This window comes from Syzygium oleosum, unplaced genomic scaffold (assembly GCF_021117445.2).
Source record: "Syzygium oleosum isolate NSW1041296 unplaced genomic scaffold, Sole_v2.1 Sole_v2.20, whole genome shotgun sequence".
NCBI classification, from domain to species: Eukaryota; Viridiplantae; Streptophyta; class Magnoliopsida; order Myrtales; family Myrtaceae; genus Syzygium; species Syzygium oleosum.
Window position 1 is genome coordinate 2,136,859 of NW_026607504.1, and position 144,179 is coordinate 2,281,037.

A 144,179-nucleotide genomic window follows, 5' to 3' on the forward strand; every position below is an offset into this window, starting at 1 on the left:
GTACGAGGAGATCATGTATGCCTCCCAAGCAGATTATATACAGGTCTGCGTTGTCAATACGGGAAGTGGAGTACCTTTTCATTTCAGCTACGATCTTGCCATTGTCATCGAGAAGTGGAGATTGTCGAAGAGAGAAGTGTGAGGAAGATAATATGCATGCACGACTTATATTTATATCGTGAGCTCTCCGTACGACCAACCGACATCATCTTAATGGCTATGGACCAGGACTTTTCATTCCTACGAAGTATTTTGTATCCTCATTTTCCTTTTGTGCACTTCATACTGTCGCTGGATTGACCCGGGTTCAGGCAATATTTATCAGAAAATTATTTTCTGCTTCTATTGAAAATTCCAAGAGGATAGGAAGTAACACACGACCTCATGTGCTACTCGTTCGCCCGCGCAGTACTCTCATCTTGAAGCTTCTTCAGTTTATAGTTTACTGAGTCATGGCTCAAATGCCAGAAGACCAAGACTTGCAGCTAGGTCTTCGTCTGCAAATGTATCAAAGTCTAAGAACCAATAGAAACATCAATAGACAGCTTTTGATTGATCACATATTGTCAATTGTAAATTCGAAAAAAAAACACATCACGTTGTGCGCTAATTTTTTTTTTACACGCATCATTATCACGATACACCGTGAAATTGACTATTTTTTGTCCGGCTAGAGGCATCCGCCATGAAAAACCGTACGGTAAATGATGAGAAGGAAGAGTAATTAACAGGAGGATGAGTTTTGTTTGGCTCACATTTTCATGGTTGGCAAGAATTTACGGGAAAAGTGTCAAAAGGTCTTAAAATTATTGCATTTGTGCCAATTTAGTCCTAAATCTTTTTTTGGTATAAATTTAGTCATAAATTTTTTTATATAGTGCCAATTCGATGTCTGGTATATCGAGTGAGTCGATATTTTGTTAGCATTCAATCTTATAATGTTCTTATCACAAGCAAAGCACGTTACTCAGAAACTTTGCTTGATACGGACGCGAGAGAGAGAGAGAGAGATGCCTGTATTTTGTTGGGCTTTGAACCACAAGGACAAATCCTAAGGCTAAAGGAGCAAGCAAAGAAAACGAGAAGGCTGTAGTTGATCTTAGTGGCTTTGGCCCAGTATATTTCATTGCTACTAAGTATTTTGTTTCCTCGTTTTCCTTTTGTGCACTTTATATTCATATAGAAAAACAGTTTCCACCAATGACGGTAATTAGGATTTTGATATATCTGGAGAACATGACCATAAGTTCCATGAATTTGAATCCAACTCCACATAAATCCTAACGTGATTTGGAAGGCATATACAGGATTGACTCGTATTCAGACGACAATTATTGGATATTAGTTTCTTCTTCTATGGGAAATACTAAGAGGTTACACGACCCCATCTTCGGTTCAGAGTTGACTGAGTCATCGCTACAATACAAGAAGACTAAGACTTGCAGCTAGGTCTTCGTCCGCTTATGTGTCGAAGTCAAGTGCCGCAATCTAACCACTGGGGGTTTACCCAGTGGCCACCCTTCTCACTTGAGAAGGGGGAGGTGGGGAGTTCGAATCCCCACCTTCGCAGGAGGGGTAGGGGTAGGGCCGCATAGTTTAAGATGTGGGTTTCGATGCCCACGCCCTGCAAGAGGTGGAGCGCAAGTCTGAGTGTGTATCGTGAGTGAGAGATAGAGTAGGACCGACCAAAAAAAAAAGTACCGCAATCTTTGACAAAAAAAAATACCGCAATCTTTCACCAAAAAAAAAAAAGTACCGCAATCATGGGACAAAAGAATTTAGGAAAAATGGGACAAAAAACCAGTACCGCAATCAATGTCGATAGACTGCTTTTGATTGATGAGAGGTGGACCATTGATAAATTTGAAAACTATACATCCTGTCACGCGCTGATTTATTTATTACTATACGTCGTGAAATTAACTTCTTCTATTCTGCTAGAGGCACCGCCATGAAAATCAATTCGGTAAATTATGATAAGGATGAGTTTTGACTCATATTTTCAGTATTTGACATGGCCAGAAACAATTGATCCAAGATGATATTTACATGGTTGGCAAGAATTTCTAGCTTCCAAATTTCGTTGCTACCAATGACCATCACACAAATTATCGATATCAAAGAACATTATCATGGTTCGGACCGATGACCTTCGCTTGCCATGCGTCTATCACCTTATACATATCATTGTTTCTTGTTCACACTAATTGAAAAAGGCCTGGAAATGCTCATTCAGCATAGAGGTAAGACATAGTTATGCAATAAAAGTGATTTCGAGTTAAAGAGGGATAAATCGATCCTATGGGACAATAGGCTACCATCGAAAGGTCGGGGCTTCAAATGCGAAATTAAGAGGACAATGGGGGTGAGGGAAAATTGTCCAAAAAATCATAAACATATTGTACAACGGCCAATCAAATCCTAAACCTTTCAATTTTGTCAATTCAATTCTAAATCTTTTGACAATTAGCAAATTTAGTTATAAACTTTTTAATTGTGCCGACTTAGTCCTAAATCTTTTAATGATTTGATAATTTAGTTATAAACCTTTTAACAAATTGCCAATGTATTCATTCCGACTAATTTTGATTGGACATCGCTCAATTGGCGGTCCAATCGGCGTCGGCCATCCTACGTGGTGCGGCCGGCGGTAACGTGAATAATTTTTTTTTACTTTTTATAAATATTTCCAAAAAAATTATTATTTTATTGATTTTTTATTCTTTTTTTCTTTTCTTCTTCATTGAGCTTGCCATTGGCAAAAGGTAGAAGAAAATAAAAAGGAAAAGAAAGAAAAAACAAGAAAATAATATTACATTATTATTAAAAGTTGTCTACGGTAACGCCGGTAGTACAACGTAGATCGGTCGACATCCTCGTTAGCAATAAAGACTAAATTGGCATTAGGTCAAAAGGTTTAAGACTAAATTGGCACTATTAAAAAGTTTATGACTAAATTAGCACAAATGAAATAGGTTTAGGACTTTTTTTACGCTTGTCCCGAGTCGGGATTAATCCCTAATTTTTTATGCAATGGGGTTCCTACTTTCGCGGTATTAGGAATGCCATGAACTGACATAATAAATGGAGAAAGGAACCTCAAAGGACGAAAGGATATCATTGCTAGACAGCGAGTTTGGAAGATTCAATGACAGAAAGAAAAGGGAAATGGGTGATGCAATTAAAGAACAAAAATTAATCTCTAACCTAAAAAGAAGCGAGCCTTCCTGGTATGGAAAAGTTCTGCTACCTTGCGAGAGGGACCTCGTGAGATGGGAGGTCCAAGGAGGTCATTTCAAAGGGACCACTTGATTTGCTCACCAAAGACTCCAACTCTGCCAATACTTGATGTATATCCGGCCTTTGAATTGCCGTTGGTTGTGTACAAGACATGGCAATCTCCACTAGTTTCCAAGCCGAGTTGAAGTCGAATTCTCCTTGTAGCCTTGGATCCATAATGCTCCGTGTATCACCGCTTTCAACGATCGGAATCAACCATTCAAGTATGTGCAAGCTGGCATTGCCATCCTGACTTCTCATTATTGCGGGTCGGCCCATGATCAACTTAGATAGTACGACTCCAAAACTATAAACATCGCTCTTCTTGTTAAAGTTCCCAGAAGAATGAATCCTGGGAGGAAAAAAAATACGGATCTTCATATCAAAGATGAAATCCCAAGCTATGTCAATATGTATATGCATATTGAGATCCTGAAATGAACCAGAACAGTAATATGAAGTTTTAGCCATTACTCAGGGTCGAGGTAGCCAGGAGTGCCCGCAGGAAAAGTTGACACATGAGAGTCCTTTTCAGTCGCAAAAGCTCTAGACAGGCCATAATTAGCTACTCTGGCTTGGAGTTCTTCGTTCAACAAGATGTTAGTAGTCTTCATGTCTCTGTGGATGATGGATGGCTTGCGACCATTATGCAAATAATCCAAACCTGAAATCCTCGGAAAAAACGTGTAAAAACAATGCCAAAGCAATGATGGGAAAAAACCTACAACTGAGGATATCTCATTCGCGTACCTTGTGCTGCATCCAGAGATATTTGTAGTCTGTTACTTCATGTCAAAACCTCCAGATGGTCCCCTGTTGGATGCATCTTAACTTTACCTATGAGCAAGAAACAGAGTTCTACAGGATTATTTTATAGAAGAAAACAATAGAAAAGAAGATAAATACGCACCTGATAAATGTTGCCATAATTTCCATTAGCCATGTATTCATATATTAATGCCATGTGCTTGGACTTGTTGCAATATCCAAACAGAGAAACCAAGTTTCTGTGATGAAGAATCATTGAGAGCTGCGCCTGCAGCATAAAGAGTGTGTGTTACTATAACGAATACAGAGAAGAGTCAAAGAGGAAGTTTATGAACGAACATCTGTGTAATTGTCAGCATAAGTTGATTTTAATAGGAAACATGATTGCATCATCGTATCTAACCTCCGCTTGAAATTCCTTGTACCCTTGCCTTGATGATTCAGAGAGCATCTTCACAGCAACTGCGGTGCCATTATCTAGTGTGCCAAGATATACCTTTCCAAATCCACCTTCACCAATCACTCGTCCAAAGTTCCCAGTGATTCTTGAAATCTCTCCATACTTAAAAGGTCGATTCTTTAATCTCAGCATCCTTTCACTAGATTCTGTACCAAAAAGGTTCCTATGAATATTGCAACTACCACTTTGGATAATAGACTTTCGAGGCAAATAACTCCATTTGCGTTTCAACAATTAAAAGTCGTAGGGAAGGTTTTTCTGATCCCGTTTTGGTGGAGAAGAGGACAAAAATCAAAAGATCTGGGCAAGGATTCTGTCACCTGCTTTCAATATGCTAACAAATAGATAATTTTTCTTTGCTCAGTACATATGATAAGTTTGAGATTGCACAATCAAACTTTCTTTTAGTGACCATCAGACTATTAAGGACAAAGCTGTACTCTCAAGTTATTATAAGTCCTCGTGCATGGCACGATTACTTTTGAAGAAAAAAAATCAGAGACTTTATTGTCAATAAGTTAAGCTGAATATCGCACGTTCTCTTTGTGATACTGATGCGACCATGCTGTGGTGATCCCTGTCTCTCTCGTCTTCATTTTCTCGTGATCATTATGAACTCATATTACTAGCATTGCAAAACTTTGATTAAAACCAAAATGCTGTCTTTTTATCTTTACTTTTCTGTATCGCACCTTTAGTTTCCGTAGCTATAGCTATTTATGTTCCAAGTCAGTAACTTTGTAATATCACATCGATGAACTTTGGACGCTGCCAGTAATTGGACGGATTCGTCTAAGTCCTCTATAAATTTAAGTCAAATTTCGTCATTGTGTGAAATTTGTGTTATCAATCGGGACAATCAGATTCTTTGTTCACGCCTGGATCACCCCTGTCCAGAATTAGACTTAGAACCCGGTCTCCTCTCATTAAAAATCGAAGAACGACTTTTGGTGAATTATATTTCGTCGTAGGAACCATTTCCGGCAAAACATAATTTTTGCACGCCCGGTGAGACCTAATTGGTCAATTGGAGGAGTAACGATGGCACGAATGAGGAGTTAGAGCCAATTGGATCAGAATAACAATGTTGCAGGGAGCAGCGTACCCCCCAATCCTGCTATGGAGCGGGTGACACGTGCGGAATCATTGAATGGACGGACAGTGGCGGAACAAAGACAAGTAGGGGAGATAGATATTCCCAGACACCTTATTGAAGAACAGAGAAAGCAATTGGAACCAAATTCAATTACGCTTACTACTATGAGAAGAATCATGGAACAACAATACAACGATCTAGCTAATCTAGTCACTAGATGTGTGGCTGATATTGTTAGGCCATTGTTTATTAATACAGTCTAGGAGATTACTGGCAGGCAAAGCTCATCGATGAGTTCTACCCAGTCACAAACTGTTCCTATTGTTCCTCCCGGCGTAGTTGGAAGTCTTGGACAGCTCGTTGTTACGCTCCCTGGTGGTAGAACTGCAGGACAACTTATGCCTCTTGCGCCAATAAGGATTCTTCATAGAGGAGAAAACACGTTGGTAGGTCAAGCGTACGGCCAAGCGTACGGCCAAGCGGTGACAGTGAAGGTAATGTGGTTAATTTATCACAAACGAATGAGAATACCAACATGGGTCAGCCAGCAGCCAACGGGGTTCATTTGTCTGGGCCAGTTAATGCAAATTTGGTTCCTTAGCATGCTACTCTGTACCAGTCACATGACAATGTGTTGCCTGGTGGTGTTGCTACCCAACCTAGTCTCCCTCAAACTTTGTTTAGGCCAAATGCTAATACAGAGATCCCGAGAAGGATTTTAACACCACCACAGCCAGTACCGCAGTACCAAGTGCCACAATATCCACAGCCATTACCACAAAACCCGGTTCAGCAATATCCATAGCCATTACTACAAAACCCGGTTCCGCAATATCCACAGCCATTACCACAAAACCTGATTCCACAATATCCGCAGCCAGTACCACAGTATCCATTGCCGTAGCCAATACCACAACCGCCAGTACCCCAATACCAAATGCATCAACCTTTGCAACAGAACATACCTCAAATGATGCCTCAGGTTGTGCAGGCGGCTCAAGCAATCACACCACCAATTGTGATCCCAATAAGACAAAATCAATGCGTAGTCGATCCAGTACTACGGCAATATGGTGGTGAAGCGGGAGGTTTTAGGCAGGTATATAGAAAACCATACCCGGAATGGATGGATGCAATTCCATACCTAAGGGGGTTTAAAATACTAGAATTTAACCTGTTTACTGGTGAGGATGATCAATCGAAACAAGAACACATCAATCGATTCACTGCTTTGTGTGGAGATGCTACATATGGAGATCATTGGAAGCTACGGTTATTTCCATTATCATTGTCCAAAACTGCTTTTACCTGGTACACATCTCTACCACCTCATTCTGTATTTTTTTGGGATCAAATGGAAATGATGTTTCATAGTCAGTTTCAAAGAGCTGCGCCGGATATGTTTATGGCGGATTTGTTAGCAATGAAACAATACAATAATGAGTCAGTTGATCAGTTCATGTTTCGATTTAGAAAGGCAAGGAATAGGTATTTTGTACCTTTACCTAAAAAGACGTTCACTGAGTTTGCTTTTAATGGTTTAAAGTTTGCTATCAGAGAAAGAATGATAGGACAAGCTTATTATGATATATTTTCGTTGACTTCCATTGCTATGAAACACGAAAACTTTTTGAAAGAGAATGATCGAAAGCATGTTAAACATGCAGTGAACTTTGTCGATGAAACACTAGTCGACAAAAAGCACTGACTTGTCAAGAAGCTCATGCATGTAGCATACCTAAACTAAGTATGATGCGTCAAAGAGAAAAGTTCTGCAGCTATTATTGAATGAAATATACGAGATCATAACAAGAACTGTTTGTTGTAATGAACCATCGCAATCCCTAAGACACAAAATCAATCTAGAAATAGCTGCTGGATATTCTTTTAGATTACCCCAACTAATTGACCCATCGTATGCAAAGAAAACTTGAATTGCTAAGTTGGAATCAAACAACTTCAATGACAGTACAAGAATGCATGAGTGACTCTAGAAGACCTAAAATGAGATGCTACAGTTATGCCACAGCTTCAGCAAATCCACTATCAATACAACAAAAGAAATGTTGATAAAGGTACCAACTTCCAGATACAAAACGACATCCACAATGTGCTCCAAAACTCTGGGACCAGCTATTTCTCCAGATTTTGTCACATGTCCAATCTGAAATATACAATCAACAAGAGTGGACTCACATAAGCAAAATCTTCTAGAAAGATTGGTTGTCACAGCAACTCCAATATCACCAAGATGCTAAAGATGTATGGGCTGACATAAATGCTATAACATCATATAGGAATAGTCCAAATTTGTAGGCGATTTAGCACATCCAAAACAAATGATGAGAATAATAAATTTTGAATAACAATAGAACAGGAATGTTTGTCTTTTTTGCAAAACGAAGCAATGCTGATGTACATTCTTTCACCTGCCACACATCAATGTCAAGATCAATCATACATTTGTCCTCGGTGCATTTATAAAGATAGTCAAGATGAAGCAACCAATATCAGTACTCTTAAATATTGGGTAAAGTTGCTTGGTTAACCAATAGAATTGTTCAGAAAAGCTCACTTGAATATGTGGCGACGGCTACATGCTAGCAATACCGGTCAATCTCACAAGAGAAGTGAAAAAACTTTAGGCAAAAGAACTTTTGGCAACACGAGATCACTTTAACAAATTAGAGTGCCCTAAACTCAATCACTAATCTCCTGAATTCAGATCCATTTTTGCCTCTTGCAAGGGGAGAGATTGCAAAGATGTTACCTGTGAGAGACCTCCAGCACTTCCAGCCACTCCTTTTAGATAAACTGTCTGAATTGAATCGATAATCAAAGCTCGAGGTGAAAGAATTTGAATTTTTTCTAGTATGTCCTGCAGAACAAAACACATGTCAAGGCTCACATAGAGCAAATGCATAACCAGCACTTTTGAATTTGCAAAAGATCTGGACTCTCTATATCCAAACAGAGAAATTTTTTACTGTAGACAACCCATAAAACGGTTACTTTAACAAGCACATGCTTCAATTGTTTTCTAAGTAATTATCATCTCCATTGGACTTTGGGTCTATCAGGTTACTAATGGCAGCTCAAGGATCCAATCCGATTTACACATGAAAAATCAGGACAAAATTGTGAAAGTAATTCGAGAGGTACAAATAATTGGTTGATGCAAAATTCCTGACTTTGCACTCACCTCAATATCAGTGCTCGAGTACAAATACAGTTCTTCAGTTCCAATGCTTAGACGGTCAGCTCTGCTTCCAATTTGCTCCACACTCTACCACAAAATCAAAGAGAGTCCTCAGAAGGGGAAAAGGTAGATTGTAATTGTGATATGATAATGACACATACAGGTTGGCCAGAAAAAATAAAAGGAACGAATACAGCAGATGCCTATCAGAGGAAATCTATATCTTCATTATGTGGTGTAGCTTTCTATCAAGACTCCTCGAGTAAAATTATCTCATGGCTAAATGATATGCTACAAGCCAGAGAAAGCCTAAGGCAGAAAATGTGGAAGAGCCTATATTTACAAACAAGAAAAACCGTCCGAGAAGCGAAAACAAATTTGATCTGGCAACAAGAATGAATATGCATGACAGCAAAGACCAGCAGCAGGCTAGCATGAAAACTCCATTTACCTCTTCCCCAGAGCCATATACTACTGGAGCTGATCTGCCAAGATCCCGGCCTTCAGCAATCATTGCAGCCATCTTCCAATAGAAAAATATTAACATTACGAGATGGACAAGGTAGAGCACAATGGTTGTACAAGGAGATAGATATACAGAGAATTAAACATATTTTATGAATATTTAATGTATCCTTTAAGTACATTACCTGCAGCAACAGGGTACTCTTGCCAACACCAGGATCACCTCCCACCAAAATTAAGGAACCTTTAGAGCCACAATGCAGCAAAATCAATAGCTTTGATGAAATTAAATTCTTCAAAACTTCCATATATCTCAAGTGAGAGTTCCAGTACAGCAGCAGGTTCAAGCAGACCATACAGCAAAAAAGTAGGTCAAATCTGGCACGAGACCACCACCTAGCACTCTCGAAACCTCCTCTCCAAAGGATCCATACCTGAATATCAAGCACCCCAAGAGAACGTTTACACTATGGAATTTGAGCGACACACGTGTTTCTTCCAAAATTAATAATTAGAAGTGCTAATGTGTTGGAATAACCAGCATGAATGGTTTCATCGAGGTGGACAACAGATTGTCATCAGGATCAAAAGTCATATCATCATTCCCATATCACTAAAAAAAAGATATATACTATCATTCCAGCAAAATTTTATTAGAAAATTTCAAAACCACCACATAACGCTCTATGATCCAACTCCTGGAAAGATGTTTCGAGATAAATCATGTCAAATGTAGATAAGACAATAAAACGAACTAAACAACTTTTTTCTTCTATTTCTGTAGCAGCTGCAATATAGGGTCCAAAGATAACCAGTCATTAATTTTCAAGAACAGAACAGACTTACAGAGGAATCCGCCACTCTAACTGATTCACCCCCCTATTCACATCCGTCAACCGCAGCGGCCGCACCTCGCCAGCCCGCTGCGGCATCCACGACCTCACCACATTCTCCGACACCTCGAAACCCCTCACTTTCTCGCTCCCGCCGCCGTTTTCCTCCACCGCGAACTGCTTCATCGTCCCGGCGCTTCGGCACGACCTGCAAGAACCCCGCCACTGTCCATCCGCGTACCCGCAATCCGAACAAACCCAACAACCCCTCTTCTTACCGTTCTTCCCACTCCCAGCATAAGAACTCCTCCCGCCCCCAAAATGCCTCCTTTCTTCGGAAATCTCGCCATTCCCACTTCTCGCTCCGCTCTCAGGGCCCGACCCTGCTTCCCCGCCACTGCTCCTGACCCATCGGGCGGCGGTGTCGCTGGTCTCCGACTCGGAGCCCGAGGACAGGGCCGCGAGGCTGGGCTCTTGGGAGAGGAGGCGGTGATTCCTGGAGTGGACACCGCGGTGGAAACGGGGGTTCTGGAGGGGGTTGAAGAAGGAGGCGAGGGATGTGGGGTTCGAGGTGGGATGGAGGAGGCGCTTGTGGGTGCAGAGCGTTCTCAGAGCTCTCATGTCTGATGCTTGCATGACATGAAAAAGGGTGCGCGAGAATCTCGTAAAGGTGGAGTCTTTAGGGCTTATTAGCAGAGTTCAGAGCGAGAGGAGGACGACGAAGTCAGCACGAAACCCCGCGAAGTTCAAACGACAAGCGGAGCTTCGGACAGGTAAGAAGTAGAGAGATGATCAGGAAGTGAGGAAGCGTTATAAATTAATATACCTTAGATAAATTTATACTCCGTTAATTTTCATTAAATTTTATTATTAAATTATTAAATTGAATAACACGTGATAATTAACGAATCTACCAGTTTGAGATTTTACCCTTCACTTTAATTTGTAATTATTCGTGATATTAATCTAATTTAACAAAAATTAACGGACGGTAAATTTATTATAAATGTTCCAATTTCGGGATTTTAGTGGTCAAAATATTATTTTTGAGTAAATTTATCACAGATGTACTAATTTGAGGTTTTTTTATGATCAAAAAATTAATTTTTGATAAATTTATTATAGATGTATCTATTTATGATTTTTCGTGGTATTAACCCAAAGAAAAATTAAGGAGTTAGATTATTGAATTATGCCAAAGACTTGTCAATTGCTAATTGATTGAGTTGTGCCGTGTTATACTCTAATTTTCCCATTGCAGTTCCCATTTTGTTGTCTCGTCTATACTAATTATATGAAGTAGAGAAGATCTCAATATACACTTCATTTTTTATTTCTTAGCTTATCAATATATCTGATGAGTCAGCTAATGATTCAATTTTATTTCCACTGATTTTTCATTGGAAAATTTGAATCTTCTCAGCCACTTTCTTAAAAGAATTGCAATTCTTGCACTATATTTCTCTTTCATTCTACATTTAAACAATTGCTTTGTACACTTTTATGAATTCATCGTTTGATGATTTAAGTTTCTCGTATTAAGATGGTTTACTTTAATATTGAGAGAGTTCTTTCTCTTTTTTTCTTGGGAAACACGCAACACGTGCGCACATTTACTAAATTGCACGACATGTGGTAAAAGATTTGTTAGATTACTCGGCCGACAGACATAAGTAATTTTTGTTCTTTCAGTGCAAAAACAGCAGTTTCCTTTCTTCAAGAGCATCTCTCACTATATGAGTTCATAGGAGGATATGTTACATGCAAAACCTTGAAATTCTATCATATCATCAGAAGAAAATCCCGTCGTCCACATCGTCCACAATTACAGACCCAAAGGAAGGTTTTGGAGCACATTATAAGCACCGTCTCGCGGGACATTTTCCCAGACATGTTGCCACATCATAAGCAGCGAGCGTGAAGGGTGAAGCAGAACAGAATCCCATGGTTCGTTAGGCACCTCACCTAGAAAGAGTCGGACATTCCTTCGGCTCCGACAGCATGCGGGGTTCATGTTTGGCCTCTCGTTCGCAGTTGTGGCCACGCACGGCATTGCTGCCTCGACTAGTTTCCGAGCAGATGTGGGCGCTGAACCACCCTTGTAGCCTCTGATCCATGACGCTCTCTATATCCTCTTGCCCGATGAGAGGCGACACCGATTGGATGACGTGAGTGCTGCTCTTCGGGCTACTTAGGTGGTTGTGGTTGGCAAAGTTTGTCAAAAGATGACTTTGTTTTATAAAACAGATGGTATAAAAATGAAAGAAATTCATTTTTTCCTCTGCTTCATTATACAGGAGTTCACATGGATGACTGAGCAATGCTAGCTATCAACATCTTCATAACTGTACAGTTTGTAACCTTATAAAGAGGGGCCCATCTGTGAATTGAACTCAACATTCACTCATTTATTCACTAGGCTAGAAAAGCAACGACCCCAATATGCATCACTCACAATTTAAAGCCACAAGCTCAGACTTTGTACAAAAGTTTTCTAATCTGTTCCATGTAATAATCAACAACTTATACAGGGAAGATGGACATGATAACCTTATAGACGAAGTATGGTTAACGAGCACTTGGAGCAATAACACCATCAATTGAGGTCATCTCAAAAGACTCACTCCTCCTCTTACTATATCCTATTCTTTGGCTTCTTCCTGAACCGATCTCTGCCGTCAAGCATTCTTTTAGTTCCCACAGAACACGGTTTATGTCCGGCCTTTGGACCGATGTCATCGGCACACACAACATGGCTATTTCCACCGCTTTCCATGCAGAATTGATGTTGAATTGGCCATTTAACCTCGGGTCGACAATGCTTTGGATGTCCCCTCTTTCTATGAGTGGAGTCACCCAGTGAAGTATGTGCGTGCTGCTGCCCTCTGGACTTCTTATAATGGCAGGGTGGCCAGTGATTAACTCGAATAAAACTACGCCGAAGCTGTACACGTCGCTCTTCTTGCTCAAGTTTCCAGATGTATGAAACCTGAGGATTCAAAAGGAATTGTTGCTTTGATTAGTACAATAATAGCTGAAACTGCCTTTCAAAAACGTACCTACATACGTGTATCCAACATAAACATGTACAAATAAAATGTATGGGCCTCTCGCGCTGGTCCAAATCAGCACGGTTATTCTGCTTCCTAGGTGGAGTAGTCTTTGTATTCAGAGTTGTTGATTCGAGTTGCTTACTCCGGATCGAGATAACCAGGCGTTCCTGCTGGGCGAGTTGAAATATGAGAATCATGCTCTGTTACAAATGCCTTCGATAATCCAAAATCAGCAATCTTCGCTTGCATGTTTTCGTTTAGTAAAATATTGGGCGTCTTTAAATCTCTATGGACAATGGTAGGTTTGCAGCCATTATGCAGGTACTCCAACCCTGCACCACCCACAAAAAGAAAACTTAATGAAATGTATTGTGTTGCTCAACTTGTGGACATGCGAACAAAGATTTCATCAATCTACTTTATGTACCCTGAGCTGCATCGATTGCGATTTGTAGTCTCTGACTCCAACTCAAAACATTAGGGTTGTTTGCTGCTCGAAAGTAGAGAAATAAGGATTATTCCAATCATGGAAGATGTAAAAGCCTGTTCACTATTGTGTTCATTCGCTGAGAAGTTAATTTCATCTCCATGGTGCTATTAATGAATATGTAACTTAACCGATTAATGCAAAAGCCTGAACTATCAAAGAACAATGTTGAGATAAAATGTATCTCGACACATGTGCTGTCATATAGTGAGAGCCTAAGAGATGCTTTATCTGTTTAGAATTAGTAAAAGGAAATATCAGACAAACCTGACAAATGTTGCCGAACATTTCCATTGGACATGAATTCGTAAATTAGCGCCATGTTTTCAAATTCTTCGCAATATCCGATAAGTGAAACTAGATTTCTATGGTGAACGACCATCAGGAGTTGTGCCTGCACATTAAGGTATCGGAGCTTGCTATTAGTAGAACACCCAATAAACCGAAAACATGCCACATCGATTCTAGTTGCACTTATGTCTCAAACCTCTGCGTGAAACTCCTTGTAGCCTTGCTTTGATGATCGAGATAACATTTTTACAGCGACTTGAATGCCATCGTCAAGTCTGCCAAAGTAGACTTTCCCAAATCCTCCCTCTCCAATTACTGTTTCAAAGTTTTCAGTAATTCTGGTAAGCTCAGTGGATGTAAAAGGTCGATTTTTTGACAACCTTAATGTCCCAATAGATCCGCCGTTAGAGTTGGTAGTTGTAGTAATGGTAGTAACATCTGGAGAAATAAAAAGGAAATTATATAATCTCAACAGAGTTAAGTGGATCATGATCCTCAGTCTGATATCATATGACTTCGCTACAAACAGAACCTTCTTGAAGAAGTATGTAATGACTTATATAAAGAAGAGACCATGTCGTGAAAAATGAACCAGAAAGAGCAAAGCGAGTTACCTCAACTAAATGAGGAAGTATTCATGCCTTTATCTACACGAGATGTGGGTACGCGTTGATGCGATTAGGATATTATCAACATATAATGCGTGCGTAGTTTTTTTAACGTGAAACAATGATGCATAGAAGCAAGATTATCATGTTCACTTTTTCCGGGCCCGATTGTTGAAAGGGATATGAGCAATTGGACCAGTTAACTAGTTTGGGGTTCAAAACCCGATGCGGATTGAGAAAATGACATGTAAAGCTTTTCATTTTTCTTGCACATGCAATACGCAAGAGAGTTACTTTGGATTTGTCTTCTTTTGATTATCCACAATACTGCAAGAGCTCCCAATAAAATCAAGAACAGAACGGCTGCAACTGAAGCAATGATTGGAGCAATAGAGATGCCCTTGTTGGTCTGACAATTGTCTGATTGGCAAAGATTTGGGTTTCCATCTAAGCTGTCAAAAAACGTCGATAGTACATGTCAATGCCAAAAGATTAGCACATGAATTCATGGATATCCCACCCAGTGTATGTATTACATACATAAGTTGATCAAACAGAAAACTAACAAAGCAATTATCGCTTTCATCTTTTTCATTCTTCAGTGTGACCAGAAACGTACAGAAAAAAAAAAGCAGCAGATTGTATAGATGATAATATGCGAATAATGTAGTGTTACGATAGTGTGGCCATAAGCGAACATTAGTAGCAATGATCTATCTGCCTTCTTCTTCAAGAGAATTTGAGGAACAGAGCCATTCAGGTTGTTTCCACTTAAATTCCTGCAAGTTTTCACATTTAGAAGTTGATATCCCTGATATTATGCCAAAAAAGTACTAAAAATTTCTATTAAAAGTTTATATCACTCGGGCCAGATAACCGCAAATGATTTTTCTATTAAAAGCACAGTAACTCACAGAACTTTCAAGCTCGGCATTTTTGCTAAAAAGTCGGGCACGGACCAGATTAATAAATTGTTGGATAAATCCCTGAAAATAAGCCAAAAAAGTACTAAGAAACTTCATATGCATATACTTATTGAAATGCATAAAACAGGATAAGGTAGATAATGAACATCAAGCTAATGATAAAGAAGTCTGTTGTTTTTTTTGGGCTTATTGTTGTCCATTCTGTTTCTGCGCAAATTAAGTGAACAATGTGGAAGAAAAACTGCTAATACATACAGGGCCACAACTGCTGTCAAATTGGAGATCGACGTAGCTATCGGTCCTTTCAGTCCACTGGAGCTGAGGTTCCTGCACATCCGCAGCTAACTCGATAAATGTAAAATCCCACCGCTTAAAACTTTTGACATGGAAGGCACTAATATATAGACTTTTGATTTTCAAAATCATTTCTTTAGTCACGTGATGTATTACCAATCTGTACTATATTCATTGTCGAGAAAACTTATCTTTCAGAGACGTGTTCCAATGCAGCATGTTTTCAGAGAAAATATGTAGTCGTGGACTTACAGTGAGACGATTCTTGGAGAACTATCGTAGCTACAATTCAATCCGCTCCATAAGTGTTGCGCAGGAACGCAGGGATCACCCTGCCAGCTATCTCCGGTCAGCCCATATGCTTTCTTGACATCGTGCATGGCATTGACTATACCACCCCACAAAGAGCTACAATCATAAGGAAGTGGAAGAGTATTGAAACAAAACACCAAAAAAAGAGAGGAGAGCATAGATATGTACATACAGTCATCAAGAAAAGTCGGTGAATTCGGAAGCTGTGCCACGGAGAAAAACTCGATGGCATTTAGGAGAGGTGGCAAACTAGAGCGGGCCGTCGCATTAACAGTCAAGTTCAAATTATGTCCACTTATGGGCGATGAGGCTACCGTCACTGGCGTTAGGTTCTCGAGCATGATGGTTTCCACGAATTCGTCTTGTACATATACTGCGAGTTCTCTGAATTGTCCCTTTTGCAGTTGCAATTCCACAAAGTGAAAGTATATATACCAAACAGTATTGGAGTTGTCGGAGGTCCAGGACAGACTCAGAGGATCAGTGACATTTTGTACCTGTGTGGCGGTCATCAAAACTTCAGGCGGAACTTTATAGGCATCATTGCTTGTACTTGTCACAATGGCCGTCGTGTTGCCGACTGACGGCCAGTTATAAGTCTTATCGGCCCAGATGCGATCATATACATCTTGTGGATACCTATTAGTGCCGATGCCAATCAAATAATCATAATGGTAAGTGCAAAATGATGAACATGCCGACACAAATTAGTTTGTGAGTTTGTGTATAACAGAGTGTTTTCTATTATTTGTGCAGTTGCATTATGCCAAAATGCATGTTTAGTAAAATGCAAACAAGCTAACACGTTATTTACTGACCGATGAATGTGGTCAACATCCGAATATGATGGGCAATAACAATGAAAATCACCTGTATGTGTCTGTGCTCCCTAAATTATATCTCCATTTGGTTACAAGTGCACCGGAATTGATCTGGTAAATCGAGTTATCCAGCAACCGCAACTCAAGAGCTGATATGAATGGAACTCCCGAGCCGGTATTCACCAAGCAAACTTGAATATAATCTCTTGGAGGAGTGTAGATAATCTCTTCGTATGTCCAAGAAGAAGAGTTCACCGTGGTCCAGTAGTTAACATCAATCTGGAGGTCAAATGCCGGGGTTTGATTCTTGCCATCATAATTCCCATACCAAAAGTCAGCCCTGACCAAATATGTGTTGCCCTTTCCTTTGTCTGGCATTAATGTGTAACAATTCCTTGTTCCATTGGGGAAGACCCTGAGGTTCTTTGATTGTTGTAGGTAGGGGATGTCGATGAACTGGGTAGACACCTGCATGTCTGTTCCGGAATCTACAAACCCCGCATCAGGCTCGTAGTATATACGGAGCCCATAGTCAGTGTAATTATTAGGTGCCCCGCAATCAATGCTAATGAAACCTAAATCGAGGTGAAATAAGATATCGTCACTTGCTTATCACTATGCATCATGAATTCGAGATATAAACAGCATTATAAATCTCACCGCTTTAACTAGATAGAAATTCCAGCAATGAAAATTACACAGTGTAAGAATCGGCTCGATAATTGGAGGTCTGAAAAGAAGTTCTGATGGATAATCGGATGATGCAGGCATCTGTGAAAAGCCCGAAAACAGGGATGTCATTTGCAAAGATAGAGTAAGCTAGAGGATGATACACGGCCGACTGTCCAATATTTAGGAGGATTCCTAAAATGTTTCCTTAGAGAATCTCAAGCGGCCTTAACTTTGCTAAATTCCTAAATTTTAGCTCAAAAGATTGCTCTATGTTAGCTCTAAAACCGTAAAAACTTCTTGAGCTCGACTCTGCCTAAATACTAGGAGCTCATTTTTGAAATCAAATTGGAGTGTTCATGACTACATCTTGTCTTCTGCTTGAAAGGTCGATTGCAAACGGAAAGAGAGGTAGACACCGAATCATCACTGTGCCCTTATGTCTCAACTCTTCACAATTCAATCGTCAATTTCTCGCACGCGAGAGACACGAGGGAGAGAACCTGGATTTTGTTGACCGCGAGCGATGACTCCTAGAGCTAGACAACCAATCATGACCTGCAACATCTTCAGGATCTCTCGTGGCATATCAAAACCATCTCCGTTTGAGAGAGAGAGAGAGAGAGAGAGAGAGAGAGAGAGAGAGAGAGAGAGATTTGTAGGTACATTGCCACATGAAGCATAGGTAGAGCCATTAATAAAGAGTGGTATGCTCAGTAGACTTTATGACAAAAAAAAAGAATAAACTCAGTAGATTCGGTTTGCTATCTTGCACATTTTTGGCTTATACACACGCTTGACCTGGTAATGATTATGTCGCATTGCTTGGGTATCCTCGCTACTGCTGATAGGAGCACGAATGTTTCTAAGCTTCCACTATACAGCATTAAAATATTACCAAAATTCGGCATAAGGACACTAAAAGTGTAAAAAGTTTTTGCCGACTTAGTTAAGTGCCAAATCCGAGAAAATATGATCACCTCAGTGCATCCGGCGAAAAATTCCAGCAAAAAATATTACATCACTTTTATAATTAAAACTTTTAGGGAAAATATCACAAAAAACCGTAAACTATGCCATTTGTGACAAATTTACCCTAAATTTTTTTTTGTGACACGAAAAACCTCAAACTATGCCACTTGTGATCACCTTAGTGCATCCGGCAAAAAATTCTAGCAAAAAATATTACGTCACTTTTATAATTAAAACTTTTAGGAAAAATATCACAAAAAACCCTAAACTATGCCATTTATGACAAATTTACCCTGAATTTTTTTTTGTAACATGAAAAACCCCAAACTATGTCACTTGTGATAAATTTATCCTGAACTTTTTTTTGTGACACGAAAAATCCCAAACTATACCATTTGTGACACATTTACCTCACAATACTTTAGCCCATGGGCATTTTTGTCTTTTTCCATTTTTTTTTGTCTTTTCTTCTCTCTTCCCTCCACCAGCCATGGCGGAGGGAAGCCAGCGAGGGCGGCCCTCGCTGGTGTTGGGGTTGGGCGAGGGCGACCCTTGCCGGCGTCGGGCGAGATCGGGCCATCGGAAAGAGCCGTCTCTGCCCAAAACACCACGAACATGTTGGCCGAGTGGGCGTCAGCTATCCGATGGTCAAACGTACACGCCACCACTATTCCCCCACACTTTAGCTCCATTGCCTGAATGTTTTCCATCGAGAAATTTTGTTCAAATCTTAGCCTATTAGCAACTTATGCAGTGGACAGAATCAATCCCAACATAGAAATTATTTATGTCTTGATGAGATCTAGTATTACACATATTATCGACATATATTTGGCAGCTTGATCTAGTAGACTTCGTCTACATAGAAGACTTACTCATGCATCACCGAAAAGTTATCCTATGATGGACTTGATCTTCATAATCTATCGACCATACTATATTTTTTCGGCAACAGCATAGTTTTTGTCAAAGGAAACGATAACGTGTCCTGATTCAGCTACAATCTCTCCACCACTCGCTCATCAAGCAAGATCAATTCTTTCCAAAGAGAAAAGAGCACAATGACGTGTCTTGATTCAGCTACAATCTCTTCACCACTCGCTCATCAAGCAAGATCAATTCTTTCCAAAGAGAAGAGATCATGATTTTATTCTCCATTAATTCCGTAACCCTAGCTTGTATTATATAAAGACATCACAATGTGTAGCCGAAGAATGTAACAAAAAATTCTATTACTGAAACACAAAACACGTATTGGCAATTGCCACCCATTCTCATCTTGTTAGTTCATTGTTTTACATGGTATCAGAGCCATATCTTGCGAAAGCATAAATGGCAAACCAATCAGATTCAAATTCATCCCCATCTTCCCCAAACGCAGCAGCTAGCAATCAAACAATAAGCAACCCAATCCCAAGTGTTGCTAATCCAAGTGACCTCATCAAGAATGCTATCCCACCATGTCCTCTCATCCCTCCCACAGGGGGCTCATCTGGATCAATCACATGTCCTGCGGTTGGTATCAAATTAACCGGAGACAATTACATCATATGGAAGGTACGCCTCCTCCCCTTTCTTCGGGCCAGTCGACTCCTGTCAATTGTGGACGAAACCGAACCATGCCCTCCACACACTATCACTGAAATTAGTGAGAATGGTGTCACCAAAAGTTCACCAAATCCAGCATATGAAACATGGTTTACCCGAGATCAAATTGCCTTGGGGTGGATTCTCAATTCCACAGCTGACAACATCGTTGCACAGCTCTCCAATTTAGGCTCTTCAGCAGCCGTATGGTCCTTCTTGGCTCAATCATATGAAGCACGTAACAGTGCTCGCGCCACACATCTACGAATGCAACTTCAAACTCTCCGCAAGGGAAATCAAACAATCACGGAATATCTACAGCAAGCAGCCTTCCTTGTTGATCAACTTGCCTCGATTGGTGAGAACATCTCTTCACAAGAATATCAAACTCATCTATTCAGGGGACTTGGAGCAGAATATCAAAATTTAGCAGTGTCAATCTCCGTTCAAAGTCAGTACCAATCCCTTACACGTGAGTCTCTACACGGGCTGCTCTTGGCTCATGAGGCACGACTTGATTTGCTTGAGCCCATCACCTCCCCTCCAGCAGCGTTCATGACGCGGACAGCACACCAATCACCTCAACAGCTTCCTTCTCGTGTGGATAGGTCACCACGGCCTGGGCAACAATTTCCGCAAAGTGGACAGCACTCTGGCCCTCGAAATTCAGCCCCAAATTACTCTCCAAATGCAGGAAATTACAGAAATCAAAGGAGGGGTAGTGTTCGATGTCAAATCTGTAATCGTTTTGGCCACCGAGCCAATGTGTGCCGAGATCGTGGGCCTCCACCACAATCTTTAGGCTCGGCACCCCAGCTCCACATTGCTGAAATTCTACCACCACCATCAGTCTTTTCGGACCCGTGGTATCCAGATTCCGGTGCTACACACCACGTCACAAATAATCCATCTCAATTGTCCTCTCTTCAGCCCTACTTAGGCAACCAACACGTTACCATAGGTAATGGGTCTAGCCTCCCGATAACCCATATAGGTACTCTTGTTTCTCAAAATTTTCGTTTGTCCAATGTCCTAGTTGTTCCCTCTATAAAGGAAAACTTACTTTCCGTTCGTCAATTTTCACAGGAAAACAATTGTGATTTCATTTTCTCACCTAATTGTTTTTCTGTGAAGTGCCGCCGTACGGGCAAGATTCTCTTCCAAGGGAACCTTAATCAGGGACTTTATCAACTGTCGGATCAATCCAAGCTTTCTCCTTCAGCTTATTACCTATCTCAGTCCAGCTCCCTTGTCCGTTGGCACCATCGTTTAGGCCATGCTGCATATTCTACTATTTCTCGCATGTTAAATAAGTCGTCAGTTGTTCAACCAACTTGCTCGGCATGTGCCTCTAGTAAGAGTCATCGTCATCCTCATTCTCCCACTTTTCATAGATCCAAGGCTCCCCTAGAATTAGTTCATTTTGACATTTGGGGGCCAGCTCCTGTAACGTCTCGTCAAAATAATAAATATTATATTTGTTTTATTGATGATTACTCCAAATTTTCTTGGCTTTATATGTTCAACTCTCGTGATCAATTTTTACATATCTTCGTGGTCTTTCTAAACTTTGTTGAAAACCAACTCAATACCCGAGTTAAAGCCATCCAAAGTGACTGTGCCGGAGAATTTCTTTCTGCATCTTTTAAAAAATTATTGCAGGAGCGTGGCATTTATAAATGGACATCCTGTCCTCGCCTGGCCCTTCAAAACGGTTCGGCCGAGCGCAAACACAGACATGTGGTTGAAACGGGTTTGGCCATGATGCACCATGCATCTGTTCCCTCTCATTTTTGGGATTTTGCTTTTGAAAGTGCAGTTCACATTATCAACCGACTGCCTACTCCCGTTCTGTAGCAACGCAGCCCTTGGGAAGTACTTTTTTCTACCGCACCATCCATTGAGCATCTTCGGGTTTTTGGCTGCGCTGTCTACCCGAACCTACGAACCTATGCCAAGCACAAACTAGAGCCCAGGTCACATCGATGTATTTTCTTGGGATATCCCTCAGGTGTCAAGGGCTATCGTTGCTATTCTCCACAACAACAACGATTCTATACGGTTGCAGATGCCACCTTTGATGAGACTGTTTTTCCGTTTGCTGCTCCCGTCACCGACGAATCATCAAATGTGTCCCCACCAGCATCATTGGAGTTACCCCTTTATGTTCCCCCACTGACACATTTGAAACCTGATGATTCACATATGCAGGAGCCGAGGACTGATGCATCTCACATGCCGACAGCTGTGCACGGCAATCCCTCCACCTCCCGCTCAATATCTCTCCAACTCCAACCAGAAGTGCCATCTCCTACCACTGAAGCTATCACACATACCACAATCCAGCAGGCTACCAATCCGCCACCACAAACGGCGCCACTAGCCCACCCCATGGTGACCAGACTTCGAGACGGCATCGTTCCCCGCCGACATGTGCAAAAGGATCACACCTATGCACTCACCACTTTGGTAGCCATCCCATCTACACCATCTTGTTACAGTCAAGCGGTAAAAGACTCGCATTGGCGGGCAGCTATGGCCGAAGAGTACACCGCATTGCTAAAAAATCAGACATGGGAGCTTGTACCATCTCCTCAGCACGGTAAGCCCATTGGCTGCAAATGGGTCTTTCATATCAAGCTTCGTGCAGATAGCTCTGTTGAACGGTACAAGGCCAGATTAGTCGCAAAGGGCTTTCATCAACAGCAGGGAATCGACTATAATGAAACCTTCAGTCCGGTGGTGAAACATGTCACGATTCGTACAGTCCTCGCAGTTGCATTTTCTCGGGGTTGGCAACTCCGACAACTAGATGTCAAGAACGCTTTTCTCCATGGTCATCTCACCGAAGAAATATTCATGGATCAACCGCCTGGTTTTGTTGATCCCCACCATCCTCATCATATCTGCCGCCTAAAACGATCTCTCTATGGCTTGAAACAAGCTCCACGTGCCTGGCACCAACGTCTCAGTAATTTTCTCGTCTCCATAGGTTTTGTAGCTTCTACTGCTGACTCCTCCCTGTTTATACTGCATACAGCCCAATACAGTATCTTCCTGCTCGTCTATGTCGACGACATCATTATTACAGGATCCCCTACAGCTCCATTGTCTACTCTCCTGGAGTCTCTACAAAAGGAATTTGCTATCAAAGACTTGGGTGAACTTCATTATTTTCTTGGAATCGAACTAAAACGCACTTCGGATGGTATTCTTCTTCACCAGACAAAATATGCAGCCGACCTTCTTGCCCGAGCAAAAATGCAGGATGCGAAGCCTGTCACCACCCCATGTGTAGCGGGCTCGGATATTCCATCTTCTCATTGTGGTGAGCTGTTCTCGGACCCGTCTCTTTATCGTAGTACTGTGGGTGCATTGCAGTATCTTACTCTCACTCGGCCCGACATTGCCTTCGCTGTCAACACTGCCTGTCAGTTCATGCATGCACCCACGGAGGTCCATTGGCAGTTTGTCAAACGCATATTGCGCTTCGTTCGCGGCACGCAGCACCATGGCATACTCTTCACTCGCAGCCGCAATTTCCATCTCCATGCTTTTTCCGATGCAGGTTGGGCTGGGGACCATGACACGAGACGGTCAGTTGGCGGCTTTGGCATATTCCTTGGCTCAAATCTTATCTCATGGAGTTCCCGTAAGCAACGGACGGTCGCTCGATCCAGCACAGAGGCCGAATTCAAAAGCTTAGCCGACACAACTGCTGAACTCATTTGGATCGAGGCTCTCTTACGTGATCTCGGTGTTTCTTGGCAAGGCCCTCCGGTTCTTTGGTGTGACAACATCTCAGCCATTTATCTGACAGGGAATCCTATCTTTCATGCTCGGACAAAGCACGTGGAAATTGATTACCACTTTGTGCGAGAACGGATCGCCAAAAATCAACTTCATGTTCAGTACATCTCCACTACCGATCAACCTGCCGATATCTTCACCAAAGGGCTCTCCACGGCTCGCTTTCGACTTCTACAGTCCAAGCTTACTGTGTGTTCCGCCACATCAGCTTGCAAGGGGGTGTCAAAGGAAACGATAACGTATCCTGATTCAGCTACAATCTCTCCACCACTCGCTCATCAAGCAAGATCAATTCTTTCCAAAGAGAAAAGAGCACGATGACGTGTCTTGATTCAGCTACAATCTCTTCACCACTCGCTCATCAAGCAAGATCAATTCTTTTCAAAGAGAAGAGATCATGATTTTATTCTTCATTAATTCCGTAACCCTAGCTTGTATTATATAAAGACATCACAATGTGTAGTCGAAGAATGTAACAAAAAATTCTATTACTGAAACACAAAACACGTATTGGCAATTGCCACCCATTCTCATCTTGTTAGTTCATTGTTTTACCTCTTGCATTTCAATGAGGCAGTTTAATGTGTAATTTTTTTTTTAATCCTCCATTACTTTAACTAATCTCTTCGAGAAGACTTTATCATATAGTTTACTAGCAACTTCTTTCCTCGATGTTAACGATAATATCCATTATTTAATTATTTCGTACAAGACTAGCACTCTTGTTTCCCATTTGGCGCATTAATTAAATGCATGAAGTTGTAGTGAAAGAGAAATCCCACCCTTTCCATATAAATATGAATCTTTCGCGCTTGAGGTCGCTGTGAACCCTGCCATAACGGTGCGGTGTCTCATCAAGCTAATTATTAATTCTAAGATTCTTCCATTCATTCAATTCCATCCAAAATAGACAAAACGATAATCTCCTCCTTCACTTATATTATTATCACTCATGCATTACACTATTTTTATCTCACTATTCTCAATGGACTCAATGAGCAAATGCATAATCTCAATGATCACATAAATAAATCAGTGAAGCTCGCATGAAGTGTCGGACTTTTCTTCCTTTGATCATGACCCTTGCCCGACACCGGCGAGGGTCGCCCTCACCAGATCCGGCGAGGGCAACCCTCGCCCAACCCAGCGCCGGCGAGGACCGCCCTCGCTAGCTTCCCTCCGCCATGGCCGGCAGAGGGAAGAGAGAAGAAAGGAAAAAAAAAAAGGAAAAAAAAAAGAAAAAAAAAAAAGACGAAAATGTCTATGGGCCAAAGTATTGTGGGGTAAATGTATCACAAGTGGCATAGTTTGAGATTTTTAGTGTCACAAAAAAAAGTTTAAGGTAAATTTGTCACAAGTAGCATAGTTTAAGGTTTTTTGTGGTATTTTTCCAAACTTTTATATGAGTTGGCATTTAAAAAAAAAAAACCAGTCCACATGGACATCCATGTGATTGGGTTGTCCAAAAATGATATCGCACCATTCCTAGTTAAAAAATGCCATCGTTTAATGTTCACCGTCGCTCGCTCATGACACCACCATCCGTTGTTCGCTATCCACCATATCCATCATCCCTCTCCACAGAGAAAAAACTCCCAACCACCACCACAAACTTGCTAGAACTAATCAGGGGCATTTTTTTCCATGGCAACATGATGGGGAAGATGAATCACCCACATTTGACGTATACATCGATGTTACGTATTGGGCCACTATCTATTACCCTAAGTTTTGGTACGAGGAGATCATGTATGCCTCCCAAGCAGATTATATACAGGTGTGTGTTGTGAATACGGGAAGTGGAGTACCTTTTCATTTCAGCTACGATCTTGCCATTGTCATCGAGAAGTGGAGATTGTCGAAGAGAGAAGTGTGAGGAAGACAATATGCATGCACGCCTTATATCTGTATCGTGAGCTCTCCCTACGACCAACTGACATCATCTTAATGGCTATGGACCAGCATTTTTCATTGCTACGAAGTATTTTGTATCCTCATTTTCCTTTTGTGCACTTGATTCTGTCACAGGATTGACTCGGGTTCAGATGATATTTATCCAAAATTATGTTCTGCTTCTATTTAAAATACCAAGAGTATTGGAAGTAACACACGACCTCATGCGGTACTGTCATCTTGAATTTTCTTCAGTTTATAGTTGACTGAGTCATGGCTCAAATGCAAGAAGACCAAGACTTGCAGCTAGGTCTTCGTCCGTAAATGTACCAAAGTAAGCACCACAATAAATGTCAATAGACAGCTTTTGATTGATCACGTATGGTCCATTGGTAATTCGAAACAATACATCATGTGATGCGCTTATTTTTTTTACTCGCATCATTATCACGATGCACCTTGAAATTAACTATTTGTTTCCGGCTAGAGGCATCTGCCATGAAAAACCATACGGTAAATAATGAGAAGGAAGAGTAATTAACTGCAGGATGAGTCTTGGCTCACATTTTTAGCATTTGGCATGGCCAGAAATAATTGATCGACGATGATGTTTTCATGGTTGACAAGAATTTCTTGCTTCGAAATTTCGTTGCTGCCTCTATATCATTTGCAACGACCACCAATCGAACCATCGGTATCAATGAACCTGACCATGGTTCAGACCGTCCACCTTTGCTTGCCATGGGTCAACACCTTACATGTATCATTACATCATGCCAACGCTAATGGAAAAAGCCTCGAAAATGCTCATTCAACAAAGAGGTAAGATAACGTGTAATTTTCAGGCTTTGGCAATATGGGAGTAATTCGTACCGACTCCTCATTGGATTTGTAATTCAACAATTTACGGTAATATGAGGACATAACTTTACGAATTAACCATTTTTTGTTCCACCAGCCCCTTCATTCTCCCATTAGAGTGGGGATTTTAGCAAGAAAGCCATTAATTTTTCTTCACTTTAATAGTGGAATCCATACTATAAAGTTACGGCAGTATGATTGGCTCGATCCTCCATGTGTCTCTAGTGTAATCGTGGATTGTTCCGTCACTGCTAAACTTGTACGATCCAGCAAGATTCAAGATCGACATCAGTCACTAGGAGCGAGAAAAGCTCTTAATGAAGGATCTAATATAAGAAAGTTTAGCCCAAAAGTTATAGGCCGATCGGAATATCATGCTTAAAAGGTGTTTTAATATAGACCGACAAGCAAGAGATTAAGATAGAGAGAAAGACCTTAAAAATATCATAATTTTCGGTATTCACTACAGTATCAAAACTTTTCGAGCGATCACTTGAGTTGCACATTGATGGAAAAACAATCACTTTAAGTGCCTTCAGCAACAGATTTCTCCAGCAAGCCAGTCAACTAATTTATCATAAATTGATGTCACGTCGATTTTCAGGCAATCACCGATGACACTTAAGTAATCGTTTTTTTTATCAAAGCAGCACTCAAATAATCATTTGAAAATTTTTGACAATGAAGTGCTTGTCGTACGAAAATTATGATACTTTTTGTGTCCTTTCCCCAATTAAGGGGAAACGTACCAAAAAAGTCCTATTCTTATTGCATTTATACCAATTGAATCATAAACATTTTAATTGCACAAATTTAATCATAAACCTTTTGCATTTGTGCCAATTGAGTCAATTAGGTCAATTTTGGCCGAAAATCGCTGATGTGGACGTCGAACGTCCTACGTGGCACGACTGGTGCTGCCGTGGACAAATTTTATAATTTTTAAATATTTTTTTTTGATTTTTGATTTTTGATTTCTCTTGTTTTTCATTGTGGCTAGCGAGCGTTGGTGAGGGTTGCGGCCCTCACCCAGGCCATCGCTGGTCATGGGTGAGGGTGGCCCACGCTTGACTAGGAGGGTCGAGCCCTCATTGGGCGAGGGGAGCCCTCGCCAAATCTAGCGAGGGATCAACCCTCATGGTTGGGCGAGGGCCGCCCTCTCCCGCAGCCAGGGACCCTCACAGGCCCTCGCCCATTGGCACAATGAAAAAAAAGAAAATAAAAAATTATAAAATTTGTCCACGTCAGCACTGGTCGTGCCACGTAGGACGGCTGGCGTCCATGTCAATGATTTCCAGCCAAAATTAGCCAGATGAACTCAATTGGTATCAATGTGAAAATGTTTAGAATTAAATTAGTCAAATCGAAAGATTTATGACTGAATTGGTACCAATACAATATGTTATGACTTTTTTGGTACTTCCCTCCCTCCCCTCCCCCCCCCCCAAACACAAAATTAACTATCGTCTTAAGCTTGCTGGGATGTTGTTATTTAATATGTACGAGGAAATCACAAGTTGAATTAGATCATCGTGATTGAGTGTTCATCTCTAACACTACTTATTTAGCATGGTGGTGGTGGTGCACTTTTCGGCGTATGAACAGTTACAATTTCGGCTAAAGATTCAAACGTGAGACTTATGTCTTTAACCACAAAGTTAAGGAAAGCTTACGGAAAGTCCGGTCACACCACATACTGTTCCAAAAAAGGAAAAATCAGAAAAGAAAGTTAGGCTCATTTGTTCCTCTTTGCATATACCATGTCTTATGACACGCAAGCCGAGCCTCCAAAAGAAAAAATCTGAATAAACACATAAGAGGTGATCATTTAGGGTAAATATTATCTAAATAACGTCATAGGATCTCACTCATCTGAAACGAGACTTGAGGTGTCACGGGATAAGTGTTGAATTTCTACATTTACCCTGCAAGGGGAACACTATCACGGTCATACCCCAGAGCGGCCATTCCAATTAAGCCGCTTGATTCCATCTCCCCATTTGCCACTCTTTGGCTTGTCCCCCATGTCTATGACCAAAACACTCCTTTAACCTAAGATGTGACTGATGTCTGGCCTCTTTAATTGCAGATGGTGAAACACAGCACCTGACATCTCCATCTTCACAGCTGGCCAAGCCGAGCTTATCTTGGAACTGTCCATACATTTGGGTCTGTTGATGATTGGAGTCACCCACTGAATATTCTTCAGTTTGTATTGACCGAGTCATGGCTACAATACAAGAAGACCAAGGCTTGCAGCTAGGTCTTCGTCAGCATGGGTCCAAGTCTAAGGACCACAATCAATGTCAATACACACCGTTTTTTTTTATTGATGACATATTGAGCATTGGTAAATCTGAAAAGATATATCACATCCGATTTTTAACCGAAAAATCAGGTGCTTTTTTTTTTCTATTCAAATGAAAGATAAACAAGTAAAAAAAAAAAACACTTAATAGATGAAAGAGAGGTAAATAAAGAGAGGAAGAGCCAATTCAATTCGACCCTAAAACTCACCCATGAGTAGACCTGTTAAATGGGCCCAAAACCCATTTACGGACCCATGTTTATTTAAATGGGTCGTTAATGGTCACTCCTTATTTCCCAGATCATCCGTAATGGGTTTTAAAGATAAGTAGGCCTAAATATATGAGTCATAAATAGGTATAATTTGAACCCATTTACAATTCATTTAACAACCCATTTTCTTTTCGTTAATGGGTCACTTCTCTATTAGGCCCACACACACTCTCTTCATTTTTATTAAAATATTTTTTAAAAAAATCGAAATTATAATTATTTATTTTTTATCTTTTTTTTTATTTTTATTTTTTCTTTATTTTCGGCCGATGGCCGGCCACGGTGACGGCCGGCAATCGGCCACAGGGGAGAATGACCTTGGCGGAGGCCAGTGACGCTCGAGCTCGCCGACGGCCTCGCGGGCCTTGGGCAACTTGCCCGATTCCAGGGAGCCAAGCCTTGCCAGCGTCGGGTGAGGCTCCAACTCGCTAGATCCGGCGAGGTCGAGCTTGAGGCCTCGCCGATCTGGCAAAGCTCCAGCTCGCTGGCCTCGGGCGAGCTTGACCTTGCCTGAGGCTGGCGAGGCTTGGCTCGCCTGAGGTCGGTGAGCTCGAGCTTCGCCGGCCTCCGGCGACCTTGTCCTCGCCAGTGGCCGGATGTCGCTGTGGTTGGCCACCGACCAAAAATAAAGGAAAAAGAAAAAGAAAAAGAATTAAAAATTTGATTTTTTAAAAATAAAAATTATTAAAATGAATGCACGAAGTAAAATTATACCAAACGTTGGAAAATATTTTCTAGTTCATTTTCAGGTTTCAGCCAAATACCGAAATTTTTTTTTATTTTCTTAGATGATGACTTCATGGAAAATATTTTCTAGAAATGTTGCATTTTTCGCGAAATAAACAAAACCTCAATTTTTAAAAAAAATTATAAAAATTGTATGAAAATGTTTTAGTAGTATAATTTTTAAAAAAAGTCATAAGTAACAAGTTTTCCTAGATTTGGTTAAATATAGTAGTGCTTTAGTAATATGGGTCGGGTCGGATACATTACAAATAAAATGGGTCATAAATGGGTTAATGGATCAATTTGGATCGGACCATTTATGTCCCGACCCGACCCCGACCCGACCCACCGGTTTAACATGTCTACCCACGAGGCGCAAGCTCGCACGGCCCATTTTGGTCCAAATTCGTTCTCATCAGCTTATTAAATAAGCCCAAACCCATCTACACAAGCTGGCCCACCAGAAAACCCAAAGAAAGAATAAAGAAATAAAAAAAAAAAAAAAAACCCATTTTTGCTTCAGCCCGTGGACGACGCGGAACTCATCCCTCTCCCTTATCTCTCTCGTTTTTCCCTTGTACGAAGGTGAGAGCGAAGGCAACGAGCGCGACGGTGAGAAACAGACCGGTGACCGAAGCGAATCTCAAAGGTTCTAGAAGATACGCTTCGCCGGAGGTTGTTGTAACGGATTCTCGGTAACTGTATGGTACGGCACGGCACGTCACTGAATACTGATATAGCAGATAACAGAATGAGTTTTGAGGTCATTCCAGAACTTCCTTTCTGGTTCATCATTTTCAGTCGGCCCGGAAACAACAGTTCGTTTTTCGCCGGCCGGAAGCTACTGCCCTTCGCCTCTGAACGGAGGAAACATTCGCGAGAACTGTTCGTCGTCGTTGGATGGAAGTAGGAACGGCGATTTTCTTTGCAGTATCATTGATTTCCGCCGGTATCGATTCCGGTGATTTCAGCTCGCTTCTTGAAGCAGGTAAGCCTCCTCCTTCTTTGCTCTGTTTTCCCCTGTTTACCGAGGTTGAGAATGCCGGGATCAATCGACGAAAATTTGAGTAAATCGTGTAAAACCGGGACTGATCCGTGAGGAAAAATGATGATTTAGAGCCCTGTATGTCACAGTCATGAATTCATTATTCGATGATTTAAGTTTCTCGTATTAAGTAGATTTAATTTAATATTTAGAGAGTTCTTTCTCTCTTGTATTGGGAAACACGCAACGCGTGCGCACATTTACTAGATTGCACATTTTGTTCTTCCAGTGCAAAACAGCAGCTTCCTTTCCGCAATATCATCTCTCACTAATGAGTTCATAGGGGGCTATGGTAGATACAAAACCTGGAAAATCACATCGTCCACAATTTTACAGACCCAAAGGAAGGTTTTGGAGCACATTATAAGCACCGTCTCGTGGGACATTTTCACGGACATGTTGCCAAAATCATAAGCAGCGAGCGTGAAGGGTGAAGCAGAACAGGATTCATTGGATCATCAGGCACCAACAGCATGCGGGTTCATGTTCGGCCTCTCGTTCGCAGTCACGGCCTCGCACGACGTTGCTGCCTTGACTAGTTTCCAAGCAGATGCAGGAGCTGAACCGCCCTTGTAGCCTCTGATCCATGATGCTCTCTCTCTATATCCTCTTGTTCGATGAGAGGCGACACCGATTGGATGACGTGAGTGCTGCTCTTCGGGCTTCTCATTATGGCTCAGGTGGCTAGTAATTAGGTGGTTGTGGTTGGCAAAGATTGTCAAAAGATGACTTTGGTTAATAACACAGGTGGTGTGCCAATGAAAGAAATTCATTTTTCCTCTGCTTCATTATACAGAGGTTCACATGGATAACTGAGCAAGGGTAGCTATCAACAAGTACAGTTTGTAACCTTGTAAAGAGGGGCCAAAGTGTGAATTGAACTCAACATTCACTCATTTATTCACTAAGCTAGAAAAGCAACGACCCCAATATACAACACTCACAATTTAAAGTTACAAGCGCAGACATTGTACAAAAGTTTTCGAATCTGTCGATCCGATAATCAACAACTTATACAAGGAAGATGGACATGATAACCTTATAGACGAAGCATGGTTAACGAGCACTTGGAGCAATATCACCGTCAATTATGGTCATCTCAAAAGGCTCCCTCTTCCTCTTACTATATCCCATTCTTTGGCTTCTTCCTGAATCGATCTCTGCCGTCAAGCATTCTTTTAGTTCCCACAGAACACGGTTTATGTCTGGTCTTTGGACCGCTGTCGTCGGCACACACGACATGGCTATTTCCACCGCTTTCCATGCAGAATTGATGCTGAATTGGCCATTTAACCTCGGGTCAACAATGCTTTGGATGTCCCTTCTTTCTATGAGTGGAGTCACCCAGTGAACTATGTGCGTGCTGCCCTCTGGACTTCTTATAATGGCGGGGAGGCCAGTGATTAACTCGAATAAAACTACGCCGAAGCTGTACACGTCGCTCTTCCTGCTCAAGTTTCCAGATGTATGAAACCTGAGGATTCAAAAGGAATTGTTGCTTTGATTAGTACAATAATAGCCGAAACTGCCTTTCAAAAACGTACCTACATACGTGTATCCAACATAAACATGTACAGATAAAATGCATGGGCCTCTCGCGCTGGTCTAAATCAGCACAGTTATCCTCCTTCCCAAGTGGAATAGTCTTAGTATTCAGAGTTGTTGGTTCGAGTCGCTTACTCGGGATCGAGATAACCAGGCGTTCCCGATGGGCGAGTTGTAATATGAGAATCATGCTCTGTTACAAATGCCTTCGATAATCCAAAATCGGCAATCTTCGCTTGCATGCTTTCGTTTAGTAAAATATTGGGCGTCTTTAAATCTCTATGGACAATGGGAGGTTTGCAGCCATTATGCAGGTACTCCAACCCTGCACCACCAACAAAAAAGAAAAAATTAATGAAATGTATTGTGTTGCTCAACTTGTGGATATGTGAACAAAGATTTCATCAATCTACTTTATGTACCTTGAGCTGCATCGATTGCGATTTGTAGTCTCTGGCTCCAACTCAAAACATTCGGGTTTTTTGCTGCTTTAAAGTAGAGGATTAAGGAGTATTCCAATCATGAAAGATGTAAAATCCTGTTCACCATCTTATTCATTCGTTGAGAAAGTTAATTTCATTTCCGTTGTGCTATTAATGACTATGTTACTTGACCGATTAATCCAAAAGCCTGAACTATCAAAGAACAGAGTTGAGATAAAATATAACTCGACACATGTCGTGCTGTCATATGGTGAGAGTCTAAGTGATGCTTTATCTGGTTAGAATTTGGAGAAGGAAATATCAGACAAACCTGACAAATGTTGTTGAACATTTCCATTGGACAAGAATTCATAAATCAGCGCCATGTTTTCAAATTCTTCGCAATGTCCGATAAGTGAAACCAGATTTCTATGGTGAACGACCATCAGGAGTTGCGCCTGTACATCCAGGTATCAGAGCTTGCCATGAGTAGAACACTCAAAAAATCGAAAACATGACATATTGATTCTAGTTGCACTGGTGTTTCGAACCTCTGTGTGAAACTCCTTGTAGCCTTGCTTTGATGATTGAGATAACATTTTTACTGCAACTTCAGTGCCATCGTCAAGTTTGCCGAAGTAAACTTTCCCAAATCCTCCCTCTCCAATTACTGTTGTAAAGTTATCAGTAATTTTTGTAACCTCAGTGAATGTAAAATGTCGATTTTTTGACAACCTTAATGTCCTAGTAGATCCTCTGTTAGAGTTGGTAGTCGTAGCAATAGTAGTAACATCTGTAGAAATGAAAAGGAAATTATATAACCTTAAAATCTCTGTTCTCTCTCAAAATCTCTGAAAATATCTCTCTCTCTCTCTCTCTGCTCTGTTTTCTGACCGATCACTTTCATCTCTCTCTTCTCCGGCTTATATGGTGGTCGCCGGTCGCTGATCCTGCTCCACTGAATGCTCTGCGCCGGCCTCTGCTCCTACCAAGTCTTTCGTGGCCAGCTTTGCGCAGTGGAGCGGATAATCCGCGATGTCCTAGGCGATGGTCGCTGCAGGGGAAGACAGAGGAAGGAGGAGAAAGGGAGAGAGGCCGGCCGTGGGGGAAAGGGAGGAGCGGGCTGGGCTGGGCCCAGCTCGCGCATGGAAAAAAAAGAAAAGAAAAGGAGCGGGCTGGGCCCGCGGGGGGGGGGGGGGGGGCGTGGGGGAAGGAAAGGGCCGGGTCGACCCAGTCCCTACCCAGCCGGACCTGATTTTTTTTTTTTAAATTAGTTAAGAAAATATGCTTGAATTAGCCCTATTAATGCAAATGTGCCTAATATCTATATGCCATGTAATTAGAACTATAATATTTTTTTTGGTTTAAGAATTATGGACATTAAACCCTAAATTTTGTGTAATTAATTTTGGGTAATTAAAAATAGGTGTCAACAATGTTCTAGCCTCGGCTTGAAATTCCTTGTGACCTTGCCGTGAGGACTGGCCGAGCAATTTCACCGCAACTTTAGAGCCATCATCAAGAGTTCCAAGATAGACTTTCCCAAATCCTCCTTCTCCAATCACCACTTTAAAATTCTCAGTGATGCGCAAGACTTCGTTGTATTTAAATGGTTTCTTTATCATTTCGAGCGTACCCTCATTTGGCTCTCTTGCGTCAACAAAAAGAAAAAATGAAGACTAATTGATTACCATAAGCGATCATTGGGTAGAGATTATACTTGAGAAAAAAGAAATGAAAATCACCTCCTCGTCTTTTCCTTGTGGTTCTCCAAATGATGATGACGAGTGAGCACACGAAGATTAGGGCAAAAATGGATGAACTAACAATGACCGGCACAATCCATTTCTTCTTGTTCTCGGACACATATACTTGAGGCAAATGTGGATTTCCATCTACACTGCAATATTGAACAAATTTTCCATAAAAAGATTAAGATAACCGGGAAGAAATCTCGACTTTTTTGGGTATTGTTATTATTATTTACTTAGGCCTTAAAATTGGATAATAATTAAAATTTCAATTGTCAGTTCGAAATTGACTTCAAGTTGTGGGTCATGTACCTCAACTTCAATGTTCCATCTGCCATCTTCTTTATGAGGGCATGAGGAATCACACCGCTAAGATTGTTGTTGCTTAAGTTTCTGCAAATGGAGAGAACAAAACGCATATATATATACGCTCTCATTTTGTCAATAATAATGACCTGTTCATGTTTACTGAGTTCTTACACAACCAAACAAGAAGCAACATACTATACCGAGTCTCGGTAACTCACAGGGTTTGTAGACTTTGCATTTGGGCGAAAGATGTCGGTATCGGACCGCTCAAACCATTGTATGATAAATCCCTAAATAAAAGAGATGGCATTTTGTGTTAGTAGATGAGTGACGGGGCGATTAGATCTGGCTAAATATTTTGCACATAGAAATAGTGTTTGTCGAATCGTCCCTCATGAGAGACTATATGTATATATGAGTGTATGCAAATAGATATCTATTCACTGAAGTTTTATTATGTCCACTGTGTAGAATTTTCGTACATATCAATAAATGTTCTTTTTCTTCTGTACGTGCATATGTACACTTTTGTGTGTTCTTGAAAGTGTGTCTAGCTTGAATACTACAGCTGATGAAAGATCAAAATCCTAATTTGCATGTATTGGGAGATATATTATGAAGGAGATATTCAAACTTACAAGGTGACCAAAGCAGTGAGATTGGAGAAGGAATCGGATACACCCCCTTTCAACATGCTGGAGCTCAAATTCCTGTACAAATGCCACTTTTATTACCAAAAGTTGGTATATTTTTGCTTTTGCTAGAAACCAAAATTTTGTTATTAATTAAAAGAAATCTCAATCAATACTGAAACAAAAATTGACCAATTGTATCAAGATTCAATTTTGGTCGAACGAAATGACAAGAATTGCTTAAAAAATTGCACGTACAATGAGATGATCCTTGGAGGACTACCGTAAGTGCAATTCAATCCTTTCCACAAATAATCTGGTGGAGCGCATGGATCGCCCTGCCAGCTATCTCGTACTATTGCATATGATATCTTTATGTTGACCATCGCGTTGACTGTGGTTTTTCCAATCGAGACGAAATGATTAACCAATAGGCAAAGCACACCGATGGAAAAATGTTTGAGTTGTACGAAAACCGGTACAAGGCATGCTTAAAATTACCGTCATTGAGTGCCGTTTGAGAGATTGGTAGATTAATGATGTTAAAAATCTCCTGGGCGTTCATGATTGGAGGGAGGGTGGACTGGGACGTGTTGTAGAAATCATAGTTGATCCTGGTCCGACCTGTGATGGGTAACGAAACAACGGTTGCCGGGGTCGAGTACCGAGGCCTGAGCGTGGGGGGGGTCGACCCGTCTTCCATGTACACGGTGAACTCCCTCACTTGGCCTGGTTGGAGAACTTGGATCTCGGCAAAGTGCAAGACGATGTACCAGGCTTCGTTGGGATTGGACGGCCAGGAAGTCTTTCTTGTGTTCACTTGTTGTGCGGACATCAGCACTTCGGCTGGAACATCATAAGCATCGTTGCCGCTCGTTAGGTCAAAGACCGTGGTGTTGGTAATTGATGTCATACCGTCATACTCTTTGGCAGCCCAAATGCGATCATAGTCATCTTGTGGGTGCCTATATGAAAGACAAAGTGATCAACTGGTTAGTGAGAAGGTGACTCAATGTATAAATTCACTCTACTAGTTTTCTTTTTGGAGACTCGACACGTGGGATTCAAGTCGATTCATTATAGAATATAGATAAAGATAACGAAGTTTCCAACATTGTTGTCGGAATAAGATAACAAATCATCACCTATATGTGACGGATGATCCGACGTTCTCTCGCCATTTGATCACTAGAGCACCCGAATCAATATGGTAAGTCATGCTGTCCAAGAGTCGCAACTCCAGAGCCGAAATGAAAGGTGTTCCTGTACCCTTATTCAATAGGCACACTTGTATGTATTCTCTTGGGGCAACATAAATGATTTCGCTCCACACGTAGTTCGGCGATTTCACCTCGTGCCAATAGTTTGTGTCCACGTGCAAATCGAACTCCGGGGCCATTCCTTTATTATCATAATACCCATATAAAAAGGTTGCCCTAATCAAATACTTTTTGTTCATGCCTTGCCGTGGTCGAAGAGTATAGCAATTCCTAGTACCATTAGGAAAGCTTCTCAAGTTCTTCAATTGTTGCATGTTGTTGTAGATGAAATTACTAGGGACTTGCATGACCTGTCCGGAGTCTACAAATCCGGCATCAGTCTTGTAGGATATGTTGAGAAGATTATCAATGTAATCATTCGGTGCGCCACAGTCGATACTTATGAAATCTGTTATTAGAAATAACAAAAAAAGAAGAAGAAATAATTGAGGAGTTTTTCTCGAGAACAATGTTCTTTGAAATTGATTTTCTTTATCGGTAAACCTCTCGAGGGATTTCGCAATACGTGTGAAACTTCATAAAGCGGTGAATTACTCTTTTTATGCTAGGTGGGGGGCTATAAGTTAAATAAGAAGCAAGAAGGCTGCTTTACATGTGACATGCTTGATTTATTTATCAAATAATTAATTGAATTTTTCAAAGTAAGAAGCCTATAATATTAGCTTTTGTTTAGTTTGATGGCCTTATCTTAAATGGTTAATTGACAAACTCAGCTAAAACATTGGAGAGAAAAAATCGATGTTATCTCAAATCACGTGTCAAAAGGAAAACCGAAGTGATATGTTCTGCGCATATTAGATAAGATCATATGGCTTATTGGAAAAACTGATGATATAAACGTAAGCTGTTCTTTTTATAGATATCAAGGTATCATACAAGGACACAATTGCTTCCTGCGCAAGATTTGGTTGCAAGCAAGCCATTCTAGTTTATATGAAATGAGAGAGAGAGAGAGAGAGAGAGAGAGAGAGAGAGAGAGAGAGAGAGAGAGAGAGAGAGAGAGAGAGAGAGAGAGAGAGAGAGAGAGAGAGAGAGAGAGAGAGAGAGAGAGAACCAGGATTGTCTTGTCCTTGAACAAGAAGTACGAGAGCTAGACAAAGAAATGACACACATCGAGTCTTCATTGTTCTTTCACAAGGATGAACTTGCCAGCTTTGTCTTCCTCTGAGAGAGAGAGATTTGTAAGTGCATTGTCACATGAAGCATAGCTCAGAGCCATTAATATAGAGCGTCGACAAAGGAGACTCGGTTCGCTATCTTGCAAATCCATTGACTCACACACACCCTTGACCTTGTAATGATTATGTCACATTGCTTGGGTATCCTTGCACATGCTGATAGGAGCACGAATGTTTCTCAGCTTATTTTATACGGCAACCAAAAGATTGCCAATATCCATAAATATCTCAAGCAAATAAAGCTAAATCACGGTTTTTGAGAGAATTAGGAGATTTCGACAAAAAAGAAGAAGAGAAATTGGGAGAATGTGAGGACGAAACATGGAAAGGACATTTCGGACGAAACATGAAAATCATATCTGACCACATTAAACCAATGACAATTTTGTCCGGATCAATTGGTGAAATAAATATATATAATGAGATCTGTTTGAATTTTACGGTAATAAAAATTTATCTTATGTTGATCGATCAAATTCATTAACAATAAATTTGATATTTAACATAAATTTATGTTGATCAGACATCTAATTAACGCAGTCAGAAGTGATTTTCAATGAAAAAAGCTATGTCGTTATAAACGAAGAGCTATGTCGTTTTTGAGAGAGAGAGAGAGAGGGAGAGAGAGACCTGGATTTTGTTGGGCTTGAACCACAAGGACAAATCCTAAAGCTGCAAGCAAAGAAAACGAGAAAGCTGTAGTTGATCTTCCCATTGTGATCGAGCAGTGGAGATGGTCGAACAGAGAAGTGCGAGGAAGAGATGCCTGCTCGCAGTATATTAATATCACGAGCTCTCCATACAACCAACCGACCCCATCTTAGTGGCTATGGCCCAGTATATTTCATTGCTACCGAGTATTTTGTTTCCTCGTTTTCCTTTTGTGCATTTTATATTCATATAAGAAAAACAGTTTCCACCAATGACTGGTAATTAAGATTTTGATATATCTGGAGAACATGATCATAAATCTCATAAATTTGAATCCAACTCAACATAAATCCTAACGTGATTATATCGATTTTGGAAGGCATATACAGGATTGACTTGTATTCGGACGATAATTTTATTGGAAATCAGTCTCTTCTTCTATAGGAAATACTAAGAGGATACGCGACCCCATCTTCAGTTCACAGTTGACTGAGTCATGGCTACAGTACAACGAGACCAAGACTTGCGGCTGGTTCTTCGTCCGCATATGTGTCCAAGTCTAAGGACCACGATCAATGTCAATAGACCGCTTTTAATTGATGACATATGGACCATTGGTAAATTCGAAAATGATACGCACTAATTTCTATTACACATATTATTATTACAATATATAAATTTAGAGTTTTTAGTGGTATTAATAATTTTTTAATGAAATTTTAATTCCGTACGGCTTTCTTAACAAAAATTAGTTAGGGAGGTGGCACAAGACCTCGAGGAGAGCAATGACATGCTAGACCCGAATTGGAAGGTGGGCAGTAATGAAGGCGTGGGTCGATTCCTGGAGGTGATGATCACGAACAAATGTTTCATGCTTGAGATCTTGAGGACCATGACGCAGTCGATGGACAATATACGCACCCAATGACCTCATCGTCAGCAACCATGGGAAGCTTTACATAGTACCTCTCCGCTTGGTCTATTTCAAGAATCACGTTGAATTAGAACACCAATCACTCAATTCTTAATTTTTCTGTGCAAAAACCAAGGACAGAGCCAGCATAAATTGCAATTTCTTAGGTTTTTTTTAGCATTTATAGAGACCTACGAGATTATCCTCACTTGGAGGAAGATTTTTCACCCAAATAACACTTGCCCTCATCCCCCCTCTCTACGTCATCTTCCTCACCCAATCCAAAGTCTCGCAACTCCTCTTCTTCGGTGACCTCAACTCTGCTTCTACTAGGCTCTCGCTCACTATTCTGCAGGTAATCAGCTGCAATTTTAATAGTAATTTCAAGGGATTAGGGCTAGGGATTGCTTCTTCGCCCTAATTTAACCCCAACTTGTCAGTTTTGGGCAAGAACTAGGGCCAACGAGTTATTTTTTGCTGACTGGATTTCTCCGGCAAGCCACGTCAGCGGATATATAATAAATTAACGTTATGTCAGATTTTCCGGTAAAAAAAATCGCTGATGACACTTATGTAATCATTTTTTTTTATTTTATTAAAATGGCATTTAAGTGATCGTTCGAAAAGTTTTGACAATGAAATGCATATCGTACGAAAGTTATAGCACTTCTCGTGTTCTTTCCCTGATGAAGGTATAACAGAGAGTAGTGAAGGGATACGTCACCACACAATCAAACATGAAATTATCTATCATCTTTAGCTTGCCGGGATGCTGTTATTTAACATGTAGAAGGAAATCACAAGTTGAATTAGATCATCGTGATTGGGTGTTCACCTCTAACACTACTTATTTAGCATGGCGGCCGCGGTACACTTATCAACATATGAACAGTTACAACTTTAGCTAAAGATTCAAGCATGAGACTTATGTCTTCAATTAAAAAGTTTAGGAGGACGCAGAAGTTCTAATAAATGAAAGCTTATGGAAGGTCTGGTCACCCTACATACTGTTCCAAAAAAGGGTAAAAGAAACTTAGAACTTCCATAAGCATGGAGTTGGCCATTTCGTTCCAAAAAAGGGTAAAACCCGATTATGCAGCTTGAAATCAAGGGTACCATGGCATGGAGTTGGCGTTTTATCCTTCAATTACGACCGGCTTTAGCTTCAGCCATATCTAAGCCAATATATTGTTGCCAAGAGATATACGATGAAACCAGGAGGGCGGGACCAACTGTGGAATGGTGCCAGTTGATCTGGAAAGGCGCGCGGTATCAGCAAGCACAACTTTATCGGCTGGCTAGCATGCAGGGACATACTACCCACAGCAGAGATCGTATCACGTTGGAAGCCTGAAATAGATAGCCATTGCAATTTTTGTCCATTAGATATGGAAAGTAGAGATCATCTATTTTTCTAGTGCACCTGGACTAAAAGCATTTGGCGTACTATCCTTGCACAATACGGGATCCTGCGGTATATAGGAGGATGGAACGAAGAACTCGAATGGATGATAAGTGCTACCAAAGGCAAGGATCTGGCAGCTACACTTCTCAAGGTATCTTTCCTAGCGACTATTTATTGCATCTGGATGGAGCGTAATCATAGATGTTTCCAACATAAGTCACATGATGCCCCCATCATGTCAGAGGGCGAGCTTCGCACTACAAAACTTGTAGACCTTCTAGGGCAATTGTAATATTGGCTAATATATGGAGTCTCCCACACTCCATTTTTTCGTGATCATAGTCCTCTTTGTAATGCTGGGGTATGCCCCTAAGCTTTTATACGTCAACTTATGAATGGTACTTACATTTCACACCAAAAAAAATCTTAGGCTTATTTGTACCTCTTAGCATATACCATGTCTTAATAGCACGTAAGCCAAGCTTCCAAAAGAAATAATCTGCGTAAACACGTAAGGCAGTGATCATTTGGGGCAAATATTACCTAAAACATCACAGGATCTCACCCATCTAATATGAGACTTGAGGTGTCACAGGGTAAGTGTTCAATTTCCACATATACCTTGCAAGGGGAACAGTATCACGGTCAAATCCCAGAGCGGCCATTTCAGTGAAGCCGCTTACTTCCATCTCACCATTTTCCACTCTTTGGCTTGCCATGTTCATGGCCAAATACTCCTGTTGAGCTAATATGTGACTTATGTCTGGCCTCTTAATTGCAGATGGTGAAGCCCATGACTTATGTGTCCTAGACTTGCAGCTAGGTCTTCGTCAGCATGTGTCCAAGTCTAAGGACCACGATCAATGTTAATACACATCTTTTTTGATTGATGACATATTGACCATTGGTAAATCTGAAACAATATATCATGTTATGCGCTAATTTATTCTTTGCCATGTCATTATTACCATGAAATCATCTTTTTTTTTTTTTAGCTGGAGGCGTCCGACATGGAAAACCAGTAAGGTAAATTATAATAAGGAAGAGTAATTAATTGGAGGATGAGTTTTAACTCACGTTTTCAGCATTTGGCATGGCCAGAAATAATTGATTAACAACAATGTTTTCAGGGTAGACAAGAAGTTCTAGCTCCGAAATTTCTTTGCTACCTCTATATCATTTGCAACGACCACCGAACAGACCATCAATATCAACGAACCTTACCATGGTTCTAGCCGACCGCCTTCGCTTGCCATGCGTCATTACCGAAGGTTAATTTTGTTATCTGTTCTAGTCAATATTATTCACAGGAAAAAAAAAAACTTTGCAATCTAATTGGTTATGCATGGGTAACCCGAGAAACGATAAGGCATTCGTTGCTTTCAATGAAAATGATATTTCAGAAGAATTCTATTAGAAACATTAAAATCAGTGAATAAGGCTGCAAATTCAAATATAGTTAATGTGTTCTGGAAATAGCTATGTTTCTGGAAGGTCCAGTCACCCCTCGTGTTATTAAAAAAGGAAAAAAGAAGAAGGCTAGGCTTATTTGTCCCTCTCAGAATATGCCATGTCTTAACAACCGGTTCAATGTGGATAGAGCCTCCAGTTCAATGTGAACATACACTTATCAACATATGAACAGTTACAACTTTAGCTAAAGATTCAAGCACGAGACTTATGTCTTCAATTACAAAGTTTAGGAGGACGCAGAAGTTCTAATAAATGAAAGCTTATGGAAGGTCTGGTCACCCTACATACTGTTCCAAAAAAGGGTAAAAGAAACTTAGGCTTATTTGTACCTCTTAGCATATACCATGTCTTGCAGCACGTAAGCCAAGCTTCCAAAAGAAATAATCTGCGTAAACACGTAAGGCGGTGATCATTTGGAGCAAATATTACCTAAAACATCACAGGATCTCACCCAACTAATATGAGGCTTGAGGAGTCACAGGGTAAGTGTTCAATTTCCACATATACCTTGCAAAGAGAACAGTATCACGGTCAAATCCCAGAGCGGCCATTTCAACGAAGCCGCTTAATTCCATCTCACCATTTTCCACTCTTTGGCTTGCCATGTTTATGGCCAAATACTCCTGTTCAGCTAATATGTGACTTATGTCTGGCCTCTTAATTGCAGATGGTGAAGCCCATGACTTATGTGTCCAAGACTCGCAGCTAGGTCTTCGTCAGCATGTGTCCAAGTCTAAGGACCACAATCAATGTTTATACACATCTTTTTTGATTGATGACATATTGACCATCGGTTAATCTGAAACAATATATCAAGTTATGCGCTAATTTATTCTTTGCCATGTCATTATTACCATGAAATCATCTTTTTTTTTTTCCAGCTAGAGGCATCCGCCATGGAAAACCAGTAAGGTAAATTATAATAAGGAAGAATAATTAATTGGAGGATGAGTTTTAACTCACGTTTTCAGCATTTGGCATGGCTAGAAATAATTGATTAACAACAATGTTTTCAGGGTAGACAAGAATTTCTAGCTCTGAAATTTCTTTGCTATCTCTATATCATCTGCAACGACCACCGACCAAACCATCAATATCAACGAACCTTACCATGGTTTTAGCCGACCGCCTTCGCTTGCCATGCGTCATTACCGAAGGTTAATTTTGTTATTTGTTCTAGTCAATATTATTCATAGGAAAAAAAAAACTTTGCAATCTATTTGGGTATGCATGGGTAAACCGAGAAACGATAAGGCATTCGTTGCTTTCAATGAAAATGATATTTCAGAAGAAGTCTATTAGAAACATTAAAATCAGTGAATAAGGCTGCATATTCAAATATAGTTAATGCGTTGTGGAAATAGCTATGCTTCTGGAAGGTCCAGTCACCCCCCGTGTTATTCAAAAAGAAAAAAAAAAAAAGAAGGCTAGGCTTATTTGTCCCTCTCAGAATATACCATGTCTTAACAACCGGTTCAATGTGGACAGAGCCTCCAGTTCAATGTGGACATACAAAGTGATGAACATTTTGATTGGATCTTACTCATGAATAACATCACGAGACATCACTTTTTTCGACGTGGGAATTGAAATGTTACGGGATAAGTCTTGAATTTCCCCCATTTACCTTGCAAGGGGAACACTATCACAGTCAAGCCCCAGAGTGGCCATTTCGAAGAAGTTGCTTGATTCCATCTCACCATTTTCAAAGAAGCAGTATGTTAATATCGCGAGCTCTCCATACAACCAACGACCCCATCTTAGTGGCTATGGCCCACTATATTTCATTGCTACCAAGTATTTTGTTTCCTCGTTTTCCTTCCGTGCACTTTATATTCATATAGCAAAAACAGTTTCCACCAATGACTGGTGATTAAGATCTTGATATATCTGAAGAACATGATCAAAAGTTTCATGAATTTGAATCCAACTTAACATAAATCCTAATGTGATTATATCGATTTTGGAAGGCATATACGGGACTGACTCGTATTCAGACGACAATTTTATTGGAAATCAGTCTCTTTTTTTATAGGAAAGACTAAGAGGATACTCCCCAAAAAAAAAAAAGAAGACTAAGAGGATACACCGCTACCCCATCTTCAGTTCACAGTTGACTGAGTCATGGCTACTGTACAGGAAGACCAAGACTTGCATCTGGGTCTTCGTCCGCATGTGTCCATGTCTAAGTACCAAAATCATTGTCAATAGACAGCTTTAGATTGATGGCAGATGGGCCATTGGTAAATCCGAAAACGATAGGACATATCATTATTACAGTACATCATCAAATTATCTTCTTCTTCTTTTCGGCTAAAGGCATCCACCATGAAAATCAATCCGGTAAATTATGAGAAGGATGAGTTTTGACTCATATTTTCAGCATTTGGCATGGCCACAAACAATTGATTGAATACGATATTTACACGGTTGGCAAGAATTTCTAGCTTCAAAATTTCATTGCTACCAATGACCACTGCACAAACTATCGGTCTCAAAAAACATTACCATGGTTCGGACCGATCACCTTCGCTTGCCATGCATCTATCACCTTACACATATCATTGTTTCTTGTTCACACTAATGGAAAAAGGTCCGAAAATGCTCATTCAACATAGAGGTAAGACATAGTTATGCAATAAAAGTGATTTCAAGTTAAAGAGGGATAAATCGATCCTATGGGACAATAGGCTACCATCGAAAGGTCGAGGCTTCAAATGCGAAATTAAGAGGACAATGGGGGTGACGGAAAATTGTCCAAAAAGCCTTAAACATATTGTATAACGGCCAATCCAGTCCTAAACATTTCAATTTTGCCAATTCAGTCCTAAACCTTTTGACAACTAGCAAATTCAATCATAAACCTTTCAATTGTGCCAATTTAGTCCTAAATTTTTTGATGATTTGCCAATTTAGTCCTAAACATTTTAACGAATTGCCAATCGGCAATTTAGTCCTAAACATTTCTAAACATTTTGCTGACGTGGCGGTCCAATCGGCGCCAACCATCCTACGTGGTATAGCTGGCGGTGACGTGGATAATTTTTTTTATAAATATTTCCAAAATTTTTATTATTTTATTTTATTTGCTTTCTTTTTATTTTCTTTCTTTCTTCATTGAGCCGGCCACCGACAAACGGTAGAAGAAAATAAAAAGGAAAAAAAAGAAAAAAAAAGAAAAAAATATTATTAAAAATTGTCTACATTAGCGCCGGCGGTACCACGTAAATCAATTGGCATTCACGTCAGCAATATCCAGCCAAAATTAGCTGGAAAGACTAAATTGACACTGGGTCAAAATGTTTAAGGCTAAATCGGCACCATTAAAAGGTTTAGGACTAATTTAGCACAAATGCAATAGGTTTAGAACTTTTTTTACGCTTATCCTGAGTCGGGATCAATCCCTAATTTTCTTATGCAATGGGTCGCAAAAGTTTAGTTGTCGAGAAGTTGCTAATTACCCAATGGTGTCGACTCAAACTGAAGTCTCGGCTGAACTCCAAGAACGTGCCATGAGGGTGGGCCTGCTCATGCCGATTACCCCATCCATGGATAGCCCCAACCTCCCAACCACCTCCCCCAAGACTCAACTTGGAGTTCCTAGTTTCGCGGTACTAGGAATGCCATGAACTGACATAATAAGTGGAGAAAGGAGCGACGAAGGACGAAAGGATATCATTGCTAGACAGCGAGACGGAAAGAAAAGGGAAATGGGTGATGCAATTAAAGAACAAAAATTAATCTCTAACCTAAAAAGAAGCGAGCCTTCCTGGTATGGAAAAGTTCTGCTACCTTGCGAGAGGGACCTCGTGAGATGGGAGCTCCAAGGAGGTCATTTCAAAGGAACCACTTGATTTGCTCACCAAAGACTCCAACTCTGCCAATACTTGATGTATATCCGGCCTTTGAATTGCCGTTGGATGTGTACAAGACATGGCAATGTCCACTAGTTTCCAAGCCCAGTTGAAGTCGAATTCTCCTTGTAGCCTTGGATCCATAATGCTCTGTATACCACCGCTTTCAACTATCGGAATCAACCATTCAATTATGTGCATGCTGGCACTGCCATCCCGACTTCTCACTATTGCAGGTCGACCCGTGATCAACTCAGACAGTACGACTCCAAAACTATAAACATCGCTCTTCTTGTTAAAGTTTCCAGAAGAATGAATCTTGGGAGGAAAAAAAATACGGATCTTCATATCAAAGATAAAATCCTAGGCTATGTCAATATGTATATGCAAATTGAGATCCTGAACTGAACCATAACAGTAATATTGAGTTTTAGCCATTACTCAGGGTGGAGGTAGCCAGGAGTGTCCGCAGGACAAGTTGACACATGAGAGTCCTTTTCAGTTGCAAAAGCTCTAGACAGGCCAAAATCAGCTACTTTGGCTTGGAGTTCTTCGATCAACAAGATGTTAGTAGTCTTCAAGTCTCTGGATGATGGATGGCTTGCAACCATTATGCAAATAATCCAAACCTGAAATCCTCACAAAAAACGTGTAAACAATGCCAAAGCAATGATGGGAAAAAACCTACAACTGAGGATATCTCATTCGTGTACCTTGTGCTGCATCCACAACTATTTGTAGTCTGTTACTCCATGTCAAGACCTTCGGATGGTCCCCTGTTGGATGCATCTTAACTTTACGTATGAGCAAGAAATAGAGTTTTACAGGATTATTTTAGAGAAGAAAACAATAGAAAAGAACATAAATACCCACCTGATAAATGTGGCCATAAATTTCCATTAGCCATGTATTCATATATTAATGCCATGTGCTTGGACTCATTGCAATATCCAAACAGAGAGACCGAGTTTATGTGGTGAAGAATCATTAAGAGCTGCGCCTGCAGAATAAAGAGTGTGCGTTATTATAACAAATACAGAGAAGAGTCTAAGAGGAAGTTTCTGAACGAACATTTGCGTAAGTGTCAGCATAAGTTGATTTTAATAGGAAACATGATTGCATCATCATATCTAACCTCGGCTTGAAATTCCTTGTACCCTTGCCTTGATGATTCAGAGAGCATCTTCAAAGCAACTACGGTGCCGTTATCTAGTGTATCAAGATACACCTTTCCAAATCCATTTTCACCAATCATTCGTCCAAAGTTCCCAGTGATTCTTGAAATCTCTCCATACTTAAAAGGTGGATTCTTTAATCTTAGCGTCCTTTCACTAGATTCTGTACCAAAAAGGTTCCTATGAGTATTGCAACTACCACTTTGGATAATAGACTTTCAAGGCAAATAACTCCAATAGCGTTTCAACAAGTAAAAGACGTAGGAAAGGTTTTTCTGATCCCGTTTTAAGAGCTAAATTGGTGGAGAAGAGGACAAAAATCAAAAGATCTGGGCAAGGATTCTCTGTCACTTGCTTTCAATATACTGACAAATAGGTAACTTTTCTTTGCTCAGTACATATAGATAAGTTCGAGATTGCTCAATCAAACTTTCTTTTAGGGACCATCAGAATATTAAGGACAAAGTTGTACTCTCAAGTTGTTATTAGTCCTCGTGCATGGCACGATTACTTTTGAAGAAAAAAAATTAGAGACTTTATTGTCAATAAGTTAAGCTGAATATTGCACATTCTTTTTGTGATACTGATGCGACCATGCTATGGTGATCCCTGTCTCTCTCTTGTCTTCATTTTCTTGTGATCATTATGAACTCATATTACTAGCATTGCAAAATTTTGATTAAAACCAACTATCATTCATTCCTGATTGCAATGTCAATGAGATTGTAAAATGATATCCCTAGGGTGGGTGAGACGAGAAAGAAAGTTGCTGAGTTGTATATTCTCAACTAAATTATCATAGAAAAGACATTGTTGCAGATAGAACTGTACCGAAGGAAAAGCATAGTCAAGATAGTCGTCAAATGTAATGTAGGATTGCCTGAACAGGACAAGTAAGAAAACTTACCTGCTGTTCGTTTGCGTTGAATCGACCAAAGAGTAGCCGAAGCACCAAAGAGAACCACAAAGAAGCCTGAAACTGATGTTACAACTGGAACGAGGATGGTTTTTTGTTTCTTCTTCTGCAGGCAAGAATCGGCTAGGCACAGATTCACAATTTCTAAACTGCCACAAAGAATGAAGGAGCTGAACTCAAATTCCTATCTACAAAATGTCCTGATTGATTGACCAAATTCTGTCACAGTTGGCCTTCTTATTTGCTTTTAATCACAATAAATAAAACGTGCCAATTGTCTTTCCACCTATAAATGTCGCATGAGAGAGAGAGAGAGAGAGAGAGAGAGAGAGAGAGAGAGAGAGAGAGAGAGAGAGAGAGAGAGAGAGAGAGAGAGAGAGAGAGAGAGAGAACCTCATGTTTAAAGTATTGTCCACAATCCTTTTCTTGAGTGCTTCAGGAACTGTTTTAATCAGGTTGTTTCCACTTAAATTTCTGCAAATATAGCCATGATTAGCGATTTGTCCACTTGAAATCCTTTGCTGCTTCACTTAGACACAGTAACTTACATAAATTTAAGATTTGGTAACTCTGCCAGAGTTTCTGGTATTGCTCCTGTAAGCTGGTTGTTGGACAAATCTCTGGAAAAGAGCAAGTTTAGGACTCCTAATATCAAGTTAACCAGCTCCATAGCCAAAAGCAGGATGTTTCCACACACATTAGGGCAACATTTCAACAGCCTATGTCTCATAAACCACAACCTTAGTCATTAAACCATGAGTTGACTCCCAGGGGGTGCTTAATCATGAGTGACGTGCAGACACAACTAATTCAACCACGGTGATACTTACAAGTATTCCAATCTTGATAGATGTGAAAGTGATGAGACTATGTCGCCCGTCAAATTGCTTGAGCTCAATTTCCTGACCATAATAAATCAAAGTAGAGGCTGTCATTGACATCTTTATAAAGGCAGCAATTTTGGGTACAACAATGAAAAGTTTATGCAATCAATTATTCAGAACAAAAATATTTTAGGTTCTCCTGCTGTAAATGTTTTAAGAGGACCATTTACAATCGTCCATCTCATTCCTTGCATGGGTCTCCCTAACTCCTTGTTCTATATTTCGTGGTTATTATTGGTCCTAGAGTACCTAAAAAATTATTTTCAGAGGACCTAATATTTGCTCATAAACGATGCAATTTGGAACACTGAAGTCTAAAATTGGAAACGTAGGCTATTGGTGAAAGAAGTTGCACGAACAACATACCTATACATCGGAGAAGGAGGGAGCAATATGTATTGCCGGTTGATGAGTATATAGCTTGTCATGACCGACCCCTTCCAAATGGAGCAACCCCCCAATAAAATAATCAAGATGTTGACTTTTAGGGGGTGGGTGTCAACTTAAGATTTAGTTTATGAGCTCTCTCCAATAACATGTGAGGCTTAGGATGTCAAAAGCTCCCTCTTTTAAATCACTAAAGTTGCCATCATGCCCCCCTTGAACTTGATAAAAGCATGACAAAGTTCTTAGCCTATATGAGAATTCACCCTGGAAGGTTGCATTTATTCTAAATGTTCTTTCCTGTGGATATTAAAAACTTCCAGTTTTCATGATGAATGAGAATTTTTCTCAGGTATCATCAAGAAAATTAGTATTATCTGAGAAACGGTGCCAGAGGACTTACAGCGATAAAATCCTTGGAGGATTTTCATTGCTACAATTTAGACCATCCCATGCGTAATTGCTTGGTACGCATGGATCACCTTGCCAGCTTTCTCTTTTAATGTGATACATTGCTTTGATGTCATTGATTTTCCGAACAGTATATTGATTCACCTGTACGTGTTTAAGCTCCCCAAATTAAATCTCCACTTAGTTACAAGTGCACTAGAATTGATATAATAAATCGAGTTATCCAGCAACCGCAACTCGAGAGATGATATGAATGGAATACCTGAGCCAGTATTCACCATGCAAACTTGAATATAATCTCTTGGAGGAGTGTAAATAATCTCTTCGTATACATAAGACGAAGAGTTCACCATGATCCAATAGTTAACATCAATATGGAGGTCAAATGCCAGGGTTTGATTCTTGCCATCATAATCCCCATACCAAAATGAAGCCCTGACCAAATATGTGTTGCCCTTTCCTTCATCCATCATTAATGTGTAACAATTCCTTGTTCCATTGAGGAAGACCCTGAGATTCTTTGATTGTTGTTGGTTGTATTGGTAAATGACCTGGGGGGACACCTGCATGTTTGTTCTGGAATCTACAAACCCTGCATCCGCCTTGTAGTATATGTCAAGCTGATAGTCATGGTAATCCCTGGGTGCGCTGCAATCGATGCTTATGAAACCTAAATGGAGGTCAAATCAGAGACTGTCACTTGCTTTTGACTATGCATCATGAATTCGAAATATAAACAATGTTCTAAATATTTTTGATTCCTTGCGTTGTCCCTTAAACTTTTTTATCTAACTTTTTTACAACCGTATCAACAAGATAGATATTTCAGCAATGAAAATTAAGTCAATAATAATTGGCTTGATAATTGTCAGTTGAAAAGAAGTTGCGATGGAGAACGGATGGAAAAGGCTTATGTGAAAAGTTGGGAAAAATGTCGGAAAAGTCCTAAACCTATTACATCGGTGCCAATTTAGTCCTAAATTTTTTGACCTAGTGTCAATTCAGTCCTTAAGGCTGATTTTGGTTGGATATTGTTGACGTGGACACTAGCCGATTTACATGGTACTGCCGGCTCTAACGTGGGCAACTTTTAATAATTTTTCGATTTTTATTTTTATATTTATTTCTTTATTTTTCTTTATTTTTCCTTCCCTTTCTTCTTCCTCTAGCCGATTGCAGAGGCAACCGGCCAGAGGCTAGGGCCGGTGAGAGCGGCCTCGCGCTGGACTGGCGAGGGTCGAGCCACGCCAAAACCAAATCCAGTGAGGTTGTGCCTCGTCTAGTCACTGGTGAGGGCGAGGACGAGGGCAAGGTTTGACCTCGCCAGATCTGGCGAGGTCGTTCTTTGCCCATGGCCGGTGAGGCTCCACCCTCACCAAATCTAGCGAGGGCGGGCCTCATAAAAAATAAAAAATTCAAAAAAATATTAAAATATGATTAAAAGTTATCCACGTCAGCGCCAACGATGTCACGTAAGCCGCCCGACATCCATGTCAGCAATATCCGTCTTAAATTAGCCAGAGGGACTAAATTGGTATTTGGTCAAAAGGTTTATGACTAAATTGGTACAAAAAAAAGTTCAGAAATAATTTGGCATAATTACAATAGGTTAGGACTTTTCTGACACTTTTCCCATGAAAATCTTTAAAACAGAGATGTCATTTGCAAAAATAAAGTATGCTAGAGGATGTTACACTAGGATTTATAAATGTTTCCTAGAGAATCTCGAAGGGACTTAACTTTGCTAAATTCTTAAATTTTAGCTCAAAAGATTGCTCTACGTAGCTTTAAAACCGTTAAAACTTCTAGAGCTCGACTTTACCTAAATACTAGGCGCTCATTTTTGAAATCAAATTGGAGCATGACTACGTTCTGTCTTTTGCTTGAAAGGTCGATCACTAATGGAAAGAAAGGTAGACACTGAATCATCACTGTGACCTTTTCTAGAATCCTGCTTATCTAATGCTTAACTCTTCACAATTCAATCATCATTACGTGCGCACGCGAGAGAGACAGAGGGAGAGAACCTGGATTTTGTTGCCCGCGAGCGATGACTCCTAGAGCTAGACAACCGACCAAGACCTGCAAAATCTCTAGCATCTTTCATGGCATATCAAACCATCTCCGTTTCAGAGAGAGAGAGAGAGAGAGAGAGAGAGAGAGAGAGAGAGAGATTTGTAAGTACATTGCCACATGAAGCATAGCTTAGAGCCACTAATATAGAGTGTTAACTCAGTAGACTCGGTTTGCTATCTTGCACATCCATTGGCTTATGCACATGCTTGACCTTGTCATGATTATGTCCCATTGCTTGGGTATCCTTGCACGTGCTGATGGGAGCACGGATGTTTCTAAAAGCTTCCATTATACAGCAATTAGGAGGATCAAATATGAAAAGGACATTGGGCTGTTTATATATATATGTATTGTTATGCTATCACTATATTGTAGTTTTCACGCCTGCATGACCTACTCTAACAAAGGCTACTTCACACACACACACACACAAAATATATATAAATATATATTTATATTTATAAACACATTGTTATGCCATCACTATATAGTAGGTGCTTGAGGGCTACTATATAGTGATAGCGTAACATTTGTTAGGATAGGTCATGCGGGTGCGTGAGGGCTACTATATAGTGATAACATAACATTTTCATTCGATCAACACGTGATATCAGCGTGTATATTCTCGTGCATGTATGCTCCTCATGACCAAAGGGTCTCTTATTAAAAAGTTCATGTTTTGTTGGTACAATTTTATTTTAAAATTAAATTTACTAATTCTCGTGTCTTTTTGGCGCACCCAAAACTAAATAATATTTTAGTATTGCATTAAGTGCAAACTCAAACTTATTGGAGGTGTTAATATTTTGTCCATGGTAATGACGAACAATTAATAACTATACCTACCTTAGAACTAATTGGACGAAAGAACAATTTAACAGGTTTTTGGTTAACTTGAATTGAAAAGGCATTGATGTTTCTCACCAAAAAAAAAAAAGAACATATAGAGTGTTTTGTCCAAATACTGGGTGAGGAATTGGGACAGTCTATAAATGAATTCCGAAGCTTGAAATGAAGGGAAAATAGCCAATCAATTTTAAGCATATTGTAAGTTGTCAATTCAGTTCTAAACTTTTAATTTAGACAATTTAGTCCTAAACCTTTTATGATTTATCAATGTAGTCTTTTCAATCAATTTAGGCCATAAAATGCTGTTGTAGAGGTTTAGTCAATGCCGGCTATCCTATATGGTACGGCTGGCTGGCGATAATTGTTGAAGAAATGAATCAAAACGACATCATTTCAAAAAAATTTAAATTGATTTTTTTTTCAATTCTTTTCCAAGTATTCATCTTCTTCCGTGTGTCTTCATCTCCTTCCACCTCATCGCCAAGAACGATATCCATGCAATGAATCTGCGCTTCATCACCACCGACATGCTCTACAAGCTCATAACGCTGGCTGTCCTCGGCCTCTGGGCCAGTTTCACCCCGATCTTGGAGACCATACGAGGCCGCGCAACGAAGGTTTGAGGTCGCTTGAATGCCTCCATTAATGGAGTCGACGGGCTTGGATGTCCTGCGCGAGGTGGAGTCCACGAAGAAGACGACCGCTATATCATCTCATCCAGTGTTTGCAGGCCGAATTCCTCATTGTTTAAAACTCCTAAATCGGGCGACTCGGTTTTCAGAGGGTGCGTGTTAAATTCGCCATTGATTTGTTGGTCAAAAAGCTCTGTCCCGTTTCTTGTGATTAGATTAACAACTGAAAGTTCTAAAGCTCGACTCTGCCTAGATACTAAATGCTCAGTTTTGAAATCAAATTTGAGTATGACCATTTCTTGTCTTAAACTTGAAAGGTCGATCGGTAACAGAATAAAGGGTACCCACAAAATCATCACTGTGCCCTTCTCTAGAATCCCTTTTATCTAATGTCCCAACTCTTCACAATTCAATCAATGCTGCGCGCGCGCGAGAGAGAACCTAGATTTTGCTGCCCGCGAGCGACAACTCCTAGAGCGAGACAACCAATCAAGACATGCAACATCTTCAAGATCTTCATGGCACATCAAATCTTTCTTCACATTCACAACGGACAAATTGAGATACTTGATTTTACCTCTCCATTTTTTCAAAAGAAATATTTGCTGAATATTCCTCGCAAGATATTGTGAAATACCTAATTAGAAAAAAGCCAAAGATAAACAATCAATGACAAGTGGTGTATACTTTTTCCCGTTTAAAACAAATCGCTCATCAGCTTTGCCGAGTATATAGGCCAAGTTTATAAATTTGTAATTTCCAGGTCAATTGTTTTTTTCCCCGTTTTTCTTTTGATAATGGCAAAGACTTGATCTACAAGGTCTATGATCATCAGTTCAATCCACAAAACAATTTGAGAGAAACACACCCCGTAAGAGGCACCAATACATCAAAAGATACTGCGAGAGATCATTAATTTACAAAGAATTCACAGGAATTAGCTTACCATTTCAAAAAGCTCTGTCCCATTTCTTGTAATCACGTCCTTAATTTGTTGGTCAATAGCTTATACAGGGATTACTGAAAACCGCATTTGCTTATGTGATGTAAGTGAAGACCAAGAGACGGTCATGCCAAATTTGTCTACTTCGGTGGAACCATAAAACAGAGAACATGAAGAAGTTTCCATATGCATGCGCATTCCTAACTCGATATTTTAAAGAAAAGTGGGAATTCTCTATAGGGGTCATGTGTTTTCGCTAGCGAGTTACCGAGGGTTTGAAGTAAATAGATCTCGCTGAAGAGAAGTTACTTCAAAGGGATCGCTTCTCTTGCCATTTCCCAATGGTTGGCTCCTCCCAGAACCAACTTCAGATGCCAAACACTCCTTTAGTTCCGACAGCACACAACCTATATCCGGCCTTTGGATCGCTCTCAAAGGCACGCAAAATATGGCCATCTCGACAGCTTTCCATGCCCTTCAGCAGTCATTGCAGCCATCATCCAATAGAAAGATGCAATATATGAGATGTGGACAAGGTAGAGCACAATGTTAGATTAGGAAATAGATAATTAGATAACTAATCATATCTGGTGATTATCTAATGTATCCTTTAAGTACAACAACCTGCAGGAACAGGGTACTTTTGCCAACACCAGGATCACCTCCCACCAAGATTAAGAAACCTTTAGAGCCACAATGCAGCAAAATCAATAGCTTTGATAGAACTGAATTCTTCAAATATTCCGTATATCCCAGGTGAAAGTTCTACAGCTGCAGATTCATGCGGACCATACAACAAAAAAAGTAGGCCAAACCTGGCACGAGACCACCACCTAGCACTCTCAAAACCACCTCTCCAAAGGGTCCCTAGCTAAATATCAAGCATCCAAGAGATCATTTAATCGACGGAATTACGGGGACACAAGTTGTTCTTCCAAAATCTATTAATAGAAGTACTAATGTGTTAGAATAATCAGCATGAATGGTTGGTTCTCTGTCGCTGCTTCTGACCCGGCGGGTGGCAGGGTCGTAGTCATTGTCAACGGTGTGGGCAGTGTCGCTCGTCTCTGACTTATAACTCGAGGAGAAGGATGCGAGACTGGGATTTTGCGAGAGAAGGCGGTGATTTGTGGCGTGAATACTGCAGTAGAAAGCGACGGATGTGGCTTTAGTGGTGGGACTGAGGAGGTGCTTGTGGGTGCAGAGTGTTCGCAAAGTTCTCATTTCTGATGCTTGCGTGACATAAAAAGAGAGCGCGAGAATATCAGAAAGACGGAATATTAGCAGAGTTCAGAGCGAGAGGAGGACGAAGAAGTCAGCACGAAACCCCGCGAAGTTCAAAAGTCAAGGGAAGCTTCGGACAGGTAAGAAGTAGAGAGGATCATCAGACATCAGGCATCAGGTCAGGGCTCATGTCTTCGTTTTCCCACACACTAAAAAAAAAGAACGTAATTGAGGAGTCATATTATAGAATCACGCCAAAAACTTGTTAATTGCTAATTAAAAAAATTTAAACTATCATGTCGTCTTGTCTCGTCTTGTCTTGTGTCATAGTTGAATTTTCTCATTGCAATTCACGTTTTGTTGTCTCATTTATACTAATCATATAAAATAAAGAAGACCTCAATATTTTTTCTTTTCCTATATGCACTTCATTGCTTATTTCATAATATATCGTATCTGACTTGTCAATTAAAAATACTATTTCATTTTTCATGTGTTTTTATTGGAAAATTTGAATCTTCTCGGTGACTTCCTTGAAAGAATTGCAAATCTTGCATCATATTTCTCTTTTATTCTATATTTAAACAATATCCTTGTAGACTCTTATGAATTAATTATTTGGTGATTTAAATTTGTTGTTTTTTTAAAGAACAGAAGGAGAATTGACAGCAAAATCTGTATTTTGCAGCAAGACAGAATGTATTGGAAGGGAACTTCTATATCTATTCAGAAAATTGAAATTGCTTAAATACAGACTAAAGCTTTTCCACTAACTACACTTTGCCCACTAACTAACAACTTGCTTGGTCCACAAAACCAGCAACAAACTAACAGAGCAGTTAAAGAAAACATGCAGCTAAACACTCCTACAAAATAGGACTGACCAAGTAAAACCACAACTAATTAACCCCTAGATAATAGGACATCAGCAAACTGACTAAATAGAAAATAGATAGTGCAGCCTTGATACAACAACACTCTCCTCCTGGATCAAGTGCTGCACACTCCTAGCTTTGCCCTGAGAAGTTCAAATCGACCAACATGAAATGACTTAGTGAATATATCTGCAATTTGGTTTTCTGAACTACAGTACACCAGCTTCACCTCTCCAGCCTTCTGCACTTCTCTCAAGAAGTAATACTTGACCTTAAAATGCTTTGTTCTTCCATGAAATACTGGATTCTGTGAAATGGCCATAGTAGCTTGATTATCCACAAATACTGCTATGCCTTCTTCTTGCTCCAAATGCAAATCATCCATCAGCTTCTTTATCCATAATGCTTGATTCACAGCTGCAGTAGCTGCAATGAACTCAGCTTCTGCAGTTGATTGAGCCACTATTTCCTGCTTCTTTGAGCACCAGGAAAAACATGCCGACCCAAATGTAAAGCAATACCCTGAAGTACTTCTCATATCATCCACAGATCCTGCCCAGTCACTATCAGAATACCCTTGCAACTTAAACTCCTGAATTCTGCAAAACTTAATTCCATATGAAAGAGTACCTTTCAAGTACCTCAACACCCGCTTTGCAGCTACCATATGCAACTCACTTGCACAATTAAGGAATCTAGACAAGACACTTACAGTAAACATGATGTCTGGCCTAGTTGCAGTGAGATACATAAGACAGCCAATCAAACTTCTATAAACTCGTTCATCTGCAAGTTCTGATCCATCCTTCTTTTGAAGCTTTTCCTTCTGACCCATTGGAGTACTTACACTCTTGCACTCCTCCATATTGAATCTCTTCAGGATCTCCTTCATGTACTTCTTCTGACAGATAAAAACTTCATTCTGAGTCTGCATAACCTCCATCCCCAAAAAATACGACATCTCACCAAGATCAGTCATTTCAAACATCTTCATCATCTCTTGCTTAAATGCAGTAATCTGAGCACTATTACTCCCTGTCACCAGCATATCATCCACATAAAGAGACACCACCACTAAGTCAGATACTAACTTCTTGACATATAGAGTGGATTCACTGAGGCTTTTCTTGAAACCCAGGCCTAGTAAGTGCTCATCCATTTTACTGTACCATGCTCTGGGAGCTTGCCTCAAGCCATAGAGAGCCTTTCTTAGCAAATAAACTTTCTCCTCCTGGCCTGGTGTGACAAAGCCTTCTGGCTGCTCAACATAAATCTCCTCCTGCAACACTCCATTCAAAAATGCAGATTTCACATCTAACTGATACACCTTCCATCCTTGTTGAGCTGCCAAAGCAAGAGTCATTCTAATTGTATCCAGTCTTGCCACAGGAGCAAAGGTTTCTGAGAAATCAACTCCCCAAACCTGTGCATATCCCTTCACCACCAACCTGGCCTTATGCTTATTCACTGAGCCATTAGGATTGAGTTTGGTCCTGAAAACCCATTTTACTCCAATTACCTTTCTGTCTTCAGGCCTCTCCACTAGCTCCCATGTTTGGTTCTTTTCTATCATAGCCAACTCTTCCTTCATTGCATTCATCCACCTCTGATCACTTTTAGCTTCCTCATAACCTGCAGGTTCCAAAACAGCCACACTACACCTCTGATATATATCAGTCAGAGATTTGGTACCTCTAACTGGAACATCATCCACCAGCTCGTCAGGTTCCAGTGAGACCTCCTTGTGCTTGCCTTGTGGCTCATCTGTCCAATCCCATTGCTCATCTTCTAGGAACTGAACATCCCTGCTAGTGATCACCTTCTCTCGTCCGTGGTTGATAGATCCTATAGGCTTTTGACACTAAACCGTAGCCAACAAAGATCCGGTTCGCTTTCTCTCCCAAACTTGTCTCTCTTGACCTGCGGAACATGAGAAAAACATAGACAGCCAAACACCTTCAAATTTCTTCGAATTGGCTTAACACCAAACCAAGCTTCAAAGGTTGTCTTCTTCTCCAATACCCTTGTAGGCAGTCTATTCAGCAGAAAAACTGCTGTGTTTGCTGCTTCTGCCCAAAATTCTTTTGGTAGATTCCTGTCATGTAGCAGACACCTAGTCATCTCCATAATGGTTCTATTCTTCCTCTCACTAACTCCATTTTGCTGTGGAGAGTAAGGAGCAGTAAGCTGATGCTCAATTCCAGCCTCTTCACAGAAAGAGTTGAACGTCTGTGAAGTGTATTCTGTTCCATTATCAGATCTGATGACCTGAATCTTACAGCCACTTTGATTCTCAACCCATCTCTTAAACTTCAAAAATACCTCAGCAACTTCTGACTTTTGCTTCATGAAGTAAATCCAGCACATTCTAGTATAATCATCAATGAAAATAATGAAATACCTGCTGCCATTTAGTGAAGGAGTCACTTGTGGACCACGAGAGATCTGTATGAATCGGTGCGGCTTCTCTGTAGCTCTCCAAGTGGATTCCTTGAAGGGAAGTCTTGTCTGCTTGCCCAGCAAACAAGCCTTGCACCTTGTGATTTGCTCCTCCAGGCTTGGTAACCCAGTTGCCATTTCATTCCTCTGCATGAACAGCAAGCCTTTATGATGAAAGTGGCTCAACCTCTTGTGCCATATCTCTAAATCACTGGCCTGACACTTGAATGCCACCTGCTCCTTCTCGAGAGGATTCAGAGAAAAACTCTTCTGTCGCATCTTTATCTTGAATAGCTCCCGACCACTGGAGTCAAAGATCAAACACTTCCCCTCTTCAAATATCACCTTAAATCCCTTTTCTACCAACTGCCCCACACTCAGCAAATTCTGATCAATTTCAGGCACATACATCACATCAGAAACCAGCTTAGTTCCAGCACAACTCTCTATTGCTACAGTCCCTTTACCTTTCACTTCTAAGTACTCCCCATTCCCAATCCTCACTCTTGACTTCAATGACTTGTCAAGGTCTATAAATAGCTTTTCATCACTTGTCATGTGGTTTGTGCAACCACTATCAACAAGCCAACTGTCACATGGAGTACTAGAGGAGAAACAAGAGGCAACAAACAGTTGATCTACCTCTTGCTGGACTGCAGCATGTGCCTCACCTTGCTGTTGATCTCCCTTCTCTTTGCAGAACTTCTCAATGTGTCCAAGCTTATGACATTTTTTGCACCTTACATCTGGCCTCTTCCAACACCTAAAGTGTGGATGATTTTGTTTTCCACAGTGCTGACATGAGGAATACCTTCTCCAATTGTTCTTGGAGTTGCCCGCACTATTCTCTCCTGCGGCAGCTTCTGAACCACTACTGCCATTCCCTTTCTTCCCTTTCCACTTCTTGCCTTTTCCTCCTACGTTTTGCTGTTCTTTGGCCTGCAAAGCTCCTTCTGTACTTCCTTCCAGCCTCATTAACCTCCTCTGCTCTTGTGCTTGCAGAGCACTTAACAATTCTGCCAACTTGATATGAGACAAATCCTTGGTATTCTCCAAAGAGGCAATGGTTGCCTCAAACCTTTCAGGCAAGGAGACAAGAATCTTCTGCACTAGCCTATTATCAGAGAGGTCAGTGCCTAGAACTCTTGCCTGATTTGCAATGCTTATCAACTTATCAAAATACTCCTTAATTGTCTCAGACTCCTTCATCTGTAGTCTCTCGAATTCTGTGATCAGATTTAGCCCCTTCATGCTTCTGATCCTCTCATCTCCTTGATACTCAGCTTTGAGGAAGTCCCAGATAGCTTTGGCTGATTCACAAGCCATAATTCTGCTGAAAATGGCAGGTGAGACAGCAGCATATAAACAAGACTTTGCCTTTGCTTTCCTTGTTGTCCTCTCCTTGTGATACTTGATTTGATTAATGGTTGGATTGTCAGGAAGGGGAACAACTTCATAATCTTGTTCCACAGTTTCCCAAAAATCACAACCCCCTAGATAGGCTCGCATTCTCACTGCCCAGGCTTGATAATTTTCTCCATCAAACACTGGTGGAGCCATTGCTGAAAAACCACTCTATCTTGCCTCCATCTTGCCTTCGGCTTCTATGGATGCAGACACACCTCTCAATCAATCTCACAAGTCACTCACAGCCCCTTAAGATCAAGAAGGCTCTGATACCAATGTTGTTTTTTTAAAGAACAGAAGGAGAATTGACAGCAAAATCTGTATTTTGCAGCAAGACAGAATGTATTGGAAGGGAACTTCTATATCTATTCAGAAAACTGAAATTGCTTAAATACAGACTAAAGCTTTTCCACTAACTACACTTTGCCCACTAACTAACAACTTGCTTGGTCCACAAAACCAGCAACAAACTAACAGAGAGCGATTAAAGAAAACATGCGGCTAAACACTCCTACAAAATAGGACTGACCAAGTAAAACCACAACTAATTAACTCCTAGATAATAGGACATCAGCAAACTGACTAAATAGAAAATAGATAGTGCAGCCTTGATACAACAACAAAATTTCTCGTATTAAGGTGGCTCAATTTAATATTTAGAGAGTTCTTCTTCTTTTTTTGGAACACACAACACGTTACTAGATTACACGACATGTGGTAAAAGATTTGTTAGATTACTCGGCCGATAGATATATGTAGTATTTGTTCTTTCATTGCAAAACAGCAGTTTCCTTTCTTCAATTTCATCTGTCACTCTATGAGTTCATAGGAAGGTTTTGGAGCACATTGAGCACTGTCTCGGGGGACATTTTCACAGACCTGCATCAAAATCATAGACAGCGAGCGTGAAGGGTGAAGCAGGACAGAATCCCTTGGTTCATCAGGTACCACGCCTAGAAAGAGTCAAGCATCCTTCAGCTCCAACAGCATGCGAGTTCATGTTCGGCCTCTCGTTCGCAGTCACAGCCACGCATGACATTGCTGCCTCGACTAGTTTCCAAGCAGATGCGGGCACTGAACCGCCCTTGCAGCCTCTGATCCATGATGCTCTCTATATCCTCTTGTTCGATGAGAGGCGACACCAATTGGATGACGTAAGTGCTACTCTTCGGGCTATTTAGGTGGTTGGGTTGGCAAAGATTGTCAAAAGATGACTTTGGTTTATAAAACAGATGGTATAACAATGAAAGAAATTCATTTTTCCTCTGCTTCAGTATACAGGGTTCACATGGATGACTGAGCAAGGCTAGCTATCAACATCTTCGTAACTGTACAGTTTGTAGCCTTATAAAGAGGGGCCCAACTGTGAATGGAACTCAACATTCACTCATTTATTCACTCAGCTAGAAAAGCAACAACCCCAATATGCATCACTCACAATTTAAAGCCACAAGCTCAGACTTTGCACAAAAGTTTTCAAATCTGTTCGATGTAATAATCAACAACTTATACAGGGAAGATGAGCATGATAACCTTATATACGAGTATGGTTAACGACCACTCGGAGCAATATCAACGTCAAGTGAGCTCATCTCAAAAGACTCACTTCTCTTACTGTTTCCCATTCTTTGGCTTCTTCCTGAACCGATCTCTGCTGTCAAGCATTCTTTTAGTTCCCACAGAACACGGTTTATGTCTGGCCTTTGGACCGCTGTCGTCGGCACACACGACATGGCTATTTCCACCGCATTCCATGCAGAACCGATGTTGAATTGGCCATTTAACCTCGGGTCGACAATGCTTTGGATGTCCCCTCTTTCAATGAGTGGAGTCACCCAGTGAAGTATGTGCGTGCTGCCCTCTGGACTTCTTATAATGGCGGGGTGGCCAGTGATTAACTCGAATAAAATTACACCGAAGCTATACACGTCACTCTTCCTGTTCAAGTTTCCAGATGTATGAAACCTGAGGATTCAAAAGGAATTGTTGCTTTGATTAGTACAATAATAGCTGAAACTGCCTTTCAAAAACGTACCTACATACGTGTATCAAACATAAACGTGTACAAGTAAAATGTATGGGCCTCTCGCGCTGGTCTAAATCAGCACAGTTAATCTGCTTCCGAAGTGGAATAGTCTTTGTATTCAGAGTTGTAGCTTCGAGTCGCTTACTCGGGATCGCGATAACCAGGTGTTCCCGATGGGCGAGTTGAAATATGAGAATCATGCTCTGTTACAAATGCCTTCGATAATCCAAAATCAGCAATCTTCGCTTGCATGTTTTCGTTTAGTAAAATATTGGGTGTCTTTAAATCTCTATGGACAATGGGAGGTTTGCAGCCATTATGCAGGTACTCCAACCCTGCACCACCAACAAAAAAGAAAAAAGTTAATCAAATGTATTGTGTTCCTCAACTTGTGGATATGTGAACAAAGATTTCATCAATCTACTTTATGTACCTTGAGCTGCATCGATTGCGATTTGTAGTCTCTGGCTCCAACTCAAAACATTCGGGTTTTTTGCTGCTTTAAAGTAGAGGATTAAGGAGTATTCCAATCATGAAAGATGTAAAATCCTGTTCACCATCTTATTCATTCGCTGAAAAAGTTAATTTCATTTCCGTTGTGCTATTAATAACTATGTAACTAGATCGATTAATCCAAAAGCCTGAACTATCAGAGAACAGAGTTGAGATAAAATATAACTCTGACACATGTCATGCTGTCATATAGTGAGAGTCTAAGTGGTGCTTTATCTGGTTAGAATTTGGAGAAGGAAATATTAGACAAACCTGACAAATGTTGTTGAACATTTCCATTGAACATGAATTCGTAAATCAGCGCCGTGTTTTCAAATTCTTCGCAATATTCGATAAGTGAAACCAGATTTCTATGGTGAACGACCATCAGGAGTTGCGCCTGTACATCCAGGTATCAGAGCTTGCCATGAGTAGAACACTCAAAAAATCGAAAACATGACATATTGATTCTAGTTGCACTGGTGTTTCGAACCTCTGTGTGAAACTCCTTGTAGCCTTGCTTTGATGATTGAGATAGCATTTTTACTGCAACTTCAGTGCCATCGTCAAGTCTGCCGAAGTAAACTTTCCCAAATCCTCCCTGTCCGATTTTTGTTCTAAAGTTATCAGTAATTTTTGTAACCTCAGTGGATGTAAAATGTTGATTTTTTGACAACCTTAATGTCCTAGTAGATCCTCTGTTAGAGTTGGTAGTCGTAGCAATAGTAGTAACATCTGGAGAAATAAAAAGGAAATTATATAACCTTAACAGAGTTAAGTGGATCATGATCTTTAGTCTGATATCATATGCCTTAACTGCAAACAGAACCATCTTGAAGAAGTATGTAATGACTCATATGAAGAAGTGACCGTGTCGTGAAAAATGAACCAGAAATAGCACAAGTTGCCTCAACCAAATGAGGAAAGTATTCATGCCTTTATCTACATGAGATGGCGGTACGCGTTGATGCGATTATGATATTATCAAGATATAACGCGTGCATAGTTTTTAACATGAAACAGTGATGCATAGATGCAAGATTATCATGTTCACTTTTTCCGGCCCGATTGTCGAAAGGGCCGTGAGCAATTGGACCAGTTAACCAGTTTGGGGTTCAAAACCCGACCTGGATTGGGAAAATCACATGTAACACTTTTGATTCTGATGCAATGCAATACGCAAGAGAGTTACTTTGGATTTGTCTTCTTTTGATTATCCACAATACTGCAAGAGCTCCCAAGAAAATCAAGGCTGCAACTGATGCAATGATTGGAGCAATAGAGATGCCCTTTTTCTTTGTCTGCACATTGCTGGTCTGACAATTGTCTGATTGGCAAAGATTTGGATTTCCATCTATGCTGTCAAAAAACGTCGATAGTACATGTCAATGCCAAAAGATTAGCCCTAGAATTCATGGAAATCCCACCCTGTGCAAGTATTACATACATAAGTTGATCAAACAGAAAACTAAAAAAGCAAGTAGCACTTTCGTCTTTTTCATTCTTCAGAGGGAGCAGAACGTACAGAAAGAAGAAGCAGATTGTATAGATAATAATTAGTGATTAAATGTAGTGATACGATAGTGTGGCCATAAGCGAACCTTAGTAGCAACGATCCATCTGCCTTCTTCTTCAAAAGTGTTTGAGGAACAGAGCCATTCAAGTTGTTTCCACTTAAATTCCTGCAAGTATTCATGAGTAGAAGTTGACAGCCATTTACACGAGCTAGATAACCACACATAACCTTTCTGTTAAAAGCTCAGTGACTCACAGAACTTTCGAGCTCGGCATATGCGCTAAAAAGTCAGGCACAGACCCACTTAATGAATTGTTGGATAAATCCCTGAAATTAAGCCAAAAAAGTACTGAGAAACTTGATATGCATATACTAATTGAAATGCATAAAATAGGATAAGGTAGATAATGAACATTATGCTATTTATAAAGAAGGGTGTTGCTTTTTTTGGGCTTGGTGATGTCCATTTTCTTTCTGTGCAAATTAAGTAAACAATATGAAATTTCACTAAAAAAAAAACGTAAACAATATGAAAGAAAAACTACTAATGCATACAGGGATACAACTGCTGTCAAATTGGAGATCGATGTAGCTATCAGTCCTTTCAGTCCACTAGAACTCAGGTTCCTGCACATCCGCAGCTAACTTTATAAGAATAAAATCCCACTAGTCAAAACTTTTAACGTGGAAGGCTTTAATATAGAGACTTGATTTTTGAAATCATTTCCTTAGTTGCATGATCTATTACCAGTCTATACAAAATTTATTGTCGAGAAAACTCATCTTTCAGAGACTTGTGGTGTTTGTATGCAGCATGTTTTCAGAGAAAAGATGTAGTCGTGGACTTACAACGAGATGATTCTTGGGGAACTATCATAGCTACACTTCAGTCCGCTCCATGAGTACTGTGTAGGAATGCATGGATCACCCTGCCAGTTAGCTCTGATCACCCCATACGTTTTCTTGACATCATACATAGCATTGACTAAACCACCACATAAAGAGCTACCGTCATAAGGAAATCAAAGAGTATTGAAACAAAAAAATCAAGTGAGAGCATAGATGTACACATACAGTCATCAAGAAAAGTCGGTGAATTTGGAAGGTATGCCACGGTGAAAATCTCGACGGCATTGAGGAGAGGTTAGTCATGGCCACGGTTCGGAACCAGCCGGTTCCGGTTCGTGGCCATGTCCGAACCGGAACCGGAACCGCTAGGGGCGGTTCCGGTTCCGGTTCGTAATTTAAAATTTTAAAAAATAAATTATGAAATAAAAAAATAATGAATTATAAAAATATGAAATAATGAATTATTTAATATAAATTATAATCAAAATGAAAATTATAGGGGTGATCGGTTCCCGGTCGGAACCGGGAACCGAACCGGTAAGACCGGTCTTTTAATTTTAGAACTAGGAACCGGACCGGGAACCGGACCATTGGTCCGGTCTGGTTCTAGGCGGTCCAATGGAACCCTTTGCTCTTAACTAGCAAAGGATCGTAACCACAAAATGCATACAACTTCACATGCTCATGGCTTGGCTTGGGTTTTATAAATAACCCCTTTGATGGTCTCTTCATTCCCATTCGATGTGGGACTCTTGGCATTTGCATGAAGACAAGCCAAGAGTCTCACATTGAAGGTGTTCAAGGCAAGCCGAGAGTCCCACATCAATTGAGAATGAAGAGACTATCAAAGGGGTTGTTTATAAAACCCAAGCCAAGCTTTGTAATTAGAGTTCAATACACTCAAGCCAAGCAATGTAATTGGAGATCAATGCACTTACAATGCATAGCAATTAGAGTTCAATTTGTTTTATAAAAAAAAATTAAATAATGAATTTTTTTTAAAAATATTCATTATTTTTTTTTTAAAAATAATTTGGAACCTGAACCGGGCCCGTAGGCCGCGGGCCGGTTCCGGTTCCGAACCGCGGGCCCGGTCAACGGGCCGGGCTCGGGTTTGACCGGGCCGGTTCCGAGCCAAAACCGGCCCGTGACCATGACTAGGAGAGGTGGCAGAGTAGAGCGGGTCATCGCATTAATAGTCAATTCCAAAGATCGTCTGTAACAGCCTGAATTTCGATGTAATTCCGGGATCAATAAATTGATCATATTTCGCATTTCATTTTAGTAAGTCTCGCCCAGAGCTGATCACTCTCGGGATACTAACCAATGGGGTATGGCTAACTAGGAAAATGGTACGTCGACCAGGGACCCGATCGTGAATTGGGCACCGATCTCGAGAAATGACGAGAGAATATTATGAACCAGTATGGATCGATCTTAGGAAAGGTAACGGATCTGGTTTGGCCAAGGCCAACGATGTACCATCGGATCGCAGGTGATTCTGCAAGACCGAAAGTACACATGGCCAACCAGTCTTGAACTTGAACCGAGCGATCGTGACCTCTGGAACTAATGATAATTTCTCATTCTCTCAATGATCGAAACCATTACGATATGGATAGCCCTAGGTCGATACGCGTAACTCCTAAACAGCCGCCCGTTAGTGAGAGACCCTGAAATTGAAAGTTTAACGAGTTTTGTTCACGGAATTGAGCCCAGATTTCGAGGTCGATTTTCGAAGGCTTAAGAGACTATTTTTGGGAATTTGACGTCATATTACGCTGGCCACACACGTTTGGGGTTAGTACGAGTGAAAATTGGAATTTCGGTCCGGGGGTGAGAAATTACGATTTTGCCCCTGTGGGAACCGAGGCCGGATTCGGAGGCCGTTTGAGGTTATTTTTCGCGGCCAATGTCATTTTGGGGTGGCCATGCACATTTAGAGTGGTTTTGGCCAAAAAGTGGAATATCGAAAAAAATTTGAAAAATAATATTATTTTATTCCCGAAACTTTGCAGTCAGTTTTCGAGGACTTAAAAAGTGAATTTCGCGATTCCGACGCCATATTATGTTGGCCACGCACATATGGAACGCGGGTGTGCGAAAATTGGAATTTTGACCCGGGACCGAAAAATTACCAAAATGCCCTTGGACCCATTTTTGGTAATTCCGAATTTTGGATTTAATTAGGGGACTAACCAAGGTGAGTTAGGGCTAAACCAGATCTGGTCAGCTTGGGTTAAGGATCAATGACCATTTTACCCCTAAATAATTGGATAAGAAGGAATCATAGCCATTGGATCAAGGGCAAAATTGTCCAATAGCCCTAGATCTTGACACTTGGAATCCACTCACCCATTGTTGACTCACTTGGACCAAACCATTTCTCTCTCTCGTGAGATTCATTCGGTCATTTCCCCAGAAAATCTTCTTCTTCTCTTCCGTTTCTGGTTCTGCAGTTCACGTTCGCATTTTCTCAGTGCACTCGTTTCACGCCGGAACAAAGATCGCGTGAGCCGCGGCCACCTACCACCGCACGCCACAAAGACCCTTGGACCTTCCTCTCACCTGTTCGGCCATCCACAGTCCCATTTCCAGCCCAAACAGAACAAAACCAGCAGCAAATCGCCTCCGCCGGTGTCGCCGCGGACCGCCGGCTTGCACCCGGAACGCCGCCGTCGATCCTTACCGCGCGTCGGTGATCGACCGCCCGTTCCTGTCGTCCCGAGTCGTTAATAGGCGAGTATAAACCCCTAAACCCTTAATTAGTTTAATTGTGCATTTTTAGGGGTTAATTAGGCCTAATTGAGGGTTAATTAGGTTTAATTGTGCGTGTGATGTTTTGTATGGGTCATTAGGATCTAATGAGATGTTTTAATGGTGGATTAAGGCCCAAAACAGCCCCTGTCTGCAGTCGTTCTTGAGTACCGAAATTGTGTATTTTTGTCTAAGTTTTGTACTAATTGAGTTCAATGGTTAATGACTTAGAATTGGACATTTTAGGGGCTAATTAAGCTTATTTGAAGCTTAAGTAAGTGTATTTGGTAGTTGGGTGATTAGGGTATGTGATTAGGCCTTAATGTGATTGTTTAAGTGTGAACTAGTGACTAAGGCTTAATCGCACGATGCTTGTTCATTAGTACCGAAATTGCACAAATTTGTCTAAGTGTGGCACTAATTGAGTTCAATGATTCAAGACTTGAAATTAGGCAATTCAAGTGTTATTTGGACTTAATTGAGGCCTAATTAAGTGTATTTGGTTGTTGGGTGATTGGAGTTTGAGATTAGAGCCTAATGAGGGTGTTTAATTGTGGTTTAGTGGACAAAATGTGTCCTCCCCTGATACTGTTCATTGAGTACCGAATTTGTGCAATTTGTCCAAGTTGAGTACTTAGTTGAGTCATTGGTTGATGGCAAGGAATTAGGCATTTTTAGGGGTTATTTAGGACTTATATAAATCCTATCTATTGATCGGTTGCTGCGCCTCATGCACTTTGAAGCAGGCTAGACGCACCCGGCCGTTAAAAATTGATGACTCGAGTCGTAATAATAATGAATTGGGCAAGTATGCCAGTGTGGGCCAGTGGGCCGGAGAAATACGCATGACATGTCGACGACATTTGCATGCATGAACATCCATAGACTGGCATACGAAGGTGTGAGAATCAGTGCATGAGCATGTAATTGGTATACGGGTGATCATGCGTGCCACGTATGTGCCGTGATTATTATATGTTGATCTGTCTAACCTGCAGGGTCTGAGAATGGTTTGATTATTGTCGTGTTGTGATTATAAATATTTGTTTCCGGTCAGGAGATTGCATGCTAGCCTAGCCTAGGTTTAGGGGTTGAACTCGCTGAGATTCGTCTCACGGTTGTGTAAACCGAAACATTTTCAGACCCCCAACCGTAGGATGCCGAGGACACCACCACTTTTTGGGATGCTGCATTTCATCCAGCGGTCGTTGAGCGTGCACCCCTGTGGAGACGGAGCAGAACGGAGAAGTGGCTGTTTGGGTTATTCCCAGCTGTTGGTGTTTCCTTTTTGGTTGTCGTGAACACTGTACAAAGAGTTTTAAAATAGTAATATAAGTATGTACATATTTTCTGCGTTGATCGTTGTTTATTGGATGGCTATCCTTGGCTCATATTGTAATTGTCTGGGTTTGTTTATTTTATACTTCCACTTGTGCTTGATCTCTGTATGGGCGTGGGTCGGCGACGCTTCCTGGGTCGTCGCAATTTATCGACCGAAGGTGGGATGCTCACGCTTCGTGGGGGTACGGGGCGTGACATCATCCAGCTATGAGAAATGAGGCCACGGTCACCGGCCTTAGGTTCTCAAGCATGACGGTTTTCACGAATTCATCTAGTACATATACCAAGAGTTCTCTGATTTGGTTCTCTTGCAGTTGCAATTCCACAAAGTGAAAGTACATAGACCAATCATTAGTAGAGTTGGCTGAGGGCCAGAGCAGACTCAAAGGATCAGTGACGTTTTGTGTTTGTGTGGCGGTCATCAAAACTTCAGGTGGAACTTTGTAGGCGTCATTGCTTGTACTTGTCACGATGGCCGTTGTGTTGCTGACTGACACCCAATTACTATATGTCTGACCGGTCCAGATGCGATCATATACATCTTGTGGATGCCTATTAATGCAGATGCTAGTCAAATAATTATGATAGTAAGTGCAAAATGATGAACAAGCCGACACAAATTGGTTGGGGAATAACAGACTGTTTTCTATTGTTCGTGCAGTTGCATTATGCGAAAGTGCGTGTTTTGTAAATTGTAAATACGCTAACACGTCATTTACTGACCGATAAATGTGGTCAACGTCCAAAAATGAGGGGCAATAACAAAGAAAATCACCTGTATGTGTTTAAGCTACCTAAATTATATCTCCAGTTGGTTACAAGTGCACCAGAATTGATGTGGTAAGTTGAGTTATCCAGCAACCGCAACTCGAGAGCTGATATGAACGGAACTCCTGAGCCGGTATTTGTAAAAAAAAAATGATTGTTGGCTGCAAAACTATGGACTTGTGGAGAAAAAAATAATTTCTGAAGAGAGGCTTTATTCTCGATTTTGTGTCATCCTTACAAGCAATACAATGATTTATTTATAGGTTGTAGTCTGCCCTTCTAAAACTGATATAAACTTAATTATAGGCAATCCTATTAATAGCCATAAACCAAAATTAAAACCCATTATCACCCGTAAGAGTAACTGCTGACTCTTGACATTTCATTTTCCTATAAAACTGCTGAAATAATGCACTAACAAAAAACAGACATTTAATGTTTATTCAACAAGACTCCCCCATAAACTTAAATGCTTCTGCCATCTTTCATGCCGATCAATCTTTTGCAGTTGTCGAGAAGTATCGTCGGTAGCGGTTTCGTGAAGATATCCGCGACTTGGTCCCGACTTGCCACATGCACTAATTCCACACTTCCTTCCTTCACTTGATCTCGGATGAAGTGAAAGCGAACGTCAATATGCTTGCTTCTCTCATGATTCACCGGGTTCTTGCTCAACTCAATTGCTGATTTGTTGTCAACTCGTATCACAGTCGCACCGAGTTGTTGTTGCTCCAACTTGCCCAACAAATTTCTGAGCCATATCGCATGACGTACACACAAAGATGCTGCCACATATTCAGCTTCACATGTCGAGAGTGTCACGATCGGTTGCTTCTTTGAAAGCCAGGTGAACACCGTGTCACCCATAAAAAACACATAACCCGATGTGCTTTTCCGATCGTCCAAATCTCCGCACCAATCGCTGTCGGAGTACCCGACCAACTTGTAATCTGCCGTATTTGTATAGAATAACCCGAGTGACACTGTTCCTTGGATGTACCGTAGGATTCGCTTCAACGCCTTCCAGTGTGAATAAACTGGCTCCTCCATGAACCGACTTACAATGCCGATACTTAATGCAAGGTCCGGTCTTGTGCATGTGAGATAGCGAAGGCTTCCCACTAAACTCCGGTATTTGCTTGCGTCGACTCGTTCTCCTCCATCAAACTTAGAGAGTTTTGCACCCGGTTCCATTGGTGTTGAAACCGGATTGCAAGACTCCATCTTATACTTCTTCAAAATCTCCTTCGTATATGCCTCCTAGGATACAAAGATACCCGTCTTTCCTTGTCTTACCTCCAGACCAAGGAAAAACTTCATCAAGCCCAAATCTGTCATCTCGAATTCCCGTGTCATTGTGCTCTTGAACTTTTGTATCATTTCATTATTATTCCCCATAAAAATGAGGTCATCGACATAAAGAGCAACAAATAACATATTACCTCCACTCTTCTTCACATAAAGGGCATGTTCGTAGGGACATTGCTCGAACGCGTTCTCCTTGAAGTATGTATCGATACGAGTATTCCACGCCCGCGGTGCTTGCTTCAACCCGTAAAGTGCCTTCTTCAATTTCAACACCTTCTTTTCTTCTCCGATTTTCATGTACCCGGGTGGTTGTTCGATATAAACTTCTTCTTCAAGCACACCATTCAGGAATGCCGACTTGACATCCATTTGTAATAACGGCCATTTAAATTGAGCCGCTTGTGAAATGAGCAATCTGATTGTCTCTATTCTTGCAACGGGAGCAAACACCTCGTCATAGTCGATTTCCGCCTTTTGCTTGTATCCCTTTGCTACAAGTCTCGCCTTATACCATTCTATCTCCCCTTGAGCATTCATCTTTCTCTTAAACACCCACTTGACACCAATGGGCTGAGTTCCTTTCGGCAATTCTGCTAACTCCCATGTGTTGTTGCGATCTATTACTTTAATCTCCTCGTCCATGGCAGTTTGCCACTTCTTGTCTCGCACCGCCTGTTCAAAACTTATATTCTCGGATTCCACCAAAAGACATACAAGGTGTACCTCATTTGTCGAATCATACAAATCTTGTAAACTTCGCATTTTGGGTTGTCGCGATTCATCTTCATCATCAATAGTTTCAGAATTTTCTGGTATGGTTGTTGGTATAGCAGTTGATGATTCTCCAACTTTGATGATACCCTCTGTTGCTTTATTCCAATCCCACTCATTTGCTTCATGAACTCGTACATCACGGCTCACTAGAATCTTCTTGCTTATCGGGTCGAATAGCTTGTATCCTTTTGTTTTCTCATCATACCCAATAAAAATATACCTTTTGCTTTTGTCTTCGAGCTTTGTTCTTCGCTGATCCGGCACGTGTGCGTAGGCCAAACTGCCGAATACTTTGAGATGAGAGACTGTCGGTCTTTGTCCGCTCCATGCCTCTTGTGGTGTTTGATCATACAACTTCGCATGTGGACACCGATTTTGAACATAGACGGCGCATTGCACGGCTTCCGCCCAAAATTCCTTCGGCATTTTCTTGCTCTTGAGCATTGACCGAACCATGTCGAGAATGGTCCGTTTCTTCCTCTCGGCCACACCGTTTTGCTGTGGAGAGTACGGTGCGGTTAGAAATCGCCTTATGCCTTGCTCCTCACAATACTCCATGAAAACCGTCGAAGTGTACTCGCCACCTCTATCGGATCGTACAGATTTGATGTGTCTACCGGTTGCCTTTTCCACCAGTACTTTGAATTTTTTGAACACCTCGAACGCCTCGGATTTTTCTTTCAGAAAATAAACCCAAGTTTTTCGTGAGAAATCATCAATAAAGGAAATGAAATACCTTTTGCCGCTGAAAGATTCGGGGGTGATTGGTCCACATATGTCGGAATGAATCAACTTGAGAGGTTGCTTAGCCCGATATTCTGCCTTCTTTTGAAACGACATTCTCGCATGCTTTCCGAGCACACATTCTTCACAAAATTTTCCCTCGTATTCCATGTCCGGTAGTCCGTGCACCATGTTCTTCTTTGCCAACTTGTTTAAGCCTTCATGATGTAGGTGACCAAAACGGAGATGCCACAGTGATGCCTTGTCTTCTACGTTGACTTGCAAACATTTTTCTCGTACACTTCTCAAATTCAGTTTGTACATCCGATTTCTCCCCATTTCAACTTGAGCGACTGAACGCCCTTGCTTGTCTTTCAATAGTAATATCCGGTCTTTCATAAAAACCGAATAACCTTTCTCCATGAGTTGCCCCATACTTAAAATGTTGCTCTTGAGGTCTGGTACGTAATACACATCTTGGATTGACCCAACTAAACCATCCTTTTGTAAATAATAAATCGTACCTTGGCCTTTGACCTCAACCTTCGAGCCATCTCCAAACGATACAGATACAGCTTCAACCTTCCGCATCTCTTTGAAACAATGCTCGTGCCCGCACATATGGTTGCTTGCAGCCGTGTCGAGGTACCACACCGTGTCGTTGTCGGTGTTTAATTTGTTGTATGCCATTAAGAGAAAACCTTCTTTCACCTCATCTTCCGTGGCTAGGTTGGTTGTCTCTTCCACTTTTTTCTCGACTCGACAATCTTTTGCAAAATGCCCCACCTTTCCACAATTGTAACACTTATCGGAATTGCAATCCTTCGCATAGTGACCATATTTGCCACACTTGTAGCACTCGATGTTGGAATAATTTGATTGACCGCCTCTTCCACGACCGCGTCCTCTTCCACGCCAATTCTGTTGGTTTGATTGCCCCTTCTCCTCATAATACCCTTCTTGACAGCGGCTTTTCCCACCGCGACTATTTCCTCGACCACCACGGCCACGCCATTTACCTTGAAAGTTTTGAGAATAGAGTATCTTTTCGTCATTGATCGATGCTTTGGTTTGAAGTGCCTGCTCAAGTGTCTCCTCCTTCTTCTTCTTCTTACGATGTTCATGTGCCATAAGGGAACCGGCAAGCTCGTCGACCGTGAACGTTGCTAGATCCTTTGACTCTTCTATGGCACATACCACATTCTCGAAACTGTCGGTTAACGACCTCAGAATCTTCTCCACGACCCGTGCATCGGACAACTTTTCTCCATCTCGGTTGAGTTGATTCACCACGGTTTGAACACGCGTGATGTAATCGGACACACCTTCCGACTCCTTCATCTTCATGCCTTCCAACTCGCTGCGAAGAGTTTGAAGGCGAACTTGTTTAACTCGGTCGGCTCCTTTGTACGCAGTCTCCAAGATGTCCCACGCTTCTTTTGAAGTTTTCGCACTCGCAATCTTCTCAAAGCCCGACTCATCAACAGCTCGGAACAGCATGTACAATGTCGTCTTATCCTTTGATCGCGTTTCTTTCAACGCCTTATTTTGAGCCGCCGTATATCCTGCGGTAGATTCTGGTTCTTCGAAACCTTCTTGAACCACCTCCCAACAATCCACAAAACCGAGAAGAGCTTTCATTTGGATGCTCCAATTCTCGTAGTTCACCTTCGTTAATCAGGGCAGCGGCACATTATTGATTACACTCCCCATCGGCTCTGATACCAATTTGTAAAAAAAAAAATGATTGTTGGCTGCAAAACTATGGACTTGTGGAGAAAAAAATAATTTCTGAAGAGAGGCTTTATTCTCGATTCTGTGTCATCCTTACAAGCAATACAATGATTTATTTATAGGTTGTAGTCTGCCCTTCTAAAACTGAAATAAACTTAATTATAGGCAATTCTATTAATAGCCATAAACCAAAATTAAAACCCATTATCACCCGTAAGAGTAACTGCTGACTCTTGACATTTCATTTTCCTATAAAACTGCTGAAATAACGCACTAACAAAAAACAGCCATTTAATGTTTATTCAACAGTATTCACCGAGCAAACTTGAATATAATCTCTTGGAGGAGTGTAAATAATCTCTCCGTATATCCAAGACGAAGAGCTCACCGTGGTCCAATAGTTAACATCAATATGGAGGTCAAATGCTGGGGTTTGATTCTTGCCATCATAATCCCCATACCAAAAGTCAGCCCTGACCAAATATGTGTTACCCTTTCCTTGATCTGGCATTAATGTGTAACAATTTCTTGTTCCATTGGGGAAGATCCTGAGATTCTTTGATTGCTGTTCGTTGTATTGGTAGATGACCTGGGTGGACACCTGCATGTTTATTCCGGAATCTACAAACCCTGCATCGGCCGCGTAGTATATATCGAGCTGACTGTCATAATAATTACTAGGTGCCCCGCAATCAATGCTTATGAAACCTAAATCAAGGTCAAATCAGAGATTGTCACTTGCTTTTCACAATGCATCACAAATTCGATATATAGACAATGTTATAAATATCTTGATTTTTTTGTAATGTCCTTTATACTTTTTTATCTAGTTTTTTAACAACAGTATCAGCTAGATGGACATTTCAGCAATGAAAATTATGTCTGCAAGAATTGGCTTGATAATTGTTAGTTGAAAAGAAGTTTTGATGGATAATCAGACGATAAAGGCATCTGTGAAAAGCTTGAGAACGGGGATGTCATTTGCAAAAATTAAGTAAGCTAGAGGATGATACACTGCTAACTCTTCATTATATAGGAGGATTCATGAATGTTCCCTGGAGAATCTTGAACGGCCTTAACTTTGCTAAATTCCTAAATTTGAGTACAAATTATTGCTATATGTAGTTTTAAAACTGTTAAAACTCCTTGAGCTCAACTCCGCTTATATACTCAGTACTCATTTTCTAAGACAAATTCAATATGACTATATTTTGTCTTCTGCTTGCAAGGACGATTGCTGACAGAAAGAAATGTAGACACTGAATCATAACTATGCCGTTTTCTAAAATCCCGTTTATCTAATGTCTCTAACTCTTCACAATTCAATGATCACTGCAGGCGCTAGTGTATGCGGGAGAGAGAACCTGGATTTTGTTGCCCGTGAGCGATAACTCCTAGAGCTAGACAACTAACCAAGACCTGCAACATCTTCAAGATCTTCATGGCATATCAAACCTTTTCTCACATTGATTTCTCCAGTTGAGAGAGAGAGAGAGAGAGAGAGAGAGAGAGAGAGAGAGAGAGAGAGAGAGAGAGAGAGCTCTCCACCACCTCAAGGCCAAGAGAAGAACATCAATGTCTTAACGAGTCATGAGAATAAATTAGTATTTCACTAAATTAGTATTGGGGGAGTGATTCCTCTATCAATGGCTGATATATTATTCATTTCAAAGGGGTCCACTCAATTATAGAGAATGGAAGTTTGGACCTAGTAAAAGACCAACAAAGAATCATCAATTTCATTCGATGAGGTTTCGCCCACGCCTAGTAGATTAATTGATTATGACCTTTTCGACCGGCAATAAACTTGCAGATGGACCTGAAGCCTACCAACATATTGAGCGATTATAATATGAAGTCAACTTAAACAATGAATAATACGCGATCAAAAATTACATCATCTTGAAAACATTTGAGGCCTACCCTGAAGAGCGAAAAGAGTTGATGGAACTTTCATCATCGTCAGCTTCTCCGATGCTTTTCTAAATAAGAGTTGGTAGTCTTGGTGCTCTTGTAAGGTAGAGTCAGGGAAAACTTGTCACGCCCCGAACCCTCGAGCGCGCGAACATCCTTCCTTGATCGTGAAATTACGACATCCCAGGATGCAACGTCGACCCATCCATTTTCACTTTAGATCATGCACATGCGGAAGCATATATCTTCAGACAACAACATGGACAGACAGGAAAACATACAACATATATATACACATCATTAGTAGTACATCGGGGATTAATATATTACCAGTCCGCCATGCCGACCTTCCCGATTACAACAACAACGGATAGGGATTAACCTAGCTCCTCTATCTACGAGGACAACCTCAATAGGTATTTCCCCCTCGACATAACCGTATCACAAGGAACGCAATGCGTACTCGTACCTGGGCACCTGAAAAGATGGTTAACAACAAAGAATGAGATAAAATCTCAATAAGTTAACGATCTAAGTCTCGACTAGGAGGTCAACTCATCTCGGATGCACCTAAAACATGCAGCAACCTATCAATGATAGATCAATAGCAAAGCAACCCCTGCTTTGCCCTAACTATTCACACGAGCAGGCTGCCCAGCCCAACATAAACATACTTGCCATTAAACAATTGCAAACATTCTTCCCTTACCTTGGCACACACGTCCTGCACGTTATAAACTATCATATACAATCATAATGCAACAAGCATATCATGTAATCAGAATATGCAACAACTTTCCCATGCACAATGCATCCACACGTGTCCCGATTATAAGGTGAAATCGCTTCGGCCCGTCCCATACCGTGCCTCACAATTTCATCCCATAATCAAGCGCAATGCCACAACAATCTTTCATGTGTATTCTGATTATTACAGCTACACAGGGCACGGCACAACCCGCGTTATTCGCATCAGGTTAGCGGTCTTCCGGCATAATTGGGTATCGTCCCGCCCCGTGGGGCACGGCATTGTCTCACCCGACCACAATGACGGCATATCCCATAAATGGGTTCATTCTGAATCCGATTTGCAAATGACTACGTCTCCCCTGTTACCAGCGACGGCTTCCAATTACCAAATTGGGGACACCCGTTAGGGCCACGGCTAAACCCTAGGTTGGCGGTCATTCGGTATACGGTTTTCCGGTATAACCAGGCACGAAAGGAACCTTTAGGTGATCATGCACACATAGCAACGCTCAGGTTCCATCATTATAATTTTCAATAGCCAATGCAAACATGATCCGTGCTAACACGTTGAAATATCGCAACTTCCACACGTAAAAATGTACTAAAATATTCACACGTGATTATACACATATCAATAAATTCCCAAACTTGGCATGCTTCTATATTCAAGTATCCACAACATATTTCTCACATAAAACTTAACAAATAAACCCGACACCTCAGGGTTTATTAATTAAATACCCATATGTTTCTCCGTAATTTAATCCGTAAGGAAACAAACACCGAAAATGGATCTTCGGCTTTTAATTGAAGGACGAGCTCTGTGGTGATTTGACAGGAAATATCCAAGCGATCATAAAAATCAACGTGGAATTGTACAAACCTAAACCAAACCGGAGTTTGACTCGACGGAAAAGTTTAGGAAGTACTATCGAAACAAACTTCGACGGAATTTGACTCGAGGACGAAGCTTGAAAGAGCGGCGGTACTACACCGGGATTTGACTCGACGACGAAGCACCAAGGATGAAGATTCATATTGGAGGACGACTCGGCGACGTGAATCTGAGCATTAGAACTACTCCTAAAGAATTAAAGCTTGTAAATTGCAGGAAAATAATGGCCTTGGCCAAATGTAAAGGTACGAGTGCAGGAAATGTAAAGATAAAAGAAAGATAAACTGATAAAGAACGTGAGTTCTGTTGTTGATTTTGGGGGGCTTTAAAATACAAACTTGGGATATTTATAATCCCGTACAAGCGTTTACAACTTTTAAATTTTAAATAAAAAGTAACTTCCTAACGGTGGTTATTATCTTCCTATTTTCTAGGCACTCTCCACGTTCAAATAACCACCCTTATCCATAAGCAGTTTTGTTATTGACATCTAACTATCGGTAAGTTGCTGATGCCGATCCTCTGCTCACCCACTATCGGTAAGTTGCGAACTATCGGTAAGTTACCGACGCCAAAGCTCCCGATGCCTATTTCCATGATTTTTTTTCACTTTTTGGTGTAAACAGATGCCCCCTTAAAAGAATTGAATGATTTACCAATCATTCGATTCTTTTAACTAATGGCCTTTAGGTGCCCCGTAACTCTTCTGCTACTTGATAGAAGCTGAATCTGCCCCATGGCATTGGTAACTTTTCTGCTACTTGACAAAAGCCGAATCCTCATATTTTGTCATTTGAAGAGCATACAAGCCGTTGACCATCCTGCCCCCTGATCCTTTCGCATCGGTTTTGAATTCACGAACATAGAAGGTGTAGAACTTGACTCAACATCATCTGCTGCTGCAATTTGTGGAGTCTCATTTGTTGGTTGGGCCAATTCTGTATCCTCCTTATAGAAGCCATTACGATCAAATTTTCGTTTCCAACTGTTTTCTCTGCTCATCGGTAATTACTTCGGGATGTTGACACCTCCTTCTCGTTACTTGTCCCACCAATTATGCAGATGATAACCCAGAACACCACCAGGATGGTCAGGATCAAGTTGAGTACGTACCTTCATATTTCCTCGAATCAGCCACATTCGTCCCACCAGGCGTGCCAATTTGTTTCTCCGTAATTTAATCCGTAAGGAAACAAACACCGAAAATGGATCTTCGGCTTTTAATTGAAGGACGAGTTCTGTGGTGATTTGACAGGAAATATCCAAGCGATCATAAAAATCAACGTGGAATTGTACAAACCTAAACCAAACCGGAGTTTGACTCGACGGAAAAGTTTGGGAAGTACTATCGAAACAAACTTCGACGGAATTTGACTCGAGGACGAAGCTTGAAAGAGCGGCGGTACTACACCGGGATTTGACTCGACGACGAAGCACCAAGGATGAAAATTCATATCGGAGGACGACTCGGCGACGTGAATCTGAGCATTAGAACTACTCCTAAAAAATTAAAGCTTGTAAATTGCAGGAAAATAATGGTCTTGGCCAAATGTAAAGGTACGAGTGCAGGAAATGTAAAGATAAAAGAAAGATAAACTGATAAAGAACGTGAGTTCTGTTGTTGATTTTGGGGGCTCTTTAAAATACAAACTTGGGATATTTATAATCCCGTACAAGCGTTTACAACTTTTAAATTTTAAATAAAAAGTAACTTCCTAACGGTGGTTATTATCTTCCTATTTTCTAGGCACTCTCCACGTTCAAATAACCACCCTTATCCATAAGCAGTTTTGTTATTGACATCTAACTATCGGTAAGTTGCTGATGCCGATCCTCTGCTCACCCACTATCGGTAAGTTGCGAACTATCGGTAAGTTACCGACGCCAAAGCTCCCGATGCCTATTTCCATGTTCACTTTTTAGTGTAAACACCATAATTCTATATTTCACCATAACCAAATAATTCAATTTGGCGTACAAACCAATATATAAGGCAAATTCTAGCTTAGGCATCACAATTTAAGCCTAAAATAAACACAATTTAATTTCGGAATTTCCACAAAAATATTAATAAAATAATAATATTTTTAATTCCGAAAATTAATAAGATATTATTATTTAATTCCCGAATAATATTCCAACAGCTTAACAACTAATTCCTAATTAATTAATACTAAACATAATTGACTTAAACCAATCCGCTCTAATCAAGTTTAACCTACTAAGCAAGGGATTAGGGCAATAACTCACCCGATTGAAAATCCGAAGACACCGGCACGTCGACGACGGCAAGGGCTATGCGTGTCACGGTCCAGAAATGACACGGAATGACGACGTCGGCTGGGTCTCGGCTGGACAGCAGCTTCGGCTGCTCGGTGGGGGGCTGAACGGGCGGCTACGGGTGGCGCACGGCGGTCCGGCGGCAAGGGGGCGGCTACGGGTGGCTTGGGGGCGAAGATGGGGGTGAACGGCGGCTAAAAACAAGGAAAAAGGAAGAGAAAAGAGAGAGAAAATGGGGCTGCCAAGGGGGAAAACGAATTTGAGAGAGAGAGAGAGAGAGAGAGAGAGAGAGAGAGAGAGAGAGAGAGAGAGAGAGAAAGACAATAGACAAAAAGAGGGAGAGAGAGAGCCAAGGCTTATCACTTCAAGCAAGGCCACTAAGTCTTGAAATATCTCACATTAATGCTTGCCCCTAAAGTCCTCTTCCATCATCACAAGACACCAAAGTCTTCTCTCTTAATATCCTTTTGTTTCTAGGACATAAATGCTTGAAGGGCATTTTGATAAATTCACCCTTGACACTATTCACGGTTACTATTCACGTGAGCTCGGGCTCGGGCCAGCAAACTTGGGCTCGAGCTTGAATGGGCCCAATTGGAAGAGAAATGGGCTTGAAAAGCTTAATGGGCTTTCCTTGGGCTCATTGGGCTTTGGTCTTGGGTGTGAGGCCCATTGGGCTTTTTTTCCCAGTCGACTCCCTTGTGGGCTTCCATTCTCGGCCCACTAATTCCTTTGTCCAAAGTTTCGGGGCCCAAAACTATTCTCTAGTTTTAACCCAACTAACTCGGACCGGAAAGTCTCGGAACAATCCTTAATCGAAAACCTATAATCGGATCAAGGCTTGTGGCTAAACTTCAATGGGAAGTGTTCTTAATACGGCCTATTCGAGTTAGGTGGCCTCTTGGGGTGTCGCTAGCGTGTCTTATGGTTGATTCGTCAATCAATCTATATTCGACTCTCATTAATCCATGGATCATTTTCGGTTATCATGTAATCGTGTGGAATTGACTTATTTACCCGGGGCACGTGGTCTAGTGAAATTGACTTAAGATCGTTCGGGTTTAGTATAATGATCGTGCGGAATCACCAGCAATATGACTATGTATACTTTCGCCGAATCGATTCCTAACCTTTCACTGATTAACCCATGACGTCATAATGTCATCCCGCATCGATCCTTATGGTCGAGCTATTTTCCATGGTCGAGTACTCTAGTCGATCGCATTGTCCAACCCTCAATTGCCTTTCCTAATCGAATAGTTGACCCATGAACGATTCGTGAATCGACTCATAGCCTAATCCTGCTATTAGAGCATTGACAGTTTAAGCCACTTCACTTGCCGAATTAGGTTCCGAATCGAGGATGTCACAAAACTATGGTTGTTTCACTTAATAGAGAGAGAGGAAGAGAGACTCATTTTAAAATACTATTTTTTGAAGGCTCTTTGCAAACTATCCTTCCCTACCAATATTGTCTAGAAAGTATCATTTTTGAAAGGGTTAATACTACAAAAAACTCCAAATAAGGGCTTGAAGTGACTTCATTTTCTCAAATAAGATCACGAAGTGGACCTTATTTCAAATAAGGATATGAAATGAACATTGTTTTAAATAAGGGTGTGAAGTAGCTATGTTAGTCTCAAAAAAGGACCTGACTTCACTAGGGTCAAGGGCATTTTCGTCTTTTAATTTTTTCTTCTTTTTTTACTTATCTGTTTTTTTTCTTTCCATAAAAAACAAATTTAAAAAAAGCTAAAGTTAAAAAAAAAAGAAAAAAAAACGGCCCTCCCCCCTTTGGTCGCCTCCCCATCTCTGGTGGGGCAGCGGCGATGGCCTGTTGGCCCTCGCCAGAATCAGGAGAGGACATCGGTGACCCTGCCGACCATCACCGCCACCCCACTGGCAATGGGACGACAGCCACAGGCGGGAGGGCTGCTTGTTTTTTCTTTTTTTAATTTTTTTTAAATTTTGAATCTAATTTAACTAAAATTTATGTTAAAATTATTTTTTAAATGAAAATGCCCTTGACCGGCTGCAAAATTTGGTCAGCTGACAAGCTGGCGGGGTTAGGCTCTTATTTGAAATTGTTATAGCCACTTTATGCCATTGTTTGAAAAAATGAGGGCACTTCATGCTCTTATTTAATATAAGGTCTACTTCAGTCTTTATTTGAGAAAATGAGGGCACTTAGAGCCATTATTTAGAATTTTCCCTTAAGTCAAACAGAAGTGTTTGGCAAATCGTTATATGGAAACATTTGTTCTACCTTTCTCACAACATAAGACATACACTGCCATTTTTGAAATTCCCACCCTAGTACACAGGTGCTTTGCTTTAACCAAACAAAAGTGTTTGGCAGATTTTTTTGACAATTATCAATATAGTCCTTTTGGCCAAATTTGACCAGAAATTGCTAAGTGGGTCCAGGCCGTCCTACGGCGAGGGCTTGCAAGCTTTCCTTAGTTGCCTGTGACAATGAAAAACTAAAAGAAAATATATTAAAATTTAGATAAGATTTAAAAACATTGTAAAAATTGTTCACATCAATGCCGGCCGTGCCACATATGACGACCAATCTCCGCGTCACTGATTTCCTACCAAAATTGATCGAAATGACTATATTGGCAAATTGTTAAAACAATAGTTCTCTCTTCCACTTCCCTCTCTCTTCTCCCTCCATCATCTTCTTCCACCTTCGGCCATGGGGGAGGGTTTGAACTAGTATCACCCTCCCCTTCCTCTCTTATTGATTTTGTTGGTGTTTTTTTTTTCTTTTCATGTTTCTTCTTCTCTCTCATTTAGATCCGGGAGTTCTCTTCTCCTGATTAAGTTCCAAATCTGAGAGTTTGAACTCTCCCGATCTAGTTTTAGATCTAGGAGCTTCATAAATATGTTTTCGGGGATTCAATGTCCTGGTGCTCTTTGTCTGTGCACAAGTCCTCTGCCTCCAATTTCAATAGTGATTGTAGGAGCTCTGGCGTCTCGTTGAACCATAAAAATTTGCTCTCTCAAGATGTTAGATTTGTGCTTGTTCAACCTGTTTTAATTGTCTTTGTAAAACGATGGTGTAGAGGAAGCCGAATATAGGCGTGCACAGCCAACTGGCAACACCACAATTATTGGAAAAGGAATTTCCGGCTTATGCTCATTAGTGACCAAGATTCGAGATCCAATGATCGGACGCCAAAACTTAACCCTGCTGGTGCTCTATTGATTTTCTAGCTTTGGCTTTGTTTTGCAGTATTTTGGGTTTTACTCTACCTTGATTTGCTTTACTTTGAAATTTATGTACTTTTCACGAATCATTTTGAATAATGAATATAATTTTCTTTTGACAAAAAAAGTTGGCCAAATTAAAAAGTTTATAACTGAATTGGCATTCATACTAAAATATTAAACCAGCGTGAGGGGAGTGTTAAAATACTTAAATATTAAACCACGCCTTCATTTTACTCTAACTCTGTATGGATAAGCCATCAAAAGGACTTCCGATGATTTTCAGTCAAGCTTTTTGGTACATGTTTTATTAGTGAAATCGTGACGATATGTCCCCAATCTTCTTTTTTCCTTGAAGGGTTCGTCCTTCAATGACAAAAGATCCAATCATATCCCCAATCTTCTTTTACTGCACACCCATGTGAAATTTCTATAATTTACTGACGGATGCATAATCAAATCATCTGTAATCATGACTTGTCTTGGATCGTTGGTGTTGTTACTGATGGTACCTCACAAAAGCAAGGAAGGCAAGCTTCCAATTGGGCCTCTCCCATCAATCCAGGTGTATACATTTGGCGAGCTGATTGTTGGAGTTGGCGAATACTTCGGGAACTCTTGTTTCTCATACCGGGCATGTCCATGTGAGCTTAGGGAAACCGAAGTATGATCCGACGATATGTGACTCCTGCGCACAGAATGCAGGAGTTCGGGGGCAACGCCCCCGAAACGGGAGTCCCGCTGTTCGGACAGCAGGCGGGGGTTCCGCTCCCGAAACAACATCGGTTTTTTGGCTTATGTTTTAAGCTGACCTGTTTGTTGTGGGATTAAAGGGATTCGGATAGGCTGGGGCTTTGGGCCCATTTTAAGTCATATATATTGTACTCGTATGAGAGATCATTGTAACGAGTGGCTGCGGTTGAAACCCTAAATATCATAGTGGAATCCCTTTGCAGGACGTAGCCCTATTCTGAGGTGAATCTGGGCAAATTTGTGTGCCACTTTTCTATTATCTGTGTAATTGTTTTGATTCGGTTTGGATATATCCCCATCACTGATAAGACTGCGTTCCTTGTTTGCCTACATGCCCAACCCCCCAGTTGAAGAGAAAGTTTTTCTTCCCTCTTTTTTAGGAAATACCCCCATATTTTACATCCTCGCGTTTAAACAAAGCAATTTAAGGACATGCTTAGGTCCAAGGGTTCGTGACCTTCAACGACAAAAGATCCAATTATATCCCCTTGATAAATAAAAAATAATAAAACAAAGCGTCCGACCTCAATTCAATCTGCAAAGAAGATAACTTTTTTCATTCCGAAAAACACGTGATCCATGCATTTCACCTATGTGAAATTTCTATAATTTGCTGACGGATGCATAATCAAATCATAATGCATCATAATTTCGTACATTTATTCATAGCTTTTTATATAAATTTCGTAATACAACATAAGAAATTCACTCTTTTTTTTTAATCCAATGGTCACCAACACTCCTTAAAAACACCCCCTTCAATTCTACTTTCATTCTGTTTACTCGAGCGCAATTACAGAATACCAAAAACCCAATTATTTTTCATTGCTGCCCCGTGGAATCTATAGACCACCTCGTGTGTCAAACTAACTTCGCCTTTTGGTCCACTTAAAGACAGATCATTCGCGTTGAGATTTAGGGGTTCCCAGACATTAGAAAAGGTAGCGAGCATGATGACTTGTACCAAACATGTAGGAGCAACGAGATCTGAAATCCAAAATTGAAAATGTGATACCATCTGCAAGTTTTTTGCACATAGATGTGCAGTAAAATACTCCAGGGAACTACATATTACATTGCAAAACAGGCATTTTGACACTGTCCCTGATCATTTTACACGACCTGCGTCAATACAAAAACTATACCGCAAAAAAGACGTTGACGATATCAAAGAGATACTTACATTTTCAACTTCACAGCCTAAGTTTTTTATCTTCTGATATAAAAGAGTGCAACCTGCATATCAAACACACCCCTCCAAGCTCTTAACAGACATGACCTTTTCAACCATGTGAGTGTGGAGACTTCAATGTGATCTGTAATTGTCAAATCCCTCTTGAGTATGCATGATTGATCGCAAACCAATCTCGCCTCAGTCATTATATGGGGGTAAACACGGTGTTTATGACTTCCTTCAAATTCCGACACCCTATGATGACCATGCCATCAAAGGCTGAATTCGCGAGAACCTGCTCGGCTGACCTTGGGACGATACACATCTTATATCCAAGCTTTGCCACAATGTGCACCCTCTCCTTCATTCTAGGAACCTAGAGATGTGAAGGGGGAAATTTGGAATTGCCTTAGTGAAATGAGATGTGTCTACTAAAAACATTCGGAAACTTGATCTTACCATGTGAAGCTCGCCACCGAGGCCAATCTCTCCAATAAAAGCAACGCCATAGGGAATGGGAAACTCAAACAAGCTAAAGTGAGCGCATGAAAATGCAAAAGGGAAGGAAAGAAAAGATTTTAAGTTAATGAACAACACATCAATGCACTAAATTGATTGGTGCCAGGAAAGCGAAATCAATGCCATAAAAGCTCGTATTTTTAGCGGCATTGTACTTTTCTTTCATGCGAATAATGGATATCAAGAAAATGACAGAGAGAAGCACCTGCTGCAGATTGCTGCTGCTATGGCAAGATCACCAGCCGTCTCTGATAGTTTCACTCCACTCAGCACATTTAAAAAGGTGGCCTAGAGGAGGAAATATCAATTACAATTATACAAGATACTCAGAAACCTTATTTTTGTAGTTTCACATTTTTTAGGAGCCATAATTGATTGACATATCAAGCCAGATGCTAAAGTCCGGTAATATGTGTAAGAGGGAGACAGTATTTAATTAGCGCTGGCATAAACAACTAGAAAAGATTAATTTATCTTACAGTTTTCTGAAGCTTTAAACCAGCTTGCTCTAGTAAAGCCTACAAAGAGCACACCTGACAATAGTTAGCTTTGCTTCCAGATTTCTCCATGCAGGGGATAGAAACTTACAGTTCAGCTCAATAAATTAGGCCAAAATCAAATGGCCAATTACCGTACTTCCATGCTTGATTCTCCAGCCGTTTACCAAATTGCAAAAAAGACAACTTTAGAATTCATGTGCATACAAGCACAAACAAATTTTATAGCCTCAGTTCCTGGCCTCAGATAATAAATATACATGTTTGGTTATGATGCAGCTTCTTATGTAGAGGGGTTGTTCTCGGAGATATATCATTCTCATACCCAAAAAGAAAAATAATAAAGGAAAACAGAGTATCACTAACCACAATAATCATTTCTGCTCTGCTTCGTAGGATGCCATTGATGTGCCGAAAAATTTTTGAGCTAGGTAAACATAAAGCCTACAGCGAAGTTACAATAGTCAAAATGAAGACAAGAAATAACACCACGTGGCAGAGTCAACAGCAAGGATGATGCTAGAACAGGCATTAGCATCGTGGCTGAAGAAAAAATGTATGTAAACTTAGCCTCTCCAAAATAAATGTTTCCGAAAAGTTCAGATCTCCTCAAAGTAGTTGCTAACTTAAAGTTCATTTGGAAAGATGGACCCAGAGATATTATTAAATCATCGGGATGAGAAGCTTCATGTGTGAATGGTGGCTAAAGTAGGATAACGGAAACCGATTATGGAAAATCTACCTGAATTTTGAGAAGAAAGGTTCGAGATCCATCCATCACTACAGCAACAGCTAGTCCAGCCATAACTTCTGATTCATAATGCTCTTCACTTAATAAGATCTCATTGGGATTCAAGACAGCTTCCAGTCCCGATTGTGACATTTTAAATACCCCAAGCTACATTATGGAGAAAAAGAAGCGTCACAATACCTTGAGAGTTCTTCTCCGCTTTAGAAATAGGGATATTCTAGCATGCCGAAAATCTTTTAGCATTGCAGACGCTTGAAATTAGCACGCAGTGTGTATGAGAGAGAGGGAGTAAACTTGCATCTAGAAGGAGAGGGATGAAAAAGAGGGAGTGCAATAGTTTAATGAACCATACAAAATGAAGCTCCAAGATGGAGCAACAGTCACCCAGAGCAAACACTTTCAAACGCATATGTGTTCCTTCTATCCATAATTGTATCAAGATGACTTGAAAAAGTTTAAGAGATCAACTTTGGTAAACACGATCTAGATGTGTCCCAAAGCAAACTAATAAAGCAAATATTTAATGTCAAATATATCTCAGTGAAACAGCATTCCGAACAAAAGAATAGTCCAAGATACACACAACTGCATAAACAAAGAAAAGCAAACAGCATGAATTCTGGTCCATGTGCTAACATAAAACATTAACAGAATGCGTACCTCATCGGTGGACCCAAAGCGATTTTTCACGGATTGCAGCAGACGATGGGTGGAGTGCTTCTCTCCCTAAGAAATCAAGAGAGGAGTTTTACTAAGATAGTGGAAAGCACTAACTTGTCAAGAAGCTCATACATGTAGCATACCTAAACCAAGTACGATAAGTCAAAGAGAAAACTTCTGCAGTTATCATCGAAAGAAATACATGAGATCATAGCCAACAGGCATGCGACTCTGCTGGTAAAGGGATTGGGGGCATGGGGCCGGAGAGTGTTAGGTCGGGAGTTTGATCCCTGTAAGCACCGCACATACGTGTACATAGAAGAGACGAATGAGACAAACAAAAAAAATTCACAAAATCATAAGTTATGATTCATAACACGAAACTTATTTTGCTGAAATAAGCAGTTGCAATCCCTAAGACAAAAAATCATTCTAGTAGCTACCGGATAATTTTTTTAGATTGTCGTCACCTAAATTTTAACGATCTTATTTAGTCATTTATTTCATAAGAAAATTAAGAGTCGACCCCGACCTTAAACAAAAATATTAATGATTTGCATTTTCATGTTAGAAGCATTTTAATAGTAATAAGATCACATAAATTGCATTATAATTAGTCTGGAGCTGAGCACATTTAAGTAGGAAAGTTCTGAGCTTAATTGACTTTTCAGGAATAAGCACGCGGGCCTCATTAAATTCGGCCAAGTCTTAATCCTCTCTACTGGCCGAAATTTGCATGTGCCTTGCACATGTCCTAACCTAGGAGAGATTTAATTTTTTGGTCAAATTTGGAAGTCAAGAGGGCATATTCGTGACAGAAGATTAAGAGAGATATCCTAATTTCCTACAATGAATATATCACATAATCTCTTTGGTGCAATTTAGGAAAATTATATCTTGAAAAAAGCCCATCTATGCCTATATAAGCATCATTTGCTCTCAATAACGTTCATAATGAACAGGAGAGAACGCCAGACATCCACCGTTGGTCCTCAGCCCGGCAAACCCTCATGATGGCGCAGCTGTTGCTCCTTGTTCGCCATTGCCCAACCTTGCCCCTGCTCAGTCTTGCCCGTCGAGACCTCACCAATGAACCTCGGCACCGCGCCCGCAGAGCTCCCAGGTCTACGCAAATCTCCGGCCGCCCTTGCCTTACTTGGGTATCTTTTAGCAATCCATGGGTAATCCTAATCAGGGTAGGTCTAAAGGTTGGTTTAATTTATGTGGTGTTTTAATATTTAGTATATAGTTTTGGTTGCATGTTATTTAGTATAAAACATTACGTTATTTACTATGTCTTAATTATCTTGTATTGATTTAGACTTGTTAGGGCATTGGACTTCCGAGCCTAAAGGTCGGACCCCCAACATTGTCTCGTGTGAATTTTTATGCTTGAATTATATTGATGAATTTTGAACATAACATATATTTCAATGCGTCAGGTATATTAATCATCATGCATATCGCACGTCCCATGTCAATTGAATATTTAAATTTTAGGTACATTCATAATTCATGTTTAGGATAATGCATATTAGAATCCATATAAACTTAAGATAGTTTATAGTTTTCATTTAAAATAAAACAAAAATATGTCATTCAAGTCACGTAGATTGCATGTAGGATTAGTTAGTCTCAAAATATGCATGTCATATTGCTCGCCATTTAGTGAGTCTCATAATTTAATGTTAGTGTCTTGGTAAAAATCACATCACGCAGATAGGTTTAATAAATGATTCCATCTCATGCATTATTCATGTTACATTGCATAAAAAGAAAATATAAAAAAGAATTAACATTGCATTAGGTCATGTTTATTTATAATAAAGAAAACACAAAAGCAAATAGTCTTTCATGAAGTTTAAATAATAGGGTTAATTCATAATTGATCTCATTCCACGTCATTGCAATTGCATATAGGTTGAGTTCAATTTAATTGTAACATAACATATACATGATTTAGATTTCATATTAGTTCATCAATGCACATTAGATTGTAAGTTAGGTTTATTCTAAATAAGAAAAACCCAAAAACAATTAATTATCATTGGATAGTTACGTTTAGAAGTCATGTTTTTGCTTTCTAGTTAACGTTTTGTAGAATTTTCGTAACGTAACTTTGCTCTTGATTTGCTCAGCCAATCAGAATTGTTTCATCTTCTCAAAAAATTTATTTCTTGCTTTGATTATTGAGTGTTACGTTCTTGTTTACGCATCGCATGATCAGCCACTGCATATTAGCAGTTTAAGATTAAATCTAAGACCACTTTGAAAACATTTTTGAAGTAAAGTGAGAAGGCACAAAAATGCCTGTTATATTTATCTAGCTTAATCAAATACTTTTATCTATGAATTTCTAGTTCATAGAAGTGAAATGTACTCCCACATTTTATTGGGTTTCTAATTGACCCATAATAGATTAGTGGCGGCTCCTAAATGAATTGAATTGCATGTTTGAAAATGATTAAATCAAAATCTAAAGTTAGGATTGGGATGGGCCCGAGAGAGTCCATGCTAGACCCCAACACCATCTTTTTGATGAGTAACCATTTGTGCCCGCCTAATAATCCATTAGCTTTCCCTTGGTAATTCACCTCTAGAAAGGTTGGCACATGGATCGCCTCAACTAATTGACCCATCTTATGTGAAGGGAACTTGAATTGCTAAGTTGGAATCAAATAACTTCAACGACAGTAAAAGAATGCATTAAGTGACTGCGGAATACCTAAAATGAGATGCTACAATCATGCAACAGCTTCAGCAAATTCACTATCAGTACTTAAAATGACATGTTGATAAAGGTACCAACTTTCAGTAACAAAATGACATCCACAATGTGCTTCAAAACTCCGGGACCATCTATTTCTCCAGATTTTGTGCTATGTCCACTCTGGAAAACACAATAAACAAGGGTGGAATCACATAAGCAAAACTTTCTAGAAAGATTGATTGTTACATCAACTTGAATATCACCAAGTAAAGATGTATGGGCTGACATAATCGTTATAATGCCAGATAGCACTCCAAATTTGTAGGTGATTTATCACGTAGAAGACAGTGAGACTAAAAGATTTTGGATACCAATATAACAGGAATGTTCGTCTTCTTTGCATAACGACCCAATGCTAATGTACATTCTTTCACCTGCCACACATCAATGTCATTCACATATATCTCCTGGGTGCATGAATACAGAGTCTAAACAAGCCATCAATATCAGTACTGTCAAAATCGGGGAAAGTACTTGGTTAACCAATAGAAACGTCCAGCAAAGCACACTTAAATATGTGATGACAACCACATTCTAGAAAATACCGGTCAATCTTACAAGAGAAGTGGAAAAATCATGGGCAAAAGAACCATTGGCAACATATCACTAAACAAATTAGAGTGCCCTATACTGAAATTGCTAATATGCTGAACTTAGATCCACTTTTGCGTCCTTGCGAGAGGGAGAGGGAGGGGGGGGAAAGATTTCAAAGATGTTACCTGTGAGAGACTTCCAGCACTTCCAGCCACTCCTTTTAGATAAACTGTCTGAATTGAATCAACAATTAAAGCTCGAGGTGAAAGAACTTGAATTTTTTCTAGTATGTCCTGAAGAACAAAACGCATGTCAGGCTTCACAAATGCTTAATCAGCACGTTTTGAATTTGCAATAGATCTGGACTTTTCATATCCTAACAGATAGACAATTTTTGCATGTACACAACCCATAAAAGGTTCCTTTATGAAGCACATGTTCGATTGCTTTCTAAGGAATCATGATCTCTATTGAACTTTGGGTCTATCAGTTTACTAATGGCAGCTCAAGGATCCAATCCAATTCACACATGAAAAATCAGGACAAATTGTGAAAGCAATTGGAGAGGTATAAATAACTGCTCAGCAAAGGTCCTGACTTTGCACCTACCTCAATAGCAGTGCTTGAGCACACATACAGTTCTTCAGTTCTAATGCCTAGACGGTCAGCTCTGCTTCCAATTTGCTCCACACTCTACCACAAAATTAAAGAGAGTCCTCAAAAATATACAGGTTGGCCAAAAAGGAAAAAAGATAAGCAGCATATACAGCAGAAGCGTATCAGAGGAAAATCTATATAAGTCATTATAAAATGTAGCTTTCTGTCAAGCCCCCTTGAGCAACATTGTCTCATGGCTAAATGGTATTGTGCAAGCCAGTTATAGGATAGAAAGCCTAATACAGAAAATGTGGAAGAGCATATTGCAATTAACAATCAAGAAAAACCATTGAAGAAGCTATAAAAAATTTAATCTGGTGACAAAAAAAGAATATGCTCGACAACAAAGACCAGCAGCAGGCTAACATGAAAACTCCATTTACCTCTTCCCCAGAGACGTATACAACTGGAGCCAATCTGCCAAGATCGTGCCCTTCAACAATCATTGCAGCCATCTTCCAATAGAAAGATGCAATATATGAGATGTGGACTCGGTAGAGCACAATGGTTAGATTAGGAAATAGATATGTAGAAAACTAATAATATTTTGATGAAATATCTGATGAATCCTATAAGTACATTACCTGCAGCAACAGGGTACTTTTGCCAACACCAGGATCACCTCCCACCAAGATTAAGGAACCTTTAGAGCCACAATGCAGCAAAATCAATAGCTTTGATATAATTAAATTCTTCAAAACTTCCGTATATCTCAAGTGAAAGTTTTAGTACAGCAGAAGATTCATGCGGACCATACAGTAAAAAAGTAGGTCATACCTGGCACAAGACCACCATCTAGCACTCTTGAAACCTCCTCCCCAAAGTTTCCATACCTAAATATCAAGCACCCCAAGAGACCATTTACTCTACAGAATTTGGGCGACACATGTGTTTCTTCCAATATTAATTATTAGAAGTACTAATGTGTTAGAACAACCAGCATGAATGGTTTCATCAAATCAGGACCAAAAGTCATATCTTCACTCTCATATTACTAAATAACACTATCATTCCAGAAAAATTTCATCAGAAATTTCAAAATCACCACATAGTGCCCGATGATCCAACTCCTGGTAAGACGTTACGAAATAAATCATGTCAAATGTAGAAGACAATAAATTCAACTAAACAACAACTTTCTTCAACTATTTATCTTTCTGTAGCAGCTGCATATAGGTCCAAAGCTAACCAGTATTAATTTCCGAGAACAGAACAAACTTACAGAGGAATCCGCCACTCTAACTGATTCACCCCCCTATTCACATCCGTCAACCGCAGCAGCCGCACCTCGCCAGCCCGCTGCGGCATCCACGACCTCACCACATTCTCTGAAACCTTGAAACCCCTCGCTTTCTCACTCCCGCCACCGTTCTCCTCCACCGCGAACTGCTTCATCGTCCCGGCGCTGTGGCACGACCTGCAAGAACCCCACCACTGTCCATCTGTGTACCCGCAATCCGAACAAACCCAACAACCCCTCTTCTTACCCTTCTTCCCACTCCCAGCATAAGAACTCCTCCCGCCCCCAAAATGCCTCCTTTCTTCGGAAATCTCGCCGTTCCCACTTCTCGCTTCGTTCTCAGGACCCGACCCTGCTTCTCCGTCACTGCTTCCGACGCAGCGGTTGGCAGGGTTGTAGATATCCTCAACAGTGTGAACAGTGTCGCTCATCTCCGACTTAGAACTCGAGAACAAGGACGCGAGACTGGGTTTTTGCGGGAGAAGGCGGTGAGTTGTGGAGTGAACGCCGCGGTAGAAACGGGGGTTCTGGATGGGCTTGAAGAACGCGAGGGATGTGGTTAATGTGGTGGGATGGAGGAGGTGCTTGTGGGTGCAGAGCCTTCTCAAAGCTCTCATGTCTGATGCTTGCGCGACATACAAAAGGGTGCGCGAGAATCTCAGAAAGGTGGAATCTTTGGGGCTTACTAGCAGAGTTCAGAGCGAGAGGAGGACGAAGAAGTCAGCACAAAACCCCGCGAAGTTCGAAAGACAAGGGAAGCTTCGGACAGGAATAGTAGACAGTATCATCAGATCAGGGCTCTTGTTATTTTTCTCAACACAAAAACAAAAATTATGGAGTCAAATTATTGAACATTGCCAAAAACTTGTTAATTCTCATTAAAAAAAAAAGTTATGTTATCGTGTCGGGTCGTGTTTGGCTCCAATTTTCGCATTGCAATTCGTATTTTATTGTGTCGTCTATATTATTATATAAAATAAAGAAGATTTTAACATTTTTTCTTTTTTCAAAATATCCTTCATTATTTCTAATATATATAAATATATATCATCATGAACAAATGTGTCGGTTAATAGTTCCATTTTATCGGTAATGGATTTTAATTTTAAAATTTGAATCTTTTCCCTTGCATTTTCTTAAAGGATGGCAAATCTTGCGATATTTTTCTTTTTCCTTATATATTTGAACAATAACCTTATGTACTCTTATAAATTCTTTCTTTGTTCTTTCGACGACGCAAATTATTGATAGCATTTAAGTGATTGATTTTTTAAATTTGTGACACTTAAATGAGCAAAAAATATCAAAAAAATTGTCCATGCCAATATTGACGGTGTCACGTAGGACAACCGGCGTCCACATCAGATTTTTCAATGAGGTAAATTGCCAATGGCACTTAAGTAATCGATTTATCAAATTTGTTGCACTTAAGTGAACGAAAAAAAAATTATGATACTCAAATAAGCGTCATTCAAAAATTATGAAACTCTGACAGTTCTTATCTCAAATAAAGTTTCTTCTTACTGGGCCCACCAATCTATACACTCAATAAGGAATATCAAAGCTTTCTCAACCAGTGGATCAACAGATCTAGTAATGTGGATCAGCAGAGCTTTCTCAACCGAACATTTGATATCAAAACCATGTCACCCAACCCAACAAGCGATACAAAGCTATGCTTTGCTTCGCTGCTCTACACTATCCAGACGTAAAGTTCTAAAATATGCCCTTTCGAACTGAATTGCATGCAAACTACATCTATATCTCTTTGCGTGTATTTGAAAAACCAAAATATTAACTACATGCCCGGCCGATCGAGATACCATATCACTAAGACACGTTCTGTTTCCGACATCTTTGTGATTGGAATAAAAAGCTATAGAGAAGAGAATTATTTTTTCTTTGTGTAAATATGGAATGGTAGAAATAGAGTTGATGAAAGAGAAAAGAAAAGAAAGACGTTTTTTTATAGATACGGGTCTTCATACATCTTTTGCATTTAACACATGATCATAGTTTAAGCCGCTTAACTTCTCATGTGACTGCAACTTTATAGAAAGTAATAATTCAGGGGTGACAAAACTAGGGCTAGGTTCGAATAGATAAAACTTGCTTATTTTGCACTCTGATTAACTCTAATGGTTCATTTATTTCTAGGAAAATGTATCATTCTAGAAAACATTTTCTAGGAAGTCATTTTCAAGAAAAATAACTTTATTTTCTGGTAATTGGCTGAAATTTGAAAAAGACCCGAAAGTATTTTCAATTGTTTGGTAAGGAAAATCCGATAGGAAAATTATAAAAAAATTCCTATATTTAATTATCTTTTATTTAAATATTTTATTTTCTTTCTTTGTCTTTTCTTTTTTCTTTTTGCTTCTTTCTTGGCTTGTCGACAGCCATTGCGATGGCTAGCAACTGGTTGCCCTCGCCTAGGGCCGGTCGTCATGGTCGACGATCGACCGAGGAAGAAGCAAAATTGTTAAGAAATGCAAAGCAGAAGCCCGATACCTTTTGCCCTGGGAGTTCACCTAAATGAGCCAAAATTCGAGAGTGTTAACATATCCAAATGAACCCATTTATATTCAAAAACTTAAGTCAATGAGTTATGGGACAACTAAGATATATTAACTGCTCTATACCATACCAATTATCTGATGTCGGATTTCTCTGGCACAACTCACGCGTACATCTTAACAAAAATAAAAATGGAATAAAAGAAAAGAAAAGAATTAAAAATAGTATAAATTCGAATTTTTAATATAAATTGAATTAAAAAAAATATTTGAATTTTTTTTAAATATTGTTATAAGAACAAACGTTTTATTAACTAAGGATCCAAGACGGAGTGCCGATGACTTACACATGGCCTTTGTGGACCCAAGCCTGAGGGTCGGGACCAGAGCTCGAGCGTCGAGGACCCAAGCATGGCTTTTATGGACCCGAGCTCGGGTGCCAAAGCATCAGGTACGGGGGCATCGGGGGTTTGGGCCTGGCCTCGATGGACCCAGGCATGCATGTCAGGGGCCCAGGCCTGAGCACTAGGGTCCCGAGCCTAGCCATAGGAGATTTGATCCTGAACACTGGGACCCGGAAACCAATGTTGGGGTTTCTGTCCCCAAGTGTAGAGTTTGAAGTCCAAGCGCTGATATCTAATCATAATTTGGATAACATTTTCCGATTCTTTCAAAATGGAAATCATTTTCTTGGATTTAAGTTTTGGTAGGAAAACATTTTCCGTTAACTTGGAAAACATTTTTTGATAACTCATATTCCTAAGTGAACCAAACGTAAAAAATGAGAAAAATGTTATCTCAGAAAATGTTTTCTACGAAATAAATGGACCCTAAAGTTAGAAGCTAAGAAAATTATCTACGGGATGCAGAGGATACTAATGTACGCAAGATCATAGGGAATTACGCACATGAAAGAACTTTGTATTTATTTACAGTCACAAATCCAAAGAAAGCACTTTTGGAGCATATCACAACAGCACACTCACCACACTTCCAGAATCATACATTCTAAATACCAAGGGATAAGTACACCAGGAGTCATAAAACTTGTTACGAAAGTACAATTGAGTTTTAAAACTTTTAAAAAGGGCAATCAAGTCCTAAAATTTGTCATAAAAATACAATTGAGTCTTATGATTTTCAAAAACTGCAATCAAGTCCAAAAACTTATTAAGTTGGTGCAATCAAATCCTTCCATTAACTTCACCCAACTTGACAAAAGGAAAATGCTGACATGTTTTATGACTTGATTACATTTTTTGAAAGTTTTAGGATTCAATTGCACTTTTTGTGACAAATTTTAGGACTTGATTGCACATTTTAAAAATTTTAGGACTCAATTAAACTTTTGTGACAAGTTTTAAGATTTCTAGAGTTTTAGTACACTTATCCCAAATACAAATTAATAACAAGGTGGGCCATCATGAAAAAAAAAATTACATCTTTTTATTTAGGGAAAATTTCATTTTGGTACCCAAAGTGGGGCCTTTTTCTCAATTTGGTACCCAAAGTGGACATAGTCCCAAATTGGTACCCAAAGTGTCCATTTAGTCTCAATTTGGTACCCAAAGTGGACATAGTCCCAAATTGGTACCCAAAGTGTCCATTTAGTCTCAATTTGGTACCCAAAGTGCCAATTCAGTCTCAATTTGGTACCCAAAGTGGACATAGTCCCAAATTGGTACCCAAAGTGCCCATTTAGTCTCAATTTGGTACCCAAAGTGCCCATTCAGTCTCAATTTGGTACCTGAGTTCGCCGGCCGGTCAAATGCTCACCGGCCGGCAAGAAATTATTATTCGCTACAGGAACGGTATTTTTACTTTTTTTTTTTTTCCCTTTTTTTTTTTTCTTTTCCTTTTCCTTTTCTTTTTTTTTTCCTTCTTCCCTCCGCTGGCCACAACCATGGCCGGCGGAGGTCGCCGGCGTCGGCCCTCGCCGGCGTCGGGCGAGGGCGGCCCTTGCTTGGGTCGCCGCCTCGCCCGACGCAGCGAGGGCGACCTCGCCAGCCCGGGCGAGGGCCGCCTCGCCGACGCCGGTGGTGACCTCGCCCTCGCCGGATCCGGCGAGGGTCACCCTCTCGGCGTCGGGCGAGGGCGGCCCTCGCCTGCGTCGGCGAGGGCCACCCTCGCCCGGGTGGGCGAGGGCCGACCCTACCCGGATCCGGCGAGGGCGAGGGTTGCCCTCGCCGGATCTCGGCGAGGTCACCCTCGCCGGCGTCGGGCGAGGGCGGCCCTCGCTGGCGGGCGAGGGTCGCCCTCGCGCGTCGGGCGAGGGCCGACCCAAGCGAGGGCGACCCTCGCCGACGCGGCGAGAGCGACCCTCGCCGGCCCGGTGCGAGGGCCGCCCTTGCCCGACGCCGGCGACCTCCGCCGGCCATGGCTGTGGCCGGCGGAGGGAAGAAGGAAAAAAAAAAGAAAAGGAAAAGGAAAAGAAAAAAACAGAAAAAGGGAAAAAAATAAAAAAAGTAAAAAAATACTGTTTCGAGTAGCTAACAAAGAATTTCTTGCCTACGGTGAGCATTTGACCGGCCGGCGAACTCAGGTACCAAATTGAGACTGAGTGGGCACTTTGGGTACCAAATTGAGACTAAATGGGCACTTTGGGTACCAATTTGGGTCTATGTCCACTTTGGGTACCAAATTGAGACTGAATGGGCACTTTGGGTACCAAATTGAAACTTAATGGGCACTTTGGGTACCAATTTGGGACTATGTCCACTTTGGGTACCAAATTGAGAAAAAGGCCCCACTTTGGGTACCAAAATGAAATTTTCCCTTTTATTTATTTGGATGGCGAAAAAGCTACCTTAGGTAAGGAATCCCCGGACCAATCGATAATCCGACTTCACTCTCATAGATCCGGAAAGCAGTGAGCCAAAACCTAAGCAGGATTATTCTGCAACCTACCTGGCACGTGGGGCTAGATCAAACTCCGAGGAGGTCAACTTTAGGGACCCATAAGGGGAAAATTACCAAAAAAGTCCTCAACCTTTTGTAGTTGTGCCAATTCAGTCCTAAACTTTTTTTTTGGCCAATTCAGTCCTAAACCTTTTGCAAACCAGCCAATTCAGTCCTTTTGGCCTGCCGGCGTCCACGTGGCAATATTTTAATATTTTTTTATTATTTTCGAATTTTTTTTCCTTTTTTCTTTTTTTTTTCTTTTCCTTCTCCCCCCTGGCCTGTCCGGCCAGGGGGGAGGCTCGCCGGCGAGGGCCCAACTCCGGCGAGGTGAGCTGGGCCCTCGCCGCCGCTGGGCGAGGGCGGAGCTCGCCCAGCCAAGGCGAGCTCTGCCTCGCCGCCGCTGGGCGAGGGCGGAGCTCGCCCAGCCAAGGCGAGCTCCGCCTCGCCAGATCTGGGCGAGGGCGGAGCTCGCCCAGCCAAGGCGAGCTCCGCCTCGCCGGAGCTGGGCGAGCTCGCCATGGCTGGGCGAGCTCCGCCCTCGCCCAGATCTGGAGAGGCCGAGCTCGCCTTGGTTGGGCGAGGTCGCCTTAGATGGGCGAGCTCCGCCCTCGCCCAGCTCCGGCGAGGCGGAGCTCGCCTTGGCTGGGCGAGCTCCGCCCTCGCCCAGATCCGGTGAGGCGGAGCTCGCCATGGCTGGGCGAGGCTCGCCAGATCTGGGCGAGGGTGGAGCTCATCCAGCCATGGCGAGCTCGCCCAGCTCCGGCAAGGCGGAGCTCGCCTTGGCTGGGCGAGCTCCGCCCTCGCCCAGATCTGGCGAGGGCCCAGCTCGCCTCGCCGGAGCTGGGCCCTCGCCGGCGAGCCTCCCCCCTGGCCGGACAGGCCAGGGGGGAGAAGGAAAAAAAAAAAAAAAGAAAAAAGGAAAAAAAATTCGAAAATAATAAAAATAATATTAAAATATTGCCACGTGGACGCCGGCCGGCCACGTCAGCCGCCGGCGGCCACGTCAGCGCCGGCCGGCCAAAAGGACTGAATTGGCTGGTTTGCAAAAGGTTTAGGACTGAATTGGCAAAAAAAAAAGGTTTAGGACTGAATTGGCACAACTGCAAAAGGTTGAGGACTTTTTTGGTAATTTTCCCGACCCAGAAGCAATGGCTTCAAGAGAGAAGCATTCTTTCAGCTCAGATAAGACATTGTTTATGTCGGGCCTGCCGATCGACGTCAGGCTCACACAGGACATTGCTGTCTCTACCGCTTTCCAAGCCGATGCAGTGCTGAACTGGCCTTGGAGCCTCTGATCCACAATGCTGTGTATATCCCCTTGGTCTATGAGAGGAGTCACCCATTGGATGATGTGGGTGCTGCTCTTCAGGCTCCTTATGATGGCCAATTGACCGGTGATGAGCTCGAGCAGTATGATCCCAAAGCTGTACACGTTGCTCTTTCGACTAAGATTGCCAGATGATTGAAATCTGAAAGTTGGAAAGCAAGATTTGTTGAGCACAACCATGGAGAGCCAGAGGCATAAGAGATACTAACATATTGTGAACTAAAGCTTTCTTTAGTATTAATAAAATGTTGAAATCAGGCCTAATCCCAATTGCCTAACTTAGACAGGTGCCTAGCAATTGGTCGAGCCGAAGATCGCGCTTTAGCCGATGCCCAAGCCATCTTATTTGTTATATATCACAGAAATTCACCTAACAATCCGAGGCTCCGGCAGAGGGAAAAGAGATTCCTCAAGCCTGCTTCAATTAAATTATCTTTTTCTTAGGGTTGTACCTTATGGAGCCCAACAGACAACAATTTAGCCCAAGCTGTGAGAATGATAGACTATTAAAATCACGGGACTTATGATCAGGTGTAGTTTCAGGTGTAATTGAGTATTGAGATCACTCACTCGGGATTGAGGTAACCTGGCGTGCCAGCTGGCCGAGTTGAAACGTAAGAGTCCTGGTCGATCGCGAAAGCTTTGGATAGCCCGAAATCGGCTATCTTCGCTTGCATGTGCTCATTCAATAAGATATTCGATGTTTTTAAGATCTCTATGGATAATAAGCGGTTTGCAACTGAAATGCAGATACTCTAACCCTGCATCAAGTCGGAAAATGTCAGATTGCCACGCAGTTGCAAATGTTTTGTCTAATGAAAGTAAGTCGATCATAATGGCTTAATCCAATTTATACCTTGAGCGGCATCGACTGCAATGTTTAATCTTTGTGACCAACTCAAGACATTTGCATTATTTTCTGTAGACACAAAGAAATAAGCTCAAGAAAGTCACCACAATGAATGCTTTTCGGACTTCATCGTATTGCAAACGTTGAAGGAGACAAGTTAAACTTCTCTTATAATAGTTGCCTTGCTAGTTATGAACATCTCTTATAATTGTTTAATATAGTTCAAGAAGCAACCGATTGGGGAATATGATATTGCTATAGCATCGTGTACCTGATAAAAGTTGCCTGAGGTTTCCATTATACATGAACTCGTAAATGAGTGCTATGCCATGAGCACCATCGCAATATCCAAGTAGAGAAACCAAGTTCCTATGATAAACAATCATCAGTAGTCCCGCCTCCACTCAGCATAGAAAAAAAAAACAGAAACACAAACTCGTTAAGGTTAAATAGAACAGTCGGCTAAAAGAAAGAGTCAATTTTATGGATGGCGTCATTTATTCATAGAAATTCAATTTGATTTTGTCGCGATCGACCTCCGTTTTTTAATCAAAAAAAGGGGGTCTCGCCTGGTACGTGCTAAGTCTAGATTCGGGACTTAACTTGGGCTCTCCCAAGCTCATACCATATCGCGACTTAGGGTTTAGGTTTTTAACCTGCAAGTGATTTTTATCTAGGAATCGCCACTAATCGGTTTGGAGTCGATCGATTAGAAATCCAAGTAAGGCGATGGGAGAATCACCAAACTCCTACAAACCAGAGATTAAATGAGTTCGGGGACTTGATTACACTAATTAGATAACTAATGCCCTTTCGATACCTTTTTACCCTTTTCATTTCAGAAAAACTTTTTTCAAGCAGTTTTTTTTTTACCTGTATCCTGACATGTGAGATGATTAGGTAGGTGCGCAAACATTAAATTAACTATCAACAGTTAAGATAAATATGCATCCTAGGGTTCTAATCCTAACTAAGGATACGACATTTATCATATAAGACAATTTATGCTACCATATAGTTAGGAAAAACATGCATAATAATAATGCAACATCAAATTATAAAACATCCAGATAATTCACATGATTTAGAAAATTATACAAAAATACTAATTTCTAAACTATTTCCTAATTATAAAAGAAAATAAAAATTTCGAAATTTTTTTTAGAATTTATTATTATTATTATTATTTTAAATAAAATAATAATATAATATTAAAACCAGGTCAGGTCGAAGGATCCAGGTCGGTCAGAACCGACCCGCGTCAACGGACCCGACCCATTGCATTGACCCGGGTCGAGACCGGATCGAGCCCGATTAGGGCTCGGTCCGATGAATAAAGACAAAATAGGGCCGGTTAGATAGGGTCAAACCGACCCTTTTTGGCCTGTAGACCGGTCCGACGGTCTGCAGGCCAGTCCAGGGATGACTCCCGCGTGTCTGGACATGCGGGAGCCTCGGCCAGCGAGATCCGGTGTCTCACCGGCCGACCTAAGCCACCTATGGCCTAGGTCTCCACCTAAAGAGCTCCGAATTACCTTCTCCGACCTCCAGGCTCGCCGTCTGACCACCCGTTCGCCGGCCGGCGACCAAAAACAAACCCAGCCTCTTTGAGGCATTTCATCGAACAGAGGGAAGGCATAACAAAAAACGAGGAATCTCGACCTCCTCCGGCGACATGGTCGGCTCCGGCTGCCACGGTTTGCCTCCGACAGCGAGTAGGGGCCGGGACCGAAGATGGTATGGGCTGGGATTCGCGCGAAACGGCCGGCCCGAGTCCCGGCCAAACCTTGCTAAAAAAACAGAGGCCGAAACAGGGGGTGCCGAGGCCGGGGAGGCTCACCGGTCTATGCTGACTTCTGAGGGTTCTCCGGCCTTCCTGCTGGTCACGGCGGACCTACTGGTTCCCTTCACCGCTCCGGCGTCGCCTCGGTAAGCTCTCTCTCTCTCTCTCTCTCTCTCTCTCTCTCTCTCTCTCTCTCTCTCTCTCTCTCTCTCTCTCAAACGGCCGACCCGTTTCTCTCTTTCTCGCCGGCTTATGTAGCCGACGCTGGCTGCTTACGTATGCCCCCCATCTCCCCTCTTAATGGCCTGCACTGGCCTATGCCCCTTGAAGACTTTTGTGGCCATTTAGGCCGGTGCAGGGGGTTTGTGATCAGAGGGGAAGAGAGACAGTGGGGAGAGAGGAAGAAGGAGAGAGAGGAGGCCGGGAAATGGGGGTGGATGGGACTGGTCATGAATGCCAGTCCCTTGTCGTGCTCCCTTGGCCATCCTTTGGCTGATGAGGACGGCGGAGGAAGCTCGGCCGTTCGTCGATTCGGCGGCCAGGAATAGAGGCGAACAAGGGAGAGGCCAGCGGGGGGAGAAGGAAGAGAAAGGAGCTGGGCCACGCCGGGCCGTGCTCCCGCGGGAGGAAAAAAGAAAAAGGGAAGCGGGCTGGGCCCGCGAGGAGGGAAAGAAAAGAGGGCCAGGTCGACCCGGCCCGACTTGGATTTTTTTAATTTAATTTTTTTCATAAAAAAGGAAAATATGTTCTAATAGGTCCTATTAATGCAAATGTGCCTAATATATATATGCAATGTATTTAAATAGAAATATTTTTTTGTTTTTGTTTTAAGAATTAAAGAAAATTAACTCCTAATTTTTGTGCAATTAATTTTGGGCAAATTAAAATAGGTGTCAATAGATTTCATGTTCTAACCTTGGCTTGAAATTCCTTGTGACCTTGTCGTGAAGACTGACCAAGCAATTCCACCGCAACTTTAGAGCCATCATCAAGAGTACCAAGATATACTTTCCCAAATCCTCCTTCTCCAATCACCACCTTAAAATTCTCAGTGATGCGCAAGACTTCGTTGTATTCAAATGGTCGTTTCTTTATCATTTCCAACGTACCCTCATTTGGCTCTCTGGCGTTAACTTAAAAAAAATGAAGACTAATTGATTAACATAAGCGATCATTGGGTAGAGATTATACTCGAGAAAAAAGAAATGAAAATCACCTCCTCATCTTTTCCTTTTGGTTCTCCAGATGATGATGACGAGAGAGCACACAAAGATTAGGGCAAAAATGGATGAACTAACAATGACCGGCACAATTCAATTCTTCTTGCTCTCGGACACATATACTTGAGACAAAAATGGATTTCCATCTACACTGCAATATTGAAGAAGTTATTCATAAAAAGATTAAGATAACCGGGAAGAAATCTTGACTCTTTTGGGTATTATAATTTTCATTTACTTTTGCCTTAAAATTAGATAATAATTAGGAGACATAAATAATTAGAATTTCAATTGTTAGTTTGAAACTGACTTCAAGTTGTGGGTCATGTACCTCAACTTCAACGTTCCATCTGCCATCTTCTTTATGAGGGCTTGAGGAATCACAGCGCTAAGATTGTTGTTGCTTAAGTTTCTGCAAATGGAGAGAACAAAACGCATATATACGCTCTCATTTAGTTAATAACAATGACCTGTTCATGTTTACTGAGTTCTTCCCCAACCAAACAAGAAACAACATACTATACTGAGTCTCGGTAACTCACAGGATTTGCAGACTTGGCATTTGGGCGAAAGACGTCGGTATTGGACCGCTCAAACCATTGTATGATAAATCCCTAAATGAAACAGATGGCATTTTGTGTTAGCAAACGATTGACAAGGTGATTTGATCTGGCTAAATATTTTGCACATAGAAATTGTGTTTGTCGAATCGTCCCTCATGAGAGCAATATCTATATATGAGTGTATGCAAATAGATATCTATTGACTGAAGTTTTATTATGTCCACTGTGTAGAATTTTCGGTTCGCATATAGGTAGCTTTTACATATCAATAAGTGTTCTTTTTCTTCTGTACGTGCATATGTACACTTTTGTGTGTTCTCAAAAGTGTGTCTAGCTTGGATACTCTAGCTGATGAAAGATCAAAATCCTAATTTGCATATATTGGGAGATATATTTGGAAGGCGATATTCAAACTTACAAGGTGACCAAAGCAGTCAGATTGGAGAAGGAATCAGATACACCCCCTTTCAACATGCTGGAGCTCAAATTCCTGTACAAATGCCACTTTTATTACCAAAAGTTTGTATATCTTTTTCTAGAAACCAAAAGTTTGTTATGAATTAAAAGAAATCTCAATTAATACTAAAACAACGATTGACCAATTGTATCAAGATTCAAGTTTGGTCGAACGAAATGACAAGAATTACTTAAAAAATTGCACCTACAATGAGATGATCCTCGGGGGACTACCGTTAGTGCAATTCAATCCTTTACACAAATAATTTGGTGGAGCACATGGATCGCCCTGCTAGCTATCTCGTACTATTGCATATGATATTTTTATGTCGACCATTGCGTTGACTGTGGTTTTTCCAATCGAAACAAAATGATTAACCAATAGACAAAGCACACCGATGGAAAAATGTTTGAGTTGTATGAAAACTGGTAGAAGGCATGCTTAAAATTACCATCATTGAGTGCCGTTTGAGAGAATGATAGATCAATGATGTTGTTGAGAAAAATCCCTAATTAATTTTGAAGAACGACAAAACAATCCTCTCTGACCAAAATCATACTTAAGTTATTTGACGCAGGCAAATACTGAGTCATCAGACTTAGTCGATGTAAGGAATTTGTCATCAGACTCAAAATTCCTCGTCAGATTCAATAAGTGTTATTTTTGGCAGGTTTATGCAGGATGATCAAATTAATATCTCAAGATATCTTATTTGGTAATCACAAGATTATTCCTTAAACACGAAGAACTACACTTTTGGAAACCAAGATTTGATTGTATGGGCGATCAAATCACTTGGAGATAATAGTTATTTTTCTAACGGCTATGTATCTTTCTTTGGGAAGTTTCTCCAATGGGTTGATTTGGAGATAAATCCTCTGAAGACTGTCCAATGGGTAGATTGGAAGTGGAGGAATATAAAAGGAGTGCATACATCGTACAAAGAGATAACTAGAATCGAGAATTCCTAAGTCTGAATAGAGTTTCGATCTTACACACTTGTGATTACTGTATTCCACGTTGTGATTTTAGAGAGAAAATTACTTGAGTGTAGAGTGTACGTGATAGTGCAATCTATCATCTGAGAAGTACTGCTCTTGTAATCTTTTGGTGATTCAATAGTGAAATACAGCCAATAGGCTACCAGCATGGAAAGTGGACGTAGACTTGACAAAGCCGAACCACTATAAGATCTGTGTGCAGTATTCTCTATCCCTATACTTTCATTTATCATTGTTAAAATTATACTGCATATATATCTGTCAAACAAGTTCATCAGAATATCATCATAGTCATCAGACGCATCCATCTAACGACAATTTGTCATCAGACGCAATCATCTGACGACAATTTTACATACAAGTTCGTCAGACTCATCAATTTGATTTTGCCTATATAAATTGTTAATCTTAACTATCTTCATTCCGCACGATTAATTTATCAAATTTGACAAAATCACCTATTCACCCCCCTCTAGGTGATAGTACTGACACTAACAATTGGTATCAGAGCCTGGTGCTCATTCTTTTGAAGTGTTATTTTACTTCTGAGCTAACGATTCTTGATGGCTAGTAATGATGAGTCAGGTCACAACAATAGACCCCCTTATTTCAATGAACTGAGTACAGCGTCTGGGAAAACAAGATGAAGACATTCATCTTGGGATTAGACCAGGATATATGGGATATCGTTGAACAAGGAATCATTCCAAACGTTTCAACTGAATCAAAATCTCTAGAGGCTTCAAATAGGCAAAATGAGACACCTTCTGACAAAGGTAATGGAAGGAAAATCAAATCTCCAGCTCCATCTCTCTTTGCCAAGGAAATTTCCAAAAGGATCTATCTGGATGCAAAAATCAGAACGGCCATATACAATGGTCTAGCAAGCATTGAATACAAACGAATTGCAAATCTCAAATCTGCAAAAGAAATTTGGGATCGTCTCAAACTTGTTCATGAAGGAACAGAAAGAGTCAAGGAGACAAATCTCAACATTCTCCTTGGGCAGTACGAGTCTTTTACTCAAAAACCAAATGAAACAATTTCTGAGATGCGGAGCAGATTCACAGAGATCGTAAATGAACTTGAATTCCAAAAGAATCCCATCTCAAAACCTATGAAGATGAACAAGTTGCTAAGAGCTCTTTCAAAAGAGTGGAACAACATCAAAGTCTCTATTCGAGAAACTCAAGGAATCAGACCACTCACAGTGGACGAACTTATCGGAACTCTTCAATCCTATGAAACTGAAAAGTTCATAGAAACTGAAGAACCCAAAGGTAAGAAATCCATAACTTTGAAAACTAACATTGATTCTGATGACACAGATTCAGAAGAAGATGAGGATGAAGATGAAGAGTTGGCTCTAATGGTCAAAAAACTAAAAAAAATGGCAACGAAGGCAAAGATAAACAAATTCAAGAAGCAATTCAAGAATTCTTAGCCATAAAAAGCCAAAAAGCTAAACTTTCAGAAGAAATCAAATGATGAAGATGAAGAAAATAAGGACGTGATATGTTTCCACTGCAAAAAGAACGGACACATAAAGCCCAAATATCCTCTTCTCAAAAAGAACAAAGGGAAGTATGAACGTTACAAGAAGGCTTTCAAAGCTGAAACGTGGAGCGACTCAGATGATGATGAATGCGAACAAGAATATGCCAATATCTGCTTAATGGCCAAATCAGACTCTGAATGAAGTTCTAATGAAGAAGACGAGGTAAGCAATTCAAAAATTCCTGAAGCAGTTGCAAGTTATATTGATGAATTAGTCTCTGTTAATAAAACTGCTTTCAAAAAGATTTTTGAATTGAAAAAGGAAATTTCGTTTTTAAAAAGTGCAAATCAAAACAAGAAAATTGATGTGTCAATTGCAAATGAAAATGACTATTTGAAAAGGGAAAACAATATTTTAAAATAGCAAGATATTTCGCAAAAAGATAAGATTGATTTTTTGCAAATAGAATTCAATCTTATTAAGGAGAATAAAGAATTTCTTAAAAAGGAAAATGATTTATTAAAAAAGGAAATTTCTGATTTGAAAAATATTTCTCTAGAAAAAGAAAGTTTTGATCGTATCTCTAAAGAGAACGACCTTTTGAAAAATGAGATTTCAAATATTACCAAGAATTTTTCAATGGGTTCGAAAAATCTTCAACATATTTTATCAATTCAAGTTCCCCATTTTAATAAATCAGGTTTGGGTTTTGAGAAAAATACTAAATTGAAAAATGAGTTTCTCAATGTCAAAGAAATACTAAGAAGAAGACCTCCCATATTTGCGTATCAAAATCACTTTCAAAAGCAATTTGTGAAGTTTTATGGTCAAACTTCCTTTGATGCAAATCACTTTAGAAATGAATGTCCCAAAGTTTGGAGACCTGTCCATAGAGACATTCTGAGAATGATTGATACTAACCAAAATGGACCCAAAAAAATCTGGGTACCAAAGAAAAGGTAAGTTACTTATTTTATGCAGATACCAATCAGAAGAAAGAACAAGTGGTACCTAGACAGTGGTTGTTCAAGACACATGATCGGAGATCCTCAGAAATTCATTCAGTTAGAAAGAATTGAAGAAGGAAGTGTATCCTTTGGAGGCAGCAACAAAGGAAAAATAATTGGCAAAGGAACTGTCAAAATTGGAATCTCATCATCAACGAAGTCTCACTAGTTTATGGTTTGAATTTCAATCTGATTAGCATTAGTCAATTATATGATATTGGTTACAAGATTACTTTCCAAGAAAACAAATATTTCGGGATAAGTAAAGACAACAAGCAATCATTTACGGATCAAAGACATGGGAACATTTACCTACTAGACACAAAGTCTGATGACTTGCGTTTTCTCATTTCTATATAAGAAGAATCTGATCAGTGGCACAGGAAATTTGGACACATTAGTGTCAAGTTAATTTTAAAATTGGCTTCGAAGAAACTCATTAGAGGACTACTAGAACGAAAATTCAAGAACATTGAATTATGTTTAGTTTGTTCTAAAGGTAAACAGGTAAGAACAAGAGAAATTAGGAGAATGTGAGGACGAAACATGGAAAAGACATACCTTACCAAAAAAAAACATGGAAAAGACATTTCGGACGAAACATGAAATCATATCCCCGACCGCACATTAAACCAATGACAATTTTGTCTGGATCAATTGGTGAAATATATATATATATAATGAGATCTGTATGAATCTTGTGGTAATAAAAATTTATCTTATGTTGTTCGATCAAATTCATTAATAATAAATTCAATATTGAACTTAAATTTATGTCGATCAGACATCTAATTGATGCAGTCAGATGTGATTTTCAAGGAAGACAAGTTTCACATCAATTAGATCAAATTGTCTGCACTTCAGTTGCCCGAAGCACACAATGTAATCCAAAACTAAGATGTTGGCTCATCCTTAAGCACCTTCATTTTCCGAAATTCTAATATACGTAGCTTATATTTTTCTCCAAAGAAATGTATTGCATGGGTGATATTTGACACTCTAAATATATATAGAGACCTGTGAACACATAATTAGTAAGGATATGTGGCGATAGACCATGTCTCAGAATTGATCGGTTCAGCCACCTCACCAATGTTTCTAAGCTTCCATTATTTAACCAACGCCGATAATACACTTTCATATGTCGGATTCATTTTTTTTTTGGATAAAAAAGTCCATCGGACGTAAGTATTTCGGCTTCATGAAATATCTCAATTAAGTTTACCGCCATTCCTTAGATGTGACGTGAGCCCTCAAACAAATGCACTTGATAATATATGGGATTGAACATACCTCGTGTCGTGCATTTAATCCGCACACAATTTTTGAGCTAGAATGAATTCTAACGCTGTGGGTTCAATCAAGGGGTCTTTAATATACGTAGAATAGTATGGGTCCCTATAATTTATAGACGTCACAGTCCCAAAAATTTTAGGTTATATACTAAAATTATGTGATATCACAAACAAAAACCGTTTACTCACATATATTATTGGGGTTGACATCATCAAGTCACGTCTATAAATTCTAATTTCCCGGTCACTGTTTTTTTCCTCCTGTTTTTCTTTTGATAATGGCACACACTTAAATACAAGTGTGATCATTGTTATTATTAGTTGTGTTAATATTGACCCGCAAAATATGGCGCAATTTGCAGTAGTTCGTCCAATCTGCAAACTTCCACATGACGCTGACTAATATTTTTCATGTACAATATTGTCGATTTGAGTCCTCGTCATATTGGTTGGAACTCTTTTGTGAAGAGAATGCTTATAGCAAGTAATTGTTTTGACGTTGACTCAGACTTGTTCCATGGAAGAGAACTGCAAGGTTCTTCTTTTTTGTACAAGATTAAAGCCTGTGCACCATGGATGGTAAGTTGCTGCCAACAGATTGATTTTTGACTTAATCAACTAAAGGAACAGATGGGTGGTTGAAGTTGACAACTGTGTACTTAGCTGCTAACTATCGTTGTCAACAAACATCTTGTTGAAATTTTTAGCACCAAAATGTTTTCAAAAATCGATGGATCAAGCTGTTTCGTCATCAAAGACGGTATCGTTCAGGCGATGGCCATAGCCTGTGAGGGCTTAGCAGCTATTAAATTGCAATTATATATATAATATCATAATTGATAAGGTATCATGCTGCCTGTAGGAGATATATTTTGATTTTGTACACCCACTTAATATATTGTACCAAAACAATAGTAGTATGTCGCAAACATAAACCTTATTTTTAGGCTAGATTAGTAAGACAAGAGCCATTATAAACGAAGAGCAACGTCGTTTTTGAGAGAGAGAGAGAGAGAGAGAGAGAGAGAGAGAGAGAGAGAGAGAGAGAGAGATCCCAGGGAAGAAAAAAGGGAGACCTTCTCTCTTAGTGTCCACCTTTCAAATTACGAGCTAGTCTGACCTCCCATGCCATATTGACATTTATCTAACACCAAAAACAGTTTCAAGGGACAATTTGGCCTCTTGCGCTAGTATGGGGATCATTGTGAAGTAGGCTAACAATATCATCTAGTGGGGGATGAATAGGTGATTTCACAAGATATTGACAAATATTGCTGAATTAAAGATGTCAAGTCAGATATGATCAAGTGCAAGTAAAACAGACTATGAATATGATTAGATTATGTATATATTTAAGTTATCGAGTGTATTGTCCTATCAAACAATAAGTGAATATGAACAGAGAGATAGAAGACTTTGCACACAGATGTTTTTAGTGATTCTTTTTAATGTAAGCTTACATCCACTCTCCTCCACTGACAGCTTATTCATTAAATTCCACTAGTAAATTTGTGAGAAATTACAACAGTAAGTGCTACTTATTCTTAAGAACTTCTTCGGAAGCTGATGCTGCTTATACACAAGTTGATAGGACTTCACTATCTCACACCCAAGCACTAACACTCTGCCAATACGTCTCAAATTATTACAGCTGTAAGCTCATTGAAGACAATAAAAATATGAAGTTATCTTGGGCTTTGAAATTGGTAACTCTCAATTTATCTATCTCTTCGGCGCCTTGATCTTCTTTTATACTACTCAGTATCGAAAACTTCCCGTTGGACAATCCTCATGAGGATCAATCTCCAAGCTAACCGTTGGTCAATTGATGAGAAGATTAGAGGAGCCGTTGAGGTAGAACAATATATTGACATCTAAATTTTGGTATTCCATTTAGTAATTTGTTGCGTAGAAAATTAGGGATCGACTTGGGCCCTAACAAAAAAATAGTATAATTAAATTGCATAACATATAGACATTAGGAGCATTTTCATTAACAGTAATAGAATTTATTAAAATATATTTTCCTTTTAAAAAAAGAATTATTAAAATTTCTCTTTAAAAAAAAAAAAAAACGGGGCCGGTTCGACCGGACCATCCCGGGCCCAACCGTTCCTTTCCCCTCTGCCTAGGCCCGGCCTTTTCCTTTTTCTCCCCTTTTTCTTTCTTCTGTCCACGGCCCAGCCGTTTCTGCCCTCTCCTTTTCCCTTCTCAGCCTAGCCCTCTCAGACGCCTGCCTCTCTCTCGTCTTCTCTCCCTCGCGAGAACGACTAACAGGAGGAAGGGATTCGATTTGGCAGTGATTTCAGAAGAGAAGAAGCGACGATACACTGTTGCATCCTGGCAGCACAAGAACACAGGGTTGCAGCACAAGAACCCAGGAGACCCTGCAGCCGTTTTAGTCAAAAAGGGACTTGACTCAGTCCGAAGAAGTGGACTAGCTGCAGGTGTGTACGGAGGCAGGGAGGGCACGCTGATCAGTGGCATTTTGGAGCTGAAAATGGAAGGGAAAGGCAGCTGGCGTCGTTCACTATCCAGAAACGTTTTGGAGGGAGGCCAGACAGAGGAAACCAATGACAGTTTTTAAAGAGAGAGGATGGGGCCGAGAGACGGGGCGGGGATAGAGAGAACAACCGAGAGAGAGAGAGACAGAGACAGAGAGAGGGTTAGACGGGGAGTGAAAGATAGAGCAGAGAGTGAGGCCGAGAGCGACAGGGGTTCTCCGGTAGCAGCCACGCCTGAGCCCCGCCAACGTTTTTCCTCTCCCCGCGCCAAGCCTCCTGTAAGCCACGTTTTTTTTCCTTTTCGATTTCCCTTGTGTCGGATCGTTTTTTCGAGGATCCTGACTCGGAGGCGTGCGAGGCAACCGGACATGGACCGATCTATCTAGCTCCTCCCCCATTCACCGTCGTCGAGTTGGGTAGGGACTCCACCGACGATCGCCCCTTTTTTTTTCCCTTCACTGAGTGCTCTGTTTTGCCCTGTGTTGGGCGTGTCAGGCCGAAGCTCGCGGCCGTCTGGCTCATGTGATTTCCGGCCCTGTTGGTCCTTTGCTCTATTGTCACCAATCCCTGCTTGTCCTCCATCGAAAACCCCAGTGCGGGTTTGAATCCCTTTCGAGTCAGAAACTCCACCGTCAATGTTGCACGTCACCTGTTTGTGAAAATGACTCAATTAGATCCGTGAACTCTTTCTCTGATTTTGGTTTGCTCCTCGAATGCTGGTTGTTGTTCCGTGCTTCCTTTGTTCTCGCGTGTTGTTAATCCTACCATTATGTTGTGATTTCGTGTTTGACGTCGTTTGGGGCCGCTTGCAGCTTCGTTCGCCTTGGTCCCTCCGCTTTTCCTGCTGTGCTGGTGCTTGGCCGAGAGGTGTGGTCCGCGGCCGGTGGTGTGGAGGTCGGAAGACAATTGGCGGCCTGGATGGGTGCGGAGGGGCGGCTGTGTCGAGGTCGGGCATGGAATCAAGTATGGCCAAGTCTGGCCGAGTCTAGTCGAGTAGGGAGGAGGCCGAGCCCTCGGCCTCGGCTGGCTGAGACGATGCCGGAGTGGGCGTGCGGCCAGGTCGAGACGAGTGGCGCCGCTCGTTTCGCCCGTAAGTAGAGTTCTTCAACTAAGGAAAGAATTTTGAGGGATGATTGTCAATCAATCAAGATATCCTGTTTGATTAAATATATCGGAAAGATAATTTCAAGATAGAAAGTCATTAAAATCTTCTAGAAAGGGAATTCATGCCAAATCACAAGCTATCATGAGATGAGATGGAATATCTCAAAATAATAGTCTTGAAGTTCGTCATAAGATTGTTGTTGCAGGTTAAATAAGTATTTTGCTAATATTCAGCAATCGCATTACTCTGATGATTTTCACTGCACGCTGATATTCAAGGATAAATCTTGCTAATAGCCACGCAGTTGCCTTGCTAATATTCAGAGTTTCCCTTGCTAATATCCAAGTGCAATCCTTGATAATAGCCACGCATTAGCTGATATCCACTGAATAGCCTTGCTGATATTCACGCAGTACACTTGTTGAATATCCCACATGAACACTTCTTGTAACGTAGGTAATTTTTTCAACACACTATTCAAGTGAAGCAGTTATTTTCGGCTTTCTTTTCATCTATCTATTTAATTGGATTCATACATATTAAATCTGCAGATTTGTGATCTGAGAGTCATCCGAGCATTTTGCAAGTGTCCAAGTGAGTGACATGAGTTGTATGAGTGAGAAATCGTGACTGTAATTGTGGTCTTCATTAGCGGCTGGGTGAAATAATGTTTCTTCTTACTGCACCCACCAATTTATGCATTCAATAAGGGATATCAGAGCTTTCTCGACTCAACATTTGATATCAAAACCATGTCGCCTTACCCAACAAGTGGTACAGAGCCATGCTTTGCTTCCGTACTCTACACTCTCCGGACATGAAGTTATAATATTGTGCCCTTTCTGACTGAAGTGCATGCAAACTTCATCTATATCTTCACGCGCGTATTTGAAAAAAGAAATTATTAACTTCATGCCTAGCCGATCGAAATACCATATGATTAAGACACTTTTTGTTCCCGGCGTCTTTGTGATTGGAATGAAAAGCTACAGGAAGAGAATTATTTTTTCTTTGTGTAAATATGGAATGGTAGAAATAGAGTTGATGAAAGAGAAAAGAAAAAAAAAACCTATTTTTATTGATACGGGTCTTCATACATCTTTTGCATTTAATACATGATCATAGTTAAAGCCGCTCAATTTCTCATGCGACCGCAACTTTATGGAAGTAATAATTTAGGGGTGACAAAACTAGGGCTAGGTTCGAATAGATAAAACTTGCTTATTTTGCACTCTGATTAACTCTAAAGTTAGAAGTTAGGGTCATTATCTAGGGGATGCAGAGGATACTAAAGTACACAAGATCATAGGGAATTACTCAGATGAAAGAACTTGGTATTTATTTACGGTCACAAATCCAAAGAAAGCACGTTTGGAGCATATCACAACGGCACACTCTCACCACACTTCCACGACAATACCATCTAAATACAAAGGGATAAGTATACTCGAAAGTGCAATTTTTTTTTGGTTAGAAAGAAAGTGCAATTAAGTCATAAAACTTTCTAAAAGTGTAATCAAGTCCCAAAATTTATCGCGAAATCCAAAGAAAGCACGTTTGGAGCATATCACAACAGCACACTCTCACCACACTTCCACAACAATACCATCTAAATACAAAGGGATAAGTATACTAGAAAGTGTAATTTTTTTTTTTGGTCAGAATGAAAGTGCAATTGAGTTATAAAACTTTCTAAAAGTGTAATCAAGTCCCAAAATTTATCACGAAAATGCAATTGAGTCTCAAAACTTTCAAAAACCGCAATCAAGTCCAAAAACCTGTCAAGTTGGTGCAATTAAGTCCTTCCATTAACTTCGTCCAACTTGACAATCGGAAAATGCTAACAAGTTTTAGGATCTGATTGCACTAACTTGATCAATTTTAAGACTTGATTGCACTTTTTGAAAGTTTTAGGATTCAATTGCACTTTTGTAATAAGTTTTAGGCTTCCGATGCATTTATCTCGAATACAAAATACTAACAAGGTGGGCCATTTTTATTTATTTATTTGGATGACGAAAAACGCCACCTTAGGTAAGTAATACCCGGACCAATGGATAATCTGACTTCACTCACATGGATCCGGTAAGTAGTGAGCCAAAACCTAAACAGGTTTATTCTGCGATCTACCTGGCACGTGGGGCTAGATCAAACTCCGAGGAGGTCAACTCAAATGACTCAGAAGGATTGGCCTCAAGAGAAAAGCATTCTTTGAGCTCAGATAAGACGTGGTTTATGTCAGGCCCGCCCATTGAAGTTAGGCTGACATAGGACATTGCCGTCTCCACAGCTTTCCAAACCGATGCAGTGCTGAACTGGCCTTGGAGCCCCTGATCCACAATGCTGTGTAGATCCCCTTAGTCTATGAGAGGAATCACCAATTGGATGATGTGGGTGCTGCTCTTCAGGCTCCTTATGATGGCCGGTCGACTGGTGATGAGCTCGAGCAGTGTCATGCCTCGAACCTACGAGCGCACTAACATCCCACCACGGTCGTTATAAATGTGATGTCCCAAGACGCGTCGCCGACCCAATCGAATTACCAACGATTAAATGCATGCGAAAGCGAACTAAAAACTCCCAATCATAACAACAAGGAAGTCAAGAAAATACATCTCAATTTAAACATCATCGGCAATACATCAGGTTAATATATTACAAGTTCACCACGCGGACCTTTCCGATTACAACTATAAAAGGTATGGGGTTAACCTAGCTCCTCTATCTATGAGGACAACCTCAAAAGATGTTCCCCCTCAAAACAGCCGGTTCCCATGGAATGTAACGCGTACTCATACCTGAGCACCTGAAAAATGGTTAACAACAACAAGTGAGATAAATCTTAGTAAGTTAACGGCCTAAGCCTCGGTTAGGAAGTCAACTCATCTCGGATGCACCTAAAACATGCAGCAACCTATCGATGGCAGATCAACAGCAAAGCAACCCCTGCTTTGCCCTAACTATAAATGCAAGCAGGTTATCCAGCCCAGCATAAACAAACATGCCATTAAACAATCGTAGGCATTCTTACCTTGTCCTGGGCACATGCACACGCACACGCCCTGCACATTATAAACCTCCATACACAATCATAATGCATCAAGCATATAATGCAATCAGAATATGCAACGACTTTCCCATGCACAATGCATCCACACAAGTCCCGATTATAAGGTAAAATCGCTTTGACACGTCCCATACCGTGTCTTACAATTTTATCCCATAATCAAGCGCAATGCTACCACACTCTTTCATGCGTATTCTGATTACTATGGCCACTTAGGGCACGGCACAAACAGTGTTATTCGCATCAGGTTGGCGGTCTTTCGGCGTAACCAGGCATTGTCCCGCCCTATCGAGCACGGCATCATCTCACCCTACCTCAATGACGGCATCCCATAAAAGGGGTTCGTTCCGAATCTGATTCGCGAATGGCTTTGTCTCACCCTTCTCCCTGCGACGGCATCCAATCACCAAATTGGGGACACCTGTTAAGGCCACGACACAACCCCTAAGGTTGGCAGTCTTTCGGTATAACCGGGCATGAAAGGAACATTTAGGTGATCATGCACACATAGCAATCACTCAAGTCCCATTGTTATCTTTCTCATTTAGCCAATGAAGATAGGATCCGTGCTAATACGTCAAAATATTGCAACTTTCACACGTAAAAATGCACTAGAATAATCACACGTGACAACTTACATATAATTAAATCATCAAACTTAGCATGCTTCCATATTTTAATACCCTCGCCATATTCCACTCATAAAATTTGACATACAAACCCGACACCTCGAGATTTACTGTTCATATGCCTGCAATTCCATCCTTAAAATTAGCAATACAATTCATTTAGCAATACAAGCTAATTTATACGGCAATTTCTAACATAGGCATCACAATTCAAGCCTAAAACAATCACAAATTATTATTAAACGCCACACAAAAATATTAATATTTAAATTTCGAAAATTAATTTATTTAATAATAAAATATTAATAATAAAATAATTCGATAGCTTATTGTCAAATCCTCGATAGCCTATCGCATAATTGGCAATAGCTTATTACTAAAACTCCGATAGCTTATCGCATAATTGGCGATAGCTTATCAATAAAACCTCGATAGCTTATCGCGTTTTCTCGATAACTTATCAAGTCCACTTATCGCGATAGCTTATCAACTAATCCTTAATTAGCACTAAACATAATTAACTTAAACTAACTCATCCTAATCAAGTTTAACCTACTAATCAAGGGATTAGGGTGATAACTCACCGGAAAAAATTCCGACTATACGGACGCAGCGGCGGCGGCGAGGGCTACGTGTTGCACGGTCCGAAAACGACACGGAACGACGACGGCAGTTGGGTCTCGGCTGGACAGCAGCTGTGGACGGCTGTTTTAGCTCGGCGAGGCTCAGTTGATCAGCGGAAATGGCTCAGACGGGTGGCTCACGATGGCGGGAGGTCCCGGCGTCGCTGCTGGTGGCTTTGGCAGGAAAAAACAGTAGCTAAAGGGGCTGGACGGTGGCTGGAAATGGTGATGGCATGAGGGAGAGTAGAGGAAATGAGAGAGAAGAGAAAGAGAGAAAATGAGAGAAATGAGGAAGAGAGAGAAAGTGTCTTGCAAGACACCCCAAAATGTATGGCTAAGATCCATCCTTGGCCAACAAGCCAAGTCTAATGGCTAGGAATCAATCTTGCAAAAAGCTTCTAGAAAGGCAATTTGGTAATTAAGAGAAGATGAGAGGGGCATTTTGGTAATTTCAGCCCTTGACACTATTCACATGGGCTTGGGCTCGAGTCAAAAAGCTTGGGCTTGGCTTTGAATGGGCCCAATTTGAAGAGAAATGGGCTTGAAAAGGTTAATGGGCTTGAAATGGGCTAAGTGGGCCTCATTGGGCCCACTTGGGCTTATCTTGGGCCCAAATGGCCGAACCACATTGGGCTTGAGGCCCAATGTGCCTTTGTCTGGCCCACTTCCTCGTGGGCTCCAAATCTCGACCCGTTAACTCCTTTTCCGAGAGTTTTGAACAAACTGATAAATCGGAGGATTAACGAGACGACGTCCAATAGCTTTGTCTTGAAATCCTCGAACGATCGACACCCAATTCCGGACTCTAATTCATGGTCAAAATCGATCGATTGCGACTTTAATATATCTCAAACTAACGAGCGGCTTTTAAGAGTTACGCGTATTCGACCCATGGTTGACTTAATATCAATCCACGTTTAAGTTTTCTCGAGCCATGGATGATCTCAATTGTCATGTAATTGCGAGGGGTCAATCGCTAGTTTCGAAGTACACGATCGTTAGGAATTGGTTTAGGGTCGTTCGCAATTCATACAACGGTCAGGCGGAATCACCCGCGATCCTATTGTATATTATTGGCGAAACATTATATAACCGTTCCTTGATCAGTCTATAATGGCTCAAAATTGTCCCTCGTCAATCCTTATGGTCGGATTGTCAATCCATGGTCGAGTTCTCAGGTCGTGCGTACTTAATTTCTTAATAGCCATTCCCTAATGGTTAGTTTCTCATGAGTGATCAATTCAGAGCGAGATTTACTAATAGTGCATCGATGGATAATCACTTCATTATATCCTGAATATGGTCGAAATTTGAGGATGTCACAGGCAGTATGATACCGACGTTGTACATGTCGCTCTTCTGACTAAGATTGCTAGATGATTGAAATCTAAAAGTTGGAAAGCAAGATTTCTAGAGCACAACCATGGAGAGCCAAGGGCACAAGAGATACTAACAAATTATGAACTAAAGCTTTTCTTTAGTATTGATAAAATGTTGGAATCAGGCCTAATCCCAATTGCCTAACTTAGACAGGTGCCTAGCAATTGGTCGGGCTGAAGAGCGAGCTTTAGCCAATTACTTTAGCCGATCCCCAGGCCATCTTATTTGTTATATATCACAGAAATTCACCTCGCAATCTGAGGCTCCGGCAGAGGGAGAAGTGGTTCCTCAAGCTTGCTTCAATTAAATTATCTTTTTCTTAGGGTTGTCCCTTGTGGAGCCCAATAGGCAACAATTTAGCCCAAGCTGTGAGAATGATTGACTATTAAAATCACGGGACTTATGATCAGGTCTAGTTTCAAGTATAATAGAGTCTTGAGACTACTCATTTAGGATCGAGGTAACCTGGCATGCCAACTGGCCGTGTTGAAACGTAAGAGTCTTGGTCGGTCGCGAAAGCTTTGGATAGCCCGAAATCGGCTGTCTTCGCTTTCATGTGCTCATTCAATAAGATATTTGATCTTTTAAGATCTCTATGGATAATAGGTGGTTTGCAACCAAAATGCACATACTCTAACCCTGCATCAAGTCGGAAAATATCAGATTGCCATGAACTTGCACATGTTTTGTCTAATGAAAGCATATCGATCATAATTGCTTCATCCAATGTATACCTTGAGCGGCATCGATTGCAATGTTTAATCTTTGTGACCAACTCAAGACATTTGCATTATGTTCTGAAGACATAAAGAAATAAGCTCAAGAAAGTCACCACAATGAATGCTTTTCGAACTTAATAGTATTGCAAACATTGAAGGAGACAAGTTAATCTTCTACTAGTACTATATATAGGTTTTTTTGGGTCAGACTAGTACTATATATAGTTGCCTTGCAAGTTATGAACATCTCTTCTTGTTGTTATATATAGTTCAAGAAGAAGCAACCGATTGGGAAACATGATATTGCTGTAATATTACGTACCTGATAAATGTTGCTTGAGGTTTTCATTATACATGAACTCGTAAATGAGTGCTATGCCATGAGCATCATCGCAATATCCAATTAGAGAAACCAAGTTCTTATGATAAACAATCATAAGAAGTCCCGCTTGCACTCAACATAGGAAAAAAAACCATAAACATAAACTCTTTAAGGTTAAATAGAACAGTCGGCGAAAAGAAAAAGTCGATTTTATGGATGGCATTATTTATTCATAGAAACTCAATTTGATTTCATGTCCTAACCTCGGCTTGAAATTCCTTGTGACCTTGTCGTGAAGACTGGCTGAGCAATTTCACCGCAACTTTAGAGCCAATATCAAGAGTTCCAAGATAGACTTTCCCAAATCCTCCTTCGCCAATCACCACCTTAAAATTCTCAGTGATGCGCAAGACTTCGTTGTATTTAAATGGTCGTTTCTTTATCATTTCCAACGTACCCTCGTTTGGCTCTCTTGCGTTAACTAAAAAAAAGTGAAGACTAATTGATTGCCATAAGCGATCATTGGGTAGAGATTATACTCGGGATGAAAGAAATGAAAATCACTTCCTTGCCTTTTCCTTTTGGTTCTCCAAATTATGATGACGAGAGAGCACACGAAGATTAGGGCAAAAACGGATGAACTAACAATGACCGGCACAATCCATTTCTTCTTGCTCTCGGACACATATACTTGAGACAACTATGGATTTCCATCTACACTGCAATATTGAACAAGTTATTCATAAAAAGATTGAGATAACCGGGAAGAAATCTCGACTTTTTTGGGTATTATAATTTTTATTTACTTAGGCCCTAAAATTGGATAATACTCAGAATTTCAATTGTCAGCTTGAAATTGACTTTAAGTTGTTGGTAATGTACCTCAACTTCAACGTTCCATCTGCCATCTTCTTTATGAGGGCTTGAGGAATTACACCGATAAGATAACAAGAATGACCTGTTCATGTTTACTGGGTTCTTCCCCAACGAAACAAGAAACAACATACAATACCAAGTCTCGGTAACTCACAGGATTTGCAGACTTGACATTTGGGCAATTGATTTCAGTATCGGACCGCTCAAACCGTTATATGATAAATCCCTAAATAAAAGAGATGGCATTTTGTGTTAGTAGATGAGCGACAAGTTGATTTGATCTGGCTAAATATTTTGCACATAGAAATAGTGTTTGTCGAATCGTCCCTCATGAGAGGCTATATGTATATATGAGTGTATGCAAATAGATAACTATTCACTGAAGTTTTATTTATGTCCACTGTGTAGAATTTTCAGTTCGCATATGATAGCCTCTCAATAAGTTTTCTTTTTCTTTTGTACGTGCATATGTACACTTTTGTGTGTTCTCGAAAATGTGTTTAGCTTGAATACTATAGCTTATGAAAGATCAAAATCCTAATTTGCATATTTTTGGAGATATTATATTTTTGCCAGCATTCAATCTTATAATGTTCTTGTCACACGTAAAGCACAGTTACTCAGAAACTTTGCTTGATACGGACGCGAGAGAGAGAGAGATGCCTGTATTTTGTTGGGCTTGAACCACAAGGACAAATCCTAAAGCTAAAGGAGCAAGCAAAGAAAACGAGAAAGCTGTAGTTGATCTTAGTAGGCCCAGTATATTTCATTGCTACTAAGTATTTTGTTTCCTGATTTTCCTTTTGTACACTTTATATTCATATAGAAAAACAGTTTCTACCAATGATGGTAATTAAGATTTTGATATATTTGGAGAACATGATCATAAGTTTCATGAATTTGAATCTAAGTCAACATAAATCCTAACGTGATTTGGAAGGCATATGCAGGATTGATTTGTATTCAGACGACAATTATTGGAAATTAGTTTCTTCTTCTATGGGAAATACTAAGAGGATAACTCCATCTTCCGTTCACAGTTGACTGAGTCATCGCTACACTACAAGAAGACCTGGGTCTTCGTCCGCATTTGTGTCCAAGTCAAGCACCGCAATCTTTGACCAAAAAACAAAAAAAAGTACCGCAATCACGGGACAAAAGAATTTAGGAAAAATGGGACAAAAAAAAAGTACCGCAATCAATGTCGATAGACAGCTTTTGATTGATGAGAGACGGACCATTAGTAAATTCGAAAACGATACATCATGTCACGCGCTAATTTATTTATTACAATATGTCCTGAAATGATCTTCTTCTTCTATTCGATTAGAGACATCTATCATGAAAATCAATCCGGTAAATTATGATAAGGATGAGTTTTGACTCATATTTTCAGCATTTGGCATGACCAGAAACAATTGATCCAAGATGATATTTACATAATTGGCAAGAATTTCTAGCTTCGAAATTTCGTTGTTATCAATGACCACTGCACAGACTTTCGATATCAAAGAACATTATCATGGTTCGGACCAATCACCTTCACTTGCCGAACCATCAGTATCAACGAAGCTTACCATGGTTTAGACTGACCACCTTTGCTTTCCATGTGTCATCTCCAAAAACTAATTTTTATATATGTACTACTTAATATAATTCTTTGAAAAAAAGGGTACTTTGCATAAGAAAATATATTGAATTTAGAATGGCTAACCATGGAATCCGTAAGTTCGTGCGTTGCTTTCAAATGAAAATGATATTTCCAAAGAAATCTATTATAAATATTAAAAAGGACCTTTTATCGTGGACTTGTGGGAAGATTTCCCACCTTAATAATTTAATGTGAGTTAGCATGTCCATTTAAATATCGGTGATGTGTTGTGGAAAGGTGATATGATAGTCGCATCTCTATCTTGTTATATAAGTAGTCTAAATTACTAAATTTAATTGTCCTCATGGGTTGCTGCCTTTTAATAATATTACTTTTTTTAAACTTGTACAGAGGAAATAGCTATGCTTTCAGAAGGACGGGTCACCCCACGTGTTACTCAAAAAAAGGGAAAAAAAAAATCTAGGCTTATTTGTCTCTCTTAGGATGTTCTACGTGGACACGGAGCCTCCAAAAGAGGTATTCCGAGTAAACACAAAAGGTGGTGGCTATTTGAGATGAATCTTACTTGTTAATAGCATTACAAGACTCTACCAAATAATAGTATGAGATGTGATTATCGCATATGACCTGCGCATGAAATTCGTTGTATCCCTGAGAATGGCTACTCCATCTGTCCATATTCAATCATAGACATCCTTTGGGTACCTGATGGACGCATGAGGCAATGTTCACTAAATTTGATCATAGACCTCGTTCATGACGCATGTGGCATGTGTTTTGACTCTCAAGAGATAAAAAAGACAAAAGGGAAGCATTTTGCCCCGTGATATGAGGGTCGAGATGCATTGATTGACGGGTTAGACAGCGTGAAATATGAATTCCTTGGGATAGGACAAGACATGACAGGTTTTGTCCAGCATCATGAAGAGCCCAAAATTTCAACTTCACGGGGGCAGTGCGTTCATCGTTTCCATACCAAAAGAGGCCCTAATCAAGTTCTCATGGCCCTTGCCTTGGTGCAGTTCTCCATTCAGGAAACTCCTCAAATTCTTCGACCTCATGTCGTATTTCATGCCAAAGTTCTCGCTAGACACTTGCATGTTCCTTCTGGAATTAACGAATTGCATCGTTCATCTGATGATATATGTCGTTGTCAAGATAGATGTTCGTGGTTTCACGGTCAATGCTTATGCAATATGAATTTTTATGCTTAAGATACTTACTATTCAGTAAAACATAGATGAGAAATTAATCTATGTATACGCTACATCACGTGACTCCTATCTTCCACGACCAAATCTCTAGACAACCCAAAATCGGATAGTTTCACTCTAAAGTTCTTGGTCACTAATGTGACTATTCTGAATTAACTCACTTGACGTATTGTTAGGCCATTCTATACCGAGCCTCATGGTTTTGTCATTTCACGTACAGGCAAGTACTTTCCTGGAAGGTAACCCATCCTGGTAATGCTCTAGCCTGAGTTAGGGCTTAACTTTAAAGTTTCAAAGTAAAGCTTTTCTCTATGTTAAAATGTGTCTCCTTGAGTTAATTCCATTTTTCTCTCTCTCTCTCTCACACACACACACACATTTCAGGCACGCTCCCTCTCTCAGTTCAGTGTGCAATTTGATTTCCTACCCCTTTTGCCATCATAGACCTTGCTAGAGCTGCACCTTATCTAAGCCCTTTGGCTCCAGTGGCTAAGGGTGATCGGTTTCTGATGTGTTCCCGAGCAGTCCAATGGAACCAGTGGATTCACAATAATTCATGTTCTTCAAACGTGTTAAACACATTAAATTCATGTGTGTTTAGATCATATAAGATCAGATACCAAGGGCGCGAATGATAACCATTCTGTTTCTCTATTTTTCTATTTTTTTTGTTCTCGGGAACATGCTTGGAATAGAAATCCGTTTGGTAAAATAATTTTATTTTTTTATTTTTGGGACAAATTTTGGCCTGAAATAGATTTGGAACAAAAATGAAAAGTTATAATTTTTTACTTTTCTATTTCTGGAATAGAAGCAGAAATAACAACTCTCTTTTATTGCTCACCCATAGCGCCCAACGCCACCCACCGCCACCCACTCGCGGCGCCGCCGGCTGTTTGCCATCATCCCCCGCTGCTCGCAGGCCGACCGTCCGCCGCTGCTTGCCGGCCGTCCGCCGCTGCTCGTCGGCCGTCCGCCGCTACCGCTCGCCAGCCGCCCACTGCTGCCGCTCGTCGGTTGCCCGCCACCGCCTCCCCCAGCCGCCGCTCACTGGCCGACCGCCATCGTCCGTCGCCACCGCCACTCGCCGGCCGGTGGGAATAGAAATTTTGCGTCGTTACCAAACGAATTTTTATTTCGGGAACATAAATTTTGTATCATTATCAAACACTATTTTTAGCTCAGAAACTTGTTCGGGAAAGAGAAATAGATTTTTTAATTTCTAGCCAGAAATAGGGCCGGAGAAGAGAAATGTTGTCATTTGCGCCCTAAAAGGAATGATTATTGAACTCCATTCTTTTAACAAACATGAGTTTAAATGTCATTTAGGAATATCATCGAACATGTAATGGGCGACTCGGCCATAGATCTTAGATGTAAATGTACAACAACTAAACATTTCAGATCATAACAACCAGCAACAATACAATCTCAGATCATTAAACAGGCTTTAGACGTAGTCGATTTTCACGTAAATGCCACCATAGCTCTTGGCCTCCAATTTGCGTGTAAAAGAGTAGAGACAAAGCACGAATGCTTACCTTGAAAATGCAATTGAAGGCCACGAACATCGACTTAATCGGTGATAGGAACTTCAAAAAGTGTCAATTGGCTGGAATTGGAGGCAGCGAAAAGGAATCGAGCTGGAGCAGAACTCTTTGCACACTTCGAGCAATAAATAGAGCAGGATGGAGTAGTTCCTGCGTGACTCCGGATCAGTGAATGGTAGCGGCCAGAGGTGGCTATGACAACTTGAAATTGATGAAAGGAACGTGCAAACAAAAGAGACCAGTGAGAGGATGTTTATGTGTTCCCTCAATGTGACTGTGAGGAGTCGAGAGGGAAAGAGGGTGACTGTGAGGAGTAGCGGAGCGGAGAGGGAAAGAGGAGGTATGCGACACTGGGAGGCAAACAGGGAAAGAGTTAATTGTTTTGTTAGGTTTACACTTTACACATTATTGTTCTTTAAGAAATAAATAAAAAAAAATCAAGTCCGGTCGGTTCGATTCCCACCTTGGAACCGGACTGCTCATTATTGGTTCCAATTTTTTGAAACCGGGAACTGGACGAGCGTCCCTAGGAACCGCCAAAAACCAGCTAGCCGGTTTCTGGCTCGGGTGGTTCCTGTTGCACATCCGTACCAATGACTACTCTTCGCGTTTGTTGGACCGGGTCGTTACAACTAAACTGTTGCTTGTCTTCACATAACTACAATTCAGACCATATGTTATAGTTGCTTGGGACACATGGATCACCTTACCTGCTTTCTTTATTCAGGCAATATGTTGCCTTGGTATCATTCATAGATTTCACTAATTTATACCACAACAACATCAGTTTTTTTTTCAAGAATTGTAATGTTGTGAAAATAGACAAAACACTCTATATATGTTCAATTTGAAGTGATTTCCAGAAATGAAGTATGCCAAGCAAAGTGTAGCCTTTTACTTTTTGGGGATTGTTGACACCTAAATTTTGACTAACCATTTAGTGGTTAATTTGCATAGAAAATTAGGGATTAAATTTTAACCCCTAAACAAAAATATTAAAATTGCATAGCATATAGTTTAAGTTCACATAGATTAGTTGCATTCAGCATCGGATCGGCGGTAGCAAATGAGCCTAAAATTCATCGCGTAAACCGAGCTCGGGCACCGAGCGAAACTCGGCTCACTCAGGGGATGGGGGCTGAAAATCACAAGTCTAAAAGGCCTTGGTTGTCTTAATTTGAGCTTAAATTAGCCCATCAAGTTTAATTGAATAAAAGCCCAAATTAATTTAGCCAACTTGGAATTAAATCAAACTAAAGGATAAAGCCTAAGCCTAAGCCCATTAGGACTGGAAAGCCCGGCCAATTAACCTAGGATTGCGATATAAATATATGATTATACCCATCAATCATGTGGGACTCTCATAATTTTCAAGATCAGAATTTTGAGAGAGAGCGAGAAACACACGTGAGTTTGAGAGTGAGAGGAGAAGATAGCCGCACGTGTCCACTACCACGTCGATCCAGTGACGTCCGTGAGCTGCCGCTGCTGTGCCCAGACCCGACGCCGACGCGAGCCGCTGCTGATTTGAGCCCGACCAGCGCTCTTGCTGCTGCTGCCGACCCACCACCCGTCGTCACCACTGTTCCTGCGCCTGGCCTGCTGCTGGTCCCACTGTCTTCGCCAACCCGAACCAACACTGCACCTGCCACCGAGAGCTGCTCATCCAAGACATCCAGCGAATCCAACGAACGTCAAAGTAGTCGTCGCGAGCTCTTGCATCTCCGACATCCCACAGTTCCAGGCGATCCCCGTTTGTTGACGATTTCTCTTACGACCAACAAGTTTCTTTGACTTCCCTGGTGTCCCCGCAACCTCAGTCCGTCCCACACCGCCGCACAACCAGTGACCGAAAGTTGATAGAAGAGAAGAGGATAAAAGTCAAGTGGTGGATTGAAGATTAAAATAAAAAAGGGTTCAAAGTGGGAGATCCTCAAGAGCATTCCATCGACACGTAGATCTGTTGAATTTCTCTCATGCACTCCATCTCTTTCATGGACCTTCCCTGGGAAGAAATAAATAGAAAGTAAAAAGAGTTGGAGTGGAAAAGAGTGATCAGTCCCCGACGTGCTCAACCGAGTTAATCTTGATACTAGAAACTCGACGAAACAATTTTGTGCTTTTGGTGATTTTTCTTGCAGATTCTTAGGTGCTCCCTACGGTCTGACAATCACTTACATCGCCGCTACTCTTCACCGTCGGCCAACGAAAGCTTCATGCCAAGGCCGAGCATTGCCCCATCATCCCGCCGTCCTCACCGTCGAGTACCACCGTCGGCCAATTCCAGCGATTCGCGACCACCACCGCAAACCAAGCCAGAAACCGCCGCGAGTCGAGTTTGTGCCGCCGTCGGCCACTCGCCGTCGGCCGTCCCGCGATCCGCAATCCCGATCCGCCGGCGATTCAAATATGGAAAGAAATCCGCAAACCAGGTAAAAATCTCTATCCTGTATATTTTCGAAATATTTAGATTCCTAGTTTGAATATTTTGAATATTCCGTGAATATTGAGTGGTTTGCTAGATATCTTAGGATAATGTTTGTGAAATCCGCAATATCTTAAGATACCCCAAATTAGGAGTTTTTCCTAATTCAGCAACGTATCTGGACGACTATCCGACCTTATCCCTAAGGTACGATATGCAGCGATACGGAAATCGTTATCTCATCCATAACTATTTGGATGCGATAATAGGTTTTATCTGCTTTCCAAATTCAAATAATCGGCTCTCTGTCGATATCTATAACCCTATATATATGATTGTTAGTTCGATTTCTTTTCCAAATCCGAATTTGATAAGAAGGATCTTGCGGATTGCGTGGATTGTTTGAGCGCGGTTATTATCTTTGTTTGATTGCTTCCCTTTTTTTTTAATAAAGAAAATCCAAAAATATGTTAGTTAAGATTTAAATTAGGAGTTTTGCATGTTTAGGGAATCCTAAATGTATCTAGAAGATAAGATAATTATTTAATTTAAATTGGGACTTAAGATAATTTATTTCCTAGTTTAAATTAGGTGATATTCTAATCCCAATGGATTATTTAGGTTATTTTAAGATTCCGAATTTCCATGAAAATCCCAAAGAGAATGAGTTACTTTAGGATAGATTAGGATAGATTGCATTCTTAATTGGAGTATTTTTTTTTAATTTCGAATTTAAATAAAAATACCAAAAATATTGCTCTAGAATAGATTAATTTGTTTCCTCAATTAAACATTGCATGCTTAGGTAATAAGTATTTTTAATTCCGAATTTCATTGGAAAAATACCAAAAATAAATCATTTGTCCGTCATTAGTATTAGGTCACGTCGTCGCATGACATACAGTTCGCATGTTAGGTTTCATTAATCGCATGTCAATTTTTGCACGTCATTGCATATAGGTTAGTTTGCATTTTAATGAAGCGCAAACCCTAAAGAACACCTTGAGTGCCTTGCTTTGTTAATTAGAAATCATATTAGGATTGTCTGAATGATTTTCTACTAACAATGCAGATGCTTTCGTTAGCTTTAAGGTACGTTATTCTCCTAATCTAGCAATTTATTTATTGCTTTCCTTATTGGGTGTTAAATTGGTGGTTTGCGCACCCGCATGAATACCTCACATGTTAGTGATTAGGTAATAAAATAGATCCAGACTGCCTGCATAAACATTTTTTGAAAAGAAAAGGTACCGAAAGGGCGTTAGACTAGATCTAGCGTAATCAAGTCCCCGAGCTTAGAATCTCTGGTCGTAGAAATAAAACATATCTCCATATGTTTTATTTAGGTTTCTAATCGACCTACCGCAAATAGATTAGTGGCGACTCCAAGCATGAAAACCTTTGCATGTTAAAAACCTAAATCCTAAGTCGCGAATTGGTAGAGCTTGGGAGGGCCCGAGTTAGGCTTAGTCTTAATAATCCATTAGCCTGAGGAAATTTAGGTCGCGGCAGGGATAAACTAAGTGAAGAGTGGCCTATTAACCAATAAAATTGCATCTTCTAGAGCTTATTGAAGAAAACTCTATCATATTCCTCTTAGATTCTTCACAACAAGCTTCTTAAAAGCTCAATTGTCACCGTAAATTTGAGAAAACTTAGCTCATAACTTTTTCGTCGCCACAATCTTTACCTACCAAATATTTCACCACCAATAATTACTCATTCAATCGAGTATCACTTCTCTTCCGATGGAGCAACCAAGGCAAGTGAATCTAAGTAATTACCTTCTGAGAGCTTGTGAGGTATCGTAGGAGGAGTGAGCTTTAAGATGTCCTAGATTACTGAGATGGTACTCTTCATCAACTGGAGACATCAATCTTATCAGCAAATCCTTGTTAATTTGTCATGTTTTACTTCCATTAGCCGTGTGGAAATGCATAAGTCAAGTTAGATCATGCGAGAAGCATCTTTCAAAGTTGAGTTTGAGATGAACGGAAATCAATGCAACAATTAATCACTAAAACCGTCTAACATCCTTTTGACTAATTTAAGAATACGAGACAACACTGTGGAGATTGACCAGTTTATGTGGCGATAATGTTTACTGAATTCAACCTATACGATCAGATATATGATAAGTTTTTTTTTTTCAATCCCTTTGTTTTTCGTGTCGACTTTAGAAGACTTCTGGTAGCGCAACATTTGAATCGACACTAGAAAAACATGTTGAAGAACGGGAAAGACCATCATCTGGGCTCTGTTGGAACATTGGGGAGTTCAGCAATGAAAACTGCTAGATGGGTTAGTTCAAATATTCCGGGATGTTTTACAAGTAACTAAATATTCTCAATGAGAGAGAGAGAAAGACCTGGAATTTGTTGGGCTAGAGCCTGCAGCTTCAGTCCCATAGCAAATAAAGAAGCAATGGAAGCACGCTAGAAGAGGAGCAACATTGATCTTCCCATTTTCGGGGGTCCCGAAGACAGAGAAAGGTCTCTTGCCAATATACATAATTGAAGATATAACATGCAACCCATATTAATATTAGCTCTATGCTAGTACCTAGGATCAGAGGTGGTGGGAATAGGAGCTGTTCACATTGGATATATAATAATTCATTCAAGTTGACTAGTCAGTTAAATTTGGTCTGGTCAAGTATAGCTGATAGATTTAAACTTTGGGTTATCTCTTGTTTCTACATCAAGCTTCATATATACCGTGATTCATATTTGGAGGGAGCTCACATTACAAAAAGCATATATTTAAATACCTGAGAAAATTATTCAAAAAGTCCTAAACTTATTGCACTTTTACCAATTCAGTCCTAAACCTTTTAAGTTTGCCAATTGAGTCTTAAACCTTTACACTTCTTACCAATTGAGTCCTAAACCTTTACACTTCTTGCCAATTGAGTCCATCTGATCAATTTTGGCCGGAAATCGCAGACGTGGACGTCGGCCGGCCACGTGGCGTTGACGTGAACATTTTAAAATAATATTTTAATAATTTTTTGAAATTTTTTATTGTTTTTATTGTTTTTTTTCCTTTTCTCTATTTTTTTTGGGGGTTTTGGAGTTGGCTAGTGAGGGTGGCCGGCCGGCCGACCCTCACTGGCCAAAGTGTGGGGGCTGCACATGTGAAATAAATTGACCAATAGGGGGTTGCACATGTGAAATAAATTGGCACAAACGTGGCTCTGATACAATATTAGAATGTTCAACCCAAAAGATAAAATTTATTGGTGGAGGGAAACTATAAGTATATAAAGAGCACATAAACCCCTTAAACAAACTATGTAGTGATATTTCAACACGACATTTAAATAGTAAACTATGTCTAAATGCAACACTTGAAGATTTTAAAACGGTCAGTATTGATTCCACAAACTTTCTACATGCAATAGTCCCACATTATTAGAATAAAAAATTAAATAGTCTGTTGATATATACTCATTTACCCAAGATTTCCATTCTTCTTTTCGATGTTTATATCGAACCATATCTCTATTACAGTATTTTGTTATTCTGAGTGATGATGGTGGTCTACTCGCGAGTGTGATCTCAGCTTTGATTTAGGCTCCGTTCGTTTGGCGGAAAATATTCTCCTTTTGGAAAATATTTTCCCGGAAGTCATTATCCTGGAAAATGTTTTCCCGGAACATAATTTTCCGGTGTTCGGCGACCAATATGAAAAAGTTTCGGAAAATATTTTTCGCCGGCGGTGGCGGCGGCGGCGGTGGCCGGCGACCGGCGACGGCGGCGGCGGCGGCGGCGGCGGCCGACGACCGGCTGCGGCGACCTTTGGCGGCGGCGGCGGCGGCGGCCGGCGACCGGCGGCGGCGGCGGCGGCCGGCGACCGGAGGCAGTGGTGGCCGGCGACCTTAGTGAAGAAGAAGAAGAAGAAGAAGAAGAAGAAACTCCGGAAAATGATTTCCGCTTTTGAAGAAGCGGAAGTCATTTTCCATAAACTTAGGCTATTTTGTGAAGGGGGGAAGGAAAATATTTTTCTACGGAAAACGTTTTCCGCCCCCCGAATACCGGAAAACCCGAAAAATATTTTCCGGAAGAATATTTTCCGCCAAACAAACGGAGCCTTAGATTCTCTTTGATTAGCGACCGGCGGAAGTCGACAACTTGGCGAACATTCTATTTGCGTAAAATAGATGACAGCTATTCAGACTCTAATTTCCTTGTCTTCTCTCTTCTTATGGTCACAATTATTCTGTCACAAATGATGAATCCACAGTCACTAAAAGTGACTCGACTCTTTCCTTGCTTTTAACTAGATCAGTAAAGCTTTTGTCAATTCTCATGGTAGACCAACAAAGTCACGAGAGAATTGACGATAAGGCACTCGAGTTCATGACGCACTTTCTACATCACAAGTGTTTTGACTCTGTGGTTCGGTTGTTGCATCTGGTGCTTTGATCAAAGTTCCCCCAACCCAAAAGGGACGTCACAGACTTGATCGCTAGTCTAAGATCATTAACAGGTTCGTTTTATAGGCTTGATCGCTAAGGATGAGCCCTCATTTTTTCTGAATCCCGCCATTGATCGCTGTGGACGGGACTACTCTGTGGCACGTCGATGGATCCTTTTTTGACGAATCAAGCAATGGAAATTTTATGCCGATGGAGCGCATCTTCTCTGGCCAAGTATCTCTCGTCTCGTCAATGGTACTGGTTGTTGCATTGGAACCCCAAGACAGCAGGTCCATCCCGAATTCTAAGAATTATATGAGATGGGGATTGCCTTCTATATATCTTGATCTAAACATTTTATAAAAGTGTACATTATCAAAATCCAAGCCCAAGTCTGGTGTCCATAATTTGTTGAAGATGCTTATGTGTATATCCCTGGTTGCTTGTGAGAAATACTACATTAGGACCACCGAGATACGTATATAATTTGAGCTTATCAGGTACATCAGTCCCTCATTTTTAAGGCAATTATCAGGTACATTAGTCCCTCATCTTTAAATATTCTCAATCTACCCCCTCGAAATTGTGAAATTGTTGCTACTTAATCAATGGCTTTGTTCCCAACTGAAATCTCAGCCGAACCGCAAGAACATGCTGCCAGGGCCTGCTAACGCGAATTACCCAATCCGTGGACAGCCTCAACCTCAAAATTACGAGAAAATATTAGGTACCACTGTGATTCCACTGTGGCAAAAAACGAGCATCCCCCCGTGCGACACGTGTCGCGGGGCCCACCCGGTCAGCATCTCCAATTTTGAAAATATAGCGCCTCTCTCTCTCTCTCATCTCTCTCGTCACTCCCACGCCCCAACCCCTCTGTCTCTCCTCCCGGCTCAGAACTTGCGGTCCGTCCGACTCCTCCGACGCCTCCGCCTCCGCCTCCGCCTCCGACGCCGACGCCGGCGCCGGCATCGACACCGACGCCGACGCCGACGTCCGACGACGTCGCGCTCGCTCTCCCAACCCTTGCCGACGCCTCTGCGTCGGCCATGCCCTAGCCCTAGCCTCCGCCTCGACGCTCTGCGTCCGCAAGCCCCGAAGAAGCGATGGCGGAAGGTGAAGCCGTAGCCAAAGGAGGAGCTCCACCACCAGCAGCCGCAGCCGGCGGCGGCGGCCAAGTCTTCGCCGTCGTCGTCGGCGGTGGCCAAGGAGAAGAGGTCGCAGCAGCAGCACGCGGTCGACGAGAAGTACGCCCGGTGGAAGTCCCTCGTCCCCCGTCCTCTACGACTGGCTGGCCAACCACAACCTCCTCTGGCCTTCTCTCTCTTACCGGTACTTCAAAGGCCTCCTGTTTCTCTGTTTGCTGTTTCGGTTAGCGCCAGTGGAAATCTATGGTTGTTTTTGCTAGGTTGTGCTCGGGTAAGGTGGCGTCGGTGTTGAATTTTTTGGAGGTTTAAAGGATTGCGAGTGCGGCGTTCATAGGTCTAAGCAGATGTTGGGTTGACCGCAGTTTGGTTTTGTGCAAGTTTGGTGCCTGTGGATTTGTAGGGTTTAAATATTCTCTTTATCCTGTGAGGTTTGGCTCGGAGGAGTATAGAAATGCTGGTTTCCATCTCTGCTTTTGGGTGATGGTATTTGATTGTTGAGCTATGCTGAATGCCGATAAATTCCTCTGGATTAGTCAAAGCATTATGATTAGTCAGGACATTTTTAGGATTCCTCTGGTATTTCATTTTTAGGATGGTTGGGTTGATTAGTCATTGATGGTATTTCATTCTTAGGTGTTATACATGAGCTCATAATTTTACCATATGCTTAATATCTTATAGGTTATTCTTGTAGAACATATGCATTTATTCTACAATCCCTTCCTTTCTTCTCCTGTGCATCTCTTTCTGTCCATCCAAACAAGACTTCGCATTTAAAATCCTTTCTCTTCCCTCGAAATCCCTCTACCATACATAGTGTTATTGTACTTTAATCCCTGAGTCAAATTCCAATCCAAGTTTAACTTCTCTTTATATCAATATTAGTTGGTGAATGTAAGTGGAGTCGCACAAGCTTCTTTCGGATGAGCTGCTGATTTGAAATAGTGTAGGAAATAGAGTATGGCTGTGGGGAATTTTATGCTTACTTGTGTATTCATATCACTAGAGGGCTTTGAGGTACTCCATTTTGAGGACTGTGGCCTCAAAAATCGATTATTGTTTGGTAACCTTCGAGTGCTTATTGAATAGTGATCAATCTGTCCGATCAAAAATCGATTAAGTTTGGCAGTCTTATGCAGCAGAGGAGACAATGTCATAGTTTCTTATCCTTATGTGCAGGTTCTTGGTCGATGCGGAGTGGAATGTGAAGGACTTGATACGATATGCATCAAGGACCAAACACTTACCACTGAGAGTATGTACATTACCATTGATCCATTTAAGTGAGGTTGCTCACTATGTTTCCTTAACATGGTGTTAAAATTTAATTTTATATTGGCAGGTGCAGAAAAGGTCATTGGATGGGCTCTAAGCCATCATTTAATGTAGAATCCTGAATCTAATGCTGATTCAGGGCTTGTTCTGCCCAGCGAGAGGTAAGGAATCGTTCCTTTCTCTGTCAGGATGCATGTTTTATCGGCTGCAATCTTTGGGTTAAAATTAGCAAAACCATTTTGAAATGTTTGGCAGCATCCAATATGGCATTGGGATCTTGCAGGCTATTCAGAACGAGTCTAAGAGCTTGAAAAAGTCACTCAAGGTTATCATATTTATTTGGCTACTAAATTTTGTGTAGCAGGAATACCTGCGTTAAGAATCACAAATTATCTAACTGTGGGTCAGTTTTTTTTCTGTACAAGATGTTGTAACTGAAAACGAATTTGAGAAAAGGCTTCTTACTGATGTCATTCCCCCCAGTGACATAGGAGTCACATTTGATGACATCGGAGCTCTTGAAAATGTCAAAGATACATTGAAGGAGCTAGTCAGGCTTCCTCTACAGAGGCCTGAACTTTTCTGCAAAGGGCAATTAACCAAGGTTCTGCTTTTCTCTATGAGCACTCAATTTGCTCCACTTGAAGTTTGGTCGTAATAACGAATTAATTGGTTCTTGCACATACTTTTTGGAGCTCTGGCATTACTTTTCATTTGTAATTGTGTTCTGTTAATGAGTTTGATATGTCCATGTATATTGGCCATAATATATGTACTGACTTTCCTGGTTTAATCTTGTCTTTTTTTATAGAAATTTATAGGTGTTCTGTTATGAGGCTACTATACAGTGTGCAGAAACTTTATGGTTTTCTATTTTCTGAGGCTATAAAGCCTGCACAAATATCTAGAAAAGTTGATCTGCTGGCAAGAAGTTGTTTGATGCAGGATTAATCATGGTTAATAGACAGTTGATGTGACATCCTGAAAAATTAGTTCATTTGGGATTTATGAAATACTGGATTTTATGAATGTACTCGTAGTCAGTTCTCGCCCAGAACTGATCATTCCTGGGAATGCTAACCATTAGGGAAAGGCTAATAGGGGAATTAAATTCGCGCGACTAAAGGAAATTCGATCGTGAATGGATTTCGACCATTAAATCGCGGAAGTGATATTTTGAGCCACTGTTGGCCGATCCAAGGATAGTTAGGGGTCAGTTCGCCACTGTCCTAGTAGTGGATCGCGGGTGATTCCGTTGGACCACGAAACGACTTGACGAATGATTCTGAAATTATACCGAACGATCGTACCCCTCGGATCAAGTGATTGATCTTCGCGATTTTAATGACAACCGAGGTCGTCACGCACCGAACGGACTTGCACGTGACTCGATTAAGTATCAGTCATGAGTTGATTCTGCGAATTTCCCCAGCAAGTCGCCCGTTAGCTCGAGAAACGCTCGAGTTGCGTTTAATAGAACTTAATTATGGAATTTTACCCAAATTGGACACCGGAAAATTAGGAAGTCACGACGGAACGTTAGGACAACGTTGCACGTGACACGTGTCAATTTTTGGTATGCTCAATTCTTTCGGAAAAATTCGATTTCGGAGAGAAACGGAGGAAGTGACCATTTTATCCTTGGGAATTAATAAAGGGTTAGTTGTGTGAGAGAAGGGCATTTTAGTAAATTGCCAAAAAGTTGGTCAAAATTGATTTTTAAGCCCTTGACCCCCCTTTCTCTCTCTCCTCTCTCTCTTCTTCCTCCTTCTTCATCGTGAAATTCCCCCTTTTTGGCCGTAAGCCCCCCCCACCGTGGACCCATTTTCTCTCTCTCTCTCTCCCTTTGCCGTCGTCGCCGCGCCATCACCGCCGCCGGTCATGCCCGCCGGATCGCCGCTGCTCCACCGCCGAGCCTCAAGCCCCCCCCCTCCCATGCCGCCGTTCTCTCTCTCCCTCTCGGTCTCTCTCTTGGCCGTGAGCCCCCAACCACCGCCCAAGTCGCGCCGTCGCCACCCAAGCCGATCGCCGCCACCCGGGAGCCGTACGCCGTCACCGCCGTCTCCGATTTAGTGCCGCCGCTCTCCGTTCTAGCCGCGATAGTCTAGAACGCGGGTAAGTCGTGCTCTAAACTCAATTTAGGACTTCGGGTATCGACGGGCGATTTTGGGCGAAATCTGTATAAAGTTAGGTGCGGAATTGTATGAATTGGTAGTGGAAATTTTATGGCGGGCCTTGGGATTTAATTCGGGCATTAATTATTGGAAATTAGAAAATAATAGTGGCTGTGATCTACTGTTCATGGGGCCGTGATGGGCCGATCGGGCGCAAGTTGGATTTTTAGAACCAAGAAATTATGGTGAAAAAGTCCCGTGAAGGACCGAAATCGATTTGACGTCGTTTGGTGGAAGAAAAATAATGATTTCGGTATTAACGGACTAGTGTTCGGCAAATTTTGGGGTTTGTTTCATGGACGAATTTATCGAGTTCACCTTGGGTGAAATTATGGCTGGAATTATGATGGATTGGGGGTTATTTAGAGAGTAAATAAGGGTTGCCTACGAGAAGTATACATGCTGGAATTTGTGGTTCGGAATAATGTGTTTATGGCTTGATTTGTGGTGTATATGTGTCAGATTGTTGTGTGATGTCGTGGCTGAATTGTGAGGGTCCTTGTGATTGAAATTACTCGCGATTGTGATGGTTATATGTGTGTTTATAAGCTGCGAATTACTGTTCACAAGCTGTGATTTACTGTTCACGGGGCTGTGATGATTTGTTCGGGACGCAAGTTGGATTTTTAGAACCATTATTTAATGCGAGAAAGTGTCGTGAAGGATCGGAATTGGTTGGAGAAAATTGGCAATTTACGTGTTTTGGGCATGTTTGAATTATTCTGGATGGGGTTGATTTAATTGAGTATTTGTTTGTGTGTTATATGAGGTAACTCGAGGATGAAATGAGGATGTTTCGAGGCTGGAGTGAGACTAAATAGAGTGTCGGATGTTGTGGGATGGAATTGGCAAACTTAGGGCTCGATTTAAGGCCAGGTAGTGTCGGTTTGGTGTGTGGTAGTATGGTTAGATTGTGATGTTTAATAGGCTTTGAAATGTCGAAATTATGCCTATGAACGTGGCTGTGATTGTGGGCCCATGAGCGGCCTTGTGTGTTTATTGAACCGTGATTTGATGGATTGAAATGTGCTTGATTATGTGCACGCGTGGGCCAGATTGAATTAATTGTTGAAATTGACCATGTCGAATGCTGAGTGAGCATGTTTTACGTGTTAATTGATGCGTGCACGGGCCACGTGTGATGGGCCAGTTGAGTGTGGTAAATGCTTGATGAGCATGTGCATGAGTAAGAAAGAAAAGTGGTGCGGCATGTGATAGTGGAAGTTATGTGTAGGTGTGTAAGTGCGAGAATGGGATCGGGCCGATTATCATGAGCTCGGGCAGCGATCATGTAGGTCTGTTGCATTTGGCACAGGCTGTGGCTTGAAAAAGCAAGTATGAGATTCGGTCCGAGGCATGACCAGCTCCGGTGAGACCGGGATTGGACCGAGGCATCATAAGCTCGGGTTCCAATCATGTAGGCATGTCGCATTTGGCGCGGGCTGAGTTGGGATCGGGCCTGGGGCGTGTGATGCTCAGGTCGCGATTGGGGCCTGAGGTGTGAACGGGTACGCGGGCCGGATATGGTGAATGATCGCAGTGTGCCTGGGGCGTGTACTTCAACGCGGGTCGCTGGCGAGTGTTGTGGAAAATGAATTGTCGCAGTGTGCCTGAGGCGTGTACTTCAACGCGGGTCACTGGCGAGGAATATGAAAGAGGAATGAGGATGGAAGGAACAGTGGGATGAGAATGATACATGTGCGTGTGTACATCTGACGTGATTGAGTTTGAATGCTGATGTGCGCATGATTGAGCCTGGCAATATTACTTGATGTGCCTGCAATGTGATGTTTCAGCATGTGTGAATATATGTGTGTGATTGCGTAATTGTCTGGAGGTACGTGATAGCCTAGGTTGAGTTTAGGGGTGTACTTGCGAGAAGTGTTCTCATGGTTGTTTCAACCAATAATTTGAGAACCCCGACAGGACCCATGAACCCTCCACCACCGCCGCGCACGTTTTGGGATACCAGTGCACGCGAAGTACGATGTGGCAGAGTTTCCGGTGGGTTTCAGAAGGGTAACATTTTTGGAAGTTAGTATGCCAGGTCGTCTGTTTTTGTTCTTACTTTCAAAGGTTTTAGGAATGTGTGTACTGGTAATCTAAGGTTTGTTCTATTGTAAATATGGTGGAATAAGTTTGATCGAGTACTGGAAATGTATATTCTCCCAATTCTCCCCAGTTTAATTTGTCCGGGTATTTTTTTTTTTTGGTTTCCATTTGCGCAATGAAATCTATGATGTTTAGTTGAGGTCGGCGATAACCTGGGACGTCGCAGCTATTCGACCGGAGGCGGGATGTTGCGGGCCCGACGGGAGTTCGGGGCGTGACATCCCCGTTTGAATTGGTATCAGAGCAAGGTCAGCTCGATCTAAAGTTGGTCGAATTGGAGTGATAAGGAGCGGAAACCTTGGGTTAGTAATTGGGGAGATCTCAATGGGTGTAGGGTAGTGTGAGCTACACGTGCCTCCGGATTATTTGTTGTGACTGATTGAGCGAATTGTTTGTTGTGATGATTGTTTGCCTGCTAAGTGAATTATTGTGTTAATTCACTGCCTAGAACTAGACTGATCTAGTCGGCTTAGATTACTAATTCCTGAGTGGAATTATAGCAGGTAGGAGAGTGGTAGAACTGTGGGATGAGCAGTGAAGGAAAAGGAGTAGGAAGAGTCTCAAGAAGGGGCGCTAGAAGAGGAACGAGAGGTCGAGGTCGTGCTCGAGCTAGGGCTGTCAAGGACCTCGGAATGGGTGTTAGAGCAGTAGAGAATCCTAGAGTGGATGTTGGAGCTGCAGTGGACCTTAGAGTGGAAGTTAGACTTACTGAGGATCCTCGAATGGAAGTCGTTATGAGGACGTTGGAACGGATCGGAAATCTGTTAGAACAGCAGACTCAGGAAAGAGCTGCTGAAATTGCCCAACCTGTTGAGGCCCCTGTGGCTGCTGCTACTGTCATTAATCATGAGAATCAAGGGCAAGGGCAAGGAGTTGTGAATAGACCGATGCATCAGCTAGTAGAACAGTTTATAAAGCTGAAACCGCCTAAGTTTGCCGGGAAAGGTGATCCTGAGGCTGAACCACGATGGGTAGAGGAGCTTGAGAAGGCTTTTGAGGTGTTAGAGTGCAATGATCATGAGAGGGTAACCCTGGCGGTGTATCAATTGCAGGATAATGCAAATGACTGGTGGGAAGCCACCAAAGATAGAATTCTTCCGGAAGGCACAGCTAGGATCTGGGCTGTTTTTACTGAAAATTTTTATGAAAAATATTTCTCGGCAAGTGCTAGGGAGAAGAAACTAGCAGAGTTTATGAGACTCCGCCAGGGTCAGATGACTGTGGAACGATATGAAACGGAGTCCATTTAACTGGTTGAGAATCCACGGGACAAGGTTCAGAAATCCCGAGACGGACTGAAGTCGGATATCTGAAACCTAATGATTTCACTGAACATCAGCAATGATGTGGAAGTGTATGAATGAGCTCAAGTGATAGAGCGAGATCAGTTGGAAAGTACAACTACTTCTGGATAGTGATTTGCTCAAATTAAGGATAATCGCCGCCTCGAGAAGAGGCAGATGGCGGGGAAACAGGCGATTCGTTCCACCGGTTAGGAAGGATATTAGAAAGCCAAATCGTCAAACGAGCCGTTTTGAGGCTTGCATCGAAAGTGGGAGTTGGAACAACTAGTTAAACTGGATGGGATTGAGTCTGTTGTGCTTGAGTCATGTTTGGTGTGACGATTCCTCGATTGATAAGGTGATGGTGTCGTTAAAGTGTCTTAACTGTGAGATAGTAATCGAGAATAGAGAAAAGAGTGTCAACTTGACAGTATTGGTCAGGTGCGATTTTGAGTGGGGAATTGAAATGGATTGGCTAATAAGACAGAAGGCCGTTATGGACTGCGACTAAAGGACGATCCAGTTCAACCCAGTTGAACGTCTTAGGTTTGATCTTCAGGAAAATCGAGGAGGAATCTCGATTCCTTGAATGCCCTCGTTTGAGGTGACTAGATATCCGATGATAGTTGTGAAGGATACGAGGTGAATGTGATTGACCCGATCGTGATGGAATTAAAGTTGAAAGAGTAAACGAAGTGTGTGACCTTTCAAGGTCTTTCCTTAGGAATTGCCGGGTTGCCACTAGAACGGGAAGTGGAATTGTAAAAGGATTGGCCCCGAGATGAAGCTGATTTCGAGAGCGCGGTTTTAAATGTTCTTGTGGAAAGTTTAAGGAATTGAAAGTCCAAATGTACGGACTCGTGGATAAAATTTATCTGCCCTAGTGTGTCTCCATGTAGAGTTCCTGTATTTGGTATGAGGAAAAAGGACAAGACATTGAGATGGTACGTAAATTACCGGCAGCAGGACCAGGCGACAAAAAGGAATGAGTACCCATTACCGAGGATCGATAGCCTGTTCGATTGATTGCAAGGAACTTTAGTGTCCTCTAAGGTTGAATTATGAACGGATGCCACCGGTAAGGAATTCAGAAAGAGAATGTTCCTAAGATTGTGTTACGGATTGGAAATTTTCTGTTAAGGACATGTAAAGAGGATGTAATTACAACTGCTTAACAGACGAGGTATGGGCACGAGGCATTCATAGTAATGCCCATTGAACTAAGGGATGCCTCACTGCTTCTGTAGACCTAATGAACCGAATGTTCCAAGAATTATGGGATTAATTCATAACGATCTTCATTGATAATGTATTGGGAGACTCGAAGAGCCTGGGAACAAGAAGCAAGTCTGACTGAGGTGCTGTGAATCTTGAGAGAACACGCACTCTACGCCAAGTATGGCAAGTGCGAATTTTGGCTCAATAGAACAATATCCCCTGGACATATAATCTAAGGGAAATGGAATTACAGTGAACCCGACTAAGGTTGAGGTGATGACTAAGTGGCCAAGATTAATGCCAATAACGGAGGTTGGCAGTGTCTTAGATTTGGCTGATGATTATCGATGTTTTGTGGAAGATTTTCGTCGATAGCCGTGCTATGGGCACGACTGATTGAGAAGGAAATCTGTTTGAATGGAAATGTGACATGATCCCGAGGATGTTGTAGTAGGATCAAAGGGGAGCCGGAGAAAACCCGATTCCATCAGAATAGCAGTTGATAAACTGACTAAGTCAGTGCGCTTTCGGACATTGTGAACGGACTTTGAGTCGGACAGATAAGTAGAGTCGTCAGAAAGGTCACCCGATCGGAGACGACGAATTTTAGAGCTTGAGATTGGGAACTAAGTGGCAGCACAAGTGTTCCTCAATGGAAAGATTATCCTAATTTGACAGAAAAGGGAAGTTGAGCTGAGGCATGTCAAATTATTCGATATTCGGGAAAAGATCGGAGATATGATCTAACAAATTGCCTCGTTGCCTAATCTGTCCTAAGTATATGATGTATCTCACGTGACAACATTGAAGAAGTATGAGCCAAATATAACCCACGTTAAGGGGAAACGGACGTGGATGATAAAGTATCGTACGTGGAAAGGGCCGATGAAGCTTGAGGACAGAAAGGATCATGGGCTGCATAATAAGTCAGTCCCAGTGATCCAAGTGTATGGGAGCACTGAAGGACAAAAGGTGCCATTTGGGAAAGCAAAAAGATGATGCAACGTCAATACCCCTAGCTGTTTGAGCAGTAGTAAGATTGTAAATCTTGAGTAGTGGTGGGATTTGTAAATTTCGAGGACGAAATTTTTATAAGGGGGGAAGATTGTGAACTCCTGAAAAATTAGTCCATTTGGGATTTATGAAATACTGGATTTTATGAATGTACTTGTAGTTAGTTCTCGCCCGGAACTGATCATTCCTGGGAATGCTAACCATTAGGGAAAGGCTAATTAAATTCGCGCGACTAAAGGAAATTCGATCGTGAATGGATTTCAACCATTAAATCGCGGAAGTGATATTTTGAGCCACTATTGGCCGATCCAAGGATAGTTAGGGGTCAGTTCGCCACTGTCATAGTAGTGGATCGCGGGTGATTCCGTTGGACCACGAAACGACTTGACGAATGATTCTGAAATTATACCGAACGATCGTACCCCTCGGATCAAGTGATTGATCTTCGCGATTTTAATGACAACCGAGGTCGTCACGCACCGAACGGACTTGCACGTGACTTGATTCAGTATCAGTCATGAGTTGATTCTGCGAATTTCCTCAGCAAGCCGCCCGTTAGCTCGAGAAACGCTTGAGTTGCGTTTAATAGAATTTAATTATGGAATTTTACCCAAATTGGACACCAGAAAATTAGGAAGTCACGACGGAACGTTAGGACGACGTTGCACGTGACACATGTCAATTTTTGGTACGCTCAATTCCTTCGGAAAAATTCGATTTCGGAGAGAAACGGAGGAAGTGACCATTTTAACCTTGGGAATTAATAAAGGGTTAGTTGTGTGAGAGAAGGGCATTTTGGTAAATTGCCAAAAAGTTGGTCAAAATTGATTTTTAAGCTCTTGACCCCCCTTTCTCTCTCTCCTCTCTCTCTTCTTCCTCCTTCCTCATCGTGAAATTCCCCCTTTTTGGCCGTAAGCCCCCACCCCCCACCATGGACCCATTTTCTCTCTCTCTCTCTCTCTCTCTCTCTCTCTCTCTCTCTCTCTCTCTCTCTCTCTCTCTCTCTCCCTTTGCCGTCGTCGCCGCGCCATCACCGCCGCCGGTCATGCCCGCCGGATCGCCGCTGCTCCACCGCCGAGCCTCAAGCCCCCCCCCCTCCCATGCCGCCGTTCTCTCTCTCCCTCTCGGTTTTTCTCTCTTGGTCGTGAGCCCCCAACCACCGCCCACGCCGCGCCGTCGCCACCCAAGCCAATCGCCGCCACCCGGGAGCCGTACGCCGTCACCGCCGTCTCCGATTTAGTGCCGCCGCTCTCCGTTCTAGCCGCGATAGTCTAGAACGCGGGTAAGTCGTGCTCTAAATCCAATTTAGGACTTCGGGTATCGACGGGCGATTTTGGGCGAAATCTGTATAAAGTTAGGTGCGGAATTGTATGAATTGGTAGTGGAAATTTTATGGCGGGCCTTGGGATTTAATTCGGGCATTAATTATTGGAAATTAGAAAATAACAGTGGCTGTGATCTACTGTTCATGGGGCCGTGATGGGCCGATCGGGCGCAAGTTGGATTTTTAGAACCAAGAAATTATGGTGA

At 41.0% G+C, this 144,179-nt stretch overlaps 6 protein-coding genes, 2 long non-coding RNA genes and 3 pseudogenes across 8 annotated transcripts; 1 reads left to right on the forward strand and 10 right to left on the reverse strand.

The window, feature by feature from the left end:
- Nucleotides 1–3,085: 3,085 nt before the first annotated feature.
- LOC115683994 (receptor-like protein kinase At3g21340) lies at nt 3,086–6,499 on the reverse strand. The gene is made up of 6 exons (XM_056320560.1): nt 6,352–6,499; nt 4,451–4,653; nt 4,190–4,315; nt 4,079–4,092; nt 3,754–4,035; nt 3,086–3,631 (listed from the first exon to the last, which is right to left on the reverse strand). The coding sequence occupies exons 1-6, from the start codon at nt 6,497–6,499 to the stop codon at nt 3,247–3,249; spliced, it is 1,158 nt and encodes a 385-aa protein (XP_056176535.1). The 3' UTR covers nt 3,086–3,246.
- A 2,300-nt stretch (nt 6,500–8,799) lies between these two features.
- Nucleotides 8,800–9,266, reverse strand: LOC115684026 (uncharacterized). The gene is made up of 3 exons (XR_008818620.1): nt 9,254–9,266; nt 8,997–9,135; nt 8,800–8,889 (listed from the first exon to the last, which is right to left on the reverse strand). It is a non-coding gene; the product is annotated as an uncharacterized LOC115684026 (long non-coding RNA).
- Nucleotides 9,267–11,879: 2,613 nt separating this feature from the next.
- LOC115684025 (probable LRR receptor-like serine/threonine-protein kinase At4g29180) lies at nt 11,880–18,168 on the reverse strand. The gene is made up of 13 exons (XM_030608710.2): nt 18,065–18,168; nt 16,942–17,467; nt 16,244–16,710; nt 16,012–16,147; nt 15,721–15,792; nt 15,454–15,525; nt 15,238–15,318; nt 14,834–14,991; nt 14,128–14,369; nt 13,908–14,034; nt 13,581–13,643; nt 13,296–13,485; nt 11,880–13,089 (listed from the first exon to the last, which is right to left on the reverse strand). Exons 1-13 carry the CDS (start codon nt 18,147–18,149, stop codon nt 12,669–12,671), a joined length of 2,640 nt encoding a protein of 879 aa, XP_030464570.2. The 5' UTR covers nt 18,150–18,168; the 3' UTR covers nt 11,880–12,668.
- A 13,923-nt stretch (nt 18,169–32,091) lies between these two features.
- LOC130140637 (probable LRR receptor-like serine/threonine-protein kinase At1g05700) lies at nt 32,092–38,098 on the reverse strand. Its single transcript, XM_056320562.1, has 13 exons — nt 38,029–38,098; nt 36,840–37,362; nt 36,196–36,659; nt 35,953–36,088; nt 35,701–35,772; nt 35,066–35,146; nt 34,830–34,902; nt 34,471–34,681; nt 33,554–33,795; nt 33,334–33,460; nt 33,003–33,065; nt 32,716–32,905; nt 32,092–32,509 (listed from the first exon to the last, which is right to left on the reverse strand). Exons 1-13 carry the CDS (start codon nt 38,096–38,098, stop codon nt 32,092–32,094), a joined length of 2,670 nt encoding a protein of 889 aa, XP_056176537.1.
- Nucleotides 38,099–46,296: 8,198 nt separating this feature from the next.
- On the reverse strand, nt 46,297–50,333 carry LOC115664980 (receptor-like protein kinase At3g21340; annotated as a pseudogene).
- A 25-nt stretch (nt 50,334–50,358) lies between these two features.
- Nucleotides 50,359–54,295, reverse strand: LOC130140638 (probable LRR receptor-like serine/threonine-protein kinase At4g29180). Its single transcript, XM_056320563.1, has 2 exons — nt 54,217–54,295; nt 50,359–50,888 (listed from the first exon to the last, which is right to left on the reverse strand). Exons 1-2 carry the CDS (start codon nt 54,293–54,295, stop codon nt 50,359–50,361), a joined length of 609 nt encoding a protein of 202 aa, XP_056176538.1.
- A 7,281-nt stretch (nt 54,296–61,576) lies between these two features.
- LOC115683991 (LRR receptor-like serine/threonine-protein kinase IOS1) lies at nt 61,577–65,836 on the reverse strand. Its single transcript, XM_056320424.1, has 11 exons — nt 65,772–65,836; nt 65,547–65,682; nt 65,253–65,324; nt 64,953–65,024; nt 64,783–64,863; nt 64,374–64,540; nt 63,675–63,916; nt 63,455–63,581; nt 63,123–63,185; nt 62,835–63,024; nt 61,577–62,628 (listed from the first exon to the last, which is right to left on the reverse strand). Exons 2-11 carry the CDS (start codon nt 65,672–65,674, stop codon nt 62,214–62,216), a joined length of 1,557 nt encoding a protein of 518 aa, XP_056176399.1. The 5' UTR covers nt 65,675–65,682; nt 65,772–65,836; the 3' UTR covers nt 61,577–62,213.
- A 20,302-nt stretch (nt 65,837–86,138) lies between these two features.
- LOC115667061 (uncharacterized) lies at nt 86,139–94,314 on the reverse strand. The gene is made up of 15 exons (XM_056320564.1): nt 93,544–94,314; nt 93,099–93,154; nt 92,906–92,964; nt 92,705–92,776; nt 92,274–92,357; nt 91,850–91,957; nt 91,442–91,504; nt 91,170–91,250; nt 88,361–88,426; nt 87,692–87,847; nt 87,316–87,393; nt 86,932–86,970; nt 86,658–86,740; nt 86,393–86,465; nt 86,139–86,309 (listed from the first exon to the last, which is right to left on the reverse strand). Exons 1-15 carry the CDS (start codon nt 94,176–94,178, stop codon nt 86,139–86,141), a joined length of 1,824 nt encoding a protein of 607 aa, XP_056176539.1. The 5' UTR covers nt 94,179–94,314.
- LOC130140639 (receptor-like protein kinase At3g21340) lies at nt 94,257–104,036 on the reverse strand (annotated as a pseudogene).
- Nucleotides 104,037–104,251: 215 nt separating this feature from the next.
- Nucleotides 104,252–120,774, reverse strand: LOC130140640 (probable LRR receptor-like serine/threonine-protein kinase At5g16900; annotated as a pseudogene).
- Nucleotides 120,775–133,439: 12,665 nt separating this feature from the next.
- Nucleotides 133,440–135,810, forward strand: LOC130140613 (uncharacterized). Its single transcript, XR_008818621.1, has 3 exons — nt 133,440–133,757; nt 134,753–134,828; nt 134,916–135,810. It is a non-coding gene; the product is annotated as an uncharacterized LOC130140613 (long non-coding RNA).
- Nucleotides 135,811–144,179: the final 8,369 nt, after the last annotated feature.

Coding starts and splice junctions, on each gene's coding strand:
- LOC115683991 (XM_056320424.1), bottom strand. CDS start 65,674: ATGTATGATGTCAAGAAAACGTATGGGGTGATCAGAGCTAACTGGCAG. Junction 65,325..65,546: donor TCCCCAAGAATCATCTCGTT/GTAAGTCCACGA, acceptor GCGGATGTGCAG/GAACCTGAGTTCTAGTGGAC. Junction 64,541..64,782: donor GATGGATCGTTGCTACTAAG/GTTCGCTTATGG, acceptor GTTTTTTGACAG/CATAGATGGAAATCCAAATC.
- LOC130140638 (XM_056320563.1), bottom strand. CDS start 54,295: ATGAAGATCTTGAAGATGTTGCATGTCTTGATTGGTTGTCTCGCTCTA. Junction 50,889..54,216: donor TCGCGGGCAGCAAAATCTAG/GTTCTCTCTCGC, acceptor ACCTCCATTTAG/GTTTCATAAGCATCGATTGC.
- LOC115683994 (XM_056320560.1), bottom strand. CDS start 6,499: ATGGATACTGTGGTACTGGCTGCGGATATTGTGGAATCAGGTTTTGTG. Junction 4,316..4,450: donor ACAAGGAATTTCAAGCGGAG/GTTAGATACGAT, acceptor TTTATGCTGCAG/GCGCAGCTCTCAATGATTCT. Junction 3,632..3,753: donor CCTGGCTACCTCGACCCTGA/GTAATGGCTAAA, acceptor TTTTCCTCCCAG/GATTCATTCTTCTGGGAACT.
- LOC130140637 (XM_056320562.1), bottom strand. CDS start 38,098: ATGAAGACTCGATGTGTGTCATTTCTTTGTCTAGCTCTCGTACTTCTT. Junction 35,147..35,700: donor CTCACTGCTTTGGTCACCTT/GTAAGTTTGAAT, acceptor CTCCATTTGCAG/AAACTTAAGCAACAACAATC. Junction 33,066..33,333: donor TGTTCAACAACATTTGTCAG/GTTTGTCTGATA, acceptor ACTTTAAAGCAG/CAAAAAACCCGAATGTTTTG.
- LOC115667061 (XM_056320564.1), bottom strand. CDS start 94,178: ATGAGAGCTTTGAGAAGGCTCTGCACCCACAAGCACCTCCTCCATCCC. Junction 86,971..87,315: donor GAGCAGAAATGATTATTGTG/GTTAGTGATACT, acceptor TGCTCTTTGTAG/GCTTTACTAGAGCAAGCTGG. Junction 86,466..86,657: donor GCAGCAGCAATCTGCAGCAG/GTGCTTCTCTCT, acceptor CGCTCACTTTAG/CTTGTTTGAGTTTCCCATTC.
- LOC115684025 (XM_030608710.2), bottom strand. CDS start 18,149: ATGCCACGAGAGATCCTGAAGATGTTGCAGGTCATGATTGGTTGTCTA. Junction 14,992..15,237: donor GATAGATCATTGCTACTAAT/GTTCGCTTATGG, acceptor GTTTTTTGACAG/CTTAGATGGAAACCCAAATC. Junction 14,370..14,833: donor CAAAAGAAGACAAATCCAAA/GTAACTCTCTTG, acceptor TTATTTCTCCAG/ATGTTACTACCATTACTACA.